The sequence below is a fragment of the Hyalella azteca genome, unplaced genomic scaffold, assembly GCF_000764305.2.
Source record: "Hyalella azteca isolate HAZT.00-mixed unplaced genomic scaffold, Hazt_2.0.2 contig2766, whole genome shotgun sequence".
Lineage (NCBI taxonomy): Eukaryota > Metazoa > Arthropoda > Malacostraca > Amphipoda > Hyalellidae > Hyalella > Hyalella azteca.
Window position 1 is genome coordinate 38,232 of NW_025933028.1, and position 129,210 is coordinate 167,441.

General features: G+C 38.1%; 3 protein-coding genes across 12 annotated transcripts in view; 1 reads left to right on the forward strand and 2 right to left on the reverse strand.

Moving 5' to 3' along the window:
- The window catches only part of LOC125179569, a 3,030-nt gene extending 3,016 nt beyond the window's left edge, over window positions 1-14 (reverse strand). The window contains exon 1 of the mRNA XM_047885678.1: window positions 1-14. This exon is cut by the window's left edge and continues 169 nt beyond it. The gene's annotated coding sequence lies outside the window, so the exon portion shown is untranslated.
- A 37,706-nt stretch (window positions 15-37,720) lies between these two features.
- LOC108667477 (N-acetyltransferase 9-like protein) lies at window positions 37,721-43,630 on the forward strand. 3 transcript variants are annotated; one of them, XM_018154510.2, is made up of 3 exons: window positions 37,721-39,482; window positions 39,915-40,218; window positions 41,564-43,630. In XM_018154510.2, the coding sequence occupies exon 1, from the start codon at window positions 37,994-37,996 to the stop codon at window positions 38,606-38,608; it is 615 nt and encodes a 204-aa protein (XP_018009999.1). In that variant the 5' UTR covers window positions 37,721-37,993; the 3' UTR covers window positions 38,609-39,482; window positions 39,915-40,218; window positions 41,564-43,630. The 3 variants fall into 3 exon arrangements, with proteins under 3 accessions (XP_018009999.1, XP_018009998.1, XP_018010000.1); XM_018154509.2 differs by having other exon boundaries at window positions 37,721-39,296; XM_018154511.2 differs by having other exon boundaries at window positions 37,721-38,652.
- Window positions 43,631-43,972: 342 nt separating this feature from the next.
- On the reverse strand, window positions 43,973-121,229 carry LOC108667474 (septin-7). Of its 8 annotated transcripts, XM_018154504.1 has the most exons (16): window positions 121,153-121,229; window positions 118,522-118,548; window positions 107,979-107,980; window positions 70,122-70,466; window positions 67,423-67,455; window positions 62,727-62,856; window positions 56,465-56,571; window positions 55,239-55,339; window positions 53,778-53,871; window positions 52,626-52,784; window positions 51,992-52,166; window positions 51,294-51,456; window positions 50,366-50,410; window positions 48,996-49,131; window positions 48,259-48,422; window positions 43,973-46,650 (listed from the first exon to the last, which is right to left on the reverse strand). In XM_018154504.1, the coding sequence occupies exons 1-16, from the start codon at window positions 121,166-121,168 to the stop codon at window positions 46,602-46,604; spliced, it is 1,746 nt and encodes a 581-aa protein (XP_018009993.1). In that variant the 5' UTR covers window positions 121,169-121,229; the 3' UTR covers window positions 43,973-46,601. The 8 variants fall into 8 exon arrangements, with proteins under 8 accessions (XP_018009993.1, XP_018009995.1, XP_018009992.1 ...); XM_018154506.1 differs by lacking the exon at window positions 118,522-118,548 and having other exon boundaries at window positions 121,153-121,226; XM_018154503.2 differs by lacking the exons at window positions 107,979-107,980; window positions 118,522-118,548; window positions 121,153-121,229 and adding an exon at window positions 104,902-105,566.
- Between the last annotated feature and the right edge of the window lie 7,981 nt (window positions 121,230-129,210).

The window sequence follows — 129,210 nt, forward strand, 5'->3', positions numbered from 1 at the left end:
TTATTAGCGTAATTTGTGATGTTATTTATACCTGTAATAGTAAAATAATAAGATAAGTTATTATAATTTTTAATTCGACCCTGGCCAGTCTGCGTTCATGAAACATGTATTTGAAATCACTCCAGTTAGTTTATCTAAACTTTGAGCACAAACATTATTTTATGATGCAATAAACATTAGTCATAAAATTTCCCGTAAGATTTGACCAGAAAATTCAGCATTGAGTATTAATTCCAAATGATTAATATTCACCAATATTCTAAAACAATCAGCAGATTATATATTAATGACTAAGCACTAATATCGAAACACTAATATAAAATCTCTGATATTAAAAGCACTAATATCAAAATATTAATATTAAAGCACTAATATTAAAAGCACTAATACTAAAAACACTATTGTTAAAAACACTAATATTATGAGCACCCACATTAAAAGCACTAATAATAAAAGCAATAATAATAGAAACACTAATATTAAAAGCCCTATTATTAAAAGCACTCACAATAAAACCTCTAATATTAAAATTACTAATATTGAAAGCACTAATATTATAAGCACTCACATTAAAAGCACTAATATTAAAAGCACTAAAATTAAAAGCACTAATGTTAAAACACTAATATTAAAAGCACTCACAATAAAAGCACTAATATTAAAAGCACTCACATTAAAAGAACTGAAATTAAAAGCACTAATGTTAAAAGCACTAATATTAAAACTTGAGGGTTCCCAGTGCTCAGCAATGAAACCCAGTCCACGCAGAACAGTCCACGACAGTCGCGCACGGACGCCAGTCCACGCAGATCAGTCCACGACCGCTTAGTGGCAAATATTGGAATGTCCCTCAGGAAGTCATGTAGCTAATGATGTTTATGCACGTCGCCTTAGAAACACTTTTTTGCTCTGGAATATAAGAACTTTTTGGCTTGAACTTATTTATTATTCAATGACTAATGAGACTTGTTCAGACTTGAATGTCTCGTCAGCCATATTTGATTGACAGGTCGTACTATGAGCACTATGATAATGAGTGTGCGCGGTGAGTGTCATGATTCTATTAGGAGTTTAGCCGGTTGGATATTTGTTCAGTTTTATTTTATGTGTTGCTGAAAACTCGACAAGACGTCAATCATGATACAGCGTTGCTGAAGGCAGCTCTCCAATTTCCACGATATAAATGATAATGTGATAAGTTTTAATATTAAAAAATATAACTCAGTACTCACTGCAGTGAGTGACAGAGCTCATCGTTAAACGTTATGACTTTATTTGCTCGTCGACGAAAACGTGAAGTCACGGACAGACAGACGGACATGACGAGCACAATATAGTGCTTTTTTTCTATAAATGAGAAAATGCGCTAAAAATCGAACAACGATACTCGTTATGATTATTATTAATGTACGTTTTTTGGGGCTTTATCTTGAGAGCGGTGATCAAGTGTGCGTGTGCGCAAGTAATTTAACTTATGGTATAATTGAGGCTCGAGTTCATGTGAACATCATATAAGTTAGACGGCTACTTATGTTTCTCTCTTGCCATTATAGCGTCCCTAGGTTCAGTCTCATTTAAAATGAGCGAAGCATAATTATTAAATTGCCTACTTTTAATAATCACTTATACTATTTTCAATGCTCCAACGTGGCTTAAGTTCCATGAAATGCCAACCTTAATTTTTCACCGCAGAAATATTTATAAAACAATAACTGATATTTAATTGACAATCATTAACCCGACCGCGCATCTCTGTCAGAAGTAATTTATGCACATCAAATATTTAAATGACTCCGTGGTCATCAATATAATCCTATTGGATTATATTGGTGGTCATATAATCCATCAATATATTCCTATAATCTTAATCGTGGTCATCATATAATCCTCCGCGGTCGTCAATATAATCCTATAATCCTGAGAAATGTTGTCGTAAACCAACTACCTTTAACGGTTAAGCCGTCGAAAATCTTTTAGTTATAACAATCAAGCTTCACGTTCGTGGCGTGCGTGGCGTCCGTGGCGTGCGTGGGAGCAACGCGTCCGTGACGTGCGTGGGAGCATCGCGTCCGTGGCGTACGTGGGAGCAATGCATACTCATACGACCAGAATCTCGTCGCCTGTGAATATCTCCCAGTTAATATAACATTTGAATACGAATTTGTTGAGGACAAATCCTAGTACAGTTTGCAATCGAATAACGTAAAGCCTGCTGCACGTGTCTTAAAAAATGGTCATTACTTCATGCTTCATGTCTTGTGTTTATTCTTGAAATTGGTTTCACTCACTTCTGCGTTACTCGGGTTCATTGTACTGTATACACAATTGGGCAGTACTGTTGTAATGGGTCGTCTTTATTAGTTAAGCGAGGGAAGGTATTCAAGGTTCTTTAAAATCTAAAGGGTTAAATAAAAGATGGCCTCCCAACTCCCCTTATAGCCATCCCTGTCCACCAGGTGTTTTTCTCTTTTTTGTTCAACTTTATTTAATTCTAATACAAAACTTCATTATAAAGGGACTTAAAATTTAAACCTAAGAGAAAACTCTAAAACAAAAGACTAACCACATAACTGGATAACCGTATAACAGTTAACTGGGAAGCTGGGTGGAACCCAACTAAAGGTATCACCTTAACTACAAGCTGGATAACTGGGCAACCAGAACCGTATATCCAAATAACAGTATAACTGCTACACCGGACACTAGGCAACTAGGCAACCGGGCAAACGGTACAACCGTACAACCGGACTACCGGACAACTGGGCTACCGGACAACCGGGGTATGGGCCGCTCATTAAAGTACTTGAAGATGCTTCTGTAAAATATTTACATTATCAACACCTAACACACTATTATGAAACACAACATCAATACAAACTTCAAAACATATATACACAATAAACTATCAAGCAGGATAACAGATATATATTTATTTCTCATCTATAACGGTATTCTCAAAAACACAACATTAAAATCTTCATCAATGAATATATAAGCAGTGATTTGAAAATGTATATTTTGGTAACTACTCACCAACCACAGGCAGTAGCGTGAGTACGATATAATGGCAGATAGGAGATTTGGAACTTTAATCAATCACCACTGACACATAAAATAATGGTCTGCAAAAAGGCAAAGAGAATGAGATGGAGAGCACTGATAACACAAATATTGATGTTTGCCATGAATTTCAAGATTCTAAATAATTTCACATCAACTCGGAACTGGGGGAGCGTTACTTCCCCAAGTGGGATCAAGGTTACCACCACTCTCCAGCAGTAAGAGTGACAGCCCATAACACTGTATTTGCTGTACTAGAGTTACGTCATCATATCAGCACTTACGCCACTCGTAAGTCGATTTTGCGTATTTACGAAGTTTTGATAGCACGGCCCCTGAGAACATTCAACGGAGAAAGTGTGGGTCAAAGTATAGCTTTCTTTATACGTTCATGACGTTTATATTCTATGCATATCCTCAATTAAGGTTGCTGCGACTTACAAGAGCGTCGCGCACTTCAGAAACGTGTGCTCGCGTTAACAAGTGCATGGCTGACACTAATGAGACCAGCGAACTACCTCAAAATTTCTTGGTTAGGGAAAATTTTCACGTTTAATTCAAAAAGTTATTAATACTAATACTATTTAAAAACTGCTGAACTGACACTCATACAATTATAACCGACTTTTTTATTTTCTATCGCGCCATGACAAATTACAACTATTCAAATGAAATACATTTAGCTGAAATGAGGTAATACGTTTAAAATATATACAGAATGTGTGTTTATACGTATATCTGAAAACTGCTGATATACAAAAAGCTATTAGGTCGTTTATCGGCGAAAATTATGGCATCCGGTTATTACCCGGATTTCCTCTAATTCATTTATGTAGTGCGGACTAGTGCGGCATTTCAAAACAAGGGAAGGAAATGAAGGCTGGAGAAAAAATGATCCGTTTGCAGATAATGCTGTCTCTACAAACAAAACTCTAAAGTGGTCAAAGAACAGTAAATGGCAATGAATAAAATCAATTGGGAGTCTCTCACCTAAATAAAGTTAGAGCGAGCACGCAATATAGACTTGAATAAATATAACGAATTCATCGAATGATCATTCAAACAAAAATAATAGAACTTAATGAAGGTATGGCTGCATATAAAGACAGCCATAGCACGTCCAATATAACTAATACGTTCACCATTCAGTTCCGATATCAACAAGACTATTTATAGATCCATGCCTATCGATAGGTTTAGAGAAATCCAAGCAGTCAACGAAATTAGGAAAATTATAACAATTTAACAGGCATTTCTGGAATTTTTACATTACTCTGACGTAATTTAGTACATTTCCAACAATTACAGTTTGCTGGAATGACTTACTGCTAGAATTTAGAAACCTAATTGACTTAAATTTTACTTAGCCTTTCATAGTTTTCGTTGGTTATTATCAAGAGATCACATTGATTCATCGATTATATATTTATTTCTTCAGTAATAATGAAATCTGTTAGAAATTTGGCAACGTGAGCTCTGTTTAGGGTCACAACGCGATACCATCAGAATTGATGGAACGCATGCTGAAGTTTTTGCTCGTTGCGACACTCTAGTTGAATTTTTCTTGCAAGAGCACACATTGCTCCTGCAATCTAGTTAATAATTCTACCCGAATCTAAAATTCCAGTCTTTCTGACAGAAGGAGTTATAATATGGACTGTTCTTTTACACATTTTTATATTTATAATTCCCAACAACGCACGTGTAATGATGCCAACATAATTACTCAGAAAGCTATTACAGGGTCTACGGCATAGGTCTCCATGCTACCTTAATTATTTGGCTATCGGAGATGCTACAGCGGTGAGGGTCGCTAGTATAATTTTTTCAATCTCCCACTGACAAATTGAAATCAGTTAGAAATTTGTTTTGTCAAAATTAATACTTCAGCTCCTATATTCAGGAACCAAAATATGTTCACATTTTTAAACGATTTATATGTACCTATATGTAATGTTTCAAACACTGGTACTGCATAAAGCATTAAATACCTAATTCATCTGATCTGTCGTCGTGGCGATCGAGTAAGAGCCTGAGCTTTTATTTCACCACCATCTACTTTTTTATATCAGCCCAGATGGCCTATATTTAGTCGGTCAACTATTGAATTTGTATGACATTACGTGCAAACACAACGTACACAATGCACCATGTGCATACCTTCGCCCCTACACTGGTCTAGTCTGATTCAAGTTGTAAATATTAGATAAAGATTACGTCTGCCGATATTCGACGTTTCTTGCAGGTGGATGCGGTCTCTCTCAGCTCTGTTTAGCTTTTCCCTTCTTGTTACATCGTCGTTGAATGAAAGCTCCAGAAGTTACTTGAATGGATGAGAGCAGCCAAGAATATTAGTATTTCCTTGCGCTTGAGCTGCATTACTAAACGCAAAAATGAAGGGCACTACATATTCTGGAAATTTACCTTTAGCTGAATATTGTAATTCTTATTACTCTCAATTTATTTGTCGTTTAGTATAAGCTCTCCAACAACGAATTCTCTCATGGTCGCCTTTCTATCGTCTTACATGAAATTGATCTTTATCCAAACCTTCCCTTGAATCTTCACTTCTGTAGCTAATGTCTCACATTTGTTAATTTTCGAAACTACTGCTGGATAAAGTCAGCTGTTACTTGAATAACGGAGCTGCGAAGTTATCTAAGAATAAAAGTATTCAAAGGACAATCATGCATGTGCAGCTGCCTGATTTCATATTTAAACAAGGGCATCATCAAAAGAAGCCTTGGGGAAGGAGGCGAGAGGACTATTAAAATATTCCACTACAACTAAATTTTTGTTAACGCTGAAAACTGTTAAACAAAGCAGAGGTTTATAGACATTATAATTTTTTATCAATTCATTCCACGTCTACTGGCTCGTGGAACTTAATCAGTCACAAAGACATTTTCGTGTTGATTGTTTCGTTTGATGATCAATCCATTGTCACTATAATAAGAAGCTCCATACATTTCATATCAATTTAATAGCTTCACTTTGTGCTTTGGATTTGACAATAGGTACCCTATACATAAACATCTACAGAGGGATATGAAGGTATTGGCAAACGACATATCTTATCAATTGTATTAACTGCCATTGCTAAGAGTGCAAATTTTGATGGCACAGCTCGACAACCTCCTTCCTTGGACGGATACGGCGCTTTAGTTTATTTATTTGAAATAAAATCAAATGATTTTTTCGTGCTCTATTTTTGTTTTTCTGTCCTCGCCACAAGATTATTTTCGTCATAGAAACCGCGGCTTGTCATGTCATGCATATGAATAAAACATAATGATTTGGTCAATTTAACTGACGAATTTAACACGCACTCAACCTATTTAACCACAGCATCCATTGGCATACCAATTGTGGTAAAAACAATTTAAAGATTCCCGAAAATAGGCAGAATAATTTAATCTTATATGAATAATATAATTTTTGCACTATATACAAAGTTGGATTTAATATTTCGTCCTGTCAGTATTATGCCTCGTGTCTTGGTATGAATCTCCTGTTATATTGCATATTCTCCTCTTTTAATTAAATTATTAACCTCTTTTTAATTAATCGATCATTAACAATTAAGTTCAAAATGCAGTGGTAGTACCAGAAAATAGGGTTAAGGAATCCAGTTTCTAGGCCAAAACTTTAGTATATGGGGAGCACAGCTAGGGTAGGACTAGACTTACTAGAGTGACACTGCAAGAAAAATAATTGCATAAATATAAAAATATTTATTATGACTGAAATGCATTGAAAGCTGTGACCATCAGACAAGAAATAATCAATTAATTCAAGCAAGAAAATTATTTAAATAATCAGAGAGGCTTGGCTAAACTAAAAAGCATGAATAAGCAAAGGACTATTAACTGTGGTGAAGTGCATGATGAGCTAGGAAACTAACAGTTAAGCAAGAATAACGAGTGATCTGACAAAATGACTAAAGAAGCATACAAAATGTTGTTCCGATTTCGGAGAGCAGACTTACTATAAGGTTTGCACTTCCAGACCAACTCAAAACACGAAATTCCAGAGGCTGCCAGTTACTAAATGACGGAACTGAATTGAACGCGACTGTCGTTAGTTATGCAAAAAATTACTCTGAACCAAAAATTAAAATAATTAAATTGAGTTAGAAGTTACTGAATGATGATGTATTAAAACATAGACTGCACTGAAACAAATCGATGCGTTAGTTGCAGACATCTCGGTGCGTTAGTTGCAGGCCTGTTTTGTTCGTCGCTTCTATAAACGATCTACCAGAAATAGTGTCAAGCGTGTGCTCCATGTATGCCGATGACATAAAAGTTTATAATACAGTTAAGGAATCGTCAAATAAAATGCAAATGCAAAATGATCTTGACAGTTTAGTTGACTGGGCTGATGCGTGGCAGCTGCGTTTCAATGCTGACAAGTGTAAAGTACTTCACCTCGGCAAGAACAATGAACAGCAAGATTACAGTATGAGAAGACATGGTTGCAACGAGAGGGTTATGATTGACAAGTCTTGCGGGTAAAAAGATCTTAATTGGAGTTTGGATCGACAAGGAGCTAAAATTTTCTAGGCATATTGAAACACAAGTTAATAAATCCAATAAACTGCTTGGGCTGATCAGACGCTCCTACGAGTACCTAGATATAGAAATGATGAAGCTGTTGTTCACCTCTGTTGTGCGCCTGAACCCAGAGTTTGGAAACGTTGTGTGGTCACCGAGACTTGAAAAGGACAGAAATTTAGTTGAGAGTGTTATAATTATAATTTACCTTTACCTTGGCAAAACCGTTAGGAAGTTAACGTCACGCACACCATTTTCTAGTTGATCAGAATCGTTCGGCTGATCCCCGCTGCAGGTTAGTTTAAACTCTAATAGGTTCCTTTTTATTGTCTGAATAATTGTTATATTGTATTATTATTTCTTTATTCATCTTCAACGACGATCATTTATGTGATTTAATCTTCAACAGATACGCACGTCTCCAAGGGTATTATTATTTACACTATTTTTCCATATCTTAATTCTTATATTCAAAGCCCACCTTTTTATTCATTTTCACTGCATTAAAATCTCAGTTGCAGTCTCTTTCATTTACAATCCTGTTGTTTGCTGTGTGGGCAATGACTGGCCCTTACCCCACAGCGCTACAGCGGTCAAGTGGACTGAGGCGTCACGCGGTCTGCAGCGAGCCCTGGTCGAGTCTTGCTACGGTCGGCTATGGTTCTTCCAGCGGAGAATCGGAGGTAAGTGAATTTATATGGTTGAAAATAATATGTCTTTATCCAATAATGCAGCTAATTGGAATAATATGCTCATATAATGTAACTGTCAGAATAAAACATGTATAACTAAACCCGGTCATGTCTCAAAATGAAGGGACACGTTCAGAGAGCTGCGTTGTGAAGAGCCAAGTAGGAATTTCAATAAATATTTCAATTAATACAGCAATCGATGCCATGTATTTTCTTCGGAGTTGTTACTTCGTAATATCACTAAGGGTGCGTTAAAATCCTAGGCTATATATTGCATACGAATTATTACATTTGTATTGTTGGGTACTTAATTTGAATTTAAATTTATCTCTAACGCTTACAATTTTAGCATTTGAGACATAGCAATAGTAGAAGCGATACTCATATTGTGGTATTCTAATAAAATGATGTACTTCCGGCAGTCATTCTTTCTTCCTATGCGCTACATTATATTTGGTGTTCTCCATCACCATATACTATAACCTAGGAAATTTACTAATTCACTCCAAACATATTTCCAAATGTCGACCAAAAGTCACACTAAAACCTTCGGACCAAACACCGAAGACGGAAGGGCATTCATTTGCCCTGCATAGCTAGTAATGCATAAGAAATTAGCAGTCCGACTTGGTCAATATGAGCCTTTAATTGCAAATGAACCTAAAACTTGTAATATTTTTAGACACGCCAATGGGTCATTGAAGTGGGTCTCTTAGATCCAATTATTTATTACGATAACACATGTTCAAATGTAGTACTTCTTATCATGAAGTAGCATCGCACATCTTCGACGACACGCCTGCACAAATGAACCAACGCGTCAATTCGCTAAACTATGGCAGGAAAAATCGAATAACTTTGAAAAATGACAATATTTGCAAATTTTTACACCCTGAAGATGTTCAGTGACGAGCGAAACGCGTTGCCTTATTTTGAAAACCTTATTTTTAGTGAAATTTTATGAAATATTCACTCTACCATTAAACTAATTATTAGACAGCTAGAGAAACTGAACTCTAGAGAAGCTTTAGATAAATATGGCACTCTCCGGAATTATATTTGTCTAAATGAAGGACTGTACCCCAAATATTCTATTTTAAATGTAATACATATTGGTTTCATTTCAAACCGTATCAAGTTCTATAAAACACAATTTCCATACGCAGCAATGACAGCTCAGGTGGAAAAGAGCATCGTTCTTTTCCACCTGAAAAGAATCGATTTGCAGCCCTCAGGGTTCATTTGGATTCCTGTCACATATATAATAATGAATACATTCATTTTTCAGATATTATAAGGATCATTTGTTTTAGGCCAGTCTATGACATTGTAGCTGCGCTGCTCGCTCGTCATTTTTCCCATATGACTCGCTGCTGAAAATTTTAAGTGCTTTTATTATAATTTAATGTTCACATTAACACGTCCTGCAGGCTGCATATGAATTGATTTTTTCGCTAGTTCTTTTATCCTGATGATGAGTTACATGTAACTTTTAAACTTCATCTTTTATAACCTTATTGGAGTGTGAGATTTTACTTCTAAGCATTAGAATTATTTAAATTGTGTATAAATATCATTATATTTTGTGCTCCTGGCATTAGCTGTGCATTCTGACCAATAATGCCAAATTAAATATTTTAGATTTTATGCAACGCCTTACTTTCTGTTCCTACAAGTTCATTTTGTGTATCTTATATAGGTGTGCATCATTCTGTGTACATCTCTTGAATTTTCAAATGCTCGTGAAATACGAATATAATTGTAGTAACTTCATTAATTCAATGACCCTTGTGCGCAAGAATATCCTCTCATTGATTAAAAATACGACGCCTGCATGGATCCCAATCGATGACCTGAAGAAACAATTCCAATTCACTTCTAGTAATTGGTTGCGATAGCAACGGTAGTACACATGTTCGGTTGCATCTTTTGGTAGCGCCAGGCAACCTCCTTTGCAAATTACGGAGTGTTGTCAATTTCTTATCTTATTTTATAGTTTCAATGTTTCACTTTAATACGCGATGCAGTGCAATATTAACCGCTCGTTGGTCCCGCTCTGCTGTGTGAAAGAACTTTATTTGCATATTTTTGCTTCACAGCTTGTTGTTCTCAATTATGTCGTCTATCTTAAAGCCTTGCCCTAACATACCGATATCAGATGCATGTCGACGCAAAGAAAATGCCATACGAGAGCATTTGAAATTCAGGTGGCAACGTCTTGTTTATACTGTACAGTGCACAGTGTTATTAAAATAATCGTTTTATTGACTTTAAAATGAATGTGAAAGGTTTCGACGATTAAATTGGAACAAATTATTAATAAGGTAAATTTTCTCGTGGAGGTGCACTCAAATTAAGATTACAATCTATGAGTGGTACGAAAATTTCAAATGATTAGCTTATTTGCCGAATGTATGTTAATATTTATATTGCATATCGAATATATTTCTTCAGTTCGCAAGCCATATATTGCACAGCTTACGAGCAGGAGAAATATAACTAGTGAAACTAAAATAAAGTGGCTAATATTGAATAAAAACTATTCACAGTCTTCAGGAAATAAGAGAAATTAGCCTTCGTTAGAAGGCTTAATTTAAGATTTAAATTAGCAGAAATTAAGAAGAAACATAGATTGGTAAAAACTAAGGAAATCATACCTTTTCTTGACTATCATTCCCCCAATAAAAAGTAAGTTCTGAAATAGTCTAAACAGAATAAGCTTTAGTATGAACAGAATAATCACGAAGTTGATAGGTAATTCTTCACGCGAGTTATGATGAGTCATCCAGCGCTGCAATATCTAGTGTTCTCTGCTCAAAATGAATAATTTCTGGCGACGTCCAGTCTTCCCTCAGCGCTCAATTAACCTGTCGTTATTTGCTGCTTCTGTTATAGCTTCTATTCCTGTTGCCTATGATTAGAAGCATCCAAATAACAGCACGCTCATGTATAAGATGTGAAATTTTGACCGTTTTTATTGATGTATTCTGATTGTGAGGTTTAATAGATTTAATAAAGGTCTGCCGTAACTTTAACCATGTTATATTACAGCAATTTAGAATCTAATTTGTAATTGTTAATTGTATCTTAATGTTAATTGTATTGTAACAAGTTAGAATCAAATTAAGTTTTTAGATGAAGGAAATAAATCGTCATATCAATCTCATATATAGTTAACAAATTTGTACATTACCATCTCTATATAAGACGATGATACCATTAATTTCTGTAGTGAATAATTTAATTTAAAAATTACAAAAGAATTCGAAGAAGTTAAAAACGAGATTAAAATATTTCTAACAATTTGCGTACAAATATCCATAATTCTACAACACACGCACTCTAAACCATAAACGTTAAAAATATGTTGCAGTCTCGAATAAATGGGAATTTAAATTGATTTCAGGCTCTGTACTCACTGGGGCTGAACTCGATTAACTTAATGATAACAATCAATGCAGAAAGTTCTTCTCCAACATGAAATTTGCAGTGCACATGTTCATATAGTCTAATATTCTATGCATGTTCTAATTTAGAACTGCAGGTAACGACGTTGAGCGAGATCCACGTTTCAGAATACGAGGGACAGCTTAGGGGAATGGCTGCTACGACGGACAAGATTGATTTTAAGAAAAAACTTTAAAGTTCTACCAGCAATGTTTATGGATGTTAAAGTAGAACTTGCAATGTAACCCAACAAATCTATCTAATCGTCTATATATGTTGTCGTGAATTAACAAAAAATATATTGTAAATTTGAGGAAAAACCTTGTTCATTCCCCAACCAAAGTTTGTGACGTCGGGTCTATCGCAACGGATGAAATCGCTTCCCAGCTAGAAAACTATGCGATTGTAAACGTACTACCGGCAGAATTGATTGAGAAATTTGTAGGAAATAATTGGATTCAGAAATGAAATTAACCAAATATACATCACGGGAATTCCTGTTGCTTCTTGTCCTGCTTCAATGCACGACTGGAAGCCAAGTCTCAACCCGCTTCTCGAAGGTGAGAAACGATCGAGATTATTGTATTGTAATTTTAATTTATAAATATGATAATTTTTAATCGACATTTCTCTTACTATTTTTAACTCTAAATTATGTTAGTGAAGCCGTTGTAACAAATTAGGAAACAATTTTGACAAGGATTCTACCTTGGATCGGTCACGATGCCTGGCTTGAATCTCTTTTGCATTTAAAAAATTTTTAATGTTTTTTTAAACATCGTAAGTCGACACGAAGTTCTGCGCAAGCATATTCATTGGCATGGTCATTAACAAAGTATATTGGTTTCGATTAGTTAAGGATTATTATAATTATAACAAACTTTACATTGTAAAGTATTCAAATGAGATCAAATGTTAGACTGATTTCTAATGAGCATTTTTTAATTGTTTAGTTATCGTGTAATTATAACAAACTTCACACTTTAAAGTATTCAAATGAGATCAAATGTTAAACTGATTTCTAATGAGCGGTTTTTTAAACGTCAACAGGTACGTGGCAATGTCGTGGAGTATTACTGTCGCCTGTCTCAAGTGCCCACCTCGACCAAGTTCATAAGCCTGCGCAGCGCCTGCAGCCTAGCTCATGTGCCAGGAGACTGAAGACTGTCGCTTCTTCTGTACCCAGGAAAGTAAGAAACTTATCACGTTATTTGCACTGATATTACTCGTATATTCATCCTAACACTACACAAGTGATCAACCCTTCGCTAAGCTTTTAAATTTAGAACATGTTTAATTATTCCAATGATATTTTTCATTTTTACTCTTTTGCGTCTTCCGTGCATGTAGGTAATGAAATATTGAAGCTTAAAAAGTGTCATGACTCTTAGATACTTCAAACGTTTTGTATTCAGAAATTCAAGAAGAAATTCCACATCCTCTTATCAGAATTATATGAAGCTAGGACTTATGAGTACCTTGTTGCCTGTTGTCTTAAATTGTTTTCCAGTTGAGAAATCTATAATGAAAAACGAAACAAAATATATTTATAAAATTAACAGGTTTATTTACAACGGTAACAGGCTCGAGTTCGTGCGCTCTGTTCAAAGCGTTCGTGGCGGTGAGGTGGCTGGGCGATCCTGCGTCTGGAACCAGCACAACTTACGACGCTTGTTACACATCATGGGGAGACCCTCGTGACATCGTAAAGACAAACTCGCCTTTCAGTTACTCTTCTAGTTTTTACCTCCCAAACTATGCTATTGACGGATATGCTTGCGCAACTCCTAGAGTCTTGTTCGCGGCGCTTGTATCAGCAAACAGCTACACACAGATTGACCTGGAACAGCTCACTCGGGTGCAGACAGTGATTATTGCCACAACTGAAACAGCGTACGTGCAAGACATGGATGTGTTCCTCAGCAACACGACTTCCTTCGTCCTTGGACAGAAAATCGGGCGAGTGAATGGCCCTACGCCGTATTGGTCGACGTATACCATCGACACCAACACCAGCGTGGCAGGACGATACATTACGTTCTATACGGTGCAATATTCCATCCATGGCTACGCCGACGTCCAAGTTATTCCACTGCCCTAAGCCCATCTTAATTGTGGAAGTATCAATATGATCCGAAAAGTTAAAGTAGTGGATGATGCAGGTATAATTGGTGGATGATGCAGGTATAAGTAGTGGATGATGCAGGTAAAAACCATTGTTTCTGCTATGCTAACCAGCTATGCTGCTTTGGTAATTTTATTTATACCAAGAAAATTTTCCCTTGGTACGTGTTGCGAATTCTAAAATGATACCTTGGTTTGGAAAAATAATTTACAATAGTTGAAAACAATATAAAATATCAACATAAAATAAAAAATTTATAAAAATAATTTTAAAAAGAAAATAAAAACGAGTAACATTTAATGTTTCACCATGAGTAGAATCACAGAGTGCTACAAATATTCACTAATATTAGTTAAAGAAATTACCATTGTAATCTTATTCTACTCTCGAGTTACTGAGACGAGTCTGTTTAAGCGCAATTATTTAATAATGAGTGCCATGAAATTCAGCATCTTGCATCCAATTAAAAATGATATTATAGATAGCGCAAAATTTGCGGCAACGATCGTTCTCATCATTAGGCCTCATTTTAGCTAATTAGGGCGCACATAAAATTTCGATCTCGAAATGATTTTGAAAGAAAATTAGTCACGCAGTATTAATGGCATTATTGACGAAAATATTGTGGCGAGGACAGGAAAACAACGATCAAGCATGTAATAAATCTTAATAGGATTTATTGAAAAAAATTAACTAAATCGTTGGAGCCGTCCACGGAAGGGGCAATCGAGCTGCGCCACCCCTTCTTCCACACGACCTATCTCGTCAGGACACTCATCCTAGATAGAACAAGAGTTGGTCAATACCTAATAAAAAATGAGAAAATAAATCTGTAATCAGTTATCCCTTACAATTAACAGTTTTAATAAATTATCAGTTTTAATCAATTATCAATTTTAATCAATTATCGGTTTTAATCTATTATCAGTTTTAATCAATTATTTTAAATCAGTTATCAGTTTACATCAGTTATCAGTTTACATCAGTTATCAGTTTACATCAATTATCATTCACATCAATTATCATTTACATTATTATCATTTACATCAGTTATCATTTACATCCATTATCATTTAAATCTAGGAAATAGGCAACTAATGGGGAATGTGATATAATTAGTTACTTTAGAATGAACAGATCAGTTAATTCATTGTACTGTATGTATATTGTATCAATTGAACAGATCTTGCGCAAGTCTGGAGCGTACAATCTATTCACAACGATTTCACACAGATACATTTTGTAATAAATTAGGTACCTAATTGAAAATTCCTATTTCAAATTTGGCTAAGCACTTCAATCGAATGAGTCCTTTTTTTTGCAAAATTACAAAGCATTGGTCGTTTCTGAATGACGAGATATACATCGCCTTTTACTCTATTTGAGTTGCACATAAATTAGAATATTCCTCTGACTCATCTTTACTTGAATTTATGATATTAATAATTACCATAAAATGTGACTTGACGAGGACGAATTTAAGCCCCGGGAGCTGCTTGCATGAAGAACCGTCTTCAGCATCTGCAGTTAGTACCTTAAAGATGGCATCACTTACCTAACCTTGTTAGACGAGGTACGTGGCGAGATGACAGAAATTCGCAGTACATCCTGGAATCAAAACTATGCCAACAGTACTCTTTTGAAATTGGGTGTTCGTTAGAATTCTTACCTTTTTTCCAATCCTCGTGAAGTGTAAATCAGCCGAAATTAGACAGCATTTCATCAAGTGACCAAATAGCAAACCACTCTTGTGTACTACTCCACCTAACATTTCTGTGGCATTACTGGTGCAACTGGCAACCTCTATGAGGCTCTAGTGACAACTTCGTCCGCGCCTTAGTTTTCGTAGAAGGAAAAAATGCTTACAAGACTAGCTGCATCTATTATCTCCATTGAACATGATGGATTTCATTTAGTTTGATCAAAGACCGATCCTAGATTAAACCAAATCAAGAGTATAATCAAATAAATGATTTAGTCAAACTAACGATTATTAAAATGACATCAACTTTAACTGAATTAGCTCTGCTTATCCTCTTCTGCTTTTTTACCTGCTTACCGATTGCTTCTTTAAACAGAATACAGTAATTAAATTGAAGGCCATTAACGATACTGATCAATATTGAAGTAATCGTAAATAAAACAAATAAAAAAACTTTTAAAAACCACGTTTTCTTAACGGACAAAAAAGAAAAACATTTACTCTTACATAACATTTAAGTTATGTAAAATGTTATGTAATGTTATGTAATAGTAAATGTTTTTCTTTTTTGTCCGTTAAGAAAACGTGGTTTTTAAAAGTTTTTTTATTTGTTTTATTTCATTATTATTAGTTTAGTAAAACCAGAAAAACGTGGTTTTTTTAAATATTTTATATTTATTTATTTTCTACTTTTTAGTTAGCAATTTAGCAATTCAAATCAATTTCCAGGGTTGGCAAGTGTGGATGTTCGAGAAAAAACTCAATCCCAAACCATGAATTTTTAGTGTTTTTTTATTTGTAAAATTTTTTTTTCAAAAAAACAATTTTTTAAATTATTATTTCTGATGATCAAATCTTGAATTGTTAGGCAGCGTAAACATGCATGCCAAATTTCAACTTACTAGGATGTTTAGAAGTGCTCTAAATTAAGGTTTGAATTTTTGATGACAGACGGACACGAAACGAAGTCAAGAAAAACGTGGTAATAATTATGAATAACTTGTAATTGAGCTGATCCGAGTTTCTTGTTGTTCAATGGCACGCTAGGCAAGGGCTTGGTGGCCATGACAACCGTACACACAGATGTAGTTGTAGTGCAGAGTGCTTTCCATGCTTAAAATTCTCAATATTTATTATTATTCCTCTGTTCCTGTGATATTTGAATACAACCTATGGAACAATTTCGTGCTATTTGACAGCACTTAACTCTTAACTCTGTGAACCAATCTGTTCGGGGCTTATGCTGAAAATTGCTAATAAAATCAAGTAATGTTATGTGAGCAACATCTAATAATAATAAATTTAAAAACGTCTTCGTTTGTTGTGAGATTAATTTCAAGAATATTTTATTTTTATTCCAACTAATGGTCGTACTTCAGGGAAATAACTTGATTCCTGCTGCTGCACTTGCAACCTGCTTCTGCCGAGAAAACATTAATTGAGGTGATGCAAGAATAATACAGAACCACACATATACATAATTGTTGGTGAATTTTTATGACGCTTTTCCAAGTTCCGCCATTTATCGCAGTAGAAGGGAAATTTATTGCGAAGAAATCGTTTACCACGTCTGTAGTTATTTATCCCCTAGACCTGAAATGGTTGAGTCGTAAAGTAGATTCATAATATTTCCTCTCGGTAGAATTTGATTTAATTTTGTTTTTCAACGACATTATCGCATATCAGAAGAAAAAGTTGCGGTGAAATTTTTTTTGTTCAATTATACAGAAATTCGCTGGGGTTGTGTGACGCGGCTGCCTTCTTGGCAGAGACGTCAAAGAGAACAGCCAAGTTAATCCTGTTAATCCACCCATTTTAGTCAAAGCCAACAAGTACTTCAACACACAGTGAAGTAAACACTCATATTCTAAATGATCAACTCAGAGGTAATTACGTCTACCCAACTCAGCTAAGGCCACACGCAGGAAATAAAATACCATTTTACACGAGGCCAATTGTGGCGGCCACTACAACTATCAAATACCAACCGTCAATTATTATGATGATGCTGGCTTTATTTAGATGCATTCTTGCCCCGGTGGAAACCAGGGCTTTTTATTGCCAGGGCAAGAGCATGTTAATTAAGTAGTAGCGGTTAGCTACTACATGTCAAGTAGTAGCGGATTGCAACTACTTAAATTGACTTGATGAGAGATCGAAAGACTTGATGACAAAGACTTGATGAGAGAGAGACTTGATGAGAGATCAAAAGTTGTGAGTCAGGGCAGCATGAAGAGGATAGGTCTGACGTCTGAAGATGTTTTACCGAAGAATGCAGAATTGCCGGCATATTAGCGAGCATGCTTTAGTATTGCTGAAGACCTGCCACGCTATTATATCGAAACAGTGTGTCACTGGTCTGGATTACGGTGTTCCATCTTAGTCTTGGACTTGGTTGGCCCAATGGCTCATGTAAGAGGTAACGAGGTAAGGGCTCATATTTGAGGTAACGAGCCCACGAATTCACGAGTGTTAGAGGACTAGAAATAATTTATTCAACTCACCCATAGGATCAAAATGAGGATATCCTTCCCGAATGTAACACTTGTAGTCGGTGGAACTCGGATAAGTTCGGTTGAAACAGGCCGGGCAGATCGAGTTCAGCAGCAGGCACTGCCCCCTATTGCTCTGCACGCAGAGTTTGGTAGGGACGCCACTGCGCGCTGCCCGGATGACGCAGTAGACGTCGTTTAGTCCAGAGTAGTTATCGATGCCACGCCGATGGCGAGAATTTTCTCAACTGGTGCGGGGACCGAGAAGCACGCACGAGAATCGCCTTAGGTTCCATGCGGCGCTGCAAGGATGGCGTCCACCAGCAGTGTAGTGATCATCGTACTATCTTCTCAAATGCACACAGCATTTACTTATCATTGGAGTCGCTGAGCAGATGGTAAATAATATCTGAAATTAAAGTAAAAGTAAAACGGACTGAAATTTTTCGACGTTAATGCATAATTTCGTTCATGAGGCTCCGATAATAATAAATAGGCATTCATTACGTCTTATAGCATGAGTAATATCTTAAAAACAAATTTAAATCGTTATTTAAGTTCTTACGTTATTAAGTATGGGCAAAAGAGCAATTAGAAATTATTTAAAATATATTTTTTTTCAACAAGCGTGACCGCCAGTAGGAAAATTGGATCAGCAGGGCAATTTTCACCCGTTGCAAGTACTTATGATTTAATCCGTGTTGAGCTACGTAGCGTTCCAAAGTTAAAAGTCTGATAATGCCGTATTGGGATAACTGTGATAGGATATTGAACGAATTACCATGATGCGATATTGAACGTAACAACCTCAGTCGATAGTGAACGAACCAAAACATTGCGCGATAGTGAACGAACTAACGTGACGCAATGGTGATGAAACTAATGTTTTGTGATAGTGAATTACCAAGCGCTATGTTGTGAAAAATTTCTAATTTCTCACCGATAATTAGTATATATGTAGTATATATGCTAGGGTTTGTCTATAAGATCTATTAATAACCGAGTTATCTTGCTTCCAGAATCCGATTCTCTAACCTTAGCCGAAGAATAAGTATTACCAGTAGTCTAAATCAGGGGTTCTGCCGCGGATTTTAACAGTCCTCATCAGCATCTGTTATCGATTGTGTCAAAATTATACGTGCCGCCAGTGACAAAATCTGTGTTAAATCAAATCCAATTCTAAGTGTTAAATCCAATCTAGATTCAAAAGATTAACATTTCTGCAGTTATCATTGCCGATTGACAGTTATATCAGCCATTCAACCGATTGTCAACTTACCTGCATCAACTTTCAAGTATCTGCCATCTTCCTTTAAACCTGTTTCTCTATCCCTTGGCTTGTATGAATGTTGTTTGAATTTCATTTTGTTTATATTTTTGCTCTATTAAATTAATTGATTTAATCTGTTGGGAAGTTGGACTTAGTTTAAATGTTACAATTCAAATTAATTCTAATTAAAACTTACATTTTGTAAATTTATTAAGGATTTATTATAAATCAAATCAAGCTACTCAAATTTTAGTAGTCTTTGCTCAAACAGGGCGTTTCATTATGACGTCACTTGCAAAGATCACTGTTTAAATCTTTGTCTTAAGTCTTTATCGCAAATTTCTCAAGCATCAAAACCTTCTACTGTTCTAGCTATTTTTCTCGTCCAACTTCCCACCCCTTAAACTGATTTCCGCTATTTTCCTACAATCATTCTTCCTTCAAAAAGTGATCACCACACTGGGCATTTAAACCTCAGGTTTGTTGTGTGTTTTTTTCTGAACGAATGAATTGACATATTTATCATTTATTTTGGCTGTAATTTGCTACCTCGTCATTTTGCAAGATTTATAATTTTAATTTACTTCTTCTACAGTATACATTAACCCGATCCTGAAACTGGCCGGCCTTACGTCATATCTACGTCACGCATTCGTCACGTGTTCTGTCAACCATCAACCTTCAACTTCTCCTATATACTCCATTCTGAACTTTGGGATTCGGCTCTTATCGACTAAATATATTCTTCATTACTATGAAGCTAAATCATTCGAACTCAAGATTTTATTTGATAAATTAAAATAAAAGCTTCCTTGATTATTTCTTTAATTAACTCCCTGTCGATTGTGTGAATACCTCACAATGTAATAGTGACTGAATTATCATGATGCACCTTTCGAAAAAACGGTAAAAAACGGTCTCACCGGCGTTCTATTGGCCGGCTGCCAAGTGAACATAAACTGTTGATGGTTTTTCAGATGTTGTACGGGTTTCTAGTGTTAAATTTGAATTGAAACGTCCATACGATGTTTCTTTTCACGTGTCGGCCGGCCACTAGAACACCGGAGACCGTTTAACGGTGATTTTTCTTACAGTGTACTACAGTGACCAAATTACCGAGATGAGATGAAAGTGAGCTAACCTAGTGCGATAGTGAATGAATTACCGTGATGCGACAGTGCAGTGCCGTGATGCGAGCATTCATGATATTTCCTATATAAGGAGTTATAATTTATATTCCACAGAAGTAAATAGTGCGGATGAAGATCTTGAAAATATTTTCTTGATTTAAATAGCGAAACTGCTCATCCAGAAAGAGAAAACCCAAATATGAGTTTCCTTCTGATGTTAGATATTCTTCGCACACCTCAGTTCCTGTAATAGTAACGCAGTGTAATAGTGCAAAACTGTAACTGTGTTGCCAAGACTTGCACTATTAAGCTCTAGCTGTAACGGTGTACTCGCATATATAGAGTCGTACTAACCTAGCTTTGGATTCCGGGGTAAACTGAATTAAAGTATGGCAATGGCTGTCAAGCCCAGTAGCACGTCCAAATTGTCTGCCGAAAATACATACATTTTAAATCGTAATTATGCCCTGTTTTTCGGTAAATTTTAGTTTTCATTCGCAACATAAATTTGGTTGGAATAATTTTCTTCTATATATAACTCATTTAGTAAGCATGTAGAATATTAAGAAAACTTTCACTGATAAATCAACACGTGTGGAATTCAAGTTTATTTCTAATTAATTTTTAACAATTTTACGTGTTAAAAATTAGAACCCGATATCGTCTCAAAAACATAAAATTTCAATTGTTTTCGCGTGTTTAGGCGTCATTTCCGAAAAAATTAAATCCGAACTAATTCGCTTCTCATTTGCAGTTTCGAGAATATCAACATACTAACTACACTACCGTTTCATGAGAATGAATAGAATTAATCTGCAATGTTTGAACACGACGATACCCAAGTCTCCATAGCTACAGCCCCCAGTGTGACCTCGTACATGGGAGATCGATATGCATGCATAATAAAATTCTCACAATTTATTGTACCGTATTTATATAATATAATTCAATTATATTATCAATTTATTAATAATCTCAGTCTATTATCATGTTTATTATCTCTGTTTATCGATAGCAATGGAATATTCTTGCAGTTTCCTGCGTTACAATACTCATAATGAAGATCAGGGCTGACTGATGAAATAAATGGAGTTGTCGGTACTCTTAATACGCAAGATATGGGACTTTTTTTCTTTTTTTTTCTAAGTCATAATCAAATGTTGTTGGTTTCGATCATCTGCACTTTATTTGATTCTCTGTTCGTTTCATCTTTCATTTGAACCTTGATGTTTTGTTTTATTGGCTGATTATATCGTACATTTTAAAATCATCGAATTTGATTTCTTTGTAAATTCGTGTTTTTTAACTAAGCCAACGATTAACAGGACAGATGCCATCACGTCATGGCGGTAAGTTAATAAGCTGAGATGGGTTGATGATGAAGAAATTGGTTGGGTGTATAATGGAGCAGAGGCTAATAAACGATAGATAAATTGAATAAGTGGGGGCTAATTTAAATTTGACGAGGAAATAATGGAATTGATATTGATAAAGTTAGCAAGGTTGATGATGGGTCAGGAATGGAGTATGTTTGGTTCGTCAACACGACTCAGCCACTCACATGAGTGAATTAGTCACGCCGCTGACTCGATAATGAAGGTTGGCATATCGTATTCTGGTCGCCATTGATTGTGGGTGCTAGGGCAACGTGAATAAGAGAGCCTAAACATTGGGAATGCATCAGCAATTTCAACGCTCTGGAAGTTCAGCGACCTGCTACTCGATCACCAGCATTCCAACATTTCATCTCCATGGGACACGCGTGTGTTTTGAATTATTAAATAAAATTTGAAATAATATACATGGTTATTCTAAATGAAGGACCCAATTGAATAGATTTGTATTTAATCAGGTACAAATTATAAATGAATAATTTTTGCCCCAATGGAAAAACGAAGATTAATAGTTTTTATATATTTATAAATGTTCAATATTTGTGATTCACAGCTAAACACGCTTAATGAAACACGCTTTCATTCTTCTTTACATTTTATTTCATTTAGCGTGTTTTGAATTAGTCTTCACAAAGTTTAATTCGATGCTAATAATTTAGCCGAAAATTGAATTGGTTCGTTTCTATGTGCATCACGCACCTCGAGAATATATTGGAGAGCCTGGCATGCGCTGCATTTACTTCTCGAGCCACTGATGATTGTTAGCAGCACGTCTTGATGGCGAGCGTGCAGCCATGACAGGAAAGCTGTTAGACTAACACTAGCGTTTCTGAATACTTTAAGAGTTTGAGTGCTGCACGACACAACAGGGCTGCCAGATGACCTAAAAAAGGTCAAGTCCGCTGTCAAAAATGCATATAATTCAATAAATACTGGTAAATTTTTAAGTTCCAGGGCAAAAATTTAATTTTCCTCCCTTCCGTACTTATTATAATTTAATAAGAAAGCTCCGATATCATAAATTTTTGTCCTCCAAAGCAATTGAAAAAAATAAATGGCGGAATTTTCAGGAAAAATTACCCTTCAAGCCATCAGTGGGTCATGACGCACTCAACATGTCAACATGCAAAGACGTTTCTATTTTGCTCTCAGGCTCGCTCCATTTAAAAATTAGCACCCATATTTTTCTTGGCAGAGTGATACCACAAAGGGTAACACGCTGTCATGCAATGGTGTTCAGAAATGCGATCTGCTCCTATAAGCTGGTAATTTTACGAAATATTGTGTCATAAATACATATCCGTTAATCTTTATTGTCCGGAGTTCAAGAGAAATATCCAGCAGATGATAGACACAGCAGATCAAGGAGTAATGCTTATTTAAATTACATGGAAGACCATTAAATGTCTTTTAATGTTTAGTGATAACTGCTTTCGTGATTTAAATTTTCCGGCAACTTTTTTCTTTTATTATAGTCTAAATTTTACAATCTTCATCAGCATTTTTGTGTACTTTTAGGAAAAACTGTGAATAAAGTGATGGCATTGTTTCATAAACCCGAAGCTGACAATCGCAAGCATCGTCAGCTCTGGTTCTCATCCATAAATTGAATTAGTTTACTTTCGGCTCACGAATTTTATGTCACGAAATTAAATTTCTCATCTCCAACCGAACAAGTCGCCTTCAGATTTAGCGTTTATGATAATCCTATGAACCTCATTTAATAATTACACTCATGTAATGAAATTCTACAGTTTTGTCGGCCATGGATCTTTCTTTTATATACAATATGGAGAAGTTAAACAAAAGTATCTTAATTTTACATGCCGGTCTAGAATGCTAAAAACTTGAGAATGGGCGCTTATTATTATTGAAGTTTCATCCAAAAATTCCTCTATTGAAGGTAAATTTACAAATTTCAGAAATCAGCTAACCTTCACAAGGCAACTCCAATTATGCCTATAGCTCTACAGTGAAGGTGATGATCGATGGTGCGGTACCACTAGTAAATAGTGGAAGAGAACAAGCTGTGGCGCAGAGTGACCAGATAGAGGAATGAGAAAATGTAAAAAATAGTTGGAGGTGAAGGGGGCATAGCGCATAATTAGGTTGGTTATATGTTTTTAGGGGCTTGATTAGGGTTTGGGGGAACCCTTTGGGGCTTTGGCTAAATGTGCGGAGTATTGTGGGGTGGATTGTGGTTTGATATTTACCGATGATGTATTCGAGATTGCTAGTCACGATGTAGAATGAAGTTATGGGTGCTGACTATGCTGTGAATCTCGATCTCCTTTATTGTCATTACCATTAATAATGCAAGATAGGGCGCACGTATGTAACTATCCTAATAGATGCTGTTCTGCCTGGGGTAAAATCAATCAGTGTCCATATGAATGAGGGGTGCAGGCTGAGGCCCCAAGTGGAAAAATCCAATCAGAAAAGTCAAAACAACGCAACCTGTTCTTTAAAACAAAATATAATCCACAAATAACAATCAACAATCTGAGGCGAGCAATCTTGAAGCATTGGCACCATATCATAGGTCCCAAAGTATCATTTGGAACTGTGATCCAAAAACTTATGTCTTAACACGTCTTTGCTATGTTTTTCCACATCCACTTTCTCTATCTGGAATATGTTACTTGTTTCCCGATCTCTCATATCAAAGGAGTAGCAAAACCGAAGAAAATAAAATTATGTATATTTTTCAGCATTTCTAAAATAATTCTGCCTCTGCTCCTTGTCGCAAAAGATCCTAAGGATTCAACCAAGGAAAAGTAGTTTTACAGCTCAGGCCAATTATCCATAATTCTCTTCATCACTGCACCTCTGGTTAAAGGATGGGGAGGTCCTGTGCCTCGCTAATTTCCACCCGTGTTTCTTGAAATCTTTTTTCGCTTTTTGTGCTTTTTGAAACCCAAGCCAGGATCTCAATCACAAAAAAGCCAGCATCAGCCAAATGTTTCTCCCATGCACGTTTTACTGACAATGCTAGAGAGTGGCAGATGCATTTCACAAGAATACAGTTTGGATTAGTCCGAAAAATTCTTGAAAATATTGAATTGTTCTTTCCAGCCAAGCTGCTATAGCTCCATCTGCACCAAATTCAACCCTCTAAATGATACTATATGTTGAATTTATTTGCCAAACCCCCACCAAGTATAAAATCTAGCTGAGAATGCTAAATATAAATGAAAGTTGGAATAGATAAATAATTAACATTATCAAACATCAGTTTACTAGTAATGATTTCAGACGAAGAACGAGTATTTTCATGGCCTAGAGTTGAAATATTATCATTATTTTGCACCGTAGACAAAAATTTTATCAGCGAAAATAATCCTAGAAATATGAATAGATATTTCCTAATCCACGTGAAACTCAATTGCTATTTATTTGAAATAAATTACTGACACGGATAAAATTTATCTGTGAATTTCGATCGAATATAACCACGGCTATAGATATAATAACATATCAATGCAAATTTCATCTTAAACGTACCAAACGAACACGTATGTCAGGCAGCAGAAGCGTGCTGTACTACTTGAGCATTGCAATTGCCAATGCATTTTCAATATTATATATAGAGTTCTATTATTCACGTTGCCCTAGCACGCACAATCAATAGTGACCAGTATTCAATAAACTTCATTCATTATTGAGTCTAAGGCATGGCTAACTCACTCATGTGAGTGGCTGAGTCGTGTTGACGAATCTTGAACCAAACATATTCTACACCTGACTTACCATTAACCTTGCCAACTCCATTAACCTGTCTATACTGACCTTTCATTAATTTTGTCAACCCGCTAAATTCCAGTTCCAATCATTACCTCGTCAATATTAAATTAGCCCCAATTTCAATTTATTCACGGTTCATTATCCATGCATTGTTCCATTACCCCCATCCAATTTATTCATCAATCTATCCTCTGAATCATTGCCTTATGCAAAAAATACACTGAAATAACAAAGAATCATGTTACATTACTTTAAACTTAACTATAGGTACCTATAAACGATACCAACCAACTCTCCCACTTAATTGACCAAGTCAGCCAAACAAAACAAGGCGCAAGTGAAAGGCGAGATGAACAGACCATTAATTAAAGTACAGAAGATCGACATTAACTACGTTTAATACTGACTTAGAAAAAGAGAGAAAGCAAAAATAATCACTGAAGAAAACATCCTACAATTTGCATACAATGGGTACACAAAACACAATTTCACCAGTCATGCTGCACTGTATTTCATTACCAGTAGTGGAATGCAGGAATCTGCCTTGCTCTCCCATTGCCATCGACGAACAAAATAATGTTGAGATTTACATTATGTGTACACTTCGATCTCTCTCCTGTAAGCGGTCACACTAGGATGGTCGCAAGATAGATTTGTAAATCGCCATGTTCCCACATCGTAGGTTGATTCGATCTATTTATTTCCATGCATAGGTACTGCAGTTATTATGTTGATCATTATATTTTAATTGGGAAGATTACCACTTGCAATTCTTCCATTCACTTTTTGGAGATTCTAGAGACTGCACCTGCAGAGCTACTTTTTGATTTTTGATTGATTTATTTATTTATTCACACAGGAGCACACGTTACAATGAAAAAATAAAAAGAGACGTGAAATAAAATAGCAAGGCTTCCAGGTGAATGCCCATAAGCTAAAAAAGCTTCGCAGGCAAAACAATAGGTACATGACTCAATTAAAGATATATTGTCACACGCTTCGTCATACGAGTTTCTCGAGACATAGAAGACGGCGTCGTCGGCAAAAAGCTTACAGTTCACATTAAAAGATGAAGCGATATCATTAATAAAAATATTAAAGAATAAAGGCCCAAGTACAGAGCCCTGGGGTACACCTATATTGATGGGCCTTACTTACTTTCGGACTCTGAGTAATGTCTCGTGATCACGTGAAAACAATCCAAATGTTATGTTTTCAAGTGAATTTCGGATGCAAGCACGTAAATAATTTATGCAGACATGGATAAATAATATTAATTCTTTCGGTAACATTTCACATGCTTAAGATTTTCAAATTAGTCATTTTGAAATATCGTCTATTCCTTCACAATTGTTAAACATCTGTTAGATATAATTAGCTAATATGATAACAAGGTAAAATAAACAGAGAATATCTCATTTCGTTCTGCGTTGCGGCTGCCTGGATTTTACGATCGTTACAACATTTTGTAATCGATTTGAACTAAAGAAAGAAAATCGGAAAAATCTGGCGTTCCTTCGTACGCCAATAGAATTTTGAATTAAATAATCAATAGAAATATCTGCGCTCACACTATTAACTAAACTGCGTGAGTTTGCTGCATATCACGGTAGAAGAACAACTTAATAAGAGGAGCGCCTTGACCAAAAAAACTTTTTTATTCACGATGGATCCTTTCACAGCTTATTACATATGTAAAACAGAAATCTAACACGGTTTTGTTCATGTAAATTTTCAAAAAAAATGAAAGAAAACGTGAAATTCGTAGAAAACGGCAAAAAGGAGGGCATTGCAAAAATCTATCTCCTCATTAAAATTAACGTGGTACAACATCGAGAGACCTATCATTAGATTCGTTAAGACCATATCTAGCGATCCCCCGACCACTTTTACCAAATTTTATTTTTTTGAGTGGGGTGATTTTTATTTTTTCCATTTTTTCCAGGTGGGGGTTCCTAAAACCCACACCAATAGTTTCAATATATACTTCAAACTAAAACAAAATCGAAAAAGTGATCGGTAAATCGATGAAGATATTTTTTTACGAATCGAACGGTATATTTCTGAATGCTATAGGTTAAAAGTCATATGAGGGGATAGATTTTTAAGATGAAAATTTAAATTTTTCAGGTGAGCCATAAAACTGAAATTTATTATCATTGAAGGTGTTGGTTTCACTTGCTCTTCGGCGGTTGTCGTGAACGAACAAATGAACGCTCAAGCATGACCTTGCATGGGCTCTTTAAATGCGCAGTTTCCGGTTCTTTAAAAAGAGCCTAAAAACAAAAAAAATCCAAATTTTTTATTTTTGGCCAAAACGTTCCTCTTAATCGAGTAAGAAGACCTCTAAGCTGTGCACTTCTTGTCGAGAAAGTGTAATGAATTTAAAAATCAACGAATATTTGTATTTGAAATCATTCAATGATGCCAAATTCAATTCAACAGCAAGCCGATTTTTGAATCTAAGATAATCAGAGAAGCGAATGTTAATAACTCACTAAATTTTCTTAACAAATCAATAATTTTTACAAAGGCAAGTTTTCGTGACTACAGACTTGCTTAAGAGTCTGTATAGAGAAAGTTCGAAGTTCTTGCAGTGGATCGATGTTAGACCGAATAAGCCAGCAGCAAAAAATGTTTCATTCAGCCGCGAGTTAGAATGGACTGGTAACGAATTGCACTTCCTGTTATGATCCAGTTATGAACTCTGGTTTTATTAAATCAACATTACACAAAATACTATATTTTCCACCTAGACATCACATTGTACAGATTAAAAAAATAATTATTTCCTCAAGCTATCCAATGAATTTAATATAAATCTTCGAATTTTTCGCAGGATAACGTGGCTTGCAAACGAGCACCATTCCATTAACTCTTATTTAGGGTTCGTTTGACCCTTTCGTCTACGATGCATTTACCGTCGTCAATGCTATTCGTACCTATAGTGGCTCGGGACCGAGAAGCCCGTCAGTCACGAAACTTTCAAGGCAATTGTATGCAAGTCCCCCGAATATAAAGACTGAGTCGTACATGCTGAGCGTCAACGTCATTTTACTAAATTGCATGCCGGAGTGTCTAAAGGGGTATAAACTGTGGTATTAATTAAGTTATACAATATCACTGAGCTGGCAATATTTTCTCAAAATGAAACTCTAACCCCAACATCATTAAGTTCGTGAAATATCATAACATGTAGAAAGGAATTTTCGCTGCATAAAGTTACTTGTACTGGACTAAACCAGTTATTATGAACGTGCGTCAATACACCTCAATTTAAATAAATAAATTCAGACTTAATACAAACTTTTATAATAACTTTTACGACGCGAAGAATTTACAATCGGGACATTTCTGAACTAAGTACGCACATATAGAATGCACCGGCGATTTTTGGACGGCCAGCTCAGTTCCGCCTGTGATTTCATTGCAGTACCCAAACGTGCCATGCTGAATGCCACAGTTGAAAAAGCAGCAATGCTACCTATCGTACTGAATATATTAACTCATAATCATGAACTTTAATATGCATAATAATAACAATGCGAGTTCCCTCGCGTGCAAACATAGCTGGTCGTGGACACCACAATTAAACTATAAAATAAAGTCTTCTATCCTGTTGATGGTGTTGGTATCAGGGAGGGTAAGTTTGGTATGGCACCAGCTGGCCAAGTATTAATTTAGATTAAGATCTCTTGGTTGCTTCTGTACGAAATTAACAAAAAAAAAAAACATGAAAAAACTTGCGAGATTAAATTAATCAAGTTAATATGTACTCAAGACCATCTCCATCCCGAGTACGGGAAGCTTTTCGCGGGGAATCTGAAGCGTATGCAGGTAGCAGAGCTAATATTTTCCCCGAGCTAATACGAACAGGAAAAATATACCACATCCTGATACGTATGCTAAAAATGTTACGAATTCAAGGTCCATCCCATCCACCTATGCGCTGCCACCACACCATTCTGCTCCGCCTATGGCCACGTGTATACACGATGCTGCAATATCTACTACTTTACACTATCGTCAGTCATGAAAAGATCCGGTCAAATGACACGATTTTAGATCTTCTGTGAACAAGGCACGAAAAGGAAGAGAGAATCGGCGACAGCTTCAGCGTCGAAATCACTATGTTATATCATAACGCCATATTTCCACAGCCAGCGCTTAAGTTTGGGTAAGTTAAGAAGGGTCATACTGCATCTGGTCCAATCTGCTCTGGCATAAACTTTTCTGGCCTAACCTTCTCACGTTGCAAGATTTTTAAACCCGGAAAAAATTAAAAGAAGCCTAACCTCGTCTGTTGTAGCAAGGAAGAGAGGCTGGACAAGTGCGCTGTTAGAGCCAGTCATTGGTTGCAAGAAATTATGAGCTCGAGCTGTGTGTATATGTGAGGCCATTAGACGTTTAAGCCGGTGTGGGTGAGGCGGGATACAGAATTGACTGCTTATGAGTGAGCATGATCAAGTTGAAAACCCAACGGCGCCACTATCTTGAGGCAGTGTGTTGCCGGTCTGAACTACTGTATTTCATTGCAGTCTGCGGCTTCTAGCTCGGCGGCCGACTGCAGTTCTGCACGCTGAGGCTGGGAGTTGACTCCAGGGCTTATTTAAGAGTTCAATTTGTGGTCAACGTCTGCGCTTCTCTATGAAGTACGTGCGTGATTTTCTCTTCTATTAGTTGAATTTAAAAATTCATTTAAAAAATTCTTCATACCTTCGTCATCATCTAATCATCTTCTGTGTTTGCTGATTTGAAGTACGTCGGTTGTGTGCATGTGGTTGAGAACTGGGTAACGTACAACGTCGCCCAGGCCTCGTGCCCTGGCGGCTCTCAGCTCGTCTCCCTATACGCCGACAACTTCGGGAAGCTCACAGATTACGTCAAAGAAAATTCGTATCTCCGATGTAAGGGATTACTATTAACATAACATAGTGATGTCGGCGCTGAAGTGTAGGCCTGATGTGGCCTGTCGCCGATTCTTTTCCTTTTCGTGCCTTGTTCATAGATCTAAACTCGTGTCATTTGACCGGATCTTTTCATGACTGGCGATAGTTTGAAGTAGCTACTAGACTTCCACCGGGTTCTGTCTCTTATACACATCTAGATGTGTATAAGAGACAGGCCGTGGGTAACAAAATTGACTCGTAAACAGGCCCTGGGCCTAACGCCAACCATCAGCATGCAATATCTACACATAGCCTCAGATCAATGAGCTGTGGGTAACTCCGGCTAGCAGTAAATCCGCTTTGCACAACACAGCTACTGCTTCACAGCGCCGGAGCACAACTGGCCGGAGCGCAACAGGCGGCGCAGGTTAGGTTACGTTAGGAGTAGCTGTTGCGGTAGGGCCTGCTGCGCTCCGGCCAGTTGTGCTCCGGCCTGTGTGCGCTCCGGCCTGCGACTGAACTGCGCTGTTGTGGTGAGCGCTTTGTGTCAAAAGTCGTGAAGATGCCCGGCTGCGTTACGCTCGGGAAGGTATATGAATCGCACTGTGGACTTGGGCTGTGCTGACCTCTAGCTATCCACCCATATTTTTAAACAAAAGCCTATTTTAAATGCCGCTAATGGTTCATATCCCCTCGAAATTGTAAATAGATAGATTTGTGCCCGCGTTTGCTTCATTCTTGTTTGTTTCTCATTTGACGATTTATGCATCAATGTGAATTTATTGCTAATTGTTTGTACCTGTGTTTTAGGTTTTGAACTGATGATGGAGCTGGTCTCCGAAACGTTTTCCTTTTTAAGAAATGGTGAATTTTCTGGCTACTTTCTTCGCTTTCATATTACCGAAATCTTTCGTACAGTTTTATTCTGTGATTTATATTATGTATGTATCATGCTGGTTTTTAAATAATATTTAATACTATTAAGTAAAATTTAAAGACTTTATCTATAAATGTAGCGGTAGCGCTGTAGCGGCAAAATCTCGTATCGCTACTTAAATATGTAGCGGGCGCTACCGCTACCGCTACATTGCCTTAAATGTAGCGCCGTTACCGCTACTGAAAATAAAGCGCACTACTGCCCACCTCTGACTGAACAACGTATTGACCGTTAAATTAACTATGTGGAGTAGCAGCTTCGGTGCTGAAGCAGTGTTGGCTTAAAGTTCGTGTGGTGAGATAGGTCAATTGACTACAGCTGCTTAGGTGCCAGGATGACAATATCTATAGCATTTAGATGGTTGATGTTGGCTCCAGGGCTGATTTGAGCGTTAATTTGCTAGTCTACGGCTGCGCACCCGGATAAATGAACAAGAAAATGAATAACAAATATTGGTGATCCCTATTCATCCACAGTATTAGATTTGTTGAACGCGTCATGTGTGTAGCTTTCAAACAAGTTCAAACACTTTGCAACGCGTCTTGTGTGTAGCTTTCAAACAAGTTCAAACACTTTGCAATTTACGCGAATAATTATCTATAAATACAGATATAATTTAAATAAATCGTTATACACTTTGGTAAAATATGATCATTTAATAAATTTTGGAAATTGCTTTACGCAAAATCTAGGTAGAGCACGCACATACATGACTACCGTCAATGCCACTAAAGTCGCCATGCTACAGGGAAAAGGAAATATTTGTTGAAATGGACCCAATACGAACATTTCATTACATTGGAAAATACTAGAACATTTATTAACATTGCTTAAAGATATTATAATACATTTTCGACATATAATTTGTAATTAGTTTTGAGATTCCAAATCAACATGACGAAAATGCAACGTGAGCGCCCGCACGTCATACTATATATATATACTTTACTCAATTAAACTAATTTAGGTCTCTAATTACTAGTTTTTATGATTGTATCTGAAATTGTTAGGCGAAAATAGCCTGCATGCCGAATTTCAGATCTCTAGAACAATCAGAAGTGGGCTAATTTTCGTTGTCAATGTTAACAACAAACAAACAAACAAACAAACAAACAAACGCGAAGCTAAGCTAAGAAATACGTGTTAAAAATGGGAGCGCAGCCGTGCACCACCAATTTTGTGCACCAATAAGCCCTGAATCGAACGCCTTGGATCTTTCCGGATATCCACCAATCAGCCGTGCACCACTCGGCTTTGTCCTCCTCTGGCCTTGACCACCACCTGCCGTGCACCACCAGGCCGCGGATCAAATGTAACTTCCAGGCATCTTTAAATTACGTAATTTTACGTTCACCGCATCTGAAGTTAGGTTTCAGATAGCATAGTTCTGTCCCAAAATTTATCGTCCTTCGACAAGTGGCCGTTCGACCAATCACCAAGGGCTGGTTTGACTCACGGCCTAGATACGGACGGCATGAAGTGTTGAAGGCTACGTTCCGGAAGGCAGGAATCATGATGGCAGATGGTCCATTACATATTTACATTCAGGGCAGTTGTGGTCTTCGGCAGGCGACCCGTATAAAATTAGTTGAAATTTTGGCGGATGATTCTGCGGCCTGGGCCACACAAGTCACCATCACAAATGACACCATTCCCAGGCTCCCTGCGCCTGCCGCACGGCGCACGGCCCACGGCGTTGCTCGGGAATGGAAGCTGGTTAGGTATCCTTATTCCTGCATTCAAACTGGAATATTGGTAGAAACTTTTGCAAAATTTCTGGTAAAATCAATTATTTACGGGTGATTCTTGAAAATTGCAGGGAGAGTTTTTATTTCAAAGGAAATAAATTAGGCTACCTCAGGCTCAGAGGCTCAGCCTACCTGTAGCTCTAGCCTGTAAGGCTGTCGGGGCCACAGTCGGGGCTAGCCGGCAGCCGCTAATAAAGCAGGTGAAATTGACTGTAAGTGTAACTGCAAACTGGGTAAGCATTATGATTTAGAATGATTAAGCAGTGCAATGGTGCATAAACTCAACGATAAGCATAACTGCTGAATGCTGATTGCTGAACTGCACAAGTTTCCCCCATCATAAGAAATAACAGTTGCAATATAAAATTGACAAATTTGACATACAGTACTTTATTGCTGTCATGCTGTGTATTAATTGAAATGAATGGACAAATAAGCATGAAAAAATTTTTTATGTTGTTTAGTATTTAGGCTATCATCCTAATTTGGGACATTGGGTTTGGGCCTATCTAGTTAATGAAGAAATAGTCAAAGACCACAGAAACCAACCAAGTCTTTCTAAGGTCTTGCAGATGCAGGCTTGCAGCTCTAAACATGGCCTGATTTGGATTTTGGCCTTGAACCTTGACCATGACAGCACGACCAGTTGACCTGAGACAGTCCTGAGTCACCTGACCAATGGCAAAAGGCAAATGATCATTGATATTTGACCATAGTCCATATTCCATTATAATCACTGGGCATAATGACTGGGTGAGGGTAAGTGGGTAACTCCACACATTTACAAAAATTTAGTTTGTCAGGGAAGTGAAATTTCCACTTGATTATTTATAATTCTTGCTGAAAAGGTTTGTTTTAATTTTTGTAATTATTCTTGATTTAGATCAGCTATTCCCAAACTTTTTCAGTCTGGCACTCGGGTACCGCACCCGGACGGGGCGGCACCCCCTCTGAGGACTGAGGCTTTGAGTTTGGCTCCCAAATGAATTTCTAGTGCTCCCCATGGCCCATGCCCAATGGGCACACAAACACATATAAAAACTAAAAAACATGCACCTCTTTCTTGAAATTTAGTACACTGCAAATTTAAAGGATATAGGGTAAACACAAATGTGTATTTCACAAATAGAGCTGCATTTAGTGAGACTGTGAGCCAATATGTCTCTCAGTGGTTTCAGCACTAGAACAGAAAATTTACAGCACTAGAACAGAACTGGGGCAAATTTACAGCCATCCATACTCGTGGCTGGTCACGATCAATCTCCAAATTCAATAATCAAGTAATATCTCCCACTCTCAGACTCGCAAAGTAATGAACGCAGCTCAATGAAACTTGGAATATGTATTCACCAATCACTAGAACCTAAAGGCTAAGGCTAATAGTGATGTTAACCACGTGAAAATTGTTTAAGTTTCACCTTCATTTGTGAGTTATATTGCAATATAGGCCAAAATTTGCAGCAATCAAAGAATTTCTTCCAAACTACTGAACAGATTTGAATGAAATTTTGAATATACATTCCTAACTACCAAATGGTGATTTTTTAGCTTCTAAAAAATTTTTTATTTTACATTCGTTTGCAATTGTTTTTTTTTTATTTCACCGTCATTCTTGATTTCACACATCCTTTAAATTTAAAGCGTCTCACATTGACTTTCAGGAAAATAAACACACTTTTTTTTGGTCTCTGTATAGAACAGATAACAGATCTCTGTAACAGGTCTCTGTATTAACAGGTCTCTGTAATAACAGATAATCTCAAGTTACACAAATACAAGTACATAGAAAAAGGTTATAATCATTATAAATCATTTCAGCTATTGAAGAGAGTAATTACTATGCGATTACAGTGGCTATACTTAGGTACTTACTCTAATAAGAGGTTCCGGTGCAATGAATCAAACTACTAAAAGTTGGAATGAAGTTAACTAGGTACTGTTGTATTCATGAAAGTTACGTTCATATATAAACAAAATCTTATTTTTACAATTTAAATCTAATTCTAATTTCTAAGCATTTTATTACATTAATTCAAAATCCTGAACAAGACTGCTACACCTTATATTTGGCCTGTATTGCCAGGTAATTTGTCACTTAAATTCATGGCGATCAAAAAATTTCTTCTAAACTACAGTACAGATTTCAACAAAACTTTGTATGTAAATACCTAACCTCCTAACAGTGATGTTTAGCTTGTGACAGTTTTTCTATTTTGCTTTTGTTTGCAAGTTTAACCATGAGCTGGCCAGTTTAACCAGGAGCTGTTTACATATAGCCGTATAACTTGCAAACCAAGGCAAAATCAAAAAATTGTAACGAGCCAATCATCGTCGTTGCTGAGGTGTCAGGTTAGGTATTTAAATACTAAGTTATGTTCACAATCTAAACATTACCGTTAGGTCCTGGTGAATACGTGTACCAAGTTTCATTGAGATAAGTTCATTAGTTTGAGAGATATTCTTTGATCATTGAATTTGGAAATTGGCTGTGAGACCGGCCGCAAGTCTGGCCATTGGGCCATTAATTTGTCCGAGATGTTAACCTAGGTGAGGTTAAAAAACGGATCTGGGTAAGAAAAAAACATTGCTGGGAGTTGTGTGCTGCACGTGTTGTGTACAAATCGTCAAACTAACGTTCAAACTTCTGACTTTGACTTTGGACTGCCATCCCCCTACCACCCTTTTCTTCCTTACTGCCCCCCAAAATCTTTCCACTGCCCCTAGGGGGGTGATATCACCCACTTTGGGAACCACTTATTTAGATGATTATGCAGAACAACTTTATTTTTTTCAAGGTGGTCAGTCTGTTATTGTCTGCTCAGTGGTCAGTGTGCTTGAAAACGATTGTGGCAGGCCAGAACATTTTGTGGGGTGAGATAATACACTTGTAACTTGTAAGTCATATGCAATGATGCAAGTAGTTGAACTTTAACTCATTTGTTAGATAGGAAGCTTAATTGGAAAAAGAGAAAAAAACAGTTGTATATAAAATTATTAAAAGTAGTTGCGTTCAATTCAACTGTGAGCAAAATCAATTTTCAACTGTGAGTCAATTTATGATGCATTTCATGATTCAATAATCTGAACTCTGAAAAGCTTGCATTCAAGTATTAGCCTATTAGGATGTTAGGAACTGTAAAAAATGAGAACTTATAGGGAAGAAGGAAAAATATGTTTGTTAAATATTGCCATGAAATTATAAGATAAAATTAAAATGTAAAAAATTGGATATAATATATATTATATTATATAATTTAATTCATTGTTGGCAAAACAAAAAGTAATCCTGGTTATGATTTTGGAGAAGTACAATATTGCTCATTGCTCAACAGTGAAGAAATTTACTGCTTAAAGAAATTACTACATTTTTAGGCCAATCACTGGGAATATGCCGGTATAGCTCTCTCTTTCTAGCTCTCTAAGTTTTGAAATAGTTATTTTTTTATTGTGAAATGATAACATTGTGCAAATTAATCATGCAAAACTATGAACTCACACCTTTGAGAAGACATGATTTTTTATGTATGAAGCTCATTCCTTTGATTGGATGCATGTATTGCCTTTCATATATTCAGGCTGTGCTACTACCTGCCATTGGGTTTATATACCTATATAGGTATATGTATATATAAATTTCACTAGTCAAAAGTTATTCAATGAATAAATTTCAGAAGTTTGGCATGGCCAGAGTGCAGAAAGTGGGTGAATTTTACTGTGAATATTGAAAGATATTTGGCAATGCATCAGCAGCAAAATTTATGCCTTCTGAAGATCTTGCTGACACATTTGGATTTAAATCATTGCATTTTATAAATTACTTCAAAAATTACTGCAAATCTGAAAGACTGCAAGCGCATGCAGTAAAATTTCCGGGATGCCGGATGGATCGAGATGCAGTGAAGCTTGTCCAGAAATTAGTTAGGTATGATGTGTGTGGAGAGTAAGGGATATACTATAAAAGTTGCTTGCATCACTTTCTTATGAAAAATTACCTGGCAACGGTTCTTGAAAATGACTGGCGACGCTTTGGGCTAAAAATCCATATCTTGGCAATGCTGCTTGCACCTTTACACCCTGGTGGCATGGATGCAATGTGGTGTAATGTATTCACAAGAAAATTGGTCATCAGATGGTTATATTAGAGCAGTTTCTATTATTGCAGTCAACACATCATACAAGTTCAAAAAACATAAATCTAGATGCATTATATGGATATTAGTTATATTATATGGATATAATTTGCTGATTTGGGCTCATGGCACAGATTGGTAAATGTGGTAGGTAGATGTACAAAATTGATCTTGGTGGACACAGCACATGTTTTCAGAAAGCCTCCACCTCTGCAACAGAGATCATTGTCAAATTTAAAAGTTGATTTCTCATTAATCAAGTGCCAAATATTATAAATTTGACTAAGCCTTCTTGGCATTAAAGAGGCACTTGAGCCATTTGAATTAGTATATAAAATTGCTCCAATGAGATCTAAAATTTTTTAACCAGACAAAAAAATTAATGTATTTATTTATTTTAGTGGAGGGTTGAGTCAGGATTTTATCCACATGAAAGTATAATTTTGTTTGTATCACATGTTACTCTATTGCTAATGATCATTATTGCATTGAAAATTGCTACCACAAGCTTTATATCAGCTTCCTATTTTGATATCTTGGTGGATAGCACTTGTGCAAGGTAATTTTTTTATGAAGTTCATTTAAATTTTGAAGGTTGTGAAAGAAATGTTTTCAATATTAGATCAATTCTGATTTTTGCAGAGAGGCTGATTTGTCTGAATGAATCCTATTTGATCATGAAAATTAATGCAAGCAGCGTGATCGTCGGAGAGAAAGTTATATTCGTGCCGTATCTCAGGCATCATGTAGAGAAATACCATTTTTGGATGACAAGCATCGAGCTGCAAGAGCTCACTGCATCACAGCCACTTTCGTTGGATGAAGAATACAGTATGCAAGAGTCCTGGCAAAATGACGACGACAAATGCACTTTTATTGTTCTAGACCGTATCAAGTACGAAGAATCTGGAGATGAGGTAGCGTCAATGATAGGAGATACAAACGCTTATATAACTGATCCCGAAACGCCAAACATTGCTGAAATAGAAGTTATGCTAGCTGATAAGAACGCCCGTGGATGTGGCAGAGGAAGAGAAACCACGGTGATGATGCTGAGGTACTGTGCTCAAAACCTCAACATTGAAAAGTTTGTGGCAAAGATAGGGTATCAGAATGCACCGAGCATAAACTTGTTCACCAGTTTGGGGTTCAAAGAGATCACGAGATCGGAAGTGTTTCAAGAGATTACAATGGAAAAAAAATTGACTAAGAGCTGGCTGAATTGGATGATGAGTGAGACCCCAAGATACACAATTCAAAAGTACGTTCCGAACGGGAAATATCAATATTAGATATCTACTTCGAAGCAAAAGACTCGTCCTAACCAATTGAATGGGTAAGCCCGTAAGACTACCTTGAAACTATATGCTATCTTCAAACTATATGCTATCTTCAATTGCAACGTTATACATTCTATACCCTTTCAGATGAACGGCAGTGAATCTGCCAACTCGCGGAATTATTATCTAAAATAAATTTGCCGCTATAAATTATTTATTATTTAACACGCCGGGTGTTTTCTGCAATATCTTGAGAGATTAACGCAAGGATGTGGACTAATTTCCGACAAATATTCTATATAGTAAATTCATATCTAATATTAGGAAATCTATTTAAATTCATAATTGTTTCCTGTGAGCGTAACTTCTACTACTGCGAAGTAGTTGCAAGAGCGGCATAACTGCCTCAACCCTGTGCCTACTATTAACTAAGTACGGACTATTTGTAGACGGCATTATGCAAAACATTCGGACCTGAGAAAGCAGGCAAAACGTACTCTATTTCTGTGATAGCAAACGTACTCTATTCCTGTGATATCCATTGACCCCTAAGTAAACGAAGCGTTTTATGTCGTAATATGCGTCGAGGAAACTTAGTGAGAACGACTGAAGCGGACGTGCAGCGAAAGTGCGCGCCAGCCGCAGTCTTGATACGCTGCATCGCCGGAATTGACTTCGACTTATATAAAGAGTTTGGCAGGTGCGTGGTTTCTACTTCAGTTCCTTCCCAGTGCAAGTGATGCGTGTACACCCGTCTGCTGCCCGCCGACAATTGTTATTCGTGGTCTCTAGTTGGCTTTCATTTGAAGCTGAAACAGGTGCAACCGCACCTTCTCTGATTGCCGTTCACGAGTGTCACTTCTTTATTACAATCATTGTTATGAAGGTAGGGGAGTCTAGACTTGATGAATATTAATGTATTTAAATTACTTGGTTGTCGTTGCTTTCTTCTAATTCTATTGACTCGTATAAGTTCGAAGAACTTCCGTATGGTTCTTTATGCATTTTAAGTATTTTGTGTAATATTCCATCTGCTAAATAATGTATTTAAAAATATTCGCCAACAACTGTAGCACCATAGGTTTTAAATTATTTTCTCACTATAATTTCAGGTATAATTAGTTTATTAATTATTTGGATCATGTTAAATGACGAAGTGTGGTTTAAAGAGATCGCTCTCGGAACATGTTCGCAGCCATCATTCATAGACTTAACTTCCGGCGATCGGACTTATTTTAAATAACATGATTTATTTATGAACTTCATAAATTGATGTACAATTAATAAACTAAAATCGTGCCCCTCTCCTCTTCAATAGCTTGCTGCCTGGCGAACGGTTGTGCCGATACTTTTCCTGTTGGTGTCGCCAGCGCGCCCAGAAACTCTACTTGACTGGTTCCGGTCTTGGATAAGGAATTTTTGGTCCATCCCTCGCTATCCTGCAGTGAGCGGCCACCATCAAAATCAGAACCAACTTAATCATCAAGATGGACAAAGTTACCATCATAGTAATGGTTACCACACTCCGTTTACGTACGAATACCATAACAAGCCACGTCCAGGGACATCGCCCAAACTGAAAGCTACTTCGACTCATCCTAACGCAATTCAAGCAGCTCCTGGTAGGTTAATTTCTATTCAAATTTCCTCTAGCTGCTGTATACTTTTTTTATTGTATAATCCACAACGATCCATGTTGAACATGTGATATATTATAGATTTACATTTTATGTAAAATATTTGTTTCCGATTCAAATTTCGCTTGAGGAATGAAACCTCTGCTCCCAGCGTTTTTCTTCAAGTTTACTTATATTGTTATTTTGTTGCTATTGTTTTTCGTAGAAGATTTTATAATAAATGGGTGTTTGATGAATATTTGAACTATATGGACTGTTTTTTTTTAATTCTGAGATAAATTTGGACGTGAGCTAAATTATGATGTCTGATTTTTCGTTAGGATGAGGTCCACAACTTAGCTTCTCATTCAGGAAATTACACAACCGTTGCTCATGCTCACTTGGTGCTTTCACTTGATTGTCGTGCGCAGCAATCTTCCGTAAAAACGTTGTGGGCTGGAATCGTTGAGCTGATTGTCGTCTTCCTGCTTTTATCGAAACCTAGTTTTGTATCCGTAATCTAAGAGTTCAAGTGAACGATTGGGGTAGTTATGCATTAACTTACAGCTTCGTAATCTGACTTTTTGATTGCATCAATATCCCATTCCTTGTTAGGCAATTATTAGTGTCGTAGAACTGATAAGCATCGTCATTGCCCAATAAACATCAGGCAAGTATTAGCTCTACCTTGTTCTGTTGTTGCTGTTGTAATGGGTGTGTCAGCAGATACCTAAACTGTCAATTAGACGAAGAGATACACATTTGCCTACCAATAACTTGAGAATCGTTTACGTTTTTTTACACGTAAAAGAAAGGTAACGAGGCTTATCGGCAGTTGCAGAGGGTAAACGTTTGTCTTTATGAAAGCATTTGAGTTGGAAATCATTTGTATACCTGGATATTTTATTTGTCTTCAATGCTATTATTACACCCCAGGGCCTGGTAAGGAGTCCCTGTCTGTACACAAAGTTAAGAAAGGTAGATTTTCTATATAATGCTCTGTTTGCGCTAAAAACCATACATGGAAATTTGATTGTTTTACAGTACTGCTCGGATTGTATGTTTCATTACTCTATGGTACGATTGATGCTTTGGTTTAGATAACTTTGGAAGTTAGTATTATTGAGATATTAATTACTGTTAAAAAACAGGTTTGCGATGGCAGGATTGGGCTCAGAATCTCATTTCTACCGAACTGGTTTCACTTGATATTCATCATTAATTTAATTCTGAACATTCAAACACGTCTATAAGCCAACTTGCTAATAATTTTTTCCTGTTATATTAGTTTCAATGAATCTTCATAGTCCACCAATTTCTGAAATAATAGATGTTTTTGTTTTGCATGCAGGTAAACGGAAGAGACGTCCTTGGCCCCTCCTCACAAACGCCGGCAAAAGCAAGGAACAGATCGCGGCCGAGCAAAAGGAACTCGAAGCTTTCCTCGAGCGCCTCAGGGACATACGCAACTCGCGTATCCGCTCATGGTGACGAAATGCGATCACGGCAATTTTCGAAGTCCTAATATCGTTGATCGCGTGTTGGAGGCCCAACTTCACACTTGGTTCATATTCATTGCCATGTGTAAGCACGCTAGCGGGCATAATAGCCCATGATGCCAATTGCTCAAAGCCATAGCGCCGTATGTCCACAGCCACCGCAGAAGCATGGCCATACAGCATCAGGCCAAATCTACTCCGGAATAACCTATTCTGGCCGAAACTACACACTTCGCAAAATTTTTTCACCAAATACAAACCCGAGCGGACCTAGCCTAACTTTATTGGCTGCATTATGTTATAGAAAAGAAACAAGTGAGGTAGTAGAGACAGACATTGGCTGAAAGAAAAAGTTGTGAATCTGGGCAGCGTAAATAAGTTTAAGGTTAGGCCATTCGCAGACCTGCCTGCTAATGAGCGAGCATGCTGAAGATCTACGGCGCTAATATCTACACTCGTGCGTCTCTGAATATTTTCCTAGAAATAAACCGGTGCGAAACGAGAATTTACCGCGGAAAAAATTACGCGACAGAGGGTAAAATATGTTCCGGAATAAATGTATTAACCGGACAAGACTTGTGTCCCGGTAATTATGAAACGATACGAGACGGACCGATAGATTTAAACGAGACCAGAAATTTCTTAAATATTCAAGATCAAATAAAATATTCCTTACTATACGAAAAAAAAACGAAACATTCTGAACGAACGGTTAAGGAATACCTAGTTAGCCCTTAATTGTTAAGTGACAGATGACATTCATGGGCAGAATCGGTGACATTTGGCTGCCGAACTAATTTGGCTATTAAATTAGTAGGCAGACTTTGCGATGTATGGCTGAATGATGTTGCCATTGAGCTTTTAATCATTACCTTCTAGATGTCGAGACTTGTACGAGAATAGCAGACGAATACGTCGTAAGTTTTGATGTCGGTTAACTAAAGTCAATGATTACACCTTAGCATGCATTGAAGGAAGTCGTATGCGTTAACCTGTAGCCTACAGCAAATGAGAGAAATTAGTCCCAACCGAATAAGGCACGTACCACCTTATGCTCTCTGAATTTGTTCGTTTGACCTCTTGATAATTTTAATTTACACCAAAGATTGTTAAATCAAACGTAATAGTTTCCCTTACAGGTGCCCCGCATAAAGTTGTTGGCTGGTAGTAGGCACACAACGGGCAGCTACTCGCTTTTAACTCCTGAAGGAGGCAGTACCCCTGTACACGAGGCCACTATCCTGGTTATTAGTGACGATTATTACAGACAGTCGTTTATATCGATAACGAAGAAACGCAATAATTTGCGTCTATTCCTATTGCGGAGTTCGTCTATTAATTGGATGTGTTTCAAGTTTCACGTCGATTCGTTCAGAACTGAGGGACTTGTGAGCGTAGTTTACAGCTTTGAACTGTGTTGCTGAGTAAAGTTATTGCATGCCTAGGCTAGACGTAGGCTACAGGGCCTATTTAAGAGATGAATTTAAGGCACAAGGCTGCGCCCTCCGTTGATCAAACCATGGGCCCTTCATCCATCGTTCAAGTAATTGAGATATCGTTAGTGCATGTACATTATAATTTTTTGGAGCCTCCAGAGGAATTTCGGAGGATTCTGCATGAGAACATTTTTCGAAATTATCAGCGCGAAAGTGAAAAATTCTGCTTTTAATAAATGACTGCTTTCACCTACAACGAATCCCCAATCAATACCGACCAAGAAAGTAATCATAAGCTGAAAAAATTGTATAGCCGTAATAATGGAGCTTCATTTAATTGGCCTCGTTTCCTCATGCAACGCTATATCGCATAAACAATTGTATTGGAAGAATTATTTAAGGCAGGTTTAGTCTAGAGCTTATGGTCTATGTCGCATAAACTCGTTGGTTTTCTACCTCAAATATGTGAACATTTTTTTTTTGTACGTCGTTTTATTTGCTTTGCTTCCTACTAATTTGACAACTATTTCGCGAATACGAAGAAATTGCAACCATTGCTAGCCCGTTACCTTGCTGCAATGTTTCATGTTGCTCGAACTCTGTTTAGTTGTCGATAATTGTAGACGAACTATAATAATCTGCTTTCCATTGCTATTTCGATTAATCGATCGACGTTCCACTTTTTGCAGTGGAATATATTTTTTAAAGCCTAAATTCCGACTTGATTGGCGATTTAAGCACGGTATTGCTCGCTAAATAAGTCAGAAGACCATATTTCTTCCTTCTTGAATCTCGACTATCATTAATTATCTTGAAAACTCCGGGTTTGGTAACATTAATTTATTGTCTGTACAAAAATTACAAGCAGATGTCGGCGATACCTATAACTGAATAGTGTACAAATTAACCCAAAGCGATTAACGTCAGTTGTGCGAATCTCTATCGCTTCTTATGGCTAATGACGTACATTGTAACATATTATAAAATGGAATCCACTAAAAAATATAAATTTCACACATAAACTGACCACAGGAAAGTTGGATAATGAGCCACTTACATATTGAACTCCATAGTCGTTCATTTCGAGCGATAGTTACGAGATTCAAGCGCTGGTCCCACAAAACGTGAATTTTAACAATAAAATAATGATGCGAATACTAGAAACACAATACCAGATATTGAAGCATGGCACACAATTCTAAAGTAATTTCAGCGTAATTAACATATCCAAATAACTGAGGAAACGCTTTACAGCTCAGGGCACGCCAATGTAAAGAAGCAGGAAACGCTTGGAGAGTAAAGCTAAGTGTGCGGCTAGCGCACACGCGACTCTTATAAGATCGTTGAGCGTCCACTGAAGGGTGCCTTAAATGTAATCATCTCGAGTCTGGCACAAATTTTTCAATAAATTTCGTAATACAGCATCCTCCTTCCCTCCTCTGTTGAGCTAAGCATGGAGTGTCAGCTGCAGTGTGCCAGGGTCCAGTAACTCCCCTATTAACCTCTGAGTTGGAAGTGGTCTGTGCAAGACGACTCGGTTCCTTTTTAGCAATTGTCTCAAACGAGTGTTGAGTGACAGCTTGAGAATCAGAACTGCGAACCATCCAGGAGTAGAATAGAGCATTGGAGATCACTTAAAAGAGTAAAGGGCACAGCACGCGTTCTGTTAGCAGATGAATGCATAAGAGTACGAGAAATGTCAAGCACTTAACAGTAATTTTCAAGAGAACGTAGTTAATATTTCGTAACAAAGATACTTCAACTACAATATTATGACAAGTACAGTAACAAGATCTACAATCTAGTAAAAATATGACGACATATACACGAGAAAATTCGTGAACGGTTCGTCTCAATTTTGACGGACTATTTCTTTGCTCTAGTCAGCATTAATTGATACAACAGTATCCTGGTGACCACTTAGGCTCACTGCAACAAGCTACTTATGCATACGTTGCTGTATGAATTCAAAATTTCTTCTTGACCGAATAATTTTATCAGGTTGAATGTGAAGCAGTTAAGATAAAAGTTGCAGATATTTGTATAAATATTACGAATTACAGTTTCTCACTTTAAGAATAAATTCAATTACTTTCAAGCATCACGACAGAAAAATACAATCGTGCGAGTAAACGTATTTACAAGCAAATCTTAGAGGTTGTACCTATTACCTTAAGTTAGCTAGCAAAAAATACTAGAAACGATCCTGCAGGGTAAACCATTCGGTCACTAAGCCAAGGTTGACTAGTTGCACTTTTAACAAAGGTAATGGTTACTTAAAAGTTCAAAATTAGAAGGCAAATATCAATTTGTTTTCAAGCATAAGCAGTAGGATTTCTTTAGATTTCCTAATCATACATATTTAAGAGCCACGAAGTGACCGAGATAATAAGCTTTAGGTAAAAATGAAGTAAACCTAAAATGAGAAAAAGAGCCAGACATATGCACGAACAAAATCCACCCAAAACATTTCTTCTAATCAAACACATCGCAAACATTGGATTTCTCGAAAAATAACATGAGCCAGATGATTCTGAAATGCGTCGCGCACATGAGTTTAGGTTCATTCAAAATTCGAAAATAGGAATTTCAATTATATACAATTGTCTTATTTTCAAAAACATATAAATAAAGAATAAATTGTCAAGCAAGGAAGATTAGATGAAATTCATGAATTTGTCAAGAAGCGACCACATAGAGCGTATGAAGCACTGCAGAATCACCGGCCATCACTATTCTATCTCAGTTACAGTATCGAAGCAACAAAATCTTCCTTAGGTAGCCTAAAGGGAAGAAATAGCAAGGACTTTAAAGCTACTATAATAATATTTTCACGAGGCTTTATGAAGTTCCGATGATTCCAAACAACGGAAGGCTTGGATTCTATCTTATGGCAAAAGATGAGCCAAAATTGTACTGCTCTGTTCGCAATTTTCATCACAAACTAGTCTGACGTAATAAAAGAGTGGAGCAAATTGAACGTGAGCGGTGAGTACGCGCTTCATTAGTCACCAAACTAAATCAACCCCCCATGTGTGCGTGTACTTAACCAGGAACCTAAAGGTTACACGAAAAGCACCAATTTTGAGCAGAAACATGCGACCAAACACATCATTACACAATAGGAATGGCTAGAGAGAGCTAATTGGAATATTGGAATACTACATACTTCATGAGATAATTGTAGTTACAGTTTTGCGCAATTCATTTGCTTACCAGGCCTAAATTTCAACGCAGAACACGGAAAGTAAATAAGTCGCTAGTGAAGCTGTGACAAGCTTTGACCCTGGACAAAAATGCAAGTCAGACTATTTAGGCTTAGAAATCATTCTTGGTTTTGGCATGTGCTGAATATGTGTACCGAGACGTCGATTATCTTCCTGGTGGGACCGACGAAGATCATGAGAAGTCTCAGTAAATGATTCAAATGAAGAATAAGGATTCTTTTGCTTGATTAAAAGAGCCCCTTCTTCTTTTTGCCTTTATCCTTCCCGTCAACTTGCCTGAAAAAATAAATAGAAAATTAATATCAGGTGTACAGGAAATACAACGAAACGCTTTAAAATTATTCAAGAGTAATTCAGATCAATGGTACAGGAGCCTGATACGAAGGCGAAGAAGCTTAAAACTCTATTAATTGGGAGAAAACTAGTGGAATTCGAGCAGCTGCAGCCTTGGTCAGCGTCTCTTTCCAGCGGCAGAAATAAATCAAATTTTGAAGGAACACGCCTCCAAAATTTATTCAAAAGCACACATCTCGCATAGAAACAGAGCTAATGAGAATAGTCTTTTAGCAGACATGAAATCTCGCAAAAGAAAACAGAAGCATAGCTAAATATAATAGTTATTGATCGTCAATAACTTTCGAAATGAAGCATTATTTTCAATCCTGAAATGAATGTTATAAAGTTTATGATACACTGGGTCTTCCACCAAACAATTCAACGATCACCTTTAAATGCTGGAAGTCCTTTTCACAGGCCTGCTAAATCAATAGATAAGAATGGTCAATAAAAATTGTTAGATCTTCTCTTAACTGTTGAATTGAAAGCAAAAACCCAAGATGATCAAGAAAAATAGTAAAATAATCGTCGCGCAAAGCTTCCAGGACATCAAATCCTAGAGTTCCCAACAATCAAAAATTTTGCGATCAACATTATTCTAGAACATCACTCCCATAGCAAAAAATCAATCAGTTTTTGTAGCCGTGCATGACAATTAAAGAGCATTTGAAGATATACAAAGCGCCGATTACTTGAGGACATTCACTCGGCACCCGACAAGAATGGCATCACATCGAGCAAAATCTAACTCATCCCAAGGATATCAGGGAGCTGAAAATCACAACGAGCAAGGCATCACATAGAGTAAGATATAACCCGCGACAAGAACCCAAGAAGTTTCACGAAGCTGAAGATCACAACAATTAGCCAGTTACCCAGAAATTTTACTGGAGGTTCATGTCACTGTTGGCCGCATTGACGTTTGTCACGGTTATTCAAGCGATGATGAGAACGTCCCGGAGACGCAGCGATAGATACGCTCCCACTTTAATCACAGAGTAAAGAAAAGTGATAACAACGATCCTATTGGAGTGCCAGTGTCAGAGTCATGTGTGAAAAAAAGTTGGAATAAAATATGTCGCATAAAGTATACATACATGTCAATAACAATACGTCGAAATGTGTTAATGGCTAGGTTTCTTAAAATTTTAGGTGCATTATGTAAAAACCGAATTCCAGAAAAAAATTTATTGGTTAGTAATGTTTAATGACACGATAAGGGATAATGAAACGGTTAATTGGTAATGAAACGGTTGAATGTAAAACGGCGATGAAAGAAGATACGAAGATAACAACTAAAACTAAACTAAAAATGTTACCAACTCTTATTCTATGGTACAAATAAATTAAAGTCAGAAGTAATCTCCTTCTGACTCTGATCCAATTGGGTACAATATTTTAATATTTTCTCAAATCTTCTCTTTAAGAAGAGGACGTATATTCGACATCTATCATTTTTTTAAACCAACAACCGTTAATATATTGAACTCTGCCGTTCAATGTACAAAGTTCGCATTAACAATACAAAACTGCATGAAGCTCACTCACTCTTTGCTGATAGACTCGAGGCTCCTGCGTCGGAGTTCTTCGACAGTGACGTTGTTTGCGGTCTCCCAGGCGCGACGCTCTTTCTCAAAACGCTCGCGTTCCTCCTCCAGCTCTGCCATGTCCGTCTCCAGCTTGCGGCGCATGGTCTCGTTGCGCTTCTGGAGCTGCACAACACATATCGTCGTTATTATGCTGCTTGAAACTTAATCTATTTAACTACTACTCCTTATGATGCTGCTAGGAAGTAAACTTTATTAACCACAACTCGTTGCTTCAAAGGCAGCTAATCAGACTGCCGCTATTACAGATAATGCATTTATAGACATTCATCTCTCACGACTAAAAAAATAAAACTTGACAAGTCTTCTGATAGTAAATTTAATATTCCGGTAAAACTTAGGTCAAATAAGGAAGAAATTAGAACTAACTAAATCGTTACTTCTAAACAAACGTACAAACATGCGCAGCTAAAAGCACTCAAAAATTCTTTCAACACTGTTCGACAAATTCAAATAAATTTTGCAGATGCTAATGGTCATCTTCTAATGAGTACTAACTGTACGATCAATTATGTAAACTATTTTTCAGTACTAGCTAAAAATTCAAAGCAAGAGTAACAAAACTAGCTCATTGAAATGATTATTCCTAAAATTATGGTTATTCCTATCGCATGATTATGCCATAAATTGAAAAGATTTTTCCAGCATAGACAAAAAAAGATCAAGAAAAGTGCTCACGTCTGCTTCCAGCTCGGAGAGTTTGGTCATTTTCTCCTTGACTTTCATCTCGAAGACTTGCTCCATTTCACTCTCCATTTTCTGCATGCGGCTGCTGTGCTCCTTCTTTTCTTCCTCCATGAGCGCCAGAGGGTTCCTGGGGGAACAAGGTCTGGTTAATGGCCGCACAAAATTCATGTGTTGCATTAAACTCTTATGTGTTGCACAAAACTTATGTGTTGCACATAAGTCAAATGTGTTGCATCAAAGTCAAATGTGTGGCACAAAAGTCAAATGTGTTGCACAAAAGTTAAATGTTTTGCACAAAACTCTCATGTCTGGCGCAAAATTCAAATGTGTTGCACAAAACTCTTATGTGTCTCACAAAAGTTATGAGTGATAGCACCAAGAAACAGTTGATCAATATAAGCAGAACTAACTCAAGCTATTCGAGTCCACAAAGTTATAAGAATAATGAAGGGAAGCACATCAACAGGATTACTTGAATGCTTATGCTAGGTCATGAAGATAAGAAATGCCAACGGTGAACAAAGGAATCCTTGGATAAATGAGTACAACACGCTATAACCTGGGCTACCATGATTAATACATCACGCAGGGAACGCGCAACAAATTGCGAATTAATCAAAATGACATGTAAAAAGCTGGGGACAACGATTCAGTGAAGGATGATATTCTTTAAACGTCATGCGAAAAGGGAATGATGAAAGCAGGAAAGGAGAGAAGGAAGAATCCCCATTTCGTTCATTGCTCCTACGAATTTCTTGTCCCATTTTTTTGAGTCAATAATGTACGGATAAATCGTCACTTATTTATTCACAAGTTGGTCCGTGTTCATTGATCAAGATTTTAATTATCCTTAAACGAGTACGAGCCAAAATTTATACACAGTTATGAAAAAATCGTCAGCCCAGCAGTAAAATCTTTGAATGACGATAAATTATAACCAATACCTACTTAAACAGAGGAGGGTTATTACTAACGGCAGTACGAATCAAGAAGTTAACGAGAGGGCTATTAATAACGGCAGAACGAATCAAGAAGTTAACGAGAGGGCTAAATCAAGAAGTTAACGAGAGGGCTATTAATAACGGCGGTACGAATCAAGAAATTAACGAGAGGGCTATTAATAACGGCGGTACGAATCAAGAAGTTAACGAGAGGGCTATTAATAACGGCGGTACGAATCAAGAAGTTAACTAGAATGCCATTAGTTACGGTAGTACGAATCATGAAGCCAACGATACGGTCATTAGAAACGATTGTACGAATCAAGAAGTTACTGATGCAGTTAGTAACGACAGTACTAATCAAGAACTTAACGATCGTGTAGTAAAGTTAAAAGCTATTTAAGAGAATAGCTCACTTACCACGCTGAGGCTACAGAGTTCTTACTCCTTGTGAGGCAGGAAGGTCTGGGTTAGAACAAGCACGGTTAAGACAAGCAAAATAAAACTTGCAGCGAGTTTTTTTAAGCAGGCTAACAGGAAGACTCGACCGATTCTGGACGGCGGTCAGACATCAAAAGGAAAAATAAACTTCACATGAAGTCTTTATATTTACAGGCAGAGAAAAATTCCTTGAAACCTCATACAATGGGGAAGGTAGAGAGAATGAGTCAGGAGTAAATAATAAAAATTGGAGAAGAGGCACATGCAAAGTTACGGAAGGGGTTAGTAAGATAGACGAGGTTTGCGACAAAACTGGGAACTAAACAAGTAGAATAATTAATTCGTTTGCTTGATATGAAGAACCGAGAAAAAGGCAGTCAGCTTCAGTAGTAAAATATGCCGGAGTTAATTATATTAGGCAATTTTTTTCTTATAAAAAAATTGAGGACACATATAATGACTGATGATAAGGCTAAAACTTTCTGTCAGATGTGCAATAGATCCGACTAGATTACAGGCTATGCGGTGAAATTGCTGAATATTCATTGCTAAGAGATCACGGAATAATATAATTGATTGGAATAATGGATATTCAATCGACATTGGTAATAACAAGAGCAGCATAACGCTCTGTTGTGGATAAAATAAATAAACAAAACTATCATACGTTTAACTCTTCAGTTATTTTCTTTTTTTTAATTCAACATAGGATAAATATTGAAGTCATTTACTTGAATGAAAGAAACTTTTATTTTTAATGCACTCAACAGTCAACAAGATGCGTGAGATGACGATGAACCATGAATGTATGGATAGTGTATTCAATAAGTGTGAACGAGTAAATATCCAAGTCGGGATCCTTGCGTGCGAGGATTAAATTAATACCAAAGAGTCTCATTAAACTCACTTGTTGCTTGATTTAGATTTATTGTCAGTGGTGCCACCGGCAAGTTTCCGGCATCGGTAGTTCTCGTAGTGCACGCTACTCGTCACCTCCTTCAGGTCCTGCATGTGCGTTCTGATCAGCAAGTTGCGCAGGGGGATGAAGTCGCAGTGAGACAGGTTCTCAACTGCAACCAAAAATATGATTAAGTGAAATCGCAGTGAGACTTCACAGTGAGACGTCAGTCGCAGTGAGACTTCAAAAATACGATTAAATCAATTAACTCTGATTTGACGAAAAATCTAAAAAATTAATAATTGCAAAACCGAAATGAATTCAATCGACTAGCGCTTCTAAAATAAATTGGATTATCGTCACGGAAGGAAAACGACTTGAAGCTTCTGATTCTGGATGAGAATTCATCAATGAGCCACGCTGTACAAATCACAAAACTCAAAATATTTTGAATTTACAAGACAGACTTTTCAAGTCTCAAATAATTTCAAAGTTTGAAAATGAATGGCATTATAAATAATAAAAAATATTCCTTTAGGAAGATTTAGGTCCCAAAACAAGAAGAAACCTAACCCTCCAACGATGCCATAGGGGTATTTACGGCCTCAGTAATGTTTAATTACTTCAAGGTTAAAACAGAGATAGCATTTATAAATAAGGAAACAAATGGAGGCATCACGGTTAATGGCCGGCAATGGAATACTAACCTTCGACGATGCCCCAGGGATATTTTCTGCCTCTAACTTTTTTCCCGTCGACTTCGGTGGTGACGTTGGAGCCGACGACGGCGAAAGGAACTCGCTGCTTGAGTTTGTTATTGTCGCCGTCCTCTTCGGGGAACTCGTATATCTTTATTTTGTGCTGATGAATCTCGTTGATGATCTGAGGGCAGGAAATAATATTCTGAAAGATTGTTTCTAGTATAAATAAGATAATTTGCCAGGGTAATAACTTAATTCTGAAGAGTCTGGTTGCAGATAGCTTGACATAAACAGTTTCGCCCGTATCTTAACCCTCTAGCGCCGTGTGTCACTCTCCTGGAACGTAACTTTCAACTTAAATTATACGTAAACTATTGAGTGTAGCAACCTGAGGACGTTTGTAAGCAACAGAGAACATTTCAAAGTTGCCGTATGTGGCAGCAACCATAAGTGCATGCCATTTTGCTCTCACTAGAACGTATCTTTTTTTGGGAAGTAGACTTGTGACAATATTGCTCCGGTTACTCGTGTCAGGCGGTAGATGGTTAAAATGCCGTCAAAGATTACGATGCTGGATTGACAATTTCACCTGTATCTTTGGAAGGTATCACAACTTCAACAGCTGGATGGAAAGTTGTACCTGTTTTTTGAAGTGTTGGCACTCCTCAGGCGTAAGAGTGTCGGCCTTAGCGATGACGGGGATGATGTTGACCTTGTCGTGGAGACGCCGCATGAACTCGATGTCCAGGGACTTGAGGCCGTGGCCCGACGGTGCGATGAAGTACAGACAACAATGCACCTGTGAACATAATTAGTTTATAAGTATTAGACGGAAGAATTCTTTCTATATAAGCAATTTAGTTGATCGCTTGAATTGCAAGGCTTTGGCACTCAGATGAACTTAATTACAGAAGTAGTACAGTAGCCACGAGTCAGGCTGCAAATCCAAAAATATTTGTGGAACCAGCCACTATCGCTCCAAACTTTCGATAAGAAAGTCAACTACACGTGCTTCTAATGCGTTGTATTTATACTGGCAATAACATACAGACAATAATAGGAGAATGCATGAAGTAGAAGTGCAAGTAAAAATACGGCATTTTTAGGAAGTTGCGCGAGAAAATCTGTATATTAATTAAACTACTTTTACATCAGGTTTAGCCAGTAATAACTGATAATGATAAAAACGGAAATGAGCGTAAATGTTATGAAATAACAGAGCAAGCAGCAGTCTTGTCAACACATATTCCGTCTGTTGTCTAACAACCGTAGGCTTAGACACCTACGATGTCTCATGTCGAACGCGAAAAATGTTCTCAGGGGAATACTTACTTCAATTTAAAAGTACCATAAAATTTGTTATCAATCTACGCAGATACACTTTCAATTTCCCGATGATGAAAGATAAGCGAAACTTTTTATATGAAGAATGAAGGGTACCGAAAACAGAGGTACGTACTGTTTTAATCAAGTAAGCAAAGTATGAAAAAAGCAAAGGAAGAATTGAATATTTTAAGACAAAGGAACAAGCTCATAATCACATTTTCCTATCTTTCACATTTAATTAATTAGCCAAGAAGATGACGCAGCTTCACTTGCAGTGAATGGCTACAGAGCTGCAGTGTAAGAATTCACTGATAATATATTATAAATCAACGAATTCTCTGGTCATCGATCGCACGCGTGTAAACAAGTAAATCCTGCCGTCTAATAATAATTAGTGTAGGAATTGTGTACATAACCGCGTCAACGAACTATTATCTTCACCAGCGCAACTGTCATGTATGCTCACCCGATTATCGCTGATGCTCTTTCTGTTGACTTTGGATTCGGCATTGAGGTATTCTTCGTACTTGGACTCCACGTAGTCTATCACGGGCTGCCAACTGCAGAAAACAAAAAATTATTTAATATAATAATTACATCTGTCATCAAGTACGGGCATCATAATTCAAAGAATACGACTAACTCTCAGTCGAAGATATTCTTTCTTACTTATCGAATCGACTGGTAATTTGATACTTCGTATCAAATTATACAAAATATAGTACGACGTGTATATATTCAGGCCTGAGTATAAGCCTGAGTAAATATATATATGTCGTACTATATTTTGTATAATTTGATACGAAGTATCATATCGTCCGTCGGTGCAAATTACGAGATCTCTTAATTATTTCAATCGCAAACAATAAGAAAGTATATGCAAAAAAAATAAAATCTCAAAAAATCACCACGTATTCATAAAAAAGGTCAAGAGTCCAGCTACATCATCAATTTGAAAATCTGAGAACACGAGTATAATGTAAGTAAGTACCTACGTTATCATCAGCAAAACCGAAATGTACAGAAGCAGCTATCAGAACCTAGACTAACGAGTGGAAGTGACAATTTCAAGTGGACAATAACTAGAGATAAAGTGAATTTTTGTAAGCATTATACAATATTCTTTATACGAGTGCTGCGAGTACATGGGAAAATGTATTAGATGCAAGAGCAATCAAGCGAATGATAAGATAGATGACCAAGATGATAGAACAACAAGATAAAAGAAAATGATTATCGGGACGAAAGCAAACGCCGTTCAAAGGAGAATTTATGACTTTTGCAACCGACGTAACAGCTTAATTGCGTTAAGGAAAACAAAATTTTCCGATAAAGAAACTTTTGTAGTATTGCCGAGACTAGCGCAGTATTGCCGAGACTAACGTAGTATCGTCTAGACTCGCGTGGTATTGCCGAGACCACCGTAGTTTTCTCGAGACAGACAAGAGTTGTTATGAGAAATTAAAATATTTTCTTGTGACAGGAACACAATAACAAACAAGAAGCTCCTGCGGAAATCGTATTATATTGTTGCTATATTAAAATAGTCATAAACCATCACCACGGTTAAAATAGTCAATCACCGATGTCAGCAATATAGTGTTCAGGGGCCATACTTTCAAAACTCGCTAAGTGAACGTAAGTACTTACAATTTATTTTCTTGTCTATGATTGGTGGATTTTGCTTGAAAGGCCGTCAATGATTGGCTGATGAACTTACGATCTCTTAACTTTTTTGAAAGTATAGGCCCTGGGGCATACTTTCAAAACTAGCTAAGTGAACGTACGTACTTACGCTCTATTTTCTTGTCAATGATTGGTGGATTTTGCTTGAAAGGCCGCCAATGATTGGCTGATGAACTTACGATATCTTAACTTTTTTTGAAAATATAGGCCCAGGTACTGAGATAGGCCAATAAGAACAAACCAGTCGCTGTTGTCGACAGCATCCCCGAAGCCCGGCGTGTCGACGACGGTCAGCATGAGGTTTACTGCGTTCTCTTTGAGCAAGACTTTCGTCGTCTCCACCTGCGGGTACACCAAAGTTTTAATAATATACACAATACCAACATTGAAAGGCTAAACAAATTGGAAAACATGCAATGACTATTTGAAAGATACGCAATGTCAACACGCGCGCTCGTGCATTGACAATAATGAGAAAATAAATTTGTCATCAGCAAAATAATTTCGTTTCATCGAAAACAGCCAAGAACGTACAATTCCAATTCAACACCAATACTGAAATAAAAACACTACAGGTTGTACATAAGATGTATAACAAATTGAAAAAGAAAGACGATTAAGAACACAACTGATAATAATGAATGTTGCAAAACGATAACTACGTTATTGGTTGCTTCGTTTTCGCGCAGTCCATAAAATTTGGATGACAGAATCAGACACAAACTAAATGAGATTGAAATGTCATCTTCGAGTCAAGTTCTTATATTTAAGTCCACTAATAAAGTACTGCATTTAAAAACATGAGCTGGTATTCAACAATTTAATTTTTAACACGATTCGCTAATTTGTAGCCCGAGCCTCAAGTTAGGGTATCACGGATACCAGTGTTCTCGGACCATACATGCGAGTGTTTTGGAAATTTGAGGCAAAAATTTAAGCGCCAAAAAAGGGACAAAGAAGTTAGAACTCGCCGCACCTTCAGTCGTAGTAAATTAACCCTTAGCATCAGGTACACTTTCCATCAGGACCGATGTGCGTTCAGTGGTAACATAGCACACCCAACGCGCGTAAAGCATTACATTTTTTCACGTATCTGACATAAAGCTCAGTCACGCGCTCGGTCATCAATCAGGTCGCAAGCACCTGCTACGTGAGCGACGTCTAACAAATTGGTCATAGGCGCCACTAGCCTCGTGGTACCGCTCTTGAAACACCGCTCGAGATCCTAAAAAAGTTTAAGACTAACTTACGTCGGGAGTTTACGATACTAAACATTCGAAGATGCTTTGATTTTGTCGGCAAAATCTGGTACCTTGCACGACAGTAACAGCACGACTGTACATAGACCTAATCAACAGTTAAAAGTACAAGTTTCTGAAAAAATCCCGACGAATGTATGAAGGTAACGAAATTCACTTGCCAGATTTATTTATAAATTTAGGTATATTTTTTCGAGAGTTGACTAACCTGAACAGTCTTCTTGACGCGATGGGAGGGGCCAGGGTATTCATTCGAATAGATATCGGAGAGAAACATACTGTTGATCATTGTGCTTTTGCCCAGGCCACTTTCACCTGGAAAAAAAAGACGAGTTATAAGACGATCATGTAACTGAGCAAACGCAATAAATGATAAAAATAACGAAATAAATACGTTACTGTTGCCAGTGAATGAGAGAAATGATTATTTTTCCTTTCTGGTCTCATATTGGAACAATTTGAGCATCAAGCACGCACACTTCTCAACAATTTGAGCATCAAGCATGCACCCTTTTCCGGATTAAATACACTTATTTCAATCACACAAATGTCTCTCACAATGCAACACTCGGAAAGAAGGCAAACTTCCTCGAAAGAAGCAACTGCAATATGAACGGGAGAAGAGCGGGTGACCACAAGCACAAGGCGGGCTTCTAAAGCAAATAAACATCTTGCGACTCGCAGCCTTGAAACCAAGAACCGTCTAACCTGCGGTCGCCCCTGCCGTTCAAGAGGCTTCAAGCGACCAACGTCCCACGGACACCGTTCGCTCTCCTCAGAGTATATATACACTCCAAAACAACGAATTTACAATGGCCATCTTGTCTCGAATTTAAAATTTTTGCGTGTATCGAATATAAATAATAATAAAAAATAGAGGCAAGACAAAAAAAAAATCGTTATGGTGTAAGTTGAAAATCACCAAAGAAAATACAAAGAAATGAACAATATACGCTCGATCTTCTGTCCTTATACATCAATTGGTTTGGCTAGACCAATTACGGATTCAATTTGGTCCTTTTCACAGTAACAGTCTTCACGAAAATTCTGTTGACATTACTCGTTGTGAAGGTCTAAAGTCTAAACAAAGACATACGTAATCACTTAATATTTCTGAAAATAATAATGCCATTTTTTCCTGCCCTAATCTTGGTCGATTGACCAAATAACCTTGTGTCCAGGAGCACAAGTAATTTGGTTTTTCTTCATGCAACAGAACTAATTAGTAAAAATGGACTGCTTGAGAGCAAATATTGGGGCTCCGGCTTGAGTTCAGTGCGAACCATTATAACGAGACAATCTTGGTTGAAAAATATTTAGGCGCTCATATTTTGCGGTATAGCCTCTACCCTGATGATAGACAACCACTCGATGGCGCTGGGCATTGGCGCTCGAAGACGCTGGGCAGTTGTGACAGTTTGCTAGAGGTCACTAGTTGTATTAATGCGCTAAAGATCACAAAAGCAAATAAGACAAGTATCAAGAAGCTAAAGAAGTAAGCGAACATAAGAACGCAGTATCACGTCACGGCAGCAATACGCAGTGCAGGAAACGCCCAATCATTGGGATGACAGTGAGCGGCAGAGATGAATGTCGCCGTTTCAGCGCCCCACTGACGGGGACACAATGGATAAGGCAAGGACAGGCCATGATATTAGCGAGTTGTAATTAAAATAATTATTTGATGAAATTGATACGATACTTTAGCACACAAAAAGTATATGACATCATATTTAATTATTGCGTCATGCAAATTTATACTGGGCATAGAGGCGTGGATTCTTTACTAATAACATATCACTAGATTTCCTCCGCAAATACGACATAATAACGACTTAGTCTTATGACTCTATTATTGCAGGAATAAATATAAAACTTAATCTCAATCATTAGCATTTCAGGAACAATAACTTAGGATTTAAAAACTTGAGCGAGCAGTGATACGCAAAAATACTTCCCTGACGAACATACTACAATCGTCTAATGAAATGAAATGAAATAAGAAGATAACTTGGAGGTTAATTGCTACAATATTCAAGTTTCGACTGAAATGGTTTCAAGCTGTTAAATAGTAGGTTTCTTTTACCGCGATGGGATTTCAACTAAATTTCATTGAAATTCAAAGGAAAAATGTTCTGACGTATTACTCAGGTTTCACTCACGAGATGATAACGATTAACTAACTCATATGGTTTCTCCAAGTCACATTGGCTATCACAAACAACATATACCCAGTCAACATGCTCGCTAGTAATCCACAACTGGCGGTAAAAGGATGATCTAAATAGTAGAACCATTGCGAATCCTCAAGCGGCGATCCATCGTGGCCTGGGACTGCTACGTCCGAAACAAATACCAAGGATACCAAGGCATATGTAAGAATAATAAAGGATAAAATCCTCTAGAGTGAATAAAGGAGTACGCAATACCCCACTGAGAGGAGCACCGTGGGAAGGCCAGTCGTGAGGCCCTTATGGGACTGAGCTCCATACCTGATAGAATACTGCCGTACATATGTACGCGTGCTTTACACGCGTCATAATTAACTTCAATGCACGGTACTATAAGGAGTCAAACACCACTCATGATAATCATATTAATGATAATAAAGATTATGAGTAAACCAAGTCTATATAGGGCGAAATGCAGGAACTCAGAGTTGAGCATTGCTTTAAAAAAATTTCAAAGACGTTGAGACGATTTTTATAATAAGCTATTATTATAAATATTTATTATTATTTTAAGAATTAGTAGGGTTAATTAACAGACTAACTGGGTTGTCGTGGAGTAAACATCAAATATTCGTCGCACCCGTATATATATCGATATTGTATTGACAAATACAGTCATGCGGTGATAGGCATGGAGCCTTTGTCCACAGCCATTAAGCGATAGGCTGGGTAAATGTTGACAGGAGGGCTGGTGAGATTTAGAAGACGGGTTCCTTTCACGTCCTGTTACAATGGATTTGGGACTTGCAGTGGAATATTTTTATTATTAAATAGTGGAATCTGTTTGTTATTGGGAGAAATATTGCAATTTAAGGAACGCTCGTGCATTTGAAAAGTTTAATTCAGCGAGCGAATGGCCATACGTTCCAGATATTTTAAGATTGATAACTGAAATCGGAGTGAAAATAATGGGAAAAGTTGAAAATCCGTGAGAAAATCACGACATTGAATTCAATTTATCCTTGCATTCTGTTCTATGGAACTCAAATTTCAAATCACATTGTGATTTATCATCACCCTATCAACTTTGGAGAATAATTGTAGCTTCCTTGTGAATCAAACAGGCCCAGGCCCATTGTAGCTCTTCGTATAGCGAAATTCATGGTGGGACGTTAAATTTTATTTTCAGTATAAGATGCAAACAAACAACTTTTCAACATTGGATTAGACAATTGGCGTCCATGGTTATGAATCCTAAACACGCGCGCGGAAAGTACCAAGAATTTGGAGCGCATGGGTTTCGCCACGTTTACTTATATCGACCCTCAACCCAGGACCGGATTATCATAGCTCTTCCTAGTATAGCATGGAAACACAAATTATTCTAGAAATACCTCAGCCGATGCATGATGAGTGTAATGAGAATTTAGACACGCACATCGCTGTCATTAGAGGGGCGCATTCCCCTCGGTCTCTCATTAGGGGACATGGCACACCGCGACCAAGTTACTCACTATTGTTTATTATTGCTCTGCCTTCTGGCCTACGCACGACGACGCAAGCAAACTGATTTGGCAGGCACAGCATGTAATGCGCGCAACACGGAGGAAATAAAACGATCGCAGCTACGGTGGTGAAAAAGAAGTCCCCACACATAGGGAGGAAAGAAAACGATCGCAGCTACGGTGGTGAAAAAGAAGTCCCCACAACGGTGGTGAAAAAGAAGTCTCCACACATAGGGCGGAAAGAAAACGATCGCAGCCACGGTGGTGAAAAAGAAGTCCCCACACATAGGGAGGAAAGAAAACGATCGCAGCTACGGTGGTGAAAAAGAAGTCCCCATACATAGATGACGCTCTTATTTTTCGAATGCGATATCTCTAATAAAACGGCTTAGGCTTGTGACCGTAACTACGTGCTCCGCAAGGTCCTCAGACTAGACACAAAAAACAACAAGGAACTTGGGTTCTTATGATCGTAGAGAACGAATTACAATTTCGAATTGAAATTTGTCTTAAATTATAGTAAGCACTGAAGGACCTGCCTTGCTTCATAAATTGTTATAATAAGAAAAACTAGTTAGAAGAAAGCAGAAAACAACGATATGATGGATGATTACGTTACTATAACCCAATCATCCATACTTTTCGATTACAACAACACAAGAAGACTGCCACGCTTCCATGCATGCAAAGCTCAGCACGACGAGGCACGAATCAAGAGTCATCGTCGCAAGCAACCTAGACGAAGACTTCCCTATACGAGGCACGAATCAAGAGTCATCGTCGCAAGCAACCTACACGAAGACTTTCCCTCACATTTTTCTTGCCAGACGCGAGGGCGCGGCTGCGGCAAGAAATAGACGTCGTTCAGAGGGAACGATCGAGGGGCGGCTGCGGGGTTAGTGGCCCGAAAATCGCTTCCAAAGAATTAATTTTTTTTGCGGTATCCGACGAGAACGAGTTCAGGTCAATGAGAAGAAATATAGGAGTAATGTTGTTAGCTTTTGCCTACAGACCGTAACAGGTATAGAACCGTATGCTAATTCTGGTTTGTAAATACAGACGGAATTGGTCTAAAATTGAAAGAGCATCATTAAAGACCAGCTAATTGCTGGATATGTTGATTTGATAGTAATTATCCACCTTGATATTTCATCGGCTGCTACCACTTTGATACATACTAGGTAGGAGGCAAAGGACATATATGTGATAAGGAGACAAATGAATACCGATACATGGTCATGATAATATTAACCTAGTTTGAGCCAAAAATGAAATAAATAAAATAAAATAACGATAAATTGAACCCAAAGCAGAAGGACGTTGCAGCTTAGGTTCAAAGTTGTTGAAAAGAAAACCATCTCAGAAAAACACTGTTGCGAAAAAATGTGTACGTTTGCAAGCAAGAAGTCTGAGTCACTTGATTTACCAAGCTCGTTGTTGCATAGGATTTGCAAATCGGATTTAAAGCCTCCGACTTTGGTGAAGTTTCTATACCCATCAAATTTCAGTGTAAAGTTTCAATACCAGTTTAATTTTGAAACCAATCAGATAAAGAACTTAATTCTTCCGCACGTGACGTCCCGAATAACAATCTAAAAAATACTAACAATCTTGATACCGAATAACAATCTAAAAAATCTATAACAATCTAAAAGTCTCAAGAACCTGTCATCTAGACACTAGATAGCGTGCAGAGAGAATATAAATAGAAGGTAAGATAATCGAGGCACGAATGAATTTCATAAAGTGTGACAATTTGTTTGCATCTAGTTTAAATAATAGTAATTGTGATTTATAACTTTTAATGTAGGTCTTTTGATTGCCACATTGAAGAAATATAATATATTTTATTAATTACAAGCGAGATAATGTTAATCGTTAATGTATGTTAATTCAGTTTGAGTGGAATAATTTGTGTGAAACTCGAGATGAGTCCAGCAGCACCAAAAAAGGCTGCGGACTTGGCACCAGATCAACTCGGGTGCAACTCAAGTCAATAGCTCCAAGAGCCGGAGTCGCTGATTCTCTGTAGCGCTAAAATACAATGCAGAAGTATCTTACTCTTGCACTATTAATTCTCGCGTTTTAATAAGCGTTCATTCATTTCTTTACAAATTTTCAATGGTACCTAACTTTATTTCATCATGGAACGAGGATACGTAACAATGATTTAAATAAACGAACGGTTTTCTGACGTTTCTATTGATGATGCCATAAATTCTGCGGTGGAGACGAACAGCACCGCAAAGAAAATAAGAAACGAGCGACAAGGGACAGTCGCCTTCAGAAAGGAGAGCCGTGATCGATAACGTCTTCTCCAAGCGTGAGTGAAAACTGCTACACACCTACACACGATACCAATACCTGTGCCGAACACGCACACCAAACATACACATCGTGCTTGCACACGGACACACGGTGCACAAGCTTATACACGCACACACGCACGTACACGCACACACGCACGTACACGCACACACGCACGTACACGCACACACGCTTGTACACGCACGCGTGTCACATACTCATGCAACGACATGCTTTAAGAATATGCGCTCCTCTAACCTAGCCCACCAATGCTCATCATTTGATCGCTACAATATTAATCAAGATAGATGTCAAATATCAGCCCATTGAAAGAAAAATGTAGTACCACATCTCAAACAAAAAATAAAAACGACAAATTACGAACCGAAATGCTAGCTCACACACTTCAAGAACTGGCATTAATAATGGATATAAATAAATAGCATTAATTATGGATAAGCGCATGGGTAAAGCATGAAACTCTTACCGACAACCATGAGGGAGAACTCGAATCCTTTCTTGACGGCCTTCCTGTACACTTGGTTGGGGAGATTGGCGAAGCCTACGTAGCCCTCGACTTCCCGTTGCCGCCTGAACACTTCCTTCGCGTTTGTTTTCTGTTCGTGGTACAGAAACATGCCATTAATAATGTTCTTATGTAATGTATTTTGCACGGTTTTTAAGTCTACTCTCAACTAAATGCGATTGTCGGCTTCCATTTTTACCTGATAAGTTGTCGTTTGTTCTCTGTGAGTTGTGAAGAAAGGAAACCAATAATAATGGTTTCATCATTACAAAAAAAAGGATTTCGCAAGCATTGTGAAACTACTCTTATCATAAGCAATGTTTTGACTTCCTTTTGACGCATGAACTCTTCCTTAGCATCCGTTTTCATTCATTAATAACGATTAGAACTCTTTAACTTCACTTCTTGTTTGTCTGTTTGTCTGTCTGTCTGTCTGTCTGCTACAAATCTTGTAATCGAAATTTAACACACTTCTACTTATCCTATCGATCTGAAATTTTGCATACTTGTTTGAAGTTGGAGACAATGCATGAATCAAATGTCAAAATAAATGATTTTAAAAAGTAAAAAAATTGTTTTTCAATATTAAAAAAAATTGAAAAAATAATGTTGTCATCTACAAATCTTAAATTGATATTAGACACCCTTTACCTGTCTAATTGATTTGAAATTTTGCACACTTGTGTGAAGTCAGAGGCAATACATGAATCAATTAACAGAATAAATAATATGAAAAAAATTTATATACTAAAAAATTATATATATAAAAAAATTTAAAAGTTAATTTTTTAATATTCGGAAATTAAACAAGAAATTCATTGTACATCTGTAAGATTGGAGATACTGGATTCTTTGGAAGTGTTGTCTTTAAAAAGTAATTTTTAAATGTATATTATTTCTAGAATAAAAATGAAGCTTTGCAGGGATCGCAGAGTTACACTAAGAGAAATTAATTTAACCAGGAATAATTTTTCATATTGTTATATAACAAATTGATAAGATCGGATATGTGTTTCTGTGGAAAACTATAATTGTTTTGCATACATACCCGATCATGTACATGCAAAAGAAAAATTGTCTTTTATAGAAGTGAGCTGCCGGAATGAACCTAGCAAGAACTAAATAAGTAATAACTTAACTTATAGGGGAAGAAAATAATAACAATACGAAAATGAGAATGGAAGAATTTTAAGTGACATGATAAAAATATTTTTAAATAATAGGCAAGAATAAAAACAAATATATAAAAACATCATCTAAACGAGTCCGCCAAGCGTTATAAAGTTGAAGTATTGGTGCCACTATCGTCATTAGTCTGAAACCTGAGCAAAATTTTTATAGAATTTCAGGGTCTTTCGGCCTGAAAAGCTAGAATTATTATTATTAAAATTAACAAGTACAAGCAGCGGAAATGAAGTAGTGCATCTAGCGCCAAAAAAGGAAACGAAGAATTCGTCATGCACGCAGATACATCAGGCGACAAGCCCTGAAATATACATGCACGATAAAATACGCATCTGCCTAATGGGTGGAATGAGTTTCCCAGTTAAATTTCGGAGACGCATTCTGCGCCGTTCACGGCAGAAGAACAGTTTAGCAGCAGCATTGCAGCAGGAATCTCAGGAAACTGTCCCTTGTTAAAAATCGAGACAGGGAGCAGCCGCATATTGGCTGGAATTTCACAGCGTCATATATATAGGCAACGGCTTGCCGTCCGTGTCCGTTTTGAGGCAGTGTGAGAGCAGGATATCAATAGGGGTGAATTGGGGGGTTTGGTAAGAAGTGGGAGAGCGAATGAGTTTCTATGTTGACAACTAGTTTATCTAAACGTCTTGTATACTATGTTTATTGAAATCGCAACTATACGTCATAATACATAATGTTGTTCCATGGCGAAGCACACATTATCTTGCTCACGATTTGTATGTCATATTATACGGTGGTGACAAAATGTATTAAAAAACTTTCTTGTCGAAGAATATAAAAGCAATAGATGAGTTTTTAAAAGAATTGTAACGTAAAGAGAGGTATTCCATATGGAATGATTAGCATAAATCCCATATTGCATCTAGGTACAATCAACAATCTTCCTCCTGAAAAACTGTTTGATTTCCTGAAATAAATCAAACAGTTCGTAACAGGCTATAAACTATAAATATTGATAAGAAATATTTATCAAAAATATTTTGACATAAATTCAGTCAAATTGATTTTCTAAATAGTGCTCGGAATAATCAAGTGATCTACATCATTTCTTCTCGTTTGTTGAATGTCGTGGTCTAGTGAACGTGATGGCTTATGCTGTATTCTTTGGTATTAGATTAATAATCGAGTGTGAATTTGACCATAATTTTTTTTTATTTATTTTATCAAATGTGATCTTCTTAATTAACGCCTTAATTTACTGATCTTTTTTTATGACGATTTCTCGATTTGCAATTAATGTGTTTATATAAATACCAAATGCAAATCGGCCATAGCCTTTTCATATCTAGATTCAGACATTAATTTGAAGCTGTTGAAACGTATTACTTTAACAGGTAGGACGGTTGAGGTAACGCTGAACTAACGTTGATGTTAGTTCTTGCATCGAAATATAATGATATATTTTTTGCTACATCGGTTAATATGGGTTTGAGAATTTTTTTGTTAAGGAAGGAGATAACCGATCATTTAATCTCGTTAATATGACTTATGATTGAGGACTACTGCATTAATTATTTTATCCTATTTTTACGCTTTGCTCTGCCCTTTGCATTATTGATGTGTGTATATTCAGTGTCTTAACATGTTGCTGAATTTTTGTCAGAAATAGTTGTACCAGAATATAGAATAATGTTCATAAATGTGTTATTGCTGATTATTGCGAGTATGTATGATGCATAAAGCCAGTAGTATATCATTCTCTAAGCGGCGTTTCTGCCAATCCATCTTTTTGCATAGGTTATGTAAATGTGTAAAAAAGTATAATAAACGTTTAATTGTGCGGACAGAATTCTTTAGTTATCCCCGAAAGAAAATAAAGTAAGCCTGTAGAGAGCAGGTATAGGGCAGCGTATAGGGCGTGTCGGCTGTAAGTGAGCCGGAGCCCGGCAGGACTGATTCGTTGCAGCCGAGCGCCAGCGCCCAAATAAGGCCTTACGCAGAACGTTTTGAACCCCGTAATAAGCGGACATCCTTGCTGGATTCCTGCTTCCCTCATGCTTCTATCGTGCTCTTGGTCCGGCGCCGGCCCAGCTCCTACACTGCTTCTAATTTTGACTGGGTTACACAACAACAATTATTTATACATGTGCGAGATGATTCTGTCAGTAAGGTAATATACTGAAAATTTCAACATTGATTACACTTCTCCACGACAAATAAAACTTAAGCTAATATTAAACGGAAAAATATAAAAAATGACACTACAAATAAGGTCGTTATTCTTGTATGCATGATGAAGGGTAATGCCAAGAAATTACAGTTGTTCGAAGTCAAGATCATGAAAATGAGAAACCCGATACACAAAGAGCGGTTACAATGAGAATGTCCACATGGCGAAGAATGTATGCACAGGTCAAACTAAACACTTGAGAAAAAGTAGTCAAAGATACATTGTAACAAGAAAAAAAAGTAAAATAATAGAAAGCCAAAATAAAATTGAGCAGTCGTGTTTAATTGAGCCAGGCTTAGATATAATCGCACTTTACATAACGTAAATGTCTGATTGCCTGGAGACTGAATTAGTACAGGTGGTGATCCCCCGGACCGGAAGCATGCATGAACTGAGTCGGGAAATTATTCGGAAGACCTAATATGCATCATCACGAAGACCAGCAATCACAATATTTCTATTCAGAAGTACGAGAAGTGCCAGCAATAGAAGAGAACGTAGCGTTCCGACAGGACAACTGTCCGCAACAGTGCGTTTTCAGAAGATCGACAGGTACAGAAAAAATCACGAGTGAATTTGGCTCATTGGAAGATTGTAGGATTTAATTTACAACTAACCCATTTTTGTGAGTAAAATAATCCTTATGTTTGGCTTTTTTGCCATAGGAATATTTTTTACTCCTTAGTGAGAGTCAGCTTGGTTACAACTTAGGGACCAAGCTTCACAAATAGTTGGATTTGTAAAATGCTCAAACCTCATTATAATTATCTACTGTTGAAAATGCAATCACACAATTTGTAAGCTTCAAGATTGAAATTCATCTTATGAACAAAGCAAAGAAATTATTAGGCAGAATGTGTATGAATCAAAGCGTTCAATTAAACGTGCCAGATTAGGGATCGGAACAAACCAAATCCAAAGCAATGAAATGGGGCAAATTCACGTACGATTCGCTGGACGTTACGACAGTAAAGAAGTGCGGGAAAGTACGACAAGCTCTCAAGTGTGTTATTCTCATACGGCATTGGTTCCCAAACTGTCTAATTATATTACCAGCATGCCACATTCTGCACCGTTATACCCTTTCAACAAATAGTGTCGTTATAGCCATAAAGGGCTAAATTAGGGCACATATACGACAAGGAAAAAACATTCATCGCTCCATTACCACCAAAATAAATAGATTACCACCAATAAATAGATTATAGAATAGATAGAGGGTAATTTAAACTCAGTTTGGGAAGCCTGTGCTAGTAAATGTTAGGAGCGGGAATTACTCACGTCTTTGATTGGAGGCTTGGCAGCTTGCTTGCTCTAGTGCCGCCACCATACGAACGAAACAAGTTAGAATCAAAGCTTGAAAAGTTAGCAGTTAATAAAAAATCTAAACCGCAAAATATTACTTAAAATCTTCATGTGTATAACTTGCAAGCGGATACTAAAAAAATGTCAAGACCCTTCAACCCAATAACAGAATAATGGAAGACATAACGTCATATCCTACAATACATGAATGCAGCCACGGAACAAATCAAGTTCCGTGGCTGCATCGGGTAAAGAGGGAAAATCGACACAATGGGGAAAATCATCAAATAAAAATAATTGTATTATCTTCTAAATCAAGTTGAATGCCTGGCATACGCTAGAAATGAGTATTAAGCATTTTGCAATGGAAGAGTGAAAAAATTTAACGTTGAAAACTTTTCAAACTTACATTTAAAATATCAAAATTGAAGGAAGCATCAAAATTTAAGGAAGCAAAAAATAAGAAATAAATACTCAAAGTATTGTTTCATCATAAAAGTATGAAAGAAAACTGATAACACAAATTCAACTCAAGATAACGACAGATAAAGTAAATCAAGGAGCGTGGGATTAATCGAAAAAGATTTACTTACGAGCTTCTGTTATTATAATAAAGCTTTAGAATAGAAGCACACGTTAAGGTGTTTAAACGATTAAGAAAAAAACTCAATTAAGAAAGCGTATAAACAAATTTGTGTCACAGCGTATCAGCAAATTACTGAAACTGAAAGGATATAGAAGGTGTGCACATCCCCAATGGCCTTAGTTATGGAAGTGATGAATTAAAAAAATTAAATTTTACCCAATCACAAACATTGAGTCGACGAGTCAACATGAGGCCCACGAATGTCGTTTTTCGTACAAATGGATAAAACAGGCGCAACGATGTATTACAGAGCAACAGCAGTTATATTCTAATAAAACTTTATCAAAACTTCCCCTGCAAATTTATTCCAGAATAAAACGATCTCTCTGGATTTAACGCCCATATTTGGTTCAAACGCATTAGTTTTAACCTAATTTTGAGTTACACAGTGAACATCCAGGTTTACAAATTGATCACACGGAGCCATCTCCTCTAATATTCTCGTAATTTATCTAATTGAAACCACGATCAGCAGGCAGTCTTAACTGAATCTGCCAACGTTACAGGAAGAAGCCAGTATCACGATGATCGTGAACCCATTATCCATCAGAATTATCAAGTATATGTCACGCGTACATCCAAGCAAAGAGGGAAAATAACTTATATTTGAGGGAAGTCATTTACGTACTGAAATTTGTATGGTTGTCATTGAACTACGTCATTCAGGGCTAGTGATTACAAGCAAAAGAAAGTAGGGAGAGTCCTGTCAAAACTAAATCAAACAAAAAATAGATTATTATTATGGCATAATGTAAGTGATGTTAATAACTTAAAATATCACATCATGTTTAAGCCTATTTCCATACATATGATACAGAAAAGTTAATAATGCTGTCAATTGTTATTATCTTGGAAGTAACTTTTAAATAAAACATAAATGAAAAAAATATATTTAAAAAAGAACAATGAATTCGCCAAGTAAATTAGCCAGCGCAAGTAGACCCGAACACAAAAAGTAAGTGCTGCACACCTTGAATTTACAGCCCACAAAGAACAAACGTACAAAATCCATTCTAAAAACCGACAAAAATAACACGGATATACATAAACAATTAGATCGCTGCATTAAAAAGCAACGCTGTATTGGATACCAGGAATATTGTTGCCTTGCATCAAGACTTTACAAATTTTAATTAAAAGAAGCATTGATGTACATGATCATGAACAGTGCAAAGGGTCGCGATCGTGATAACATTAAAGGAAAAGTAGCGACACCAGAAAGTAAATGAACTGGACACGCAACACGACCTCGGTCGGTTGGACGTGACAGGGCGCGTTATTTAGGCGCAACTCACAAATAGTGAATTGCGTTGCGTGAAGTTTGTGAATGCTTATATAGCGGCCTGTGTATTGTGAAACTTAATGAGAAACTTCATGACACGTTCTCATTTCAAAGTCATACAAAATAAAATTTCTTAGAGCACAGCGATGTTTGAAGTAGAGTCGTATAGTTTCGATTTGGGTGAAGTTAAAGGCTGAGGGTGGAGATTTAGCTCAAGCTTATGAGCCAATAAAAATTGTTTAAAAAATAGAGGATATTTTAATATTTATGTACAACTGTTATTCAGGAATGCAATCTTTGAAATCATTTCGCTTGAAACACGTGCATGTTTTAGTTAATAATAGCAGCAAAGCGGATGTTGAACGCAGCGACATATTAATATCAAAATAGTATTTTTACACGATGTAACAGGAAAAATACGCAACTACTATGTAATAAGCTTTAGAATTTTTATACATAATGTATTAGGTAGAAAATATTGCGTGTACATGATAAAGAATTATCTTTGAACTGTTTACAACAAATTAGTATCTTAAACCAACATGACAAGCCGTAATTAAAATACTATGAATGAATGAAATACTATGTGAATGATTTTGAACTATTTACACAAAGTTAGTATCTTACACCAAAATGACGAGCCATAATGAAAATACTATTCGTGAATGATGCGTTAGATCGCCAAGACGATGATTACTAAATCAAACAAATATAATAACAACAAATGCGCAGTAGAAGAAGACTGACCTCTTTGTTCTCCTCATCCTTGTGGTCTTTCTTGTCTTTGGTAGTGAGCAGTTGTTCTTTGATGGACGCTACGGAGGTCTTGGCATCAGGAGCATTGTTGGTGGTAGCGTTGTTTGTAGCGTTGTTGGTGGCGTTGCTGTTTACGTGATTAGTGACGGGTGTTGGTGTGGGGTTAGCAGTGGTGGTGGTGGGGGGTGGGGGAGGGGCTGAAGTGGGGGCAGACACAGGGGGAGCTGGGGGAGCTGTAGATGGGGGACCTAGAGGATTACCTCCCCCACCACCACCTCCACCCCCAGCAGATGCTGTGCTGTCCGACTTGAAGAACATCTCGCGCTTAGTCTGCAGCTGTACCAAAAAAAATTAAATACATTACAACAGTGCCCATTTTAATAAAATGAATAAAACTGATATACGTTTAAGTATAAATAAGATTATTAATACTAGATTAATGAGTCGGGCTATCAAGTAACAAAAAACAACAACATCCTAATTCAACGTCTCAAATGATGTCGTGGCAAATTGCGACCTCAGAGCACGTCGTCGGTATACACATCCTGCCTTGAAATCAACAATCGGCGATGTTTGGACGAAGTTTGCCTGACGGGCAAATTCACCGATGCAGGAAGCGAATGCAGCAACACAATACGTCGTATTAACGCTTTGCAAGTCCACAACAAGGCCTGAACACGCGGGATTTGAACACGAACTTAAAAAGTTACCGATTCAACCTACACGATTTTTCGACCTTCCGCCGACGTGCGGCTTGCAGCTGCAGTCTCTCAATACCCAAGATGACATCCTCGTCTCTCAATACCCAAGATGACATCCTCGTCTCTCAATACCCAAGATGACATCCTCGTCTCTCAATACCCAAGATGACATCCTCGTCTCTCAATACCCNTACGAGAGTTGCGGTGCCCCGGTGCAACACAAGACACGAGCAGTATACGAGAGTTGCGGTGCCCCGGTGCAACACAAGACACGAGCAGTATACGAGAGTTGCGGTGCCCCGATGCAACACAAGACACGAGCAGTACGAGAGTTGCGGTGCCCCGATGCAACACAAGACACGAGCAGAACGAGAGTTGCAGTGTCTGGTAGGGCGCAGTGTAACACTAGATATAACCTCATGGCTGACCAAGTCGGTAAGCATTATAATGCAAGTTGGCAGTGACAGCAGGCAGTCGTCAAACACTGCAAAAGCAAAGGAAAAAACTCACTTGCTTCACGTTCTCATTGGCACGCGGAGAGCCCTAATGCATGCAGACCGCTTTGTAATGCACTCCACCAATAAATGAATGTAATAAGTGACTGAGTCCGGAAATGATTTTAAAAATTTCAAACCTCATTGTTAACGAACAAAACACACACAATACAATCATTTCCATACGCGAAAAACTGCTGCTAATAAATGAAATCCTGCTTACCTGAAATAATTTATCTAATCAGAACGAGATATGATTAGTAGTAATTAAATTATGGGAACGAGCACGTTATATACCACAACGTCATATATCGAGATACCTTTGTATTTACCGGCGGGATTTATTTTTTCAAAACTTTTACGCAGGAACTAAAATATTTGGAGAACCATATCGTGCTAACTCGCATTATTCAATTAAACCATAAGTAAGAAATCGCTTTCTACTACTTCGAGTGACCTTAAACAAAAATTCATAAGGATTTAGCAAATTCCCGCTTACAAGCTGAGATTTAAAATGTATTTCAAACTTGTAGCAAAGATTAGCACATTTGAGGGGAAATCCCAAAACGTAAAGCCAAACGGACCCACGTTCATGGCAATACAAAGATAACGTCAAAAACTGACACGAGACGCTACCACACTGATACACTGAACACTCAGCGGACCCATATATTAGAAATAACAGTCGCTCTTTGGTCGGACGACAGTCGTTCGACGAGCGGCCTGACTGACGCGACTTTATGTTTGTTCAACGGCAAGCTAGTTTCGTACCGCATCCGTCGTGGTTCACAACTGCAGATAATGCTGCTCGTATATACTCAGCACACGTGGCATCCTCGCAAGCTCACTTCCATGAATGTAAGCTAGAGCGAGTGTTTTTCTTTGTTTTGAACTAAGTCCTGTCGCCATAATCGTTACAGGAATGATGGTGTTTTTTAGGAGTAAGAATAAAGGGTATTTCAAACTTATAGAACAGTTTAGCAAGAAGTCGAAATAGTGGACGCTCGGATTCAATCGCAGAAAAATGCACAACAGGTGCTTGCATGCTGGTCAATGCTTACAAAACCGGAATGACGACCAAGCAGAACCAGGCGCCAGCCATATGGCCGCGACCTGTGACCCATGGTTCTCTCCGAACAATTGCTGGGAGGTGCGGCGGAATGGGGAAGGTAATCTCATAAACCTGCATCAGGATATCAATAAATTATACAAGTCTTTGGTAACGTCGTAATTTTAATTTATGACCGGACAATTAAGCCTTCAGACTAAGAATCTGAATACAATTCGCGTCCAGAGGTCCTGATGGCATATTCTCGAATAAACAGTAGGCATAAAATTCATACTAGGATCTTAGGTTTATTGAACGATCTCGTTTTGTGCAATTAACGTCGATTGAAATTGACTGCACGGTTTATTTCCCACTCAACGATGGTTGTTGACTGATGCTTAGTCGTGCTCGAGTTGATTTGATTGACTCGGAGAGGTTGACTCTTCCAACACTGATCCGGAGAGGTTAACACCTTAGTTCGTTCTGAGATAAAAAAAATTGATTTACGTAGCCACCACCGAGACCGCACTACTTTTTCATCGGGAATGGCGAGTCAGTCTTCAAAAACTGTGAAAAATTGAAATGCTAATCTAATCAACTAGTCATTTCATTTTCCATAAGAACTTGTTGATCTGTTAGCGTTTAAAATTGAAGCCTAATGACTGGTAACTGCTTCACAGCAGCATTTAGATTTTGGACTGACAAAAATTTTAATTTCCACGACACACATGATTTAATCCGCTTCAGGAGAAGTCATGAAATTAAAGTGGTCTTCGCCGTAATACGATACACTTCAAGCGGATGGCAGCTCTCAAGACTTCATTGCGAAACAAGGAAGCTGTTCGCCTTCATTTGAGTTTCATCACAATAATGACAAACATTGGACAACGCGTAAGCCTAAAAGGGAGACTCTAAACGTCGGCGCATTAATAATGTAAATTTTTATCTCAGCAAATAGAAAGTCAGTTGACACCTGAAAACAACACTAATCAACAAACACTAACGCTGCAACAAACACTAACGCTGCAACAAACACTAACGCTGCAACAAACACTAACGCTGCAACAAACACTAACGCTGCAACAAAACACTAATCGGAATAACTCACCGTAACGCCAAACGGCATGTTTCCGCTGGTTATGAGCTTTTTGAAGGCAATCACTGGACACTCAGAATTTTATACTTGGTTAACCTAAAGCATATATAAGACCCACAGACTGGAAATTTGCAGAGTAGCTCAGGGAAGTCAAACCTGATAAGTGTAACGTCCACAGAGACACAATATTTATACTCTTAAAGAAAGCACGCGCAACGACACTGAAGAGTCGAGTCGTTTAGAATTTCAAGCACCCGCTGCTAAGAACTCATGTCAGCGAAACCTGAGAAGATAAACATTTGTTTTCCACGTCTAATTTACAAAGTCAACACAATTCGCGTTCTTACAACAGAGAAAGGAAAGTCCAGTAAATTCTTGGGTCTGAAATGCGCAATATCTTCTTGATATTATCAAAAACAGGACGATAAATCAATATTTTATGCGTTATAAAAGAATTTAACACGTTTTATCAGCATAAAACTTCATCAGCACATTCCTGTCTAAGGTACTGCACCTGCGGCATCGGCAAAAAAAATAGTAAGAATGTACAAAAAAAAGTATGTGCATCGTTCATATTAAATGGTCAGTGCATGATATAGTTCTTTTCATCACTTATCTGTAGCGCAGAACCAGTCCACTGTCATAACTTTCATCCTACATATATATTCTTGCTTTTGATTAGATGACATCTCATTAGTCATTCTTCTTCACTTGACACATAAAACTGCCCTAGAAAAGCTGATAAACAAACGTGACGACGACCGCTCAAGAACTAGATGAATTGCAAGTCAATGGTCAGTAGGATGGATCGTGCACTAGATCTTTCGATGAATCAGCAGTAGCATTCTTATTCTAGAACACGCGACCTCAGACTTAGTGATACAAATCAAAAAGAATTGTTGAAACCTCAAAGCTCAAGAGCCACTGCTTCTCATCAGACTTGTGGAAAATGGGAAGATTATCAAATTTATGGAAACGTGACACGAAAAAGGTCAATATATATAAACTATAAGATTTAAATTTTCGTAGGATAAACATGTTGCTAATGGCATGCTAAATTATGTAACAAGAAGATATTTTAGAAGCACTAGCCATAAGCGCACACGGAGACAGCGGTGATGATCACACTAGACACAGCCTTGCACTGACGCCCGTGAACTCAGCACGAGCGACGACCGCACACACAGGAAAGCCTATACAGATAACCGCCTGCTACTACACAGCACATGCACTTCACCACGCACTAATTAGGGCAGAGTGTGATGAGTGTGAGGACACACGCTGGTGCTTCTATCCAAACAGCTTGTACAGTAAAACCCGCACACTAATTAGGGCAGCGTGTGATGAAGTGAGCGGAACCGCTCTTATGCTTTCAAGCCAACAGCGTGTACAATAAAATAAATATGAGGCCAAAGATTGCCGTGGCTAAGCTGTACTTAAATATAGCCGCTACACTCATTCGCCAAACCCTAAATGGTGCCTCACGAGTTATAAAACTGGACGGAAAATGGTTCACAATACAGGCAACTTATGACTATGCCACTCAAAGCCCAGTCTAATCTATTGCAAAACTAAGAAACAAAATAAAGACAAACACCCGATACAACCGATAACGACAAAGCATTTAATATATTAGAAATTGTTGTTTTACAATATTAAAATTTTCGATGCAGTTCATCTAAGATGTGCATAATGGCCATACGTGTACCTACTACGTGGACACGTGATATGCGACGCACAGAATGCAATAATGCAGACAGTGCAGCGGTATGCAGCTGCACTGACCACACATGCAGCTGCTTCGACACAAGATATGCGACGCACATAATGCAATAATGCATCAGGGCAGCAGCATACCGCTGCTAAGTGCCCACTTCAAACGCGTTCATAACGAGACCTCTGTTCAGTGTCCGAGCTCTAGCAGGTCGCTACGATGACCATCTAAAAGCGGACTGCCAATCAGCGGCCATATACAAGACAAAATAACGAGATACCTCAAGTAAGACAATCACCACTCAGGTCGTCAATAACCTAAAAAATGACGATCAAAGCTAAGTTAGGATCGTGGTCTCCCTTATAGGTGCTGGACCAACATATATGTTGGTCCAACATGTATATATATGTGACCAATATCGCTAGTAAAATGGAACATCAATTACTACGAATACGAGCACAGTGCATTAGGACGCATTAGGCAATGGGACGACTTCAATGAACGCATGTATTAAAATCAGAGACATGATCAGGTTTATGATAATATGATACCCTTGATAATAACAAGATTAAACTAACGAGATCATCAAATGACATACAAGTTACACTTCCCGCTTCAAATTTATTATCTATTCTTGCACGCGTTTCTTTATATAAATTAGTAGTATTTAAAATATCGTCAAAATGAAAAGCTGCCCAACATAGCTCTAGCTCTATCCTATTTTAACAACGAATAATTTCAGAGCTCCGGAACGTTCAACATAAGAGAGGGTTACCATATAGTACCATAGAGCTCATATATTTTCCACATATCATTTCAACTCACAATAATCAGCAACGGATGAATACCCATATCATAAAAAAATAAAAAAATTTACTAACTAAATAAAGAGTTTATTTTAAAAATTCGGAAGTGACCGAAAATGAACAAAAGCTTGAGCCTAATTCTGGAACTATTGCACTGAAATCGATGTGATCTTCGCATTAATTTATAGACGGTGGTAGTGAGCAGTGCTTGCTAGGCAGCATCCCTGGAGGGCAGGAATGCAGGTTGGCGATCTTGGGGTGTAGGGAATGCATGCATGGTTTGTGGTCACCTCAGGAATCTCAGACCCCTTGTCTACCCCACCCAGCCTCTAGTTACACCTACACATACACGAGCTGTAGTGCACCGCTAGTAAATTCTCACGCAAGTACGAAATACGCAGTGTTATGTTCATAGTCACAATCACGTAGCAAATATGTAGAGATATGTATATACCCTCAGGCATGTACCAGTACACAGTGTCATGTTCATAGCCTTGGAAAATGATTGTTGAGAATTTTTGGAGAGATGCCTAAAGAAGACGGTTAGAACAAGACCAGCAAATTAAAGTGACACCACCAGTTTTCTGAGTCAATCCAACAAGTTTCTCTGCTACACACAATAAAGTTGATAATTTTTCATTCACTGCAGCGGTTCCCAGACTGTTCCACATAGTGAGCCGTTTGATCGTTCCACAGCAAGCAGGCCAATCTGCAATCAATGTTAGAATAATTGATCCACACTACTAAATTTCAACGCTCACCTCCAATCATGCAGTGCAAATTAACTGATTACTTCCAAGACTATTTACTCAGTTTGGTAAGCATTTTTAAGGATGTATGGCATCTCTAAAGACGCTATGCATGAAGCGACCATGATACCATCACGACCCCAGACGCGCCCCACGGGGGAGGTTGCATCGCTGTAGGTGAAGGCGCCATAACAATTGTGGTGACGTGAACAACGATACGCATCATTGCACGCTTCAGCTATACGCTGCTGCATGCATATAAATACATCAGGAATAAATGTACGAGGTGCTGCAGGTGCAACAAAACAATATAAAACGATAAAAAATAATGCACGAGGTAAGTTCCACGATAAACTGCAATCTATTAACAAATGAACTTTAAAACCCAAGATAAAATAACTGTTTGAAGTGCATCCACGATCGATTAAATAAATCAGTAATTAAGAAGAAGGCATTAACAAATGTATGCCTTAACTAAATTGGACTATTTAGCAGAGAGAAGCACATCTGTGATGGTAACTCACTAGAAGACCAAAGCCAAGGTCGACTAAGGGGTAAAATCTTGTGTCAGATGACACAATAATGGTGTGGTAAATGGGCACTTATGGTCATTGGGGTAACGATTCAATAGCAGCCATCAGAAAAAATAACTACAAAGATCCTCGATTGTCGACGACAAGAAAACAATGGCATCAAGAACCAAAATTGAATATGTATAATTACGTCACTCAAACATAATTCTCAGCCTAAACGGAGCTTGTCTTCAATCATTATGATATTCTTACCAGAATTTAGAGAATATATGTTCTCATTACGTGGAAAAATCCTTCCGACTCCTTATCCAACATTGAAATTACTCCCTACATTAAATGGTAAGCATATACCGGGTATTCCTACATATTAATTATTTTTTTATTATTATTATTCCTACCAAAAATGCATAGCTGAAGACTCAAATAACTTGCCTGACAACAAGGGGTCTACAGAGGCTAGAGCTAAGCAGCACTAGACGCCCGGGGCGGCTAGCCCTTTAATATCTCATCGACGACGGCACTCGGCAACGCAGCCTAGCTGCCCCGCTCTCCAATGCAGTCAGAAAACAAGGAAAAGATGAAGTAATTAAATGAAGTTATGCTCAGAGTCTTCATTTACCTCAAAAATAATAATATAATTTTAGATATTTACTTCAGAAATCAATAATAATAATATATTAATCTAATAATATTAAGATGAAATAATAATTAAATGAACATACGGTGATCTGAGGGGCCCACCAGCGTCAATCTGATAGTGAAGGAAAAATAAGGCGAACAACGAAGCTTTGAAGACTGGGCACAAAGCTCAAGTAAATATAACCTAATAATTTACGACGTAGTAAGACGCAAGTCAGAGCCTCGGCATGAAGTAGGGTGTAGTGTTTACCGCCGTGAATAGGCAGCGTTACGCAACACTACATAAACGTCGTGGGTTCATTTATTTTTGGAATAAAAGCTCGAGTATATTAAAGACATGCATTGAGCAGTCAGTGAAAAGAGAATCTTGAAGTTATTGAGGCAAGTGAAATGCGATCGGCTTTAGTAGAGAGGCGGCGACTCATCACAGGCTAAATCAAACACACCAGAGCACACAAGCCCGACACTTCAGTACACACTGTACCAGGACACAGCATCTCTGTACTACATGATTCTACACGGCCACATATAAATCATTCAGTGAAGAATCAATCTTAGCCACTGGGAGAAATGACGCTATGCAATTGAACTCGAGACGCTTGGCGCCAGCCCCATTGAAGAATCATGTATGGCATTGGCACCCATATTTGCTCGCGTTTTACTGACACAATTCTTCTTATTGCAATAGACGCATTTTTCTCATTGTAATAGTAACGAAAATGCAGACGAAGAACAAAGGCGATTATGAAAGGCTCGAAAGGGTTTGAGTGATAAAGAGTAACTAATTTCTGAAGCTTATCAAATCCTTGATTTACTCAGATTGCAGCCATATAGTGAACCAATTGTGTTTTAATTCGGCAGTTAAATATATGCACAGCAGGATCTTACTCTAAATTTGGACTTTGGTGTTTGAATTATATTATTGCTGGAATTGTCGGTGATAATGACGGTGATTAATAATGATGTTACGACCAATTAAAATAACAGACAATAATGTTCAGAAAGTATGGGAATATAAGGATTTTCTATGCTACACTGAATTTTTCTGACAGATTGGCATGAATGTTGGGATAATTAAAAAAACAAATGATAATATGATGATAATACTTGCAGGAGAATTCATCTTTCGGCAACTAAGGAGGATATATATGTGGTATATGTCCACTAGTTTAGCGGATATAGGCCAGAACATTCGACGCCAGCAAGTAGCCAGCCGGTCTACAAAGAGAGAGGCGCCATATTAGCATGCCGCCTCGTACAGGGTCTAAGCAATCCTAACCTGCATAGCATCTGGGCCAGGTAAGCGGTAGCCATGCATTGCCAGCAGGTTGACCGCCGATAATTATAATAAGATTTTATACTGGTTAAATATTGCATGCGTCAGACGTGATAAGAATCAGTGCAATGCATAAAGTTCAGCTTTCTGCCAGAGGGATGGAACGGTGTACTCGAAGAGCTTGTTCGACTTTTACATACCAAATTGTCGATTGATATGTTAACGTTCGAAATGATAGAAATTAATGGTTAGGTCGTTAATTTCTGAATTTTTTACCAGTTATATCTATGCTGCAAGAAGCTCATCCGCAGGCTTCAATAAAATATTCATTTTGAAAAACATTCGTGTAATACGGAACACATGCTCCTTAAACAGTAGCAAAGACAGAACAAATGTTCCAGCACCGCATTTTCACTCATCAACTAAACAAAGTACAAGAACTTAAATAATAATTCATTAGATATCATCAGTTTATTGTAGCATTACATGTAATCATCCACCCACGAACGTCCCATATACAACCTGTTTCCGAAGAGCTCATAAAGATACGAGCTGTAATTACAGGGAACTTTAAACAATGCAGTGGCTGGGAGAAAGCTGTTACGGAGTGACAAATATAATATAAGAGATTAAGCGTGACGCAAGACTCGCTCAGGTAGCGATGAGCACACTGTGTCTGCAGCTAGTTTCGCACACCTCCAGGCATATACATACATATATAAAGAGTACCGTATATAAACCAATAAATCAATTCATTAAGTCGACAGTCATTTAGCTGTAATATATTACGGTAAGAGGCACACATTTGAGAAATGAAGTCGGAAAAACGAATCGGGGAATGCGGTTGGGAAGCGAGTTGGTGAAACGAAGTCGAGAAATAAGGTAGAAAAATAAAATAATCATAAAATGAGGTTGCAAAAAGCCGGGAACCAAGGACGTGAAGTAATTTTTATAAATGAAATCTAAAAATATGAGAATATATAAATGAGCGAAGAGGCTTATATTATACGACAATCGCTAGGCTGCTGAACTAAGAAGCTATGACGGTGGAAAATATGAGCAAAGCTAAAAAAATTGTGCAGCGTCATTAGTTGAAACACTGATAATCTTGGTAAAACTAAAATAGATTACAATAAATACTGTGAAAATAATTTATGCATACATTTTTATAAATAGTCAAGCGCGTTTTGGAACTTACGAAGAAAATTGAGTCGTGTTTTTTTTCAACACAACGCAAAAAAGTAGGGAAGCTGAAAACGATTTTCGAATGGCTTGCACATGCAACAATGGAGAATGACATGACATTTTCCCCAGCAAGGAGCGCTGGAATATAGAAAAGCTAGGAGTCTACGCAACGCCCTATAGCTTTATACTGAAGACGAGCGACGGGTGAACGCTAACCAGCGCAAATAATGCTGTAGAATACTGCATGCTGTATGAAATGCTGTAGAACACTGTATGCTGTCAAATACTGCATGCTGTAGAATACTGCACGCTGTATGAAATGCTGTAGAATACTGCATGCTGTAGAATACTGCATGCTGTATGAAATGCTCTAGAAAACTGCAGCTCTCCCGGCATACGTCGTGATGCAGACACTTTACGCGCCTACTGCAGTGGCCGTGAAATGCTCACAATGTCTCAAACTGATCAGCCAAACTATGCATTTCATCCTAGCATGCCAATGAAATCTGAATGTATAAGCCTGCAATCACCGAGAGACAATTCGAGCTTGAGATACCAGGCAGTAAGTGGGCAAAAATAGGACGTTCTGAAGGACTATAGATGATTCTTAATTACTTGAAATCTTCTTCTGGCACCTATTTATGAATAACGATGTTAAATCATGATTGCTTTATTCAGCACATATTATAACGAGTTCTGCTATTTTGTACACTTCACAGCACAAGTAAATAATTTCTAAACAACTTATGGGATATGGGATGAATAGAGCCAGAAAGAACTAATCTTCAGCTCTACACGCAAGAAGTAGAATGATTCGTCATTTAGATTTCATTTAGAGAGACAAGCTTTTAACTAAAAATATTAAATTTAATCTTGGTTCCAGATGAAGTCGACTGGACAAGTTCACTGGACTAAAAAATCCCAATAACCCTTGTTCCTGTCATAACGACAATAAATATGAAGTGTACAAGACATCACAACAGACGTTATTGTGTTGCCACCCAAGATGTCTGCATCAGAAGAAAACCCGTCTGTAACTTAAGGTACAGCTCTGTCCTGATGTAAATCACGGTCGGTTTATAGCAGTGCCACGGCCGGCTCAGAGCTGGCCGGCGCAGTTAGCAGGGGGCAGATACCAAGACATGGAGCAACAGAAGCACTTTGAAAGTGCATCCCAAGACTCATCAATTATTCACATGTGTCAACCATTTGTACAGTAATGACCAAGAAAGATGCTAGTAGCTGAGAAATGTTACATCAGTAACATCACTAATCAAGGTGACTGACTCACTTGTGCTGCCATCGCAATTTCGCACATGGAATACCTTGCTCCTTACACTTCTGATGACCAAAATACTGCTGCTGTAGAAACTCAGTGAGCACTGACGCTCTAGATGATGGGAGACTGATGGATCTCTGATAGAAAAGTGATGCCAACATGATTGAAGTCAGTCATTACTGGCCGCGTGATAGAGATTCAACGATGATACTCACGTCTATCACGTCATAGTGAAGAGCACTCAAGTCATCGCTCCGAACACGACAGCAGCTCGAGTGGTTGCGTGCTACAAAAATACTCGCATGCATGTACACGGCAACAAGTTCATTGATTACAGAAGGAGCCTGTATGTTAAGCACCATGAGAAATTAGAAGTGCATAATGAATAGAACCATTGTTCAGTTTTGCTGCGTAGATGCGTTTAATTCACAAAAGAATTCACAGTAGAACTTCATGATCCTCGAGTATAGCAACAATAAATTTAAGCTCAATGCGTCAAGGCCACAAAGCAACTGCAGCGACTACAAACATTAACGTTTCATGTTGAAATACATCTCAATAGCTGAAAGAAAAACGTTTTAAGAAGTGGAATGACGACGCAAGCCGTCTCAAAGCGGGCTGAACGAATCGATCATATACAAATAAAAACCCTGCCACACGTGGCTGCAAACAGAGAATATCATTCAAAGTTACGAAAACTTTCTAAAATATTGAAAGCCTACAGTCAGGGACTGTCCATTCTCGCTACGATCCGTGCGCAGAAAACTGTCGAGAACGCATAAATTCGGCTATCAGTACTTAGAGTAAATGCTAAGTTTCATGTAAAATTACTTTGCACGAGTTTGTGAGTCACCACGCAAGTCACGTATGATGGAGCCATTTGAGAAGTTAAGTAGTGGCGTGCTTCACAGAAGACGATTTAAACTCTTAACGCATGCAAGCTGATCAACAAATAAAATGCGTGCGTGTTCGGTCTGGTGTACAAGCGAGCAAGCAACTAGCGGTCCTCCTGGGACCCATTATGAGAGTGAGTGCAGGGCACAGACTGCATTGGGACAAGCACTGAAAGCCTTGCTTCGACGTGCTCTTAAACACAACACAGTCTAGTTCGCTGTTGCTGCTGCACTGTATTACATCATGAATTGCTTTACAATTGGCCAAAACAGTATAACGTGATCTTAAACATAACTCGGTTCTTGTTCACTGTTGTTGCTGCACTGTTAGATGTGCAGTAACAACAAACTGATGTATAACCAAAAACTCGTGTATAATTACCGAAACAAGCACAACACTAGCACATTGCAAGACATTGATGATGCAGTTGATGATGTAATACCGGTCGAGATTCATACATGTGATTCACGGGGTTCAATATAATAATCTCAACTTCCAAATGAATGAATTAAACTTCCTACGCAGAAACCATATAATATTACCTTTTTTAACTCTCTAAAAAGTCGCGCTAACAGCTTTATCAACATTTCATAGCAAGGAAAAATCGATGCAAAGTGTCGAGAAGAATCACAGTCACGTTCCACGCGATATACTGCGCGAAGAATCATGTATAAACGAAAGTAAATGAGCTTATCCGTCAAGTAATTAACATGAGAGATGATTTTAGGGTGGTCGTGTCTGTGAACTGCTAATTGATATTTAGCATCGCGAGCTGACATGCAGATAAGACGAGATGCAATATTTGCAGGACCTCCAAGCTTCTCGTCCAACATCGCTGCGTGCGGTTGGACAGTTTAGACAAACGCGTCTTTATATTCAAGATCGTTTGATCAAACATTTCTGAGTAATATTGGCCTTAGTGTAAAATTGTCTTAACATCACATAAATGAGCACAATTTAACTTTAATGTCAATAAAAAGACCAGATATGTAAGATAGTTACTAGATGCACATTATCTGTGTAAGTAATTTCGCTATTAAAATCTATCAACCATGAGGTCTCGAGATTGCAGTCACCTGTTTTATTTGAATGGGTAACCGTGGATGTGTCGTTTGTATAGTAAGATACGCTCAAAGTCGTTAATTTTCGTTATATTTACATCACCTCATACACAGCCACGATGCTGTAAACAAACCTTCAATATAACATCAACACTGGAGCCTTTAATTTTTTAAAATTATACAGTCTCGCGTAGCTCACCGTCATATAATCGATTATTTGTAAATATTATAGTGAAGAAAGAGATAGAAAGGAGAGAAAATTTAAATTGAAATGAACATTTATTGAAAAGAATTTATATGAACAAGATGGATGTGTCAGCAAATGACAAGGTTGTCAAACAAATAAAAAGAGGTACAATTGTATAAATTACGCTATTCAAATTCTTTGTTTCTTTCACGTATGGCCATAGAAACACGAGACATTCAAATTTCAAATTCAGTAAAGAATAAGTACGAGACATTTACTTTAAAGAAGCAAAATATCGAGCTTCTCAGTTGTACAGAAACAGCAAAGCAGGCGAAGTGAAGGTAACGTGAATGAAGAATAAGCTAAGCGGTAGTGTACGTGTGCGGTCGCCAGGCTTAGCGATAGGACTTTTAGCGTTTACGCAGCTGTAGCGGCTTAGGTAGCGTTCAGTAGATAACGCATCTACACATGCTATGAATCTACTATATCAACGACACACATAGCTGGCCCTCTATAATTCTGCCATCGTGGTCCCACCTACCCCATTGAGTTCATATTCTGCCCATACATGCGTCGCAGCCATGTGCTGATACAGATAGCAGTAACCGTAGCATAGGAAATCTTCCTTGGCTTTGATAACTCGTACAAAGAACCTCACATGTACTACGATTCCCTGCTAGAGAGGAGCCCTCACTCCACAACATGCCGCATTTTCACCCGAATTCATACCTAATTGAACCAACTAATCACTCAATTTATTATCCCCTGACAGAAGAATATTCATTATCCTCGGGCCAAAATATAATTAATTTGATATAGTTAACATCCAATTCATGAGACTAGTTAATTCAGTAGATTCCTAGCCATTGCAAATATGCTTCAATTGTTTTGGGCATGACATACATATATTATATACCTCATGTGATGATACGGTACACGTTTAGCATCAACCGGAAACAAATATATGCAACGCAAGTAATTTTGTCGACAGTCGACCAAGAGGATCTGCATGGGTTTTGACCAAGCATCTCGCGGTAAGCGGCAAGCGTAGGGGTACCCACACAGTGAAAGCAGGTTTGCCCGCGAGGGCAACCTGCTCCAACCTGCCACAAGAATGGACATAGGATAATAATGTAAGTGTTCACAGTGAAAACCTGTACGAATAGGGCGGCACCAGGCCTATTTATTTCAATTTCAGGTGCCAGCCTATAAGCAGGTAACCAGCACGTTGGCAACCTGCTTCCACTGTGTGGGTACCCTAATGCATGCAGAGCTTGCGGAGTAGCATCTTTTACAGGTGCTTTGGTGGGAAGAAAACCGACATCACAGTGACGCAAACGAGGACAGTTGAAGGAGAATAGATGAACCAGGAAATCAAGAGGAACTGAGAACATGAGAGGGACAAAGAGGATTGAGGGGAAAAGAGGACTTACGAAGAAATGAGAAGAAACGATGGTGGTAGATATAAAGATACTAAAACTTCGCTACTAGTCTTGAATGAAGTGTTCATAAGAATGTTCCTCTTATAAAATGAATTGTAGGCGCCATTCACTGGGGAGATGGAAGGATGGAGGTGGGAGTGAGGGTCAGTGGGGACGTGATAACAATAGAACGCCTCACATCGTCACCTCTCAACCCCGTTTGCCACCAACCATGCAGAGTTCTACTTCAGGTACAGCAGCAAGTTCACACTCAAGTATATTAATTGAAGTGAGGTCGCATTTCACCAACTGAGAATTTACCTGGGTCTACATAATTGTCATTCAAGGAATAATCAAGGGGGAGATCTAAGTCTTCCCTTAGTTGAGAATTTCCCTCAAATTTAGCAGGAACCATGGATGCCATGAGAAATGACATAATATCAAAATTAGTAAGAATCAGCATAATTTCTTGTGCAATAAATGAACCAATTGAACCAATAACTGTTTGATTCGATTCCAAATTTGGGTTCTCGATTTGGTAGGTACATAAAAATATCTAAAAACTAAAGAAATTGCAACCGGAGCTGCAAAAACAAAACGTAAGAAAAAATTATTTGAAGCTTGAATCACAGCATACGGAGGAAAAAGGCAGGCTCCATTCGAAGTAAAAATAAATGGCTCATGTGAAAATAAGTTAGGTTTATGAATTTTTTTTTACACAAATGACTATCATTAAATTCGAGACAAAACGCACAAGAATGTGCATTATCACTTCCTGGGCTGAATACCTGTCAGCCAAACAAAGAATGTAAGAAACCAGAGCATGCAAGAAAACAAGTTCTTCATGTGTAACAAAGACATCGATATAGTGAATGGGTGAAAGTGTGAGTGGCGAATACGCTTCGATTACTCAAACTGCTGACGAGTCACGCATCAAAGGTGAATCATGTGTATCTCAATACTCCAGTAAAAGTGAAGTCAACCACCAAATAATAACTCTTCACGGTTTATGGTTGCAGTTTCTTGGAAAGTGTCGGTAGAGAAAACTTACGGTGTATTTTATCCGTGCTCTCCTGACTAGCTTAGCATGCTTCTCACCAATAAATTTTCATACAAGCTATAACGTCATACGTAAATATTTGTACCTCATACCATTGGAATTCAATAAGAAGAAAAATATTTGTGATGATACCGTCAAACGCCGGAGATGGTGCAGGGAGTACAGTACTATTTAGAGCGCCAGAGGAAACTCTTCTATAAATGAGCACGTGGATCGCACCACACACATGCCAAGAATTGCGTGGCTGGCGACATCGGACGTGTAAGGTAAGCGTCGCAAACAAACCAGAATACGAGACGACATTGCAGTGAAGATCTCTGCCGGCGACACCGGCGGATGTGAATAGGAACGCGCAACACATCACCTTAACCCCGCTACACAAATCGAGGCAAACAGACAAGGCAGTCCGGATGCAGGCGATTGCGGTAGTTTTTTCTGCAACGAGCAACGCTGTGTCTAAGAAAGGGGCGAGTAGCAACTACATGAAGTCGCTCTTGGTTGGAAATTATGCTGGGATTATCGGCGACTATCAGGACGGCCGCGTAACTGCCGACCGACCAAGTTCCTCAACAAAGACCGACGATCTCCGCAGACAGGATGTCGACGGCGGAAACTCATCGGCATTGCCGATCATAATTATCCTTATACAACAGATCGAGGAGCTTCCATCGCGTGCTCTCGTCATGAGTACAGCTAACATTTGCTGTGCATTAGTATGTATATTCAATTCGGTCCAGAGCAAAGAATCTTCATGCATGGCCCTGTGCATTGAACATTCGGATTCTAGACTTGCGTACACACTAAAGGGAGAAAAGCTTTAGTAAAAATTTCTAAGTGAATTAGATGTGTTCATCCTGACTAATTCACCATACGAACAGTTCTACCATAAGACAGAGTCCAATTAGAAAAGCATCACGGATAGACAAGTCGACTGTAAAGAGGATCGTAATACTCAGACCGAGCTTCCGAGAAACGCACACTGTTTAGGGGAATGAAAATGTTAGTGAATATTAGCAGGCAGCTGGTCGTCCTCATCGAGGGATGGGACGCAAAAAAAAATGTTATAGCAGCTATTTCCTCACACTTGCTGTTTACATGTAAGTTCTTTGCTACTCGTTTTGCAGACCTGAGTGCTCATCAATAACCAAGTCGATGCAGAGAAGAAAAAGGTACCAACAATTTTGAGAAAATTTAAGCCGAAAGATAAAATATTGAGACTAGACACAGAAACAGATCCCGAAGAACATTATAATCGTTCAAGAATTCATTTCAACGATTCAATATCTAGTGATATTTCATTCATATTTCATGAGTGTCATGCGAACGCAAGGATTACATTACAATATAAAACAACACTAAAAAACGCTATTTTTTTAAATAGTTTATCGGGGTGAAAAAAGTAGGGTGTTTGATCGCGGGGCAGGGTGGCCCAGTGGTTACAGTTCAGAGTAGCATGATTGGAGCAGAGAGGCGCGGGTTCGATCCCAGCTCTGTGCGCCAGTTTCTGGTGAGAATCGGCAAGGAGGCCGGGCGGTTAAGCACAGCAGAATTGTAGCAGTGAGTTGTGAGTTCGACACCGCACCTAGCTGTGAATGTTCTGCAATGTTAAGAATGAGCGACCGGCCTATACGGCCTATTGAACGCTGAAACCGCTATTATTATCATTATTATTATTATTATCATTATTATAACCTTTCTACCACACGCTTAAGAATAAAAAAAACATCGGCAGGTCCACGCATTATACGATTGCGAAAAATAAAGCTGGAACGACACAAAATGCTGTCCGCAATAGCGAGTGGGTTTAATTGCAGTGTAACGTGAGGATCACAAGACACCATCGTTAACACCAGGCACTCAGCAGCTGAGCGCATGCCGAGGTAACCTCTAGCATGAGACAAGCACACGCACTCTCACTACACTCGCAGAAATGAGGGGTATAATGTCCAAATAGCGCTGAACTTTTTGCCAAGGTGTGGGCCATACTCTTCGAACAGCATGACCCACTATTTTAGGTCTATGTAGGTTTTTCAACTCGATTTGTATCGGAACCTGGAAAAATATGCTTCGTGGACTAAGAACCAAAAATTTTAACAATTACTTTCAACAAATGCCACGACTAGCTGAAATTATTGATGGCGTGATTCGTAAAGTGCGGGGAAGGCGCATCCCGGGACCAAATGTAGAGGCAATAAAGAACGGCAGTAAAGCCATGTTGTGTTCGACCGAGCATATCCATTGTCTGGACTTATATAGAGATAGGAGGACGCGCGAAGTCTTGTTGCCTAGATAACGAACAGACAAATACTGGAGGGTTTGGAAGCGGGTACCGGGGGTGTGAGACCGGTACCAGGGGTATGTGACCGGTACCAGGGGAGTGTGTGACCGGTACCAGGGGTGTGTGACCGGTACCAGGGGAGTGTGACCGTTACCAGATGTGTGTGTGACCGGTACCAGGTGTGTGTGACCGGTACCAGGTGTGTGTGACCGGTACCAGGGGTGTGAGACCGGTACCAGGGGAGTGTGTGACCGGTACCAGGGGTGTGTGTGACCGGTACCAGGTGTGTGTGACCGGTACCAGGGGTGTGAGACCGGTACCAGGGGCGTGAGACCGGTACCAGGGGTGTGTGACCGTTACCAGATGTGAGCGACCGGTACCAGGGGTGTGTGACCGGTACCAGGGGTGTGCGACCGGTACCAGGGGTGTGCGACCGATACCAGGGAGGTGCGACCGGTACCAGGAGTGTGCGACCGGTACCAGGAGTGTGTGACCGGTACCAGAGGTGTGCGACCAGTGCACTCGAAATACCCGCTTATATTGTAAGGCCGACAAACAATTGACCACCTACCAAAACATGTGGCTAAGGATAAAATTAAATTGCCACTGAGAATTGAACTGAAGTAATACCAACAGTTTAGCCATTCATGTTCTAAGCAGCCACAGTGAAACTAGAAAATCTTTGGCATAAAATTAGGATTGGTCACAACCATCCAGGCACGTCAAAGCAATGTAACTGCACAATAAAAGCGAAGATCAACGTTAAATGCATGAATGCATAAAAATCCGTAACAAAATATATTGATTTATTGCGCCCCATGAATCTAAATAATTAATATCTACAACTTCCTGAGCTTCCAGGATATAAGCACCTAACAATGAAGAGGATATAGATCGACATAAATCAAAATAGGCTCGTTCACAATACAGTGTTCTGATTGAATTGAAACGGAGCTTGTCAACTAAAGTGGAGTTACAGCTTTTAAAAATTACATACATAACATGATAGATTACCTCAATACCATGATTGCTAGACAGAAAACTAAACTTTCATATAACCCATAAGAAAGAAAATTATCGGCGAATTTATTGGATAAAATTCAAAGTGATTCGTACGAAACAACATACTGATACCTCATCGGTTTCAATGTTCAATGCCATCCGTATGCCACAAAGGGAATGAGACAATGTAAAATTGTTATTTATAAAACACTCTGAGGCACATGATTGTGAGAGCGTAAAATTAAGTAAAAAACAGAAATTGTTACATAACACATGCATAAAGAATTCATGTTCCGCTTGCAGATTCATCATTTTTAAACGACACAATCGATAGCAGCAGCGCAAGAAACCACCCAGTTGCCGATCCTGGCTCAATCAGGCCCAATTGAAGGAGAAGGTGGACACAATAAACCGCTCCTTGTGTCCTCGCCTGATCAAATCTACCGTAGCTTGTCCAGTGCAGATCGGTATTGACATGGGTCATTTTACACCATAGATGTCTTTTCTAAAATGTTGATTGATATGTAAAATAGGGTATTGATTTTTAGAAAAGGATCCTTTAGATGGGCTTGGATCAGGAAAATTTTTGTAGCACGAAACCAAATGCCTAATTTTTTTAAATGGACGGATTTTTTACAAGACACCAATCAGCAAACGATCAAGCCTCGCATTCGAAGAGGAAGAGGAGCCCGTGCATATTGATACGTGATGTCTTTCTTCAATCCAGTTCAATGATGCCCAGTTTTGTTTTTCCTTAATCCCCCTACAACGCAAAACATAGAAAAAGGATTGGTTTTTCACTTTTTTTGTCGAAAACTGCCAATTTTTCTACCTTTTCCATGTTTTTGAAATAAATTGTCTCCTGAATAATGTTGTTAAAGTTTTTTATTCATTACTCATGAAATTGTTTCCTAGTTAACCTATTTATTTTCTATTTCAGAAATTACCTCATTTCTAATTGATTATATAAAAGTACCCATATAATTGGTAGATGGCTCATCACGATAGGTGGTTTCAACGTCAAGAAAAACCACTTAGAAATAAATAAGAAAAAGTTACTTAGTGCAGCAGATTAAAAACCATAAAATTTGAAAGCATTAAACGAATATCTCTAATTATAATGATAGTTGACATTTTTTTCGAGAATGTTTCCGTTACAACAAATTTAAATTTAACTCAGAACGGAATATGGTGGAATTAGTTAGACAGTACTGATGAGCACCGCAATAGAGCACTTATAAAAACTCATTAAAAACAACGATGTGCGTCCATGTCCAAGAAAATTACAATATGTCTACGAAAATTACGAAGGATTTATTTGAAAATAATTACCATGCTGAGAGACATCCGATCACTTGAGTATCGCGGCCACAAGTGAGGAGACCGGACGCGAGGGCCGACGCTCGAGACACTGTTCCTCAACAAGGGCTTACCCTCTCTTCAAGAGAAGGCCACTTGCGAGGGGAAACAAAACATACATCAGGATGTAAAGGTCATAGAAGGTTACGAGAACGCCTCATCTAAATCATCACAGTGACAACTTCCTGTCCCTGAAGGAAGGATAAAGGCCGGTAAGAAAAGGCCTAGGCGGGACACGGGAAATTTCATTGTAGTCATTTGAACGGCTGCAACAAGCAACCGCCCAAGTGCACAACTATTCAGGCAGGAATATGTTACTAAAATGAGTAATTATTTATATCAATCATTTATATGAATGAATTTATCAGTTAAAACGGTTAAGCCGTTATCGAAACTGTTCGGCTGCCGTTATCGTAACGCCAATCCTTGTTCAATCTGCAATAAAACACCTAATGTTACACTGCAGAATGGACGAATCACGAGTCCGGGTTGCCACACCGCAAGGCCTATTCGGCGGTAGTCGTCAAATGGCTACAATAACGTTGCCAAACGCCGCCGAGAAATGCAGCGGCTTACGCAAAGACCAAAAAAAGACAAGCGGACGGACGCAGTCATGCACTCCTGCGGTGTTTGGTGAGCCGTGCATACGCCGCGGTTGCCCGCGAGACCGCGCACGCATCGCAGCAAGTCTAGCGTTCGGCCTCCCGATGCTACGCCGCGACGCACGTGTGCTCCAGTACTGCTTTGAGCTGGAGAATAGTTCCACTGATAACCTATTTTATAGTAAATCTATAATGTATAAATTACCATCAAGCCATCAAAAAAAAAACATGATACTCATATTATCTTGTTTAATCGTTCAAATCTTGTCCGTTATTTCCTATGTTCGAGATCCGTCAGTATTAACGTATCGAGGAGGATCTGATATCCGGGGCTTGCAGGAATTCTAGTAGGAAGGAGAGGCAGCTGCAACTAGAAGTCATCTGGCCAAAGGAAACACAAACTCGCAAGAAACCAAAGGATTATAGCTCCGCAAGGCCATTAATGCATCGTCAGGGACACGCAACCAACTCAGCATGAAAACTTTCAACCACAATGCAGCCGCGTTAAATTGCAAGTAAAAATTGATTGATTCAAGATCAATCCAGTCGGCAATAATAATATATACACTGTACTATCACGTCAGCTCAATAAAACAAAATTTCGGATTACTTATTGAAATATTCAAATGCTTCAGAACTTAGGTACATCAAATATTGATCCTACTCTAAAGTTGAGTCACGCTGGACCGCTCAGGTTACTTGCGTGCGATCCGTTCATCCATAAACTAGAAACAAGAAAGCTAAGCCCGCACTCAACTCAGATTGAAACTCTGCCGACGCCATATTTTTTATTCAGAAAATTTACCAGTTTTTGAGAGGCTACATCATGCTTGACATAAAACTTGGAAATTCAACGATAAGCTCGAAAGAAGAAATTTGAATGGCGTCTAGTATAAATATCCCAAAGTTGCTCCAACAACTTCGTCATTATTTAATGCTGGATGGAATTTAAGCCCCAAACATAATTCGATTTAGATATTTTTCGAGCAAAAAATTGCGGATATTTAAAGAAGAGAAAATTATAAGAAAATCATGGACGAGAAAGTTAAGAGAGAATTCAGAGATGCAGGCAGCAGAAAATGAAAAGGAGTTGAACGGAACGACGACAGGTTTAAGAGTTCGGTCGCCTTGGTTCTCAGAACCCCAGCGAGCTACGAACACTTAATTATACGGCGCCGCGCACATCACGACCTAGCGTCACGTCGAGCCACATCACACGAAACAATCAACCCCACAAAGAGGTCCTCGAACTTTTGGTGTATAATCCAATGCTCTCCGTGAAAAGAACTGCAAGCTTTGATATAATATTATTTCAAAGCTTGCCGATGATAAAACGCGTCACATTTGACACCTTGTTCTTATTACTATGTACGCGTGTTTCTTTTACTGCCACTAAATGCCATGAATGAGGGAAGGAATAGTAGAAGTATGGTTAATTTAACTATTGCAAATAATTTTAATATAAGGATATTAATTGCAAACACTAATATTGCGATTGACGAGGTTTCACTTATAGTTCATTGCCGAGCGACTAGTATGATGTATAGCACAAGCTTCCTATATAACATGACTCTTCTCCGTTACCTTGATGCTCTTTACTCCGCGGTAGATAGATTAGCCACATATGAATTTTTTTATGCCCTCAAAAAGTGGATTGACTCAATGTAAACTCATTCCATACATTGAGGGAAGTCTCCACAAATTCCACGGCTCAAATCTATTGTTGGCCTAATGTTACTCATAAATAATCACAGACAAATGAGCAAGATTTTCTGATACAGACCTAACAAGAAAAATCAACAACGGTCGTTATCCAAGAACTTAAAGCTGACCTTTTTAAAAAAAAAAATTTAATCTGTCGAGCAAATAATTTTAGATAAGTTTTCCATCAGTGTAATGCATGGGGTTGAGACAATTTGACTCAATTCACCCTGAGAAAATTTTATTTAACGAGGCAGGGCATGAGAAGGCAAACGAGAAAGCAAGGCCTCAGGGACCATCAAGTTAATGAGACTTGCAATTAACGAAGCTTCTTCCAAGGGAGAAAGCTGACACCGCAAGCCAAAAGCACACCAACGAAATTGGCAAGCAGAAACACGACTGCATCCTAGGCTCTTCTTCTGACATTAGGAACTGAAAAACATGCATGACTGAAGGCAGCGACAGCAAACATGCATGGATGAAGGCAGTGACAGTAGACATGCATGGCTGAAGGCAGTGACAGTAGACATGCGTGGCTGAAGGCAGTGGCAGTAGACATGCATGACTGAAGGCTACGACAGCAAACATGCATGGCTGAAGGCAGTGACAGCAAAAGTGCATGGCTGAAGGCAGTGACAGCAAACGTGCATGGCTGAAGCCAGAAGGCAGAGCCAGCAATCCCGCATGGCTGAAGGCAGTGACAGTTGACCTGCATGGCTGAAGGCAGTGACAGCAAACATGCATGGCTGAAGGCAGTGACAGCAAACATGCATGGCTGAAGGCAGTGACAGCAAACATGCATGGCTGAAGGCAGCGATAGCAATCCTACATGGCTGACGGCAGCGACATCGTCATCATGCTTATTTCGACTCCCCCTTGAATAAAATGTTGACTCACAAAAGTCGTAATTGTAATGATAGCCATTCCCGTGAGCGCTCCCTCCATAAAAGTGGTTTCCACTAATCACAGACCGCGACTAATCAATTCCCGAAATAATCGAAAAGTGTTCCGAGAAAGGACACATCAACACAGCGTGCAGGATTCCAACCATGGAGGAGACAGAGGAACGCCTCAGCACGAGATATCCTTCGCAGGATGTGCAGCTTACGATAAGCCTTAGAAATTAAGTATCGCTGTAACCTCAATTATCTTTTTTTTATTGCAAAAAGTCTTATTGTTACCATCGAAAAATCTAATTTATATCATGAAAAGTATTATTGTTACACTCCATTAAATGTTCATGGGCGCTCCAAGTCGACGAAGTTTCATGCAAATTGAACACAAATCATCAGCAGGAAATTCCCCAACCTTTCTAGAAATTCGAGCACACAAATCGACTAATAAAAACCACCTTTAACAGCAACGTCCTAATTTGAATAGATGAATAACCCCTAACATTATTTCTACGGTCATAAGAAACAGGACATCAGAATACTTAATGGAGACAAAGACAGTATCCTAAGGATAAATAAGTACAAGGTTTCGAGAGGAGAAGCCAAAAGAGGATGTAAAACCCCCGAGGGGTGAGAGGGGAGTAGCGTTGTTCTGGGGCAATTACGGCCCAGGAAATGCACAAGCACGAGCACAACCAGCGCCTGTGCCAAACAAACGTGACTCATGTAAGCGTTCGTGCTTGAGCTAATATCATTAACACTTGAACCTAAATAAATGCTAGAAAAAACCCTAAAAGCAAATAATAGTTTCGGCTGACAGTGAAAAATACAGAAGCTATCAAATTATATGATAATTTCTGATCCGTGAGAGAAAATGTGCGAGAAATTTTTTGCACTGAGAAGTTTTTTGTCGCATTTGACGAGGTAAAACTGCGATCCATTTTCATTCAGTCAATATTTTTTTCTTGCAGACTGGATAACATTTGGCGTCATAACGATAAGAAGACGAATTTTTAAACCATAATTTTTCAACAACGAAACTATGCAATACAGACACATCTGCAAATAAATAAATTCCCCATGATAAAAGAATAGTAACATGAATGTTGTAATAATTTACTGGCATTCAAGTAAAGAACAGAAATGTAAGCTTGACGTCGTGTAAAATTTCTGCCACGAACTAATTCATACCAAAAAACTTCATAAAGTCCCCTCCAGAGAATCACCATATGCACTCATAGAATTAATAGCGTCGAGAATTTTCCATGAGATGGAAAAAAATAATAGTTTCTCATGGAAAAAAATAATAGTTTCGGAGAGTGAGACGAACTACACAGCTGGCCAGGTACACAGGGAGCAGCTGCATCTCGTTGATGGGCACTCACACAAGCAGGACACACACATGCACACACACGTACACACCAATACATGAACGCACACATTCACACAGCTGTGCGTCCTGATCGAAGGGCTTCACAATTCACACTGCATGAATGTATATGGTTTGCACCTTGATCAGCGATGAGCGAAACTGTGAGGGCACCGAGATACATTCCTCCATACGCAATGCACTATTTTTATATTTTTAATGCGCTCTTAGCAAGCAATTACTACACTAATTGAACAAACGCTTACTGGTTATTATGGCAAAAAGTATGAATTATTCACACATGACCGGAATTCGTCTATAAACGCACTTTCAATTAAAAACACACGCACCAGCGCACAAGCAATACGGGATTTGGAAGCGGAAAATCGGGTTACAAATTCACAAATAAAACGGTCCTCAAAAAAAAATAATAAAATAAAATAAACAGAACCTAACAGTTGAGATTTAGTATTCATGGGTAAATATATACATGTTTTATGTAAATTTCATTGTTCCAAGAATCTACATTGCTTAGGATGGAGGCTGTCTGATCTTTTACCAGAACGTCTCAAAATAAGGCATGACCCCACATCAAAGATCCATTCTTCCATAAGTCTTCGTTAGGAAGCCGTACAAGGAGTAGGATTATCGCAGATATCATCACTTCATTCTAATACGGATACAAGCAATATACAATTTCCAGAGAGCGGCATAAATCACAGATCACGGCCTAAAGCGAATACTGCATGCGCGAGGTCTGGAGAGTAGACTGGGAATCGTAACCAAAATTTAATGTATTTGATTATAAAATAGATTTTGTGTTTACATTTAAATTAGTATTTTACATTTAAAATGTATTTTTACATTTTAGAAGAAGGGCGATATGTAAAATGTAAAGAAGGGCGATAAAATTCAGGTTATGCCCATTCATTGCAACTTGGCGGCAATGGAGACCAAATGAAATAAAGAATACGTGAACTGCAGGGAGCAAAATTACAATTCTCGATGAAGTTTGCAGCGTATTACAATAAATGAAATTGTCGTTCTATTGGAATAGAGCAAGCTAGCAATAAGAGTAGGCGGCAAAAATGGTAATGCAAAATAATTTAAGCACCCACCGGTTGTGGTAAAGCGGTGATGGTTGCCGTGCTGACGTGGTTTGGAATTTCTTCTGGCTTGCCGAATCCATTAGCGGTGTGATTGCCGTTCAGACCATTGCTGAGGACGCCATTAGGTTTGCCATCGGTGGTACTGATGGACGGCAAACTTGAAGGTTCGTAGGAGCTTGTTCCATTGGATGTGCCATTAACACCAGCGAGGCTCACGTTGTTGCTGTGCAGAAAAGAAGACGTCGAAGTGACAGCCGTGGACGGGACGGTTGGGGGAGCAACTGGGGTGAGCTCTGCACCTCCGTTGTTATCGTATAACTTCTGGCGGTACGCAAGACGGTCCAGAGATGCAAGGCGATACGAAGGGCCTGATGTGGACCCTATGCTGCTGGAACTGCTGGAGTATTTGCTGCTGAAGGAGGAGGTGAGGGTCGAGCTACCAAGGCCCGAAGACAAATAGCTTTTCTTGGATTCTTCATATCGACGGAACCGCGGCGAATTGCTGCTGAAGGTGCTCAGCGTGGATGATGAACGCAGGTAACCGCTGTTGTTAGATATGTTATCGCCACTGTCGCCATTCATCTTGGATTATATGTAAAGCAGTTAGGTAGATAACAAAGACGTAAACAATGAAATGAGACCAAGGCACGTAGATCTACTATTGCCGTAGTTCGTAGAGGATTCCTTTAACTTCAAAGGCAGGCATACAGAACGATTGAGAATAAGTAGTAATCAAATTAGGCAATTACCAGTTGCTCGATAATAAACGAGTTTTATTATCAAAGAGCATATGAATGACAAATGTTTCACAATGCGACCAGAAACACTAAATTAATATGCAGAACACGGACTTGTTTCTCAGGAGGACGGTAGAGCGTTATTATTACACCACAGCGTAGTAGTACAGGACGGATTTTATGTAAAGCAGCACGACAGCTAATTTCAATGTCAACGTGAGAAGACGGAGCGTTTCAAGCGCCTCCACACACGAACACACGCAAGAAAAACGAGCAAAATCGATATTGGAGAGCCGGCCGGTACCGAGGCTACGAACTGCCAAATTAGGGCGGTCTGACTGCTCGATATCCACTTCCAGCCGCGCCGATAACGCTCAGAAAGTCACGTAACGAATAAAATTACATATACTGGACGTAGACAATTCAATTCATATGAGAAGGATATTGACGAAGGCACGTGTGAAAGCAATGGATGTTGGTTAGTACGAGCTGAGTGCCATGAAGCTTGGCAGAAGAACGCGTGTTCAGACCACGCCCAGGGCTCAGTGAAGACTGCACCACCAACACGCGCGCAGACCCCACAGCACCACGGTACGTTACAGACTGAGCACTTGAGGAGTCTGAGACGCGCATGCTGTGATCTCGGTTAAAATTACCCAATGTTGATATGAGATCGAGATTTCTTCAAGAGGCCGAGAGTACGGTCTAATTTTTTTAAATCTGAAAATAGATCTCCAGCACTAAAAACATGTATACAATCATGGAACGAAACATATAATTCCCAACGTAGCATTGAAAGACATGCGTTCTCTATCGTAAGTATTCCCGTAGGCCAGCACAAATCCCGATTGGCAGAACATAACGCGTTAAAATAAACACTATTATTTGTCACGAAATTACAAAACTTGACCTTGGCTAGGCGCTGTAAAATCAGAATTTAAATAATAAAGCAAGCCAAAAACGGAGTCCAAGCTATCCAAGGAACGGGTTTCAATTGCTTCACAGTCGATCTCTACGAATGATCTAACATTAAATTCATCAATTACAGGCTCACAAGTTTCCTCAAGTCAACACAGCTACCTCAACAATGCACTTGATAGTCTACATCACCAGAGGAATCATCCACTTCAGTCCCAAGCAAACGGTGTCAAATGGTCGTAGAATTTATTGACCGTAAAATTGCGGGCTTATATTCGGTGTGAAGGCAACCCACACCACAGGCGCTCGAACATTTATATGAGCGCTCGAGGCCTTCCATTGCTAGTTTGATGGGAAGAGTGCTCACAGGAGGGGAAAAGAAAGAGGGGCTCACAGGAGGGGAAAAGAAAGAGGGGCTCACAGGAGGGGGAAAGAAAGAGGGGCTCACAGGAGGGGTTGAGAAAGAGGGGCTCACAGGAGGGGAGAGGAAGAGTGCTCACGTGAGGGGAAAAGAAAGGGGGGCTCACAGGAGAGGAAAAGAAAAGGGGGCTCACATGATGGGAAAAGGGGGGCTCACAGGAGGGGAGAGGAAAAGTGCTCACGTGAGGGGAAAATAAAGGGGGGCTCACATGAGGGGAAAAGAAAGAGGGGCTCACAAGAGGGGAAAAAAGAAGGGCTCACAGGAGGGGAGACGACGAGTGCTCACAGAGGGGGGGGGCGTGTTCGGACGCTGTTGTTTTACCATCAACCATCATCATCATGATGGTAAAACAACATGACCTACTACAACACATTACTGTGCTGACGCTGATATGTCAATTGGGGTAGTTGGTGTGTATGTTCACAAAGTTAGAGGGGTGGATAGGTCTTGGAGAATACAATGCTCGACTATTTGCATTGAAAAAATCATGCAACACTGAGCAACTATGTGGTTTTGGTTGATTTAGATTGAAGCTTTTATAATTCCACCACGATACCTATACCCTTTGAGGGAATACATAATTGTCTTTCAGAAAAAAAGGTACCGTACCGAATATTCCAAATTTTAGTTCGACGAAAAAAATGGAAAACTAAGTAAATTTTATTGCTTCACTTTGTGCTTTTGATTTGACAATACCCTATACATAAACACGTACAGAGGGACATGAAGGTATTAACAAACGACATGTCTTACCAATTACATTAACTGCTATTGCTATACTCTTAAACAGATATTATTGTATCAGTTACCACCAAATAAGTGCATGAATACAACTACTCAAACTGCATGTTTAAATGATCAAGAAACTTGGTGTGATAATATTGCTAATAGTCTTTTATTCGAGCGGTTCCGTAGCCAAGATGCTCAACGCGAATGTGTTTTTTCGCCGATGTACAGAAAAAAAATAACTCGGTACTCACTGCAGTGAGTGACAGAGAGCGCATTTTCTCGTCCACGAAAACGAAGTCACGGACGGACAGACAGACGCACGGACGGACAGACAGACGCACGGACGGAAATGGCGAGCACAATAGCGACTTTTTTCCATAAATGGGAAAATTCGCTAAAAAGGTAGGACGACCGTGTAATTTTTAGGTAACGACAGTCAACTTTGAACGTAGGTCACTAAATTATTTTATGGTGATCTTATGACGGTGCAGAGGTAAGATTTCTCCAGCTATTAACGACATTTTAGATTCATCAACAAATCACCAACAACAAACGTAGGGTAAATAGTGAAGACGTTCAATGATAAGCTGACAGACATTCAAAGTTACAATGAGAAACATAAATTGATAAACTGGGTGGATTTATTAAAAAATTAGGTGACAATCAATGATAAACTAGTAGATATTCAATGAAAACTGATAGATATTGACAGAAAATCAAAAGAGCTGTGGATCAGAATATTAAAAAGGGATAAGATTAATTTTTTTAGTCGCCACATGTTTCTCGCACCGAAAGTTAAGATGTACGGTACATCACTAACGGGTGGAAAATTCTCAATAAACAAGCGGTTCTCAAATCAAAAATAATTCATCACCCACAAGGGGCGGAAGGTCTCAATTATCCAGCCCGCTGAATCTGGCTCGAAAGAAGCAGCGTAAGCATCTCAAAGAGCCGAAGTGACAAAGAGGGACAGGTGAAATGCAACAAAAACTAAGACTCTAGAACAAGAAAGAGGTCGCCTACATGGAACGTCGGCCGCCCGCACGAGAGAGACAGAGAAGGGAAATAATGTAAGGAACCCTACCTACATAATAACTTAATGTAATGAATCCTACCTACATAATAACTTCATGTAAGGAACCCTGCCTACATAATAACTTAACCCCACAACTGAGACCTGCAGTCAGATACCGCGAGCTCTGACTGCGCTTAATAACAATGTCCCTAGGAACGTGAAATCCCATAGGACTTCTGAAGAGCACAGACAGGCGTCATAAGTCCCCCTGAGCGGTAGGGTTAAGGTTGAGAAAATAACCACTGTATATTTCAGTCACGGAACTTGTTCAAATTCAATAGTGGAACGTGCAGAGGAACCTCTTACATTTCGAGTGAGACGTGAATTTTGACCGTAAGAACTGGTTGCTTGATCACGCATATATTAGGCTTGACTGGCCCACTTAACATGAACTGACTGGAGAAATGTAAATTAGCTAACATGGTATCTGCGGACCTGTACATCTGCCCGCGTGTACGTCTGCTGACATGTACGTCCGCTGACATGTACGTCTGCTGACATGTACGTTTGCTGACATGTACGTCTGCTGACATGTACGTCTGCTGACATGTACGTCTGCTGACATGTACGTCTGCTGACATGTACGTCTGCTGACATGTACGTCTGCTGACATGTACGTCTGCTGACATGTACGTCTGCTGACATGTACGTCTGATGACATGAACGTCTGATGACATGTGCGTCAGCTGACATGTACGTCAGCTGACATGAAAGTATGCGGACATATACGTCAGCTGACGTTCACATCAGCTCACTTTCACATCAGCTGACTTTCACATCAGCTGACTTTCACATCAGCTGACTTTCACATCAGCTGACTTTCACATCAGCTGATTTTCACATCAGCTGACTTCCACATCAGCTGACTTCACATCAGCTGACGTTCACATCAGCTCACTTTCACATCAGCTGACTTTCACATCAGCTGACTTTCACATCAGCTGACTTTCACATCAGCTGACTTTCACATCAGCTGATTTTCACATCAGCTGACTTCCACATCAGCTGACTTCACATCAGCTGACTTTCACATCAGCTGACTTTCACATCAGCTGACTTTCACATCAGCTGACTTTCACATCAGCTGACGTTCAAATCAGCTGACTTCCACATCAGCTGACTAGTCTACATTTTTGGAGGGTTAACAAAATAAATTACTTTTTGTTCATGGTCAATCTCGATCAACGCCGTGCTGAAATATGTTCCACATTCTCAGTAACGTCTTTCTTTTAAGTGGATCGATTTTCGAAAAGTAATTGAATTTTTTTTACTGTGATACAAATTCATAACTTGACAAAATAATTAAGATCTTCTTACAATAATTACGATCTATGTTAACCTCAAGCTTCAGGAAACCAAGTACCCTCTAACAACGAAATGGTTTATAGTCGGAGCCAATAACCTCAAATTCAAACAGAAAAATTCAATTCATTTCTAATCTCGATGTAGCAAAATTAGAAAAAAGAATAGTCTCCCACTCGCGGCAACGGTTTTCTTCCGTACCTGAAAATTTTATACATAGAAAATTTATTGCCGGGGTGACTCATCCAAATCAACTTTTTTTTGGTCATCTCACAAAATAAACAGAGTGACTGAAATTGAAATAAGCAGCAACAAATGACAAATTAAAATGGAGATCATTCCCACTATGACACGTTACGGTTTTTTTCTTTGCCTATGCTAAAACGATCTTCATAGTTCACAGCAACTAATCAACTTGATAACCAAATCAAGTTATTTTATGTCTTCAAAATTGCGTCAAAGATTACCTTGGTTAATTTCAAACAATGCGAGACAATACATAATTTAACGAGTAGAATTAAATCATGGCAATACATAATTTAACGAGTCGAATTAAATTATGACAATACATAATTTAACGAGTTGAATTAAATTATGACAATACATAATTTAGCGAGTTGAATTAAATTATGACAATACATAATTGAACGAGTTGAATTAAATTATGACAATACATAATTGAACGAGTTGAATTAAATTATGACAATACATAATTGAACGAGTTGAATTAAATTATGACAAAACATAATTTAACAAGTCGAATTAAATTATGACAATACATAATCTAACGAGTCGAATTAAATTATGACAAAACATAATGTAATGAGTTACAATGAAAACAAGTGCATAATAATTTGTGTACAGACGATGACGAGGCTGAAGCGCACAAGCAAGCGGCCCACAGCCCAGCATAAATGTTTAGCCTATGGCAGCCATGTGTTCCGCAGAGTCAGACTAGACATACAGAAGAAATAATTCCCACAAGCCCTCATCTCCAATGGGATTCGCGTGGCGAAATTCGAAATACTTGGCAATGAAAATTCGATTCAGTATTATTGAATGTTGTCAGTAAACGAGAAAATTAAAAACGCTTCTTCGTTTAAATAAACTAAACATCTTGCGATTTCGAAATAATGAATCATTAGCAAATCTTTGCTCTGGTGTTCAATGTCGCGATATTTCAAAATAAACACGCCTTTTAATCTTCTCGAGGTTAAATGACAAGCCGGGTAACGAAGATCACCATGTCTGATCACACTAGTCATAGTATCATGAATACCAACACACAACACAGTCATGCATATACACTCACTATCGAAGAATACAACGATAGCTTGATGACAGTCCCCACAAGGAAAATGAACTTGAAACGACGTTGATTGTGAGATGACTTCGTTGAAACAACGTTTATTCAACGTCATTTCAACATCAGATGTCAGATTGACGAAGAGCCGTCGACGCTTAAATTCAGTCCCGATTCTAAGACAGGAGTGTTCGTGTATAAAAATCAGCGTTAAGAAGGAAACCACCACACCACTCAACAGATCACTGCAGCCGCAAGCAAGGTTCTGCCTCTCCCTATAAGAACTACCCGCAAAAATGTAACCCCACAAACAGCCAGAGTGCCACCCGTACGCTATAAATCAATTACGGTGAATATCTGGCACTCACCCACACATCACAGCAGGTCAAATACCATACATGGCAATGTCCAACGCGGTACAACTATAGAAAGACACTCAACATTATTGAATGATTATTGAATGAGAAGCGCCTAAAACACCATGACATTTCACACTATTAATGAATCAGAGTCAATCTGCGTCGTAAAGAATTCTCTTCAAAAATCTTCAGATGCAATTTTAGGGTTAAATGCGAGAGGCCAAAAGGTGTCTACGCGTAAGAATAAGATAAATAATTTACCATACATTTACAACTATAGAAGTCTTCAACCATGCAGAGAGAACTAATAGGACCAATTTTCTGTACCCCATAATATAGACAGAGTTCATTTGACCTGCACCAGCGTCAATCTGGTCAAGACTGCAAGCATCTTAGCGTGGCAAAAACTCTTATGGAAGTACCAGGCAAATGACTGTATACCTAAGCCGAAGCAAAAACAAATTGAGGATCTTATATATTGTATATGAACACCGTCGAGCCGGCACATTCCAGGCGTTGCAGAGGATATGCGGCGGTAGCGTGAATAGCGCGCTTGTCTGGCCAAGAACCATCCCAGCTTCAGCGACAAAAATTACTGTCGTGTCATGGTTGGCCGCTGATGTGCCTCCCATAAGCCGATGGTGTGCCACTGTGTAACACTCGATGAGGTGCAAAGGTGCCGGATGAAGGGCGCTCTGTTGTCTACGCGCATCTCGAGCAACACGATCTTGACGGGCTTGTGCCGTGAAATACACAAAAATATTCAGCTTTCATTTTCAATTTCTTATATGAATCTTAATTTAAGTTCATCAAAAATTAATATTCGCATAGAATCAGGAGATGATTCTTAATTACACGAATTTAATTCGATGAAAATGAATTATAGATAATCACATAGTCATTACCTCATCATAGATAAGATGATCACATGTATAGTGATTCGCTCATCATAGATAAAATAATCACATGTATAATGTTTCTTAGGGTCACAATCTACCGATTGTGAACAACATGGAATTTAAAATCGGCGTTCGAGCAGCGCAGAGTAGGACATGAGAGAAGAGTGCCAGTTCCAAGCTGGATAGGCCCTCATGATTTATTTTTAATATCTAAGTAACGATTCTCATGTGAAATAGAGAACGATAATAATTGGAAATCCCGCATATTCAGGATTACTGAGCAAACGGATGTGATTTCTGTATGATGATTGTAACGGAAGTGATAAGAGGGTTACTCACTGATGCAGCGCGTGAATTAAAACATAAAATTATTCATTGGTTATTTAGGACCTACAAAAAACTAGGTTTGTTTCTCGCAGCTGTCACGCGAGAATTATAAAATTTTTCTTCAGGAACAAGGGATCCAATAAAAAAATTAAGATTACTATTCACCTCTGTTGCGCGATCATTTAAACGTACAAAATAATTTATTTGCTTGAGGGTTTACAACAAAAACAGATATTATTACTCACCGCTGTTGCACGCGATGGTTTGACAGGAGGCAGCGACGTGGAGAACGGATCATTCACATCCCCAGGATCATCATCATCGATACCATCGAGGGCGTCCAAGATATCGACATCATCGTACCCGATGGTGTTGTCATTGTCATCAACGTCATCGTCATCGTCGTCATCGTCAATAGTTTCATAGTCATGTACAGGAGATTTAGGAGAAGGAGGTGTGATGGAAGGAGGCAATACACGGACGCCCTCAAGAACGGATTTGTAAGTGGAGGTTTTGAGAGATGCAATCGAGAGCGGAGAACCGCCAGATACGGAGGTATCAGTCATGATTGTATCAACGATGACACACGATCAGTGAAAGAGGGTCATGGTAAGTAGGACCGAGTTAATTCATTGGTTCAGGTTTTAATGTCGCCATGTTTACAAGGTAATTTCAGGATACGTTTCAGATCGGAACAATAGTGTGGTGTGTGTCAATGTTAGTGCAGGAAAATGCAGAAAAAATTGTGGAAAATTTTCGGTGGTTCAAGTCATTAGAAGTCAATGGTGTAGACACGGATGAGACGTCACGCCAGCGGAGGAAAAGTGAATACTGCAATTAGTTGCATGAATATTTAACAATAACATATACAATACACTCTTGCAGATACACCAAGTTCACTGAAAAATAAGAAGTAAAAAATAAGAAGTAAAAAATAATACTTTAGAATAGCTGTTAAGAGAAAGCAAGTTGATGCACGACATGAAAATTTTCCAAGTGTTTGGATCACATTTATATAATACAACTGACAAGCCTAATAAAACGTGTGAAATTAGAGACAGGAACAAATACGATCAGGCTAAAATGACTGCTTTTTAAGAGCTGGAATATTCGCTTGGTGACTTTCACTTCGAATAATGTTTGTGTTCGAATAATGTTCACTCCGAATTATGTTTGTGAAATGAAAAAAATTTTTAGATGAAGCAGCATCAAACAAAGCTACATTTAAAAAAAAAACATTTAAAGAATTAACGGTACTTTTATTTTATTTTAATGAATTTACGGAATTTTACAAAGAAATGTAGTACTAAAGTACTACACACAGCACATTCGCTAGTTGCAGAAGAAAGCTTGAGATGTGCAAGGTGTTCCCATGAATGGCATTATTCATGGTACTGAGTTCTCATTGAAGATTAACAGCTCGCGTCAGCTCCTGGCAAGCTTCTTAATTCCTTCACACGCTGATGATCCCTCAGATAAATTATGGCAGGATTATCTCTGGCCGCCCATCAAGCCGATCAATGATCGCCGCTAATTTTCAATGCGGATTAAGTAACTTGGCAAACACGAACTAAAGCAACTGCGATACCTCGCACAGATTTAATATGGTTACTTTTCACTTAATTTCAATTAAATGTAGGCGATGTTCAGTGTCATTATGAAATTTATATATCAATATTCCAATTCAAGGAAAACGTCATCATGAAACGACCTCAATAACGTATAGATAATAACTGATATATAACGACTGCCGTCCATGCGTAAAGAGATAAAATAAATTTGTTATTTGGACGGGAAATAGATAGATTTCTATTGAAAATATGAAACGCCGGCGAATGTGAAAATGAGCAAAACGAAATGAAGTAGTATTGAACTTCAAACGATTAAAAACCAAATGTATTATGATAAATCACATTACATAAGTATGATAATCACATTTCATAATAACCGTTGCAATATTTCGGCAACAATAAATTGAAGCCAAAGAACTAGAGAAAACTGCATGCTCGAAAAACTTTCCCCGTGAGAATGTAGGAAGAATCCGAAGTAGATAGGAAATAAAGCATTACTCAATACAACCGAAAGAATCTGTTTGTTTGATTCCCCAATCTGAACTGAAAGAAAGTCCTCACTATTACACACACGCATTGTTCAGGATAGTGAGCTCATCTTGCATTACTATCTTGAAGATAGGGCAACATTTCTCGATCACCAAAACTAGACGCTAATGACACGGATTAACAAGTCCCTCGCGTTGCTAAGTTGATACTCTATCCTGAGGGCATCTATACACAAGAATGTGTATCTATGAAAGCTTCACTGAAGTCTCAGCACCACGCAACGTCCGGGACACAAGGGGAGGCGCAAACAGTAAAAGGAGCAAGACAAGGATCTGCTTATGTAGAGACACCGGCGACGACGCTGAGCCACACCTTGCGCAACGATAGGCAGCGCCGGACTGCGGGTTGTCCGCAACTGCCTACTGGACCGCCCCAATACGGCGCCCGCTGCTACTGATACAATCGCGGTGTACGGGTTACGATTCCAGTTGCATCGAAACGAATTAGAAGCTAACGACAAGTTTTGCTGGAGTCATTTTACACTAATTCAAACCACACATAACAATGTTGAACAAGAATTAGATGATTGAATAGGTTTCAAAATTGAGGAATTCTTGCACGATTTTGATCAGACGTTCATGAAACCGTGCCCGTTTGGTGCTGGTTTCAAGATTCCATAAAAAATGAAAGCTGTAGCCTCAAGCAACGCCATAATAAATTTCAGATCCGAAACAGGTTTCCCAACTGAGAGTTACTTGCACGTGAACACCAAACATTCTTGATTGATCGAGTCATTTGTAAATATACTAAATTCATCCTACTTTCTCGCGCACGGAAAACCTTTTTCTCGTATATTTATAATATGAAATAATAGTACCGGTAATATGAGACACTAAACATGCCGATTCCTCAAACACTTTCAACCCTCGTCAGACTGAATCATCTTGAAACCTAACAATAGTGCCTAGTGTCGGTGTATTTGTACTTTGCTGTCCGACAAGGATTAAATAAAAATAGAACATGAGCGAAGAACTAAACTGTGAACGGCAGTAGCGGCACCGAATATATCAAGTGTCCCTGTCACTCTCGCCCTCTCATGGATACCATACACACTAGACCATAGATCGCCTAATATGACAACTTGATGTATCGACCCTCTAACTAGAAATCTCAGACAGTCTATAGGTGGCTCGCTTCGATACGACTTAGAACGTCGATAGGGACAGCAAAGTGTCGCAGCACAAAACAGGTGCACGAGTCACCGCTTTTACAACACAATAGCGTCTGGCGACACATTTTTCTTCAACATATCCAGAAAGTAGAGGAAAATTGGCTATTGAAAAGCTTCATTATATGAAACACCTGCATGCATGATTAACAGGAAAACGACTGCGAGGTTCTCTAATAACAAAGAAGTCATTTTCTTACTAAGAAACACAATCTGTAAATCAAGTACAATCCAAAAGCCTTCACAGGCTGAAAAAGAATTACTAGTTAAATTTTCGAAATTTAATTCGTTGCAGAAATCTATCAATCTTGTCCAGGTATGTCGATAACTTATAGCTTTCAATTTTACGTATGCCTGACAAGTTTGTACTTTACGTACGTTAGACGAGTTGTGGGTGTAGAGTGTAGACTGTAGGATGATGAGAGAGGGATAGATAGAGGGAAAGACGATGAGAGAGGGATAGAGTCCACACCTTTCTTCTCAGACCAAGATAACAAAGAAAGAACATCTAAATAGAATTAGTGGCAAAACTGAGGCAACTTAACTGGTTTTTAAAACATGCACAAATCCGAGTCAATAATACCATAAACAAAGTAAACCGGTTTCTGACTCGCATATATAGCATGCATATATAAGGAAAATTATAGTACGCTTCACAATCACAATCATAATATCGCTTCCACTCCATACGAGTTAAATCATTTAATAAACAGAATTAAGATCATATAATTACGCAAGCTATGAAGTGTGTGACGTCGCTCAAAATGGAGCACGTTGCATCCCCGAAAATTTAGCTCAGAATCCATGGAATTTGAAAAATTAATTATTTGCTAAATACTGCTACAGGAAACAGGAGTTTCAAAGTTTCGCTCATAGATACGAAAAGATTACAAAAAAGGTTGACAATAAATAACATGCATCAGAGAAATGCAATAAACTAACTGTGTTAATGACGCATGCATATGCATTTCTACAGGGAATAAAAATTCACACCACATGCATAAAGCATATTGAAGTAAAGAAACAGCATGGCAAGGAAGAACAGAGCGTGACACGTGAAACACTGCAGCACAGTAGAGACCGTATATACCACGTGAGCTCTAAGAGAAATGAATGCAATTTTGTCCATATAGCAATGCAATTTTCGTCATGGGTCATCCTGACTCAGTTGGGCTTGGCAGAAGGGCTTATCAGTGTTACGTCTGCTCCCTGTTCCCGCATAGGGTAAAAAAGTGCACCTCTTTTGGACAATGACACATTCATTTTCTTGAGCGTGCTTTGTAAGGAGCTTCCCTGCACAGCTGTTGAGCTATCAAAATACAGACCTTCCGAGCTGTCTGCACTGCAACACACAGCCAGCGACCTACTTGGTCAAAAACTGTTATTACCGATCTACCATACGATCAACGATATACCATACGATCACCGATCTACCATACGATAACCGATCTACCATACGATAACCGATCTACCATACGATAACCGATCTACCATACGATAACCGATCTACCATACGATTACCGATCTACCATACGATTACCGATCTACCATACGATTACCGATCTACCATACGGAAATTTGTAGGAGAAAATACCGATCCATCAACTTCAGCGACGGTACGATGTATTCGCAATGAATATAATACAGAAATTGTCTGAGCTCACTTCAAGACGAAAATCTTTCGGCTGCCGACTATAATGCACTATAGAAAAAGAACTTTTATGATAACGAACAGTTGCAACCGCAATCTAAACTAGCACACATCACTGGAGTCTAAACACGCAAGAATGGCAAGTTTGGCAACCGATTCTACTAAACTATTTGTAAATAATATTTTTGTTAACAAAGTGAATATGTTATCCATTAATTAGATAACCCAAGAGGCGGAATTCCAAGACCCAAGAAAAGGAAACAAGAAGCGAAGGACTTGTGAAGAAGATTTTAAGTGCAAGAGGAGAGCAATTGAGTGATGAGAGTCTCTCGGGAGTGAAAGACATCGTTATTCATGCGGCGGTGGAGCGAGCGTTCAGTAGCGCTGAGGGCAATCAAAGCTTTGCTAAACTGACGATCTTTGATGCTGCCTCGTAAATGGCTTGCCAGCAGTCATAAAATCGTGCATGCGGGCATTGCATCGAGGTACGAGTCGTACATGCAGCCACTGCATCGAGGTACGAGTCGTGCATGCAGCAAAGGCATCGAGGTACGAGTCGTGCATGCGACATTGCATCGAGGTACGAGTCGTGCACGCAGCCACTGCATCGAGGTACGAGTCGTGCATGCAGCCACTGCATCGAGGTACGAGTCGTGCATGCAGCCACTACAACGAAGGATAAGTCGAGCACGCAGACATTGGGTTGACCGAAATGATACGGTCACATTTGGCAATGAAGAAAAAATAAAATTTTAAGCAGGATTTCTAAAATGGTAGTAATAGCACCCGAACCTAACGATGACCAAGCCATCATAAGGGGTTTACGATGAACTTCTTTAGGGATACTTGGACAATTACAATGAGGAATTAGTCACGTGAGCGAGAGGAAATATTTTATTTCCAAGATGCAAATAAAGTAAGAATAATTAATGAGAGCAACATTAACTATTAAATATTAAACGTTTTGTTGAAATACTTTAAAAAATTCTCTAGACATCTGAGCAGCGTTTGAACGACACACAAGAGCCTAAATTTCCAAAGCATTATCGTACCGGAATTCAACTGGAACACAGCGACAACTGGTAGCAAAGCCTCCAGTGACAAACGCGTCTCGAGGCAACAGGTGTGTTGAGGTGGCTAAGAGATGACAAAGCAGCCGTCGATATCAAGGAACAAGCAACAGAGTAGAGAGAACCGTACGGAATGCGGGACAACACCTCGCATGCCGGCGCCGCACGTACGCGGCCCTGTAATTAAATAGCGTGACGATACACCATGAGCAGAAAATTCACTGCATAAACAACTTTGAGCTGTTACAGCGTCGGTAGCCCATAAACCGAATATTATTGTGGATTGAGTAATTTGAGATGACGATGAATAAATTCACTTAGCGAGCCACTCATTTGCTAACCAAGCGAAAATGTTCATTTCAATAAAACTTGAACAACAGGACTTAGATCCACGATAAAAAACATTGACCTGAGGTGCGTAACATTCACACTCAATTTATATCAGAACATGGATATTGCAGCGAACTTTTCGCTCTGCTTTCATAGCTTGATTCTAGAGGAAAAGTTAATATGGAACTGAACAAAAAAAAAAACAATAAAAGATATTACAAGGAAACCAAATAACTTTTTAGAAATCAATACCTTGGCTTACAATAAACTTGGCCCAACTTTGATGTAAGCCATAGTGTGTTAGGTTTTTAACTATAACCGATGTGAGTATTTTAAGAAATATTAAATACAAATTGAATATAGCTACAACTCAGGAGAAGCAATGATACGTGGAAACCCTTGTGAAGATGTTGCCTGTGCCAATTATACACTCGAGGTACGTATGAAAGAATTGTCATAACGCGGTCAACATGAATACGGCGTTTACATACTCATCCGTAGGCACGAGTTACGAGAAACAAAAACGTCGAGAGCGGATAACAAACAACGAAAAGACAATGAACAGGAAGTACAGCTGCGAAGTGTGAAAAATTATAAAAACAGCATGTATCCAGGTTACGTAATTCTATTCAATACGTAGAATAAATTATTTACTGAGAAGACCAGGCAATTAAGACATAACGAAACAACGTTGGTAACAAATTGATCTAGTTCAGATAAGTTTTCATCAACGTTGTCTCAACGTAAAATGTCATATTACCGTTGCTGTAGTCTTACATCAATTCTGATTCTCAAATTGAAAAAGTTTAAGAAGCTAGGAAGAATTGTTAGTCAAAATATGCAGCTTTCAAGCACAATGTTAAAGCTCAAACGATCAATTAAAGGAGGAATTAAGTCAACACGGATACAATGGGCGCAGGGGAATTTAATTAATTTATTAATTAATTAATTTATCCCTATTTATTAATTTATTATTAATTTATATTTATTAATTTATAATTAATTAATTTATATTATTAATTTAATTAATTTATCCCTATAAACAGGGGGGAAACGTGAAATTTTTCCAATTAGAAGCCAGATAAGTGAAAATTTTCTTGCTACTCTCGAGCTAAGAATTTTTTTACTAAGTTTTCGATTTTTATAACAAGTTATAAAATCGTTGAGGTTTCCTAACAAAGATATCGAGAATATCCCATAATTACCTCAATTGTAATAAACACGGCACTGATTATTCAAAGCGCCTCGCAGACATGCTTCCAACAAAGCTTTCAAACTCCCACATTAAGCGTGTACTTTCATATAAATCTACTTTCTACATCCAATCGTATTTAACCAAACTCAAATGAAGATAAGTTATCAACTACCGTTGTATTGGGACATTTCGGCACGCAAGTAAAGTTCGCTCGAGAAATCTCGTTTTCCACAGACTTGCTTTGCACGATACATGAGGCAACAAAAGCACTTGTCTGGAATGGATGAAAAAGTATTTTCTATTTTTCTGTCAGAATTCTACGTAAGTCACAGACTGACAGTATGTCCATGCCCAACCTTGTACACCTAAAACTAGTAGCGCACAAGCTAATCCAGGAGCAGGTTTAGCCGCCACAACACACCGAGGTATAGAGAGGGACATAACACCAGTATAAATTAAGCTGGTATCACATGGCAGCACGACTACCAGAGCACGACCATTCTTCATATTTCACTCAACAAACCTCTACTCAACTGTCAACTCAGAGACCGTGGTGTGTACCCTGTTGCTCACTTTACATCTAAATGTTATTGCTAGAATTTAAAAGCAAAGAATAGTCCACAAAAATTCACATCTTTATAGAAAACGTTTCTAATTTGTAACACTAGATTCTACGAACTGACGATGGAGCTGGTCTTCGAAACGCTTTCTATTAAGATATGAATTTTTGTGGACTATTATTTGCTTTTAAAATCTTAGTTAATTTGCTATTTAAGCAAACAAGTGACATCAATGTTATTCTTTGTTAATCATCAGAATAATTTCAAAATAAAATAGATAAGAGTATTAAACTAGTCTGACGAAACATTCCGTGCAGATTGTCTCTTAAATGTAATCAAGAGCAAATGAAATGTTGATAAAAATGTTCAAACGCCGTTTACAATTGTTACAATTTCCACAATATTTTTTCAGGTGATATTTCAATTGCAAAGTTATAGCGTTATTGAACTATTCGTCGATAACATACAAATCAATCACAACGTATAGGAACATTATAAAACTGAACACAAACAAAATATCAATATTGTTGATATTTCTTTTACAACTTTGATAAGTTAGAACAAGATCAGATGATATCATAGAAATATACGGAGTAAAACTACTTGCAAATAATAACTACAAAGTTAACAGGAATGTGCTTGTTACACCAGGAACAAATATAAACAAAATAAGGAATAATTACTTGGAAAATGTAAGGAAAGTTATCGATCCTTTTTTGACATTTCCAAAGATTCGTACGTTTGTTTCTAATGCGAGTTATAGTTTGTTCAGGTCTAAAAAAACAATTCAATATTCCAATGGAAAAGTTACAATACGCTACCAGTGCACAGTTGAACGGCATGGCCTTGCATAGGTGGACGTGCCAATTAAAATCTCATTAGCATAAATGGGAGTTGAGGCAAATCGAGACCACGCTAGATTTTTGGATTATAAATAATCCATTTAAAAACGTATTTATTTCTTTATATATTTTTTAGTCGGTAAAGAAACAGAATGCTCCCCCCTATTAACCTTACATCATTTAATTTGAATGCAAAAAAGTTACATCATATTCAGTAAAAAAGTGCGTTGAATTTTTGACGTATCAAGTTATTCCAGCCCAAGATACAAGTAATTTACACCCCATCTCTTTAGGTAGATAAAATGAGTTGAATATTTTACATTCAAACGAAGCTGGGAGGACAACTAAAAAAACTCAGTTGACGCACAACATAATCAAAACGTGTAAGAATTATATAAACGAGATTGTAAAAAAAAAACGGATAAAAGCATCGTACCTCTGGTCCGCATAGACGACCGAAGCGACTTGATTTCAGCGCCACAAGAATCCACCATCTTGATGGCTCGCTCAACATCGTTTTCAGATCCACTCCACATTTTGAAAATTCAACGAATGTTTCACTAAAGCCGACTACGGCAGTAAAATTTCTTTAAATTAATAGACGCTAAACCCAAATTTCCATACGAAAATTAATTTCGAATTCTCCAGTTAATCAATACATTAGTTACCACATACAGTGTCAAAAATATCAGGTAAAAATTTAGCAGTTAAAAAAATAGCAGATTCCCTAAAGCGAATCGAATAAGACCTGAACTTTGATTCGAGAGACTAGGAAATAATTTCGAACCACGAGACCGAATTACAGAGAAGTAACATGGCGGAGTCAACAAGGACGGACATGGACCGCAGGATTCAAGATAAATAGAGCGGACCAGCCTGCAGAGGCGGCTAGCGGTCAACATCCGGCTTGAAGGAACGCGTTGCAATAAAACAGGCAGCTGGCACAGATCGAAACGGAGCACAAGATCCCGACACTTGTGTCAATATAGAAAACAAAATGTAAAACGAGAGGTACGTTTTTCATTAATACATGGAAAACCAATGTGACGGGCAGAAGTCCAAGATCGGTTTAGAGCGCTAAGTCCCAATAATCTTTCCAGTATTGAAAAGAAAATTTCAAACAAGGTTGGCGCCGTGCGTTGCTTTGGCTTCAACCTTGTTTAAAATTTTATCAGCGCAACTGGAAGAGAAGATACGGAGAAAGAGCATTACGACGAAGTGAAAATACGTACGAAAGAAGATAGTTATATACTAAATGATGAAATACGGAGGGATAATAGAAATAAGGGAACGGATGTAATCCCAGACCTAGTAGTCGCACATCGGAAACTGTAGTACAATGAATACGCTAACTAATCCTACAATGGTCGCGTGGATTACATATGAAATCCATGCATGAAATCAATGATCAATCTAGTCAGGTTAGAATATCGATGAGTTCTAAGACAAGAACATAAACAATATAACGTTCACTAAGAAGCCAGTGTATCGTAAAACATAAGAATCCTGTATTTGGCAAACAGGTTTCTGCCTACACCTCATTATAGGAATAGAAATCGGCGTCCGACGCCCGAGATAGACTCGTTGATCTAAATTTAACGGTTGACAAAGAAGATCCTTAAAATTTATGTCCCAGACAGTGAAAAACAAACCACCGAAAATATTAATATGCCACAAAAAATCTCCAAACACGACGAATGATCATAGGAAACATAGTTGACAGTGGCAGGGGCGAAGCCTAACTGAGAGTGGAGACACGTCCAAGGCTAGTGAGCTTAGGTATAATGAAGCACTCATATTGCAGCACTGCATCAACACTCGCGCATCTGTTGCACCACGCGCCTCTCGTGTTGATGCAAGACTCGCTATAAAATTCATTACGACCTCAGAAGCGACGTTTGTTATGTTCCAAATCCATCAGGCATAATGGTAAGATCGACATTAGAAATGCTACAAGTATTCGTATGATAACTTATGCATTATATGACATCTGCTCTAAAAACTTGAGAGTTGTAATCAGAAAGTAACACAATTCACCCAAATGCAACATTGTATGGGGAACACGAAGACATTCATTTTAAATTATGACCATTGTACAGTAGAGATTTTATTTTTCATATTCTAGTACATTTTACAGAAGGTTTGTGTTTGTTTGAGAGTGTTTTGACTTTTTTTTTTTTTTTGTTTCAGAGTGTTTTGTATTAAAATTAAAAAATTATTGTAAAATTATTTTCATAATTTAATAGATATGAAGATTTTCTCAGAATATACGAAATTACAATTTCATTCAAGATTAGAAATGGGATCTGAATTTCACCTCATATCGCTACAGAATTTTTTCCTAGCAACATTACATTTGTCTGAAAATTAGCAACGGGATTCCGGGAGTTTAGAAAATTTTCACGGCGGTTTGCCTACATCGAGCAACGCCAGGTTAAGCTGCCAGTCCATAATATACTAGCGAAATTCATTCGTAGGTTCCATGTAAGCCTTGTATAAAGTAAATTTACGAAGATTTACATGTACAATTTACATTTCGAACGCGTATCAAAAATACCTAGCATGCGGATAGTAAATGAGGCCGTGCCTCAATTTTGAATGGCGGAATCGGAAGACCTTAAAAATATAACTCAGTACTCACTGCAGGGAGTAACAGAGAGCGCATTTTCTCGTCAACGAAAACGTTGTCACGGACGGACAGACAGACGGACATAACTAGCACAAAGGCGCTTTCTTTCAATAAATGAGAAAATGCTAAAAAGGATGAAATTTATGTTGAAACTTTGAAATTTAATTTTGATAAAGGGGTGTACATTTTATTTATAACACAAAATTTTTATTTACTTCAATTTCAGACGTGAATTAACTGTGAATTTTATGCTAAATGGCCGTTGAACCGGTTGTTCATTATTAAACATTATTTTTGTTTAAAAATATACAGCACGATTAAATGAAACTGGATTAATTTGAAAAAGATTATGGCCATAAGAGTTAATAGGAATGGGGCTAATTGAAATGGGGTTATAGGAAGATGAATGAGAAGATTCGGGGTTGCGGTCAAACGGATTAGGAACGTGGCTAAGTTAAACGTGATTATGATGAAAGTGGTTAAGAAGAACGGGGTTGTGAGATACTGCATTAGGTGAATGGGATTCTTAAATAGGGATTATCTATTCTTAATGTCAGGTTAAGCATCAATTCAATAAGAACATATTAAAAGGTTTCAAATTCGAAATATGGGGCTTAATTTTCTTTGTCTTTTAACTCTCTACCACCGTTTGTCACTCTCCAGGAACATAAATTTCAACTTAAATTATACGTAAACTATGAAGTATAGCAACCTGAGGACGGTAGTACGCAACAGAGAACATTTTAAAGTTGTCGTACGTGGCGGCAACCATCAGTGCGAGTCATTTTGCGTTCACTAAAACGTATCCTTTTTGGGAAGTAGGCTTGTGACAATATTGCTCCGGTTACTCATGTCAGGCGGTAGAGAGTCAATTGGAATTTCTTAATTTATAATAACTTCAGTTTAAAACCTATTATCGTTGCAGGAAAAACAATTAGAAAACGGGACTCTGAAATCTAAGGAATTGTCTATGCACAGAAATGTTATAATACAACTGAGTACACAGCAATTGCATTTTCAACACTATTGAATGCTAATGGGAAAATTGAAAATAAAATTTGAAAAATTGAATCACTGGAAATTGAAACGTGTTGAAAAACACTTTCAACACGATAAGGATGTGGAATCCATAGAGGTAGATGGCTCTTAAATTATTCAAGAAATTCAACAAATCCAATTGTTAACAATTTCACAATTTCATACTCCCGCTGCAGAGCATTCAACATAAAACTGTGAACCAGAGACCAAAAACACCATCAGGAACAACCCGCCAGCAGGTAATCTACATCAGGAATAACCAATGCTATGGTCTCTAGTGACAACCTTGTTACAGTCGTGACTAATCCAGGCTCCCAGGAAGAGTAATGTAAACAATAATTTAGTTTCCAAGATCATTGCGTTCAAATAAGCCCAATTAGCTTGCCCTTGTTTATCAACAATATTGCATGGTAACGGTATGTTTATTTTAAAAAGGATAGCTAACACGGAGTTAGTTTCTTCAACATTGAACAATGTTTATAGATGAGATACACTCACTACAAAAAAAGCTAAGAAGATTAATATATAATAATAAAGAAGTGTTGAGAAACAGGGTTATTTGGACCATTCTTAGTGCTTCCCTTTTTGTGATACAAAGTCACATAGCAAACATATGAAGCATGCATCTTCATTGCAATTATAGGTTATCTCATGGTACTTAAAGAGCCATCAACACAATTAATCCAAGGCAAGAACTTTACGAGTTATGGAATTTTCTTCTCTTGACAGTAAAAACCGTCCAAGTTACCACATTTTATGGTATTTTTTTGACAATATTTTTATATTGTCAATATCATTTATATTTTTTTTAGTGTGCACACATAAAAATTGCACAAGATTGTCCATAACAACAGTTAATTGAATACTAAATTAGTTGTTTTCAGATTTCGTAACACATTCTTACACATAATAAGCTGATTTTATTAACAAAGGTTTCCTATGTATGACATATAAACCCACGTACAGAGAAAAAGACTCCTTGTCGTGTCAGGCACAGAGGAGAACATGAATTAGGACATACAACAGTGGAACTTGGTGCACCCAACAAATGATAGTCAAGTCAATGAAACTAGCCCCCAATACCAACCATGGATAGTTAAGTCAGTGAAACCAGCCTCCAAACCTTACAATGGTTAGTTAGGTCAATGAAACTTACACCATAAACCCAACAATGGTTAGTTAGGTCAATGAAAATAGCCACCATAAAAGAAAACAAGGGTTAGTCAGGTTAAAAGCAAAAAGCCTTCAGGCTTTAAGCTCACCTGCTCGTGCTGATGCATAGGTGCCAGCTGCAAGAATAATTATTCAGTTTAGAGATAATATGAATAGCTACAAAATTAACTGGTCTGCAATCCATGGCACATATAACAGATTTTTTAATTTAAAACCTATTTGCTAAAAGAACATTTCTTTGACTGAAAGAAATGGGGATTTATCTGCTACCATCATCATTCAAATTAACATGGTACATTTCCTACAGCTAGATCTACTTGAATCATGATACGCTGCCCAGCAAGGTTCTTAATCAAAACCACTAGCTGCAGAATTGAGTTTCCAAAGAATAATATTATCACCAGTATTGAGGTTCTTAAAACTACAGCAGCTAATATTAGGTTTCAAAACTAGTATAAAAAATGGAAAATAATGCAAAAGCTCCAATAATGAGCCTGAACCACCCCTTGGCATCCATGCCTACCAATCTTGAATATTGAGCGAATTTTTCCAACAATGCAGGCTAAAATTACTTTTACAAGAAAATTCTTCAAAATTGAATGTTACAATAAACCATTTTACTTCACACACAGTCTTGACTTCATCTTGTATTTAAGACAATTTTGATGCTCACAGCTCAATCATGCAGTTTTATTTATGATTAGGTAAGAGGTAATTCATTCAGAGAGAATCCTGTGGCTACAAAAATGGAAGGAGAAATCTTGTCTAGGCTGGTGAAGTGGATATAGATACAATTTGCCTGTCTGCTTCCAAGTAAGACAAGAACAGTTACACAATTGTGAAGCAGTTAAAATGAAGCACTTTTAAAATAAACCAGGATCAAATTTTCTTCTATTTAAAAACAATATGATACTGTAGACAAGTATTATGCTGTTATTACTGACAACTTAAATTTTTGGGAATCAGGGAACTTGTAGCTTGCAATATAAAATCTTTCACAGAATATTAGAATTCTTACTTGAAGATAGATTATTCAACAGGTTTACTAATCTAAAATCTACTCCCTCTCCTCCCTTCCTCTCAGCCTATTTCAGGAAGATGAATGTTTTTGAAAAAATTTTCTCATGTGAAATGACCTCCAAGAAACCAATCAACTGGGCACTTTGGGCAAGATCAATTTTAATCTGAGCAAATATCAATTGCCATTGACAGTTGCACAGAGCAAGCAGCAACAATCTGGCATTGTACATAGGTACTAGGTACAGTCACTAGTATGTGCATGTACAATCATTACAATGAAATGCAGCTACATGATACAATTGCATGATTACAGTCACATCTGTTGGCACTGCTAATAGATAAAGCAGCCAAATTGGCAGCAGTAGGAATTATGTTTATGACTTTAGGGTTTAGGGTCAGAAAAATATAACTTGGTAATCAATGCAGTGAGTGACAGAGCGCATTTTCTTGTTGACGAAAACGTGAAGTCACAGACGGACAGACAGAGATGGCGAGCACAATAGTGCATTTTTTCCATAAATGAGAAAATGCTCTAAAAAGGCCCCCTAGGTATTAGCCTGCTGCCCTAATTGGAACATTGGGCATAAGTTTCCTAAAATTGCACATAAAAATGGTCATTTCATGTTTTATTTAAAAAAATAGTGAAAATAGGAAAAGGCCAAAAAGACAGATGAAATTGGCCAGATTCATAGGCATTTAGGCTAATTCACTGATGGTTTCTGCCCAAGTTTGGCAAGTTATTACTTTGGCCAAGTGCCTGGCCAGTGGACAGACCAAACTTGAGGAAGTAGCATTACTGTAGCAATAAGCTGCTAAAAAGTTAGCCAAAAAATAATGAATTACAAATATCAGGCATAGTTTTTAAAAAATTGCAGATAACATTCGGTATTTCATGCATAATTTATAGGAGTTGCAGGTTAAAATATATCCATAATTGTAACAGAAAAACATAGAAAGGTAAGAAATTATTCATGCACATGGATACTTTTGTTGCATTCATTCATGAATCATGAGTGGCTTTTGCTTGTTTTTTTTCAGTTTGGTTAACCTTAGCCATAACAATAACAAGATTCATAGAACAAGATTCCTATAACACAATTCCAACAAGATGAATCAACTGTTTTTGTTTTACTTTCTTTCTTAGTTTTTAATTGTTGACACAAATTATGATACAAAAATTCAATGTTGGGGTGCTAGATTACTAATTTATCAAAAATATGTCATTTAGGATCTGCAAGAATCCATTAATATAAATAATAAGTAGAAAAATTCCACTCTTACACTTTACAGTCCCTGGCCAGTGGCCACATTCCCACATTATTTTCCTAGGTACTACGCTACTTTTGAAAAATTCAAGTATGCTAGGCCTACTAGCCTAATTTCCATGCTCAATTGCTCATTAACTTAATGAGTAAAAAATGAGATTATTGTGCAGAAAATATTTATAAATAAACCTTTCAATATTTTACGTTTCACCAGTAAATATGTTTCAAAAAAACGCAGCAAGAACCAATTCTTGAAAGGATGATTCCAACTTGAATTTGAAAGTGGCCTCCTACTTAGTACTTACTGGGCACTCGTCTTGGAACTTTTGAAGAAATAACAAGAAAATAGTGTAGCTATGAACCGCATAGAGATATCATCGTAAAAATATTATCTACGAATAAGATGTAATAAAAAACACAAAACAATGAACATACCTGATTTATTCATCATCAGCCACTAAAAATAACAGCTGTATTAGACGTGCGGCGCCAACGATCGAACCACTTGTTTTGTTTATGTCAACGTTCAACTGAGCAGCGGAAAGCGCAAAGTTTGATCCGCCAGGGTGTGTCATTATTGACATAAATCCACATATGCAGAAACAAAGCAAAATAGTCGAACAAATGACCTTTGCAATTTTGAAAATATTCATTTATTCACTTTTGCACACATTTGGGCATTCAACATTGCAGGTAAGTTTTGTTTTATTAGACGAATACAATGGCTTGTTCGGAACTTATTACAACCCTTACCCTTTCGATGAAATTATAAATATTTTTCGAATGATTTTGCCTTAAATTCTGTGCCTTAAACGGCAATGAGATAAGTCTGAAACTTTTGTGACAACTTCTCTAATCTCTTTCTAAAAACTGCTATTTTACTACCGGATTTCCACAAGCGAGTTTCCCGTCGATTGAGTGTCGATTTTTTGCTGTGGATTTCAGTCAATGTTTTTGGTTGAAAAAGACGTCTCGGACGAATTTACGGCCAGACCCCGCGGTTGAAAAAACCTCAGTGACACTTATTCAGCGTTAAATTCTGTCAACCAATATTTAGGAGGTTTTCGCGCTTCAAACGTTAGTTTTCATCGATCAAACTAGAACAGAAACTAATGGCTAATGCTGTAATGCAGTACTTCAAAATACTTCTAAAAGCTTGAGATACTGGTCGCGGAGAAATGGTAGAAGGGCGCGACAAATCATATTTTTTATGTTTAGTTATTCGATACAAGAAATAATTCTAATACCCTGGACATCCCGAGTGGGAGTTTGAGCACAAGCCATAACACAACCGTGGTCAGAATTAAGATCACTTGAATGCTCGCGAAAGAAGTTAAAAGCAAAGAAAACAGCCAAAAAATTTACCATTTCTTATGCGAGAAAACGTTTTGGAGGCTCTATCGTCAGTTCAAAATCCTAAAACACATATACAAACAAGTAGCAAACTAAAATTCACATTGATGATAATAAAACAGAAATTGTCACATGAAAACAAATAAGAATGAGGTAAACATGATCAGACAAAAATATCTATTTACAAATTCGAGGAATATGAACTGTAGGTGGCATTTGGACCAGGCTTTTGTTCAAATATATACGGAGACTCTAAAATTCGTCGGTCAGAAAAACCGATTGTGAAGGATAAAACTATAAAAATCACTATCGGACACCGAGACGTTTCACTGCTCAGTGTGAACGCGTACTGCTGAATGAGGGGGATGCGCAAGCAGGTTTCCAATTCTAAAACTCCTTCCTTTGTGCTCCGCCAGCCTTTATTGTTAAGATGTTCCATTCAGTCAGAATGAGATTAGACAATAAATTATACTGCACTTATTTCAAATTCACTGGCTATTGAGTGGTAATGTTGCAATCCTATTCTTTGCGTGTTTAAATTATTAGTCCCAGTCAGTTCTTAAGTGTTATCCTTTTCAATGTGTAGAGGGTTGCGGATCTAGAGTTGGCTAGGCTCGAGATTGCTCTCTTCAAGCTCATCACTGAAGTACCTATTTTATACTGGTTTACCACGAATACCGGCTATAATTCTCACTTTGAGGACAAGGCCTTACGTGCTAAGAATTTGTGTTGAATCGCTAAATTAAGCAGCCAATGTGTAAAATAGTTTCACGTATAGTGTTCTTGATTAATGTAAACTTTGCTTCTTGATTTGTTCAAAGTAAATTGTTGGTGTTCATTAACGTTTGAAGTATCCGCGAGAGGAAAACGAACCCAATGAAGGACAATCTTCATTACATACTCATTAAAAAGACCGTGTATGATAGAAAACGTTCAGATTAAGCATACATGCTCGATACCCGAGCCCTGCTCGGCTGCTCGATACCCGAGCCATAAAATTTGAAGTATCATCATCTCCAGCCGAGGCAGAATCGTGAAAATGAAAGCTCCTGCAGATCAGACACGAGTCTGTCATGGATTACAATACAGTGACAAAGAAGAAAAAGGGGACAAAAAGTATAGGCAATAGTATAATCATTTATTATGGTGATACTCGTCACACAGTTGTTTGTTGAAAAATTACAATGCAGTTAACTAAACGATTGCACCTCTAATTGACACCGCGGTGTTGATACATTGTAACACCACTTAATATAGTGAACACCGTGGGCAGACCATAGTGACCAGGACCTTTATTTGTGACGCACCAAATTCAAATAAGCATAAAACGACGACTCCTCGTTGTCAAAACTCGTCATAATGTTCAGTAATGTCAGACGATAATAGTAGTACAAAATAATTATAATGTTCAGACGATAATAGTAATACAATATAATTATAATGTTCAGACGATAATAGTTCTACAATATAATTAACGAAGGATAATCACCGAAAGGTGCACATCTAAAAAAAACCTGCTCTGGCTAAATCCGCGACGCACAACACGTCATTTTCATGAACATCTTCATTAATTTCGTCCAAATGGTTTACCTGACAACAAACGCTAATGCTGCTACGTTACATCCAAGCTCTGCACCAACAATTGAAAAATAAAAATTTAGATCGTATCATTATCACAGAATATCATATTGCAATAATATAGATTATTTCGCAATTTGCTGAGAAGCAATTGAGAAATTAAGTTTAATCTCTTGTTCTAGGCCGCCGTCACACATATATCATTTATCGAAGCGCTCAGACAATTAAAAGGGTGCTTGCAGGTGCTGAGATGCATGGTACATAAACATGTTTTGATGAAACACTGTCATGCATTGCTGCATAAATTTTACAAAAAGGACAATATTTTCTGGGGTGGTTGGACGACGAGAGAATAGAAGTTAATTTTGAATACCAAGGCGAACATTCAAATATTAGTAGACATATTCAAATCCAAAATATCCAAATGCAAAATAGACTGAGACATATTCAAATCAAAGCCATTGCAAGACCTCATCTGAAGGCACCTGGCGTCCAACGCGGGTAGTTTAGGCATAAGGCACAAGTTAAACGAGCATATAAAAGATCAAGAGTTTCTTGAGCGATTGTTTTGTTATTATAACCTGGAACTTTTTCAAAGAGCAGCACTCGTTTCTACATGATGGAAACGATCAACTCCGTTATACGCATACAGCGAAGTCTGTATTAATTTAACACAAGCAGAGATAAAAACTAAGGAGTACGCCTTCTAATAGTTATTTCATTAACATCATTCATATACTCATACAGTGAATAAATTGCAGATCATTTAGGTTACAAATATCGACCGTACAAATAAGTATAAACCTAAATAAAGAGAGATACGAATGATTAGGGGGACGACACTAATTAACCAACGTAAGGAGCATGTGGACATGAAGCAGCATGATGCTATATTCTTGTATTGTCCTATATAATTCATCAATTATGAGCTACATTCATGCATTACCGAACATAATTCACAAGTTATAGAAGGGTATAGTTAGTTGATGAGTAACAGCATCAGTTGAGACCATATGTAATGGCAATGATAGCCATCGACCTCGAAGAAAGTGAAAGCGGCGTTCTTCTACGTAGTAATTAGGAAGAATAAAATTAATTGAAGTAGTAGAATGGTTTACAAGCGCTTCAGCTATCAAGCTATTTTGCATCGGAGGTCAAAATATAACATCGCTAGCGAAGCGCAAGGTCTCAGTTATTCAATATCTCAAATTGTTCATCACCCACAAGGAGCGGAAGGTCTCAGTTGTCCAGCCCGCCGAAGCTGGTTCGGAAGAAGCAGCGTTAACATCTCAAAGAAGAATAAAACCAAGTGAAAATGACTTCCCTTCTAAGATCGCTCGTCGTACACACGAACACGAATTCCAGGTTGCGCGAATAAAATCAGACCAAAGAAATTAATTAATAAATTGGTTACTTGCGATATGAACAGCTAATTAAAAAGCAGGAATCAATGTCAATAAAAAGTAGGATATTAAAAAATCTGAATAATAAGAGCAGACAAGATAGTCTTCCCATCGTCTCAGAAAACGTAAAGCGTTAAATTTTGCATTCGTGATGAAAGCTTTATTAGAAACCAATGTAGGGAGCAACGGATAAGCTTATTCAATATTACTGAAACATAGAAATCATCGATTGATCAAGCAAATGTATCTACAAATATACTTATTGATCAAAGTTTCGCTTTGATTGGACGAGTTACTGCCACATTTCTTGACCTTAAAGGCAGCAGTTTGACGCTCACAGATATTCGAAATCCTTGATACGATTCACCAGCGACCAATAAAGAAATAAAATATTATTTATACGATAGTTACGCACAGAAATGATCGTATTTAGAATGTCCGTGCTGCATGTATCGATAAGATTATTCTTTAGTTCGACTTGTTAACAACTCTGATGATGTGCGATAATATCTTAGGAGCACTAAATAGAATTATCCGCTGATGTACAAAGTTGATTCGGTTTTAATGAAATAACATAACCTCAAGTCCAGATGTTAGGAACATTACCTGGAGATCTATTCAATTCACGGGGCTGTTTTCATACCTTATTCTCAGTACGACGTAGACATATATTGCTCATATTTTTAACTGGCTTTTGTAATGATACGAAGGTTTAGGAGTCATCTGTCAAATAGTTTGATCATAAAGGACCCTTTGGGGGATTTTCGCTTTCTCAATACGAAATTCCGAGGCACGACTCAACGAATTGACTTCGTTCCCACAACTGCACAAGCTAAGGTACGTAGCGAAATATTCTTAGCTAAAAAACTTGAAATATCTGAAAGTAATCTCGGCAATTTCTCAGACTACTGCAACCGACAAAGCTGCCAGCAAACAGACATCCATTTAATTCACAAGAATAAAATACTAAGCCGACATTATAAAAGGAACCATAACCACGAGTGGAGTTGTCGCACAGGGCAAGAAGACGGGCAAGATCTCAACACGACAAGCACATCACAAAATAAATTTTTAATGTTTGCAAATTTGAAAGCGTAACTCCATATGTAATAAAATAAGAAGAAGAAAGTAGACCGTAAAGTAAACGAGTCTGATGGGTAAAATTAAAAATTGCGTGCAAGGTGCAAGTTCAAGAAAAAAATTCATTTACTGCTCAACGAAGCAAATGGTATTAGATAAGACTCGTATTTAAAAGCACAATTGTCCGTTTGAACGACCAATTATATGACGCGGTAATGCTCTTTGTCAGCGAGCTCCCATGATACTCGCAGGAATGCTTGCTTACATTTCCATAATTTGATCAAGATAACAACTATGGACACAGTGAATGTTTTGCAGGTATAGAGTAAATTTCGCTGCAAGCTAATTATTAACGAACGTTCGACAAACACAAACAGAAAAAATGACGAAGCGTTAGTGTACCGACAAGATACAACGAAAATTGTGCGCTCAATTCACAGTAGATCTGACAAAACTCACACCAGAACAAAATTAAAACTACGTAAGGGGTAAATTTGCATTAAAGAAATTAAATGACTCTCGTCGGATTAATACAGTAATAATACTAGAACTAGACATGACACAGCTGACATATATATTATATCATGTGATACAAGTATAGAGGCCAGTCTGCATTCCATGGCAAAATACTGATGGAACGTAAAAGATTAATCAACCCAATCGAATCTTCTTTCTGGTCCATGGGATTTATTATGGGATCCCATTATAATGGGCCATTTATGGGATCCCATCGTCTTGTAATACGTGACTTAAAATTTGCTCATTATTGTCAGCACAAATTGGTTCTCGCATCACATTTGTCACGGAATGCAAACTGGTATATTGTGCTGCAGGGCTTGCATAGTTTGCATAGTTATGCGTTATACATGTTTGGAACATGTATAAAAAACTTACATCTACATCCATACCTAGTATGAAATTAGAAACAAGGTATATACTTAAATTAGCACTGCTTGCTGACCTTTTTCTTACGTGGCTTCTAGGAAATGGTATAGTTAATTGCACCATTGATACGAAGGCACATACAGACTCGTGGTCAGTACTCGTTAACAAGGCACCTCATTATAGGTTAATGGGCATGGGCAGCATCTCGTTAACAAGGCAGCTCATTAAAGGTTAATGTGCGAGGGCAGCATCTCGTTGACAAGGTAGCTCATTACAGGTTAATGTGCGTGAGCAGAAACTCGTTAACAAGGCACTTATTACCATTTGAACAAATACATTCGCTTATTATGCATGAATAAAACGTCTAGTCTGAATGTGTAGAAAGTTCGTAATCGCACGATGCGCGCGCATCAGGATTAAAATAATGGATGCATAATTTAGAGCTTAGTCTTGACGTAGATGACAGTTTGTTTACAGTATCACAAACATGTCCAACGCAACACACAATTATTATTATTATTATTGTTGAGAGCAAAGACGACTCGGTTACCAATGGCCGCAAGGTGACTAGAGGCCTGTGGAGCTCAAGGAGATCACTTTGTAATGGATTTTTTTCGCTTTGAATAAACAAGAGAATAATACCAAATGAGGCCTCGAAGGAACGGAATATATAAGTTGGGAAGTCATGTGCGTGGGCTACCAAAGGTGATTCAATGATATATATAAAATTTATGGCAAAATAGCAGATGCGTTGTCTTTAATTAGAGACGAGTCACGTTCATGTTAATTCATTAATTAAATTTTCGACTACTAGTTAATGGAGAACGAGACTCATTACCACAAATAAAGCGAAGTATCACCACCAGAGGCATCAACAGAAACTTCAGGGAAGTTGACATTAACTGAACTCGATGTTGATCAGTAAACAGTGACAGGAAAAGTTCTAGAAGTTGGACAGAACTTGTGAGCAGCACGTTGAATGCTTAGTGAAGGCGTCGCTTACTAATAGCAATGCTCAATTAACATAAAATACAAGAGCATAGACCAAGCATAGATAAAATCCTTATGTTAGACAATCATCAAATATTGCCATTTGAAATTTAGAGAAATACAAAGAACGAACTTCAGTCTATCGGGTTTCCCGAAAGAAACTTCCTTCAATATTAACTATAATAAATAGCGAATGTGACTGAACGAAATAAACCACGTGTGAAGTGTAATATAAACTGCTCAGGAAATATATGCTTAAATTCACATACGGGTGAGTGCTGAAATTCTCAACACAAACAAAAATAAAGAAAACAAAGAGACAGGGTAAAGCGATCAGCTGATTGGATACCTCAGATTCTAAAGGAGAACCTATTCTTGAATACAGAACACTTGCAATGTTGCACAACGTGCTAGCGGTGCTAGAACTAGTATTGCTAGTTAAACGCACACTGTGCTCTGGTCGAGGCCAAGAGGGGCAGATGGCTACAGGGTGAGATGGCAGCAGGAATCAAGAATTGTATTAAGGACAACTAAAAAGGATCAAAGCTAATAGTTTCCCATTACAAGCTAAAAATAGAAGCAACTACTTATATAGAATATTTATATTCTAGAACATTTTTCGGTGTCCTCAAGTCTAGCAAGGTTTCATTACCAGAAGTAACAGAGTTCGTCATGGCCAAATTGTTCGTATAAAATACAATACGTTTTAATAATGGTCGGGGCAGGGACTTACTACTACTAAAAAGGCAGGTTTTCGTCGCGACGACAAGCAGATTTATTGTCTAGGCTGAGCACAGGTTTCAGTCACAGGCACTTGCTTTGCTGCGTGAACTTCAAGTTAGTTTCACGCGCGGCGCGCAGTGAACACCTCGACGTACCGGTATTACAAAGTGAACACGTGAATGATGTAAAAGTGAACACGTAACGTGCAGTGAAATGTAAAAAGTGAAAACAAGAATGCAGTACTTGCGAAGCGAACGTGAATGCAATATGAAAAGAACGCGCGATCATATACGAACGCGAGCTCAATACAATTTCAATTGGTACTGGACACTTTTACGTTTTCAAGACTTCATACTCCCCAATATTTCCCATTTCACAATCATCTCATTTGGAAATGAATCAACACGACAGAAACAAGTTTCAGAATACGTCCTGCGAAGCAATTTTCTGAAAAAAAACGGTAATTTCTCATTATATGAAT

Bases quoted from the DNA above. Each gene is read 5' to 3' on its own strand.
- LOC108667477 (XM_018154510.2), top strand. From the start codon at position 37,994: ATGAAAATTAATGCAAGCAGCGTGATCGTCGGAGAGAAAGTTATATTC.
- LOC108667474 (XM_018154500.2), bottom strand. From the start codon at position 97,168: ATGAATGGCGACAGTGGCGATAACATATCTAACAACAGCGGTTACCTG. The intron at 62,857-67,422 runs GTGAGTAATTCC...TACCACGAACAG, and splicing joins CCAAGCCTCCAATCAAAGAC to AAAACAAACGCGAAGGAAGT. The intron at 48,423-48,995 runs GTGAGCACTTTT...TGTGTTGTGCAG, and splicing joins TCTCCGAGCTGGAAGCAGAC to CTCCAGAAGCGCAACGAGAC.